Source organism: Crinia signifera, chromosome 5 (genome assembly GCF_055691185.1).
Source record: "Crinia signifera chromosome 5, ASM5569118v1, whole genome shotgun sequence".
NCBI classification, from domain to species: domain Eukaryota; kingdom Metazoa; phylum Chordata; class Amphibia; order Anura; family Myobatrachidae; genus Crinia; species Crinia signifera.
Genome location: NC_139221.1, coordinates 67375343 through 67519521, shown reverse-complemented (window position 1 = coordinate 67519521; position 144179 = coordinate 67375343). Strand labels below are relative to the sequence as shown.

The 144179-nt window shown below is 42.3% G+C and overlaps 1 protein-coding gene across 2 annotated transcripts; it reads right to left on the bottom strand.

The window, feature by feature from the left end:
• Window positions 1–32341: 32341 nt before the first annotated feature.
• On the bottom strand, window positions 32342–141581 carry ALKAL1 (ALK and LTK ligand 1). 2 transcript variants are annotated; one of them, XM_083187393.1, is made up of 7 exons: window positions 141491–141581; window positions 139214–139506; window positions 58884–58937; window positions 49464–49514; window positions 43473–43556; window positions 40571–40644; window positions 32342–32936 (listed from the first exon to the last, which is right to left on the bottom strand). In XM_083187393.1, the coding sequence occupies exons 2-6, from the start codon at window positions 139488–139490 to the stop codon at window positions 40580–40582; spliced, it is 531 nt and encodes a 176-aa protein (XP_083043519.1). In that variant the 5' UTR covers window positions 139491–139506; window positions 141491–141581; the 3' UTR covers window positions 32342–32936; window positions 40571–40579. The 2 variants fall into 2 exon arrangements, with proteins under 2 accessions (XP_083043519.1, XP_083043518.1); XM_083187392.1 differs by lacking the exon at window positions 141491–141581 and having other exon boundaries at window positions 139214–139965.
• Between the last annotated feature and the right edge of the window lie 2598 nt (window positions 141582–144179).

Here is a 144179-nt window from a genome sequence, read left to right as displayed (position 1 = left end):
CGGATTGAGCTCTGCCAGCTATGGAGGAGGGGGTTGGGAGGAGAGAGGAGTGTGCTGGACGCAGCCCCATGTGAGCCAGGGGAGGAGAGAGGAGGCGCGGCTGCCGGACACAGCCGCCAGACGGGGCAAGATAGCTCCGCCGGGTGCGTGAGGCATTTGCACTGAAGCTGGAGCAGACACGCCAGCCCTGGCATTTGAGTGGGTTTGAGCAGGGGGGATGGGGGGAGCATGGAGCCCAATGCAATTGTAGAATAGCGGGTGAAGAGTCAGCTCTGCTGGGTGGATGAGCAGGGGAGTCACGGACAATGGCAGCTGCCGCCCATAATAGGTGCCGCCCCTAGGCCCGTGCCTCACGGGCCTAGTGACAAATCCGGCCCTGGGTGAACCCAAAAAGAAAAAAGAAGAAAGACAACAATAGTCGTGGCAACAATGTAAAACACCTTTGAAAGTGATGAACTCGTACCAGATTTTTTTGTCTACTTGGATATCAGTAGACAACAGCGTTTTTGGATTGAGGGGGATAAAATACCACCAGAGGATTCCCTTTGTCTTTCTCTTCCAATATGTCGTTTAACTCAGAAGGATAAGAGAGACATCATGGTGCAATACGTTTTAATTAAAAATTTAGCTAAAAATACATAGAAGATGTGATCAGAGGACTCTCACCATGTGAATATGTCCGCAAAATGATTGCAGACAGTCAGAGCATAAGATGGTAAACACAGGCATCCCTGGAAGCTCCTCCACAGTGATGAGAACCTCTGCAATCCTCCTTAGCATTCAAAAAGAGCCGACCGGTTTCAATACTAAGTATCTTCTTCAAGGCTTGGGAATGAATGGCACCCTGTGGGGTTTTAATACCCAAACGGAGTAGTGCAGAGGTTCAACCTAATTCCAGACATAGATTACCTATCCGCTAAAAACTCCCAGGGTAAACATATACAAATATATAGCAGTCCGTTTCACTGTCCATGCTGCCCAACACTAAAAAATGTTTTAAAATATATTGCTCATTTTCTCCCTTCTAAGTGATGTAGTTTAAAAATAATTTAGTGCGTATAATTAATATCATAAACGTGAAGTCTGTGTGGAGCAGGGTGTTGCCAGTAAGCACAGTGCTGCACCAGGGCACCATTTACCTGAGTCCGGGTTCAGCATGTGGCCAGCTCTGTTCATGATTGGCTGCCAGACTGCAAGCTCCAATTAGATTGCAGGTGGCATCCACATTTGAAATAACAACCACGCTGTTTGTACCAACAGATTCCTGGTGCCTTCCTCATTGTGGCACCTTAACCATTTTAATGGAAAAATGTAGCATTTCCAATATAAAATGTAGTTTAATAATAATAATATTACACATAATAATAATAATAATAATAATAATAATAATAATAATAATCTTCTTCTTACTTTTCACTAAGAATTTGTGTGCCCAATAGTGACATTTTTAGGGACGCCTCCCCATTTCCTCTAGAGAGAAACCTTTCTCTCTACAGTGGTTGTTCATTTTATGCTTCATGATATTTTATGCAATATACTGTACAATACACAATTATGCAATATACAGTAGTAGTGTCCTATTTCATTTTATACCCCATAAAAGTGGTTTCAGTTCACATTATGCCACATAGGATCCATTGACCAAGCATCCCCTTCTTGAGGGGGTTCCTTCCAAATGCAAGACATTCCATATTGAGTGTACTGTAGCTCATCTTAATGAATGCATACTGTACCTTTCTTTAACTCTCATAATTCCATAGCTCAATTCCTACGCACCACCACCCCCCTCATGAGTTTCACAAAGGTTGTTTATAGGGAGTAGCATACAATCCATCAGTGCTTGGCTTACTGATTTGCTTGGCTGTTTCTGTGATCATAAAACAGGATTGTGGATGATGGATCTTGTCAGTGTGGAACTTTACTGAAAAGCAGACACAAAGATTGTCACCGATGAGTCCTCCTTTTAATGTCCAGGCAGTTGGCTGGACTAAATTTCTTAGCAGGCAATTTCAAGAACTTGAGAGACAACTATGTAAGCTGGGTCTGTGGCTGGGCTTCCCAAGACTATTGGCCCCAAAACAATGACAACTCTAGTAACCACAATAGTTACAACCATGTATAAAACCACACATATGTTATGCATTAGAATTGGCCATCTTAACTTCAAACAAAATTATTGCTGTACTGGCTATTCAATTCCTATTTTAAATATTGTAATATCATTAGCTATTTCCATTTGTATGCCACTTGCCTCTGGCTGGTAGTTTATGTCGTTAATATAGAAGAATTGAACCGCTGATGCCCGACCATTCCTTAATTAAATCCTACATGATGAAACACATAGAGTTATGTCCTGGCATTTACCCTAACACCACAATAGAACAGATGAAGCAGCAGCAATTCATTTTCTTGTGGTTATTATGGCAAGAGGGTTTACTTTCACACAGTATTTTTGCTGTGTGCTTTAATTAATTTGTGTGTTATAAAGTTTCCACCAAAGTGGTTATTTTTAAATAAAAATAAGCAGAACAATGAAGCAAACGCTTAAATTTTTATTTGGAGAGTGGTAAACTCAGATCACCCGGCGCACCCCTAATTTGCTGCCTGGGAATTTCTTGGTGTTTTCCCCAAAACACCTAGTCGAATGTATGCAAGATAGATTAGAAAAACCCTTTGGCACGAAAGCTGTTAGTATATTTATTCCATAAAACAAAAACAAAAAACAAGCATAAAATCATTAAAAAAAAAAAAACACCTTTACCCAGTGTTGGGAGTGGAGCCTAGGATGGTAGACAGAGTGTTCTAGGTACCAGAAAAACACCCTGCTGGCTCCACAGGTCTGTACTTTGGTAGGGTCCTTGTAGAAGCAGTCCTTAAAGTGGCCACTTTAAGGACTGCTTCTACAAGGTCCCTACCCAGTACAGACCTGTGGAGCCAGCAGGGTGTTTTTCTGGTACCTAGAACACTCTTCAATTTTTAACTTAGATTACATGAATTTATCCTTACATCATTGGTTCCTAATTAAACTTTGAATACTTCTTCGAAGCACAATAAATTCTAGGTTGCAGATACTCATACCGTATGCTATATATAAATAAAATTTATTTTTTACATGTAATAGGAATGGCAATATTTTGCTTGTAGCAGTGTAAATGTGGATGGGCTTGCTAGTGATGTTAAGTCATCATTACAAATCCTTGCTATGGCCCTCTAGGCTGAGAAAGATTACAGGATTTAGTAAAGGTTGGATCACCACTGGAGACAGGGATGAAATGATTTGTGAAAATATTGTACTGGATCAAGATAAAAGGTTCCAGAGAATGAAGAAAAGCAGAGGATATATACTTAATCTTTACTTGCAGGTTCAGATGAACAGAAGTTGGCAGACGGGTCAGGGAATGAGCTGGTGTTTGACTGAAAACAAAGATTCCATTCTATGTCTGATGTTATCAATTAGGAGGTAAGATCTTGCTCAATTATGGTATTACAAAAATGTTTAGGATTATTATACTTTTGGATGCATGGTTGTTTAGCAATGTTCAGAACATTTCTATAGAAGTGGCAAAATGCAGTATATATTATTAAGAAATGAGATGTATGGTACTTTAGCCAAGTAAGAATTTTAAGAAGTCACATTTCTTTAGTGTGTCATGGCTGAATTTGAGGCCATGTGTTGGGAAGAGTACCTAGGGCTAGTTGATGAAGGGTTGTAGCTATATTCTGCATAAGATATACTGTAGGGCCAAATGTATTAAGCCTAGTAAAGTGCTAATAAAGTGGTGATAAAGTGGAAGGTAATAACACACCAGCCAATCAGCTTTGTTTAAAAAATTACAGGTAGGAGTTGATTGGCTGGTTCGTTATCACGCCCCACTTTATCACCACTTTATCACCTAATTTATTTATTATTTATTACCAGTTATTTATATAGTACCTAAATATTCTGACAGTGCTTATATATTTTTGAACATTCAGATCAGTCCCTAGTGGAGCTTACAAATCTATATCCCTTACCACATGTTCATGCACACTGACATTCTATGGTTATTTTATTTTGCGAGAGGCCAATTAACCTACCAATATATTCTTGAATGTTGGGAGGAAACAGGAGTACCTGGAGGAAACTCATGCAAACATGGGGAGAATATACAAACCCATAACCTCAGTGCTGTGAGTCAGCAATGCAAACCATTACTGTCCATGCCACCAGGCTTAAAACATCTGTCCCATAGTATCATAACAGGAGAATGTAGAAATTGGGGAGAAAGAATGTTGTAGAAAGGTGAAGATTTGTTTAAAATTAATATAACTGAAATCCTATGAGTACACTAAGGGGGATATTCAATCTCCGGCGAGCATCTCCCGTCTGGGAGATACCCGTCGGGCACTATTCAATGCTGTCTTCCCTGACAGCATTGAGCAGGCTATCTCGGCAGAACAAACCTGACATCACAAGCTGTTGGGCTTGTTCTGCCGAGAACGTCTGGAAAGTGACGAGCTGCCGGCTGCAGCTCGCCTCTAACCTTCGGCCACGCGCCCTTCTCGCTCCCCGGCTAGCAGGACATTGAATTCCGCCTGCAGGTTCTCGGTCGAGCTGACCGAGAACGGGACTGGGTCACGGCGGTCGAGCAAGCTCGACTGCCATGACCCCCACATTGAATACCCCCTTTATAGAGTCTGTCAGTAGAGATTTGAAAGTCATGGAGTAAAGCTTGCAGGTGAAGACCTGATAGAGCTCAAGAAGTAATAATCCATTTTGGTACCGGTACCTGAATCGATTGACACATTTTTGGAATTTCTTGAGGGATGGCTAATTTTGTCCCAATTAAGGAAAATCATTTTTCAGTGTAACAATTTTTGAGAAACAGACTGGGCAGTTTTCTACTCAATCTCCCAATTGAGTAAGTCATTTTGAAGAAAAAAAAACAACTTTTGCAAGAAAACATGAATTTATTAAAATAAAAGCATAATAATGACAACACTATAGATAAGCATTAAGTATTAACAGAATGTTTGCAGTATTAATCTGTAGTAAATGTAAGGTAATTACTCATTCATGAGCTGAATATTTTTCAAAACATTTTGGACGCAAACTCACATTGCACTTTTTGCAAATACAGTAAATGGAGTCTTGCTACGGCAAACTTTGTAATGTTTAGGCTTATTACCTGGAATTCTACCAATGACTAAAAATGGCCATCGTAATCGCTAATAATGGTTGTTATCAATGGTGATAGTACACATGTCTATCAATGACAGCATACTATGTAATGAATGATCATTGATGGTTTTAACTCTCGATAGACATCCATGTTTTTTGACTGACTGGCCCTTGGACCAGTCAGAATATGGGGGCAGGGTTTCATGCGTGTCGAGGGTGGATATATGCTCCGTGTCCCTGCACCTTTAGGGAATTTTTTTATGCTGTGTTATCTTTGGATGGGCACCATTTGGCACTCCCCCATCAATTGCAAAATTATTCTACATTGGCCATAAACCATTGATGATTATAAATCATCGATGGTCAATGGCCATCCCTACCAATGACATTTTCCACACAACCAGTTGATCTGTCAATAAAAGTTAATAAAATGGCATGAGTGACTTCATCTCTTTATTGCCAAAACATGTAATTTCCAAGCATTTACCATCATGTTTGATACAGTGGCCACCACTTCTTCAAGCAAACACTAATTTGGTTATTTCCTAAAGCCTTCCATGTTGATATTATAATCCTTGGTCAGCAATTTAAATTTGATGCTGACATGCTTTTTTTTCCCCACGAGCATAACGTTATGCTATGTAAAATCACCTCTGTACAATACGTGAAGAAGTGAAGATGATGCCCATGGTGACCATTTAGATTTGAGCTATTATCTTCTAGAAGGTGCCAGATAAATTATAAGAAGGATCTGATTGGTTGATTTGGACAACATCTCCACTTCTAACCCCCACCATATGTATGACCATATGTGTGTCAGCTACGATTGTAGCAGGCTGTGTTGCTGGGGCAGCAAATTACTTTAGAGCTATACTCTCTGCCTTTCTCCTAAACTCAACTGTTCAGCCACAGACAGAAAGTGAAAGTAAACACACTCATACCTCTCAAGATTGCTCATTTTCAAATCAAGACCAGGGTTAAGGGGAGAGTGGGCCGGGCCTTAAGCAAAGGGGATGGGGCCTATGGCCATGACCCCCATTTGTATAATTTTCAGGGGTGTGCCCTTCACTCTCCTAACGACTGACCAGCCCCCGACCCCCTCCCTGCCTTCCCTCCCTCTTCTCTGCAGTGAAGAGTTGCCATGAACAGGCACATTGCATCTCTTCAGTGATCACCGCTGTTCTGCAGTTCTAGAGAATTTTGGTACAGAAAAAAATGTGAATTATAATAATAGATATTGAAAACACATAAGTATGCAAATCAACAATACATTACACAAAACAATGTCTATTTGGATACATGGCTACATACAGATGGAGCCTGCATCATCTAGCGGTGGCCTTGCGGACGGATTTCCAACCACCAGCCGCCACCAGAAAGGGACTGCTGGCGCATCCCATTCCAATGGAGCTCCCCATTGGTCTCTCCCATCATTCCCTGCCACCTCCCCGCAACCCCGTTAACCCTGCCCGTCTTCCTGAAGCGGACACGGGCAAGGTTTCCACCCACCACCGCAGAAAAACTGGGACGCATGTCCCAGTTAGGTGGACCACCTTCCCACCAGCGATCGCCAGTGGGGACATTCTGGCGATCCTCGGAGCTCCATCTGTATGTTTGGTGTGCTACAAAAATGTGTATCATATGCAAAATATAGATGTACAACTATAGCATCCAGTCACTGACAAACACAAGAATTAATATTATATTAATTATATTAATTTTATATTTGAGGGCCAAGTGAATTTGTCAAATAAACAATCTTATTCATCATAATGACCTGTAATGTTTACCTTATATAGGAAATATTATCTTTTTTTTTTACACAACATTTTGTATTTTAATTTATATAACAAATGTGAGCGACGCTGGCATTTTTAGCAGATATCTTGCACATTGCTTACAGAGATGTTGGCACTCAAAGGGTTAAAACGACTTAGACAAATAAATAAAATACTTCATATTTATGGATGCTTTTTATTATTGCTTCCACCAAAAAGTCTTGAAAACTGATATAATAAAACCATGGATATATTTATAATGAAATAATAACAATATGATTTTTTATTTAAAACAGACCTTTTTTTTATTAGCCAAATCATTTGATACATATATGCTGCAAACTATTTCTTTGTATATTGTTTTTCAGGTCTTTTTAAGGAATATCCTTTAATCCACAACCTAATCTTGACCTCTTCACATCAAAGGCATTTAATCATGTGAGAAAAATGAAATGAAAATATTTCAGAAGTATAATCTGCGCTTTTCCTTTTAACAAATCTTGTTAAACTATTACTGAGTAATTTATACACTTATCCACATACCGTGCTGCAAAATTAGAACGATGTAGTGCTCATTTTTTTGGTTCATACAGTACAGTAGTTTAATGTTAAGAACAAAGTTCTCTTCTGTATTGCTATTGTGGGTTTAGGAAAATACACTGTATAATGAATAAAATAAATCACAATTTATCAGCATTAATGCTTTTAAGTTATTGTTTTTTTGTAGTGCATTTGTGTAGACATTGTTTCTATCTAAAATAGTGGGGGAAATATAGTATGTATATATTTAAAGAAGTAGTTTGTTAATCTTGTGTTTCAAAGACTTTGGGGGGGGTATTCAATGTAGGGTCACGACTGTGTGGCTGGCCCGACAACCATGACCCTGTCCCTTTCTTGGCTGACTCAACTGTGATTTTGCAGGCGGGATTTAATGTCCCACCTGTTGAGCACTGAGATTGGAGCATGGCTGCCAGAAGCGGCCGGAAATCAGCGAGCTGCGATCTCAAAATGTTGTGGGCTCAGCTGCGCTGCTGCAGCAGGCTGTCCTGGAAGATTTCTCGGCATACCACCAGTAGGTAGGTGTGCACCAGTGGTACGCTCCTATTGCTCCATCCCTCCTGTCACTCCCCCCTGACATCCACACTCCATCGATCGTACACTGGAGCTCCCATGCCGCTGATGCCGCCGCCATTCACACTGCATCAGTGACCAGGTGGCAGGCCCTGCTTGGCGAAGTTCGGGACAGCTCATGGGGAACCTGAGTACTCAGGAGTTCGGGTGCCCGAGTCCCCCTGTGCTGCCCCGAGCGTGGCCTGCCACCTGGTCACTGCTTCAGTGAAAATGGCAGTGGGGAGTCAGGAACAGGACAGGGGGTGCCAGGAGGGGCCAGTTGGGACTGATTGCTGCCCTTGAGTGGTGAGTATTACTGGGGCAGGACAAACCTGCCCTGGTAGGTTTGACCTAACCCAGCAAATCTCACCACTCAAAGGGTTAAACTGGCCCTGCATATTCATAGCATAAAACATTTTCATACTCCTCTTAGTGGGTATCCATTGATGTAGAAAGTGTATTGCAAGTTGTGATAAATTTTGTTTATCACTTTTATTTTCTTGATTTTTTTTCGACATGTTATACTGCATCACCAGAGTTCAATTTCCTTATGTTTTTTTGTTTGCTTTTGTTTTGTATTCCAGAAATATCTATTTGAGCTTGACTTCAAAATGATGTTTCATACACATACTGTAGTGGAAAACTAGTGGTGGTCATCTTGATTCTGGTGGACTGGAGAGTGTTGGCAACAAGACACGGAAGGCATGGGACACATCCTATTGTATTTCTTAGAAACATTAGGCTGACAAAGCATCATTATACTTTTCTGTATTCCCATCTGATGTTTTATACTTAGAAATGTTACTGCTAGGAAAGAACTGACCTTTGAATAACTCTTCAACATCCTCAGGCCTAATGCTGGCCATACATCAGAAAGATCGATCTTAAGATCGATTGCGCTCATGATTGTGTACAATTTCCCTTGAAATCCCCGGCAGTCCTTGGTGGTTTTTGGACACACAATCTACACACAATCGATCATACAATCAATCATACAATCCATCTACTGCATGATTGTGTACACAAGATGTGCACACAATCTGCATACAATCCATCTTACAATCAGTCATACAATCCATCTGCTGATTGATTGTATGATTATGTACATAAGATGTGCACACAATCTGCATACAATCCATCTTACAATCAGTTGAGATTGTATGATTGGGTACAATATCTTTCTGATGTATGGCCACCTTAAGCCATCTTCAGTCCTATTTGAAAAAGCACTTTTTTAACAAAAGGTTTTTTATTAATATTATGATTATTACATATTCATTTGAGACTATTTGTACTTGATGAGAAGCATCATTTATTCTAAAATAAATTGATGATGATAATGTTAGATACTGGATGATTAGATGACATTAGTCCAGACATTGGTTGATGAGAGAAATAACAAGAGATTTGTCAGTTTCTTGTGTAAGGTATGAATGATTTCTGGCAAAATGTGTGTTTTGTGGGATGTGTGTTTTGCTGTCATCACCAACTATAACATTGTCTGTTAGAAGAATTCAGGAATGTCACAGTTGATCGGCATATCCCTTTTGGACTGTAATCAGTATACTTAGTGGACAATTTATTAACTTTTTTTTAACTAAAATTATGTGAAAAGTGATGCTTTCACACCCTTTTCACATTATTTTAGCATCACCTAAATGCATTAGAGGGCTACTGGAACAGTTTTCATTAAAAAAACTACTCCAGACCCATTTATTTGCAATTTTAAAATAACAAGATCGCATTTCCCATAATTATAATGCAAAAAGTGATCAAGCAAATTGCACAAAAAAATTGTGAAACAAAAACCCCACAGTGAGCCCTGTAATAATAAGACCATCTTTAGCTGACATCCCTGGACACCCTGCTGATTACCTACCCCTGTGCAGTTTTCTCTGACGATAGACACAAAAGCTTATTACTGTGTACAAAACCCCCCAAAATACTCAGAGAATGGTGATCGGTGCTCGATTGCAGGCTACCAGTCATTGGGGCTCTCTGTTGCTCCTGTGACCCCTGGTGCGGTAAAGTGATTCTGAAAAACAGCAGCTCACTTTACTGACTGGACCACAAATCAGCAAGGAGCCCTGAAGACCAGCAGCCCTCCAGAAGCCAGGAGTCCTGAACACTGATTATCGAGTGTTGAGTATGATCAGGGTTAGTAGGGGGATAACAGTGCATGAGAAGATGTCAAAACAGGGAGGCAGTAGCAGCGATGTTACAAGAGGCTGCAGCCAATTCTCTGGGTATTTTTTTTTTTTAAAACACAGCGAATGCTACAGAGTGTCATCGCAGGGACAGAGATTTTTCGCAAGCTCTGTCCCCACATACTATTATTGATACTGTACATTTGTGTAATGTAATCATGATGATGGCCAGAGCAACCTTTTTGGGAGGTAAGATTACACCCAAACTATGGAGCAGCAGAGCAGGTAGCTAGAGTCATGCTGTGTGGGCTGGTGTGGCTTCCTTCCCAAAGAAAACAGTGGCAACTTGGGTAAGATGGCTTTATGAGCACCAAGCAGCTGTTCTAACATATCTTGGCAGTGGTAGCTTTTCCTCAATTTATTTTTAAACACAGCTACAGATTGCGCCTCAGGGAACAAATGACTAGGACAAGTGCAGACTGGATACAAGCAGTTTATCATACATCCTGTCTGTAATTAGGTTTGCTTTGCCTTGATAATGGGCAAAGACGGGTCATATATTGAAAGATTTTAAGGCAGATGTTAATACATCTTCCACAGAACACTGTAATGTCTACTACACACATATAATCTACTAGTAAGCCCGCTCAAAGCTAATGCCTCGAAAGCTAGTCTGCTACCTTGTGATCGCCTCTGTATTTGTGCATGTGTGAGAGAGTAAGAGATGTAGTTTCATTCACTGCCTGCAGATGGCAGTGTTTCGGAGACACAAAATGGATACTAGACAGAAATACTGTATAGATGATTTTAAGTTCATTTTGAGTTAAAAATAAATGCCCAGGTATGCAGAAAGTCCGATGTTGGGGCTAGCGGCTGATGTCACATGATGTCAGCTGCCCGCCCTGTCTTCATCCCAGCACGCAAATAGAAGTCAGTTGACACTGACTTTTATTTAGGAAGGCAGGCGACCATTGAATGACTTCTCCTGTAGCGGTGGAATACGAGGGGAAGTGTCTTCGTTACACATCCCCTCGCATTGGTTGCGAGGGTAAACAGAGGCGGGGGTGGGCATTCATGTGGGCGCCATTACATGGCTAGCTAAGCAGCAATTCTTGCTGCTTAGCAAGTCAATCCAAATCACACACTTAGTGCTGGAGCACGAGTAAGCATGTGTAAGCATGCTCCCTGTAGGATTAACAGAGGGAGCTTGTGGCTGCTGCAGTAGAAGGCCACAAAACAATTTTGCAAGTATGTTGATATGTTCTAACTGCTCTCCGCCTCCTGCATGGGATATAGCTGCCACTGGATATAAATGTATTTTACAGGGCTTTTTACATGTGACAATTGATGGTTCTAGCTGATTGACTTCTCAAATTTCACTGCCCTTTGATTGCCCCGAGATGTACTGTATTGGTTAATCCAACTGAAAAGTTCAATGGAATATCCTGGTGCTTTATATATTGTAAATTTCACAAATGTCACTATTACAATCCAGGTTTTAAAGATATCCATGCTTGAGCACAGGTGAGTTACAGTAATTAGTACCTTAATCAATTTTATTTAACCATCTGGACTTGGATAGCCCTAGAACCTAAACTGTAATGATGGAATATGGGAAACTCTACTGTATGTTACTATTATTATTATTATTATTATTATTATTATTATGATTATTATTATGATTATTATTATGATTATTAATAATCATAATAATAATTTGTTAAGAAATTTGAATTCATTTTCTAATTACTTAACTGATGGTGAAGCTCTACATTTTTTTTTTTAAATGTTTATCCTGATTTTAAGAAAGGTATATGTCGACAATCCTCCTTTATGCTTACTGAAGTACAGATGGAGCCACTCTCATCTGAGCAGCTCTTGGTGCACCATTCGGCGCACCCCAGTGCCAGGGTTGCCTACCCTCCCGCATTTTGTGGGAGGCTCCCATTTTTTTCATTGCTCCTCCCACTCTCTCGGAAACCCACCGGATTCTCCTGTTTCTTCATCCCGTTTGTAAAAAAAAAAAAACACTGCACATGCGCGAATATGAAGCAGGGCCTACATGCGCAATGATGTGACTTTGCCGTCATTACATCCCGTCATGTTATTTAAATGCCCGGGCACCGCGGGGCTGTTCGGGTAGTGGTGGCTGTAAAGTCGAATACATTGGAGTGGAGAAATGATGGAGGTATGGGAGTGCAGGGAGCAGGAGCGGTAGTGGCAGCAGTAAGGTACAGTGGAGAACTGAGAGGTGCAGCAGCAGGATCACATACCCTCCAACATGACACATTGCATTCGGTACACAATGCTCTGCTCCTGGACTTCCCTGGTAATGTATGATTGACAGCACCTGTGTGGAACTAGGTAATTGACGAGAAGGGTGTTTCAACACAGGTGATGACAATCCTACATTACCAGGGATGTCCATGAACAGAGCATTGTGTACCGAATGCAATGGGTCATGTTGGAGGGTATGGGATCATCACCCTCCTATAACTCCCCCCTCGGCGATCCTGCCGTCACCCTAGCAACTAAAATCTCCCTGAAACTGCTTTACAAAAGTAGGCAAGTATGCCCAGCGCAAATGAGGCAGTTGCGCATGTGAGACACTCACACGCCCCATTCGAGGCAATGGATGTGAAATGCTTGTGTGTCTCTGTCCTGGTGAACGGTGCATTGAGACGGGTACGGCTCCATCTGTATAGCTGTTTTAAAGGAGTAATCTAGCATTATTAATGTCATTGTAGTTCCAACTAACATGTGGAAATATTAGTCTTTCTATAGAACATACATTTGTTTATCATTTATTGCCTCAATAGAAAAATGATCTTTGATAATCTAGAACCATGGTGATAAATACTGAAGTATCCCTGCTTTATGTAATAAAATATAACTTGATGGATATGATGGAAACTTCAAATTAAATGATGATGATGATATACTTACTTATTAATGGCATTCTAGAGAAGCTGGTTTTAGCTGGAAATGTCAGGAAAAAATAAGGTTTTATCTGTTCAGTGTAATTTTTAGGTGAACCCTGTGGAATGAAAAAATGTATTAGCTATTAGTAATTGGTTCAACCTGCTAATGTAAGAATGTGAATCCCCAGTGGGCACTTGCTGTTCCTTAATAGCTTGCTACTGTATCAAGTTGGGTACTTGTGTATTTTGGAGATGCCCCCGATCTCCATCGCGCGATGTGTACATCGCATCGCATGCCATGCACCCGATGGCATGCGATGCGATGTGACACGATTTTTGCCCCCTATGCGATGAAAGATTGTATAAGCACCCTAAAGGGTGCTTTTAAGCACCCTAATTGGTGCTTACAATGTTAAATGCACCCCCACGCCACCCCCCCCCCCCCACTATAAACTTAAACCCGAAGTGTGGCGAGCGCAGCCAGCCCGCGAGGGGCGGCGGTACGCGTCCTCCGACCTTTTCATACCCCCACTATCCACGTCGGTGTGGAGTTGAGAATAGAAAGTGTGGCGAGCGAAGCGAGCCACCAAGCCCAAAGCGTGGCGAGCGGGCGCGGATACCTTCACAGGTATCCGCGTCCCCTCGCAGGCTTCACAGGTGTCCGCGTCCGCTCGCCACGCTTCGGGCTCGGTGGCTCGCTGCGCTCGCCACACTTTCTATTCTCAACTCCACGCCAACGTGGATAGTGGGGGTATGAAAAGGTCGGAGGACGCGTACCGCTACCCCTCGCAGGCTCGCTGCGATCGCCACGCTTTGGGTTCACATTTATAGTGGGGGGGGGGGTGGCGTGGGGGTGGATTTAACATTGTAAGCACCCATTACCGAATTACAAACTCCCCAAAGCCCTGAAATGGTCCCCATGGAGATGAGGGCACAAAATGGAGCAAAAGAAGCTGAAATCAGTAAGGACGGAAGCCAAAGCAACATACAAGCCCACAGACTGTAAGAACGGGCGGAAGTGACACACGTGACACACGAGAGCGGCATAGAGAGGGCGGAAGCCCAGAGAGAACGGGCAGATGTCCGTGAATGCAGAGGGCGGGCGGAGGTGACGCCCACCACACTAGAATAAAAGAGGAGCCCAGGGCAACGATAGATCACTCTGCTTTGTCCCGAGAAAGCCTGTGACACAGGCGAAATGCGTCGATCTCAGAGTAATCGATCCCTCCTTACACAGCAAGCCGCACGGACCGCTGCTATTATAGGAGGTTTTAGTCTGCCGGCAGACGAGGATCGTATCCCTGGAAACCTTACACGCATCACTTATACCATCTACAGGTAAGCAAATTTGTGTCTTTGCTCTCTTCGGATTACCCTTTGAGACTTTCTAAGACTTTCTAAGATTAAGCACCAAAAAAGCCCACAGAGGAGTAGTGCATTATATGTTTTGTGTCAGTTTGTCTTGTCTTGTTATATACCGGTATTAGGACTACCCAGAGAACCGTTAGCATTGTAATATATATTTTTTCTATACATTTATATATTTTTTCTACAGTTTTTCTACCTTTTATTACAATAAAGAAAATTATTATTTATTAACATATTGTGTCAATCATCCTTTGTGCACATCCACTAGCATTAAGCAGTGAAGGTTAGCGCAGGATATACCCACACCCCCCTTTTTTGTACTTATACTTCTGTATAGGGTATTCCGTAGTATATCCAGTGTAAATCCTGCAGCAACCATCCAGACTGCAAACTCAGCGCAGTTGTTACACATATTCACTTAGTAACTGCTTATACAATGTTTCATCGCATCACATCTCATTGTATGCCATATACAATGGCATACAATTTTAAAATTGTATGCCATTGTACAATATCGCGCGATATCGCGTCGCATCGCATACCATCACATGCCTTATGGTATGCGATGCGATGGGCCCCGCCAAAATACACAAGTACCTCAAGTTGTATGACGATCATCTATATATTTCATAAATTTACTGAGCTATTTGGTTTTTGGAATATACGGTTAAGGGAGACCCTACCTGTATTACTCTATTCAGAAGGAATAATGTGTCAGTAAACATTATAACTAACATAAATACATACAGTGGTTAATGCAATCGGCTGACACTATTCAAAACTAGAGTTAACCCTGGTTTTAGATCTGAACTAGTCTTTGTTTTGGGGGTTAACGGCAAATATTTAACATATCCCTAATGTATGATGAAGGGACCATAGCTGTTGCCTTCAATACCTGCTACTACCCTTGCTTTCCCTCTGTTAGGTCAGTGGGACAGTGCATGCACAGCATGTTAAGTTAGAATGCAGTACTTAACATTAGAAGTCTACTTATACAGGTTGAGTATCCCGTATCCGAGTATCCATTATCCGAATTATTCCGAAAACCATACATTCCAGAAAGTGAAATTTTTTTTTTTTTTTTTGCTAAAAACTCACTGGGGACATTTGTAACAGCACTACTGGTGACATGATATGTAACTGGCACTATATATGTGCAAGAAAATGATTGCTTGGCATTCAAATTCAATATCTGAGATAGTACACAAATTTTGTTTCATGTTTTGAAACCTTGTTTTTTGAACAAATAAAATATATTTGTGTGTATTTTATGTGGTAATAAAATATATTTGTGTGTATTTTATGTGTTTATACAGCATACATGCAAGAGACTTCAAAATACATAATTGAAATATTAAAATATTCCGAAATACGGAATAATCCGTTATCCAAAATTCTCCTGGTCCCGAGCATTTTGGATACAGGATACTCAACCTGAATTCAGATAAATTGTCCACCTTAATGAACTAGGGGTTGCAGCTCAAAATAAATGTTTTTGGTATAAATGGTCAACCTAAACACTGTCTAGGTCAAAAACCAATAAGTTGTTTCCAAATGGTCATCAGTGACAAGGCCGACAAAGGTAAAAGGTGAACACCTTAAATGGCCGACACATTAAGGGTTATGCACTAATATTTATGTCTCTGCTAATCAGGATGACTGTATTTCACATAGCATCAGGGTATTTTGCTTTATTGATTCTTATCCTGTCTTGTCTGAGCTATCTTTCTGCCAGTCAGCGCATGCCCTATCCATTTTGCCACTATAACAAAATGGAATGAGGTGGGAAAGAATCTTCCTGATGCGAAATCTAATCCATAAGAGGAGGAGGAAGGTTCCTCTGCAGAGAGATAGAAATATGGTTGTGCACGATATGTAGAAACCAATACAACAATATATAATTCCTGGTTTAGTATTATTTAAGAACCTTATTTTCTTTCAAAGCAGCAATCAGGTGTGGAGGAGTCAACCCTCACAAATAAGGTAACAACAAAAAACAGAAATAACTGTGCTTAACAGAAAGTAATACTTATTAAACAATATTCAGAGTTCTAAGTGGAACAAAATTCATCCCAATAAGTAATACAATAAAATATATATCTGTCAAAATAGGTTTAGTAAAAAGACCGCTTATAAATGCAACAATTAATCATGCTTAATAGCGTCCACTGATGATAATAAGATTAGTGATCAGTTAGTGGTCATAGAAAGTTGGACAGTTTCTTTAACCACTAACTGATCACTAATCTTATTATCATCAGTGGACGCTACTAAGCATGATTAATTGTTGCACTTATAAGTGATCTTTTTACTAAACCTACTGTATTTTGACAGCAATATATTTTATTGTATTATTTTAATGAATTTTGTTCCAGTTAGAACTATGAATATTTTTTTAAAAATATTACTTTCTCCTATGCTGAGAGCTGATGATAAAGTGTGGTTATACAAAAGTCACTTGTATTTAAAGGTTAACATCTTGAAATTTGTGCCCAGTTCCTTTCCTTCAATCAATACAGTGGCATACCACCTGACATGCTCAGGATGCCTATTGTTTTCCATGTCTCCCTCCTCAAACCCCTGGTGCTTAATTATTTTTTGACACACTGTAATTCCATTAAATTATCTGGATAAATATGAAATGAAGCTGATAATGAACTCCAGGTTTACTCTACTCTGGTAGATTGGAAGGAGTATGACCCTGAATATTGTTGTTGGGTGAAGTCTTTCTCTATGTGCTACAACTACTACATAAGTTTTGCTGATAATTTCCTCATATGCCTTTTGAGGGGTGGTCAGTGCCCATCCCTAGAGGAGGAAGGGAAATGTCAAGGTGCGCCCAGCCGGGGATTTTTTTGCGGGTCCAGCGCTGTTGGTCTCGAAGACTACATCAGGCCCATATAAAAGTGTTACCGTTCACCTGCTGTGGTGCTGCTGCCAAAGGGCTGTTGTTCTATTCTGTGTCAGGTGGCTGCAGCTTCCATAGGGACATGCTCATTCCTCTACCTAGACTTTAAAGGGCAAAGCCTGTCTAAAATGTGACATGGCAAACTTTATCACCATGTTTTTAACGGCCAGAAAGCAGTAATCCATACCATTATTCACTGATGATGCAGCCTTCCTAAAATAAGGATGCGATGCATATTGTATGGGACATATTTAGATATTACACTGAAGTGAACACCTAGTAGGAAATGTACTAGGATGGGAGCTCTTTTTTACAGGTGTTGCTATGGGCAACCAGTCAGAATCTACTTCTTATTAATTTAACACCTTATAGAAGATAAAATATAGATTCTGCCCATAGCAACTTCTCATCTGAAATACAACTCCCATCATAGTAAATTTCCTTCTAAGTTCTTACTCAAAAACATAATAAGGGACACTGTACAGTAGGTTGCACTTCTATAGCACCCCTAAAATTCTAGTTCTGTAGGCAGCTGCTTAAAACAACCTAGTGCTAACACTGCTCATGGCTGTTACTGCAAATTGCATGCTGATGATGGGCATATCATAGCATTCAACAATGTTATCACAGTCAAGCAAAACTAGAAAGTAGAACATTTGTACATACAGTAATCTGTCTCTCAGATTAATTCCATACAAGAATCTCAATTAAGATAAGTTGAAGCTGAATGATTTATCTAGTCATTCCCACCGCAGAGTCTTTTTATGTGATTTTATTCATAAAAGGCTACTGGTATATTAATAAATCGTTTTCTAAATACATTATGGTCATTTTATAATTATTATGGAACATTACTACATTTTACTGTTATTGAACAAGTGATACAGCTTATTTCATTTTTAATAGCGGTTCTCAAACTGTGGGTCCTGGCCCCAAAATGGGTCTCAACCTTCTCAGCATGGGGTCACGACTCCATGTTGCTGACCATCAGGCTGATGACTTTTCTAATCTTGGTCAGTGATTCAAGGAGTCTGAAGTTGAATTGTCGGTTATTTTAGACTCCTCCCATCATTTTGTGCCTCCAGAATACATGACAATGCTGCCATGCATGTGCTGTCTGCTGACCACACATGTGATGTGTTGACCTTCTGCTGTAACTTGCTGGGGTCACGTAATTATTTGTATTCTCTGATGGGGTCCCAGAGCAAAATCATTGAGAGTTATTACTAAATTCAGATTTCTTTATGGAGCATCAATAAAAGTAATTATTATATCATTACTGGACTGGTCTACACTAAGGAGGTCATTTTGGTTCACGCACAAAGCTGTGAAATTCGCACCTTTGCGCATGTTTTAAATGGCACATGCACGAATGCCACCCCCTCGCACGCCGAATATCTCTGCGCGCATGTGAACGGGTGCTTAGCATAAAGATCCACTCGCAGCTTTGCGTGCGAGGAGGACAAAATCATTTGATGGTCGCTGACCATTGAATGATTTAGCAAGACTCTCAGGTCTAAGACACTCTCTGATGTATTAGATCTGCGAGTGCCCTGTGCCTGAAATGGGCTGACGTCAGCTGCCCGCCCCCACGTCATGGGTGAATTTACATGGCAATGCTCAGTGTTTTCAGGGGGAACACACATGAAACGTTGGGTGCTCACCCCCCCCCCCCCCCCACACACACACACACACACATTGCTATGTGCGAATGGGATGGCAAACAAGCAATTCCCCAGGCCACTCGCACCAAGTGCCTGCAGATGTGCATACATGTTTATCATAATGACCGCATAACTCCTTTTTCAAATCTAAAATACCATTTTATCATAGGAGAAACAATCTCAGAACTCTGGAGCACATTATATAGCTCTGAATGTGACAGTATTTTAACCACAGATTGTTCTAATGATCCCCTAGGGATTTTTTAACTACATTTTTTGGTCCAAAAATTGCCCAACAGATGGCGCAGTGCCCACTCGACAGCATCATGATGCAATGCATATACAGCTAGCAACCAGCTATAGATCTAGTGGCAGGACTGCTTTCTTGACATCAAATCACTTCTAGCAGCTGTTGGGGAGAGAGGGAGAGGTAGTTGCGGAAGGTGAGCTCCATGCGGCCAGCTAGGCATGTATTTCTGTTGTTGCTGGGTATCTCCTGAGGGGACCAGGAGCCCATGAACACAACTAAGGGCGGTGCTGGAATGGCAAATGGCAGCAGTGCCAGCAACAGGCCCAGAGAGCCCTGAATAGTGGTGCGGATGTCTCTCTCTCTCTCTCTCTCTCTCTGCGGCTATTGTTTTAATTGCCTGTGCAGATACCCTCTTCCTTTTCTCTTTGAGCTGTACTAGGGCTCTGATCTGTCTGCTTCCAGCCCATGTGTGTCTTTTCCTGTAAGTAAGATGATGTATGGCTGCTCTCTATTTAAATTTTTTAGTGCTATTGCCCCACCTTATGGCAATTCTTTATTTTTATTTTTTATAAAAAAAATACTTAATAAATAACTAGGGCATAATTTGAATATCCTCTGATTACAATTGTGTTGCTTTCAGATCTATAGAATGCGCTCCAGAGCCCTCTGAATTGGGTAACATATTTTTAACTAACCTTGTACAGTATATTCTCTATCACACGTACTGTGGCAGGGACAGTATAGTTCCACATGAGGTTAAAGCTAAAGCTACCGGAGCCCTCAGTACATTGAATTGGCAGGGCTCCAGCTTGGCTGTGTGATACTAGCCGGTGGGTTATGGTCAGACTCATGACATTGAGCTGCCCGAAGCAAGAAGAATCAGCCTTCACTGGAGATTCCTTTCGCACAGTCCAGTAGCAGCAGGGAAACCATTGCTTGCAGCAGTTCAGGCTGAGCAGTATCAGACAATTTGCAGACAATTAACTGGGAAACAGTTAGGGGGTCTAGGAGGAATAGATGACGGAGAAAGCGGCAGGCAAGCTCTGAGCTACTAAACCCTAGTAGTTATTCCCGAATGGACAAATAAACTATGGTTGGGAGTGAGGAGATGGGGAGCTGGCAGGGAAGGGTTCCTCTAGCAACCAGAGGAGTACCCCCTCTGGCAGGGAGAGTAATTCAAAGAAGAAGGGCCCAAGGCAGATAGTGGTGGTAGGGGATTCAATCTGTTATCGGGACCAAGATATGCGTACAGTCTGTTGTCTCCTGGGTGCTCGGGTACATCAAAGATTGGTGCAGGGAGGGATTTGAGTTCCTAGAAAACTGGGCAGACTTCTCGTCAGACACCATCTCTTTTGCTGCAACAGATTGCACCTGAACGAGGAGGGGGCAGGGGTGCTCGGGGGTAGGATAGTGGGGAGTTTTGAGTAGATTTTAAGATAGGCAGGTGGGAGAAGGGTATAGTAAGAAACCTTAATCCAATAAATGAGTGTAGAATAGAGTGCAAAGACAGCTACATTGTGGAGGAAGAAGGGAACAAGCTATACGAAAGGTGTATGAGATACACACAGCCAAATACAAATATTGTCCATGATACTGATTTATCACTTCAGGAACCTTGTGCAACTTTAACAGGTAACCTGAGAGGGCAAAGGAAAAATGAGATCTGAAATGCCTTTATCCGAATGCTAGGAGTTTACCTGGTAAAATGGGAGAAATATAGACCCCAGTTTTGGAGGAAGATTTTGGTCTAATAGGTATTACTGAAACCTGGTGGGACGAATCACATGAGTGGGAGGCTAACTTAGAAGGTTATAGTCTGTTTAAAAAAAATAGATTAAGTAAAAGGGGAGGGGGGGGGGGGTATGCTTATATGTTACATGATCCTTAAAACCATACATAAGGAAAGACATATACAAAAATATATCAATTTATTGAAAGTCCCACCAGACATAACAATATCCTGGATCTCTTGATAAGCAACAATGGAGACATTCCTACTAACGAAACCATAACATAACATAACCACATAACCATAAGGGAGACATTGGGAAACAGTGATCACAATACGATCACATTTGAGAGGTGATATGATTAGTATGTTCAAATACAGGATTGGGAATCATATGGAACTGGGACATGAATTGTTCACTAACAGACCTATACTTAGGACACACGGGAATCGAGGAAAATAAATTCCGTACTGAATTAAGAAGAGGATTCTTCAGCATTAGAGCAGTAAAATTCTAGAACTCATTGCCGGCGGGGGTGATTAGAGCAACTACTGTTAATGAATTTAAATCAAAACTGGATACATTTTTGGCCACTATTGGAATCTTACAGATATGACTTATTCAAGTCAGTAGTTACAAGTCAAGTAGGTTGAATTCGATGCACTAACGTCTTTTTTCAGCCTTACTATGTTATTGTGTTACTATGTAACTATGCAGCAGCAATGGGTGCACCACCGAGCTACATTTGAAGAGCAGCGGGCACATTTGGATCCAACTCTGTACCACACCTGTCATGGCTTGGAGCCTGGAAATGAGGCTGGAGACAGGAGTCTCCATTGCCACTGGAAGTTATGCCCTTCTTCAGGAGACAATTAATCTGACATTTTGTATTGGATTATGGGAAGAAACTTGCGTACATGGAGGAAAGCCATGTACGTGGGAATCTAACCCATGATCTCATATCTGTGTGGCAGTAATGCTAATGATTAGACATCGATGTTGCTTATTTTACAGTAAATATTTCACTTTCTGTGCACCTGCTCAGAAGACAACCCCTCAGCTAACACAGGATTCTGGACTCTTTCCTATCTGTAAAATGCAACAAAATAAATGGAATATCTACCTGAAACCAATGGAGATCATCTCTCTCTTCCCAATATGTCCATGTCTCCTATTCAGTGGAAGTATGGTCATACATACCGCATATCCTATTAACTTCAGAGACACAGCACTTTTTTTTACAATGCTAAGATATATATACTGTGGACTATGCCTTTCCTTTTGAAACTAGAACTAACAAATTATATTATGACTGATCTGAACTTCCATTCGTAATACCAAATAACAGATGATTTTTAACATACTGTAAGTGGTGAACATTTTGACAAGTTTGCTGAATTATTATTTCTATTGCTTTGAACTTCACAGGAAATGATCATTACCTCAAGTGATGTTTTAGAGATGATGAGTTCTTCCTGGCTCCAAGTCATTTCTCCGTAGAAGCCAACAGCTTTCATCCTTTCTCATTTCATTCAGTACCTTTGTTATCATTAAATGTAATTCGGTAACTCACAGAGAGAAGTATACTAAGAACATTCTGACATCAGGCTGTTACCACAGATGTAGCCATGCTTATCTATCCTGTTGGTCCTCCATCCTGGGTTCGTTGTCCCGCCATGAGAAATGTCCCGTTATGGTGCACTAAGGCGTACTATGGCAAAAGCATGTAATCGCACTACTTTGCAGCTGGGTGGCGATTGCTCCACTAATGAAAACTACAGCACAGTGCCGCGGATGGATATGTGAAGCACCATCACCATTTAATAATAATAATAATTTATTGTCACTGCTACATTAAAAATGCATAAGTGAAATTCAAAATGAAAAGATAAGAGAGATAAGGAAATACTCATCATATCACATACTACAATTCAAACATAAAACAATAGATGGAAAAAAACTATTCCGCAACCGACTAGTACGGCAGCTCAAGCACCTGTAACGTTTCCCAGAAGGCAACAAGGAGAAAAGAGAATAGCATGGGTGACTAGAGTCTGAAATAATTTTTGTAGCCTTCGCTTTTCCTCTCTTTAAAAAAATTTCTGCCATCCTAGGTAGGGGTTGGCCAATGACTTTTTCAGCAGCCTTGACAATCCTGTCTAAAGATCTTCGATCAGAGCTCCTGGAATTTCCATACCATACCGCAATGGCATAAGTCAACAGACTCTCAATTACACAACTGTAAAAATTCATAAGCATGGGCCTAGATAGACCAGCTGCTCGTAATCTTCTCAGAAAAAAAAGGCGTTGCTGAGCCTTCCCAACTGCCACTGCGGTATGTGTGGACCAGGACAGATCTTCCGAAAACGTAATACCCAAAAATGTACCTGCCACCTTTGCTTCCAATTTACATGTATATGAGGATCTTACCTCAATATGGGTGGGCTTCATCATGGACAATAGTCTCGGCCCCACCATTTTGTAATTATGCTACATAGTCTTTGATTCAGCCACAGGGACTCCATGGGGAAATGTATGCTGAGCTGAGCTCTGTAAGGGTTTGCTAAGCTCAGCATACATTTTCACATTGAGACCCTGTGGCTGAATGAATGACTTTAGTATGCAGCATATTTACAAAAAGGTAATTGGCAGAGACTACTACTACATTTAACAGCCTTTACACTGAATACAGTTTTTAATACAAGAATATTGAGTACATTTTGAAAAACTCAGAGAATAGCCCCGTGAGCCATCAGCATTTATCGGCCACCTAATTACAAAACACACACAGAGTTTGGAAACTCATATATGTAATAGGCTGGATGAACAACATGCAAACTCATATGTAACGCTTTCCATTTCTCACATGCCCTGCACTCGCATCCAGATGTTTTCTATTAAAAACCGAAACAACCAGCACTATGTAATAAGGTACTAGTTGGGGCAGACTAGATGGGCCAAATGGTTCTTATCTGCCGTCAAATTCTATGTTTCTATATTTCTATGAGTTGTATATTCGCACAAAATTTGTAAAAAAAACTTGACAAAATATTGACCTGGAACAAATAGGTGAATTCAATATGACACCTTATTGTAAATCAATTATAAACTCCCAAAAAGAAGATTATCACTGATTAAACACAACTAAATGTGTTCAATTTAAAACCTTACTACCACTAATATAACCCCTAAACACACAATTAAGGTAATAAAAAGCTCATTACCACTAATAATAGACAAAAATGTTTTTGTTTTTAAATTGTACTGGAAAAAAAATAACTGCAAAATTAAATAAAACAGAAAATTGCAACATAGTAAAAAAAAAACAAATTTTGAGGGTGGGAAGGGCTTAGCTTCCTCTACACCACTATGGCCTTTATTCAGATCTGATCGCAGTACAAATTTGTTTGGAAAATGGGCAAAACCATGTGCACTACAGGTGGGGCAGATGTAACATGTACAGAGAGAGTTACATTTGGGTGGGGTGTGTTGAAACTGAAATCTAAATTGCAGTGTAAAAATAAAGCAGCCAGTATTTACCCTGCACAGAAACAAAATAACTAACTCTCTAACTCTCTCTGCACATGTTACATCTGCCCCACCTGCAGTGCACATGGTTTAGCCCATTTTCCAAACAAATTAGTACTGCAATCAGATCTGAATAAAGGCCTATGTGTGAGTACACTGTAGCTTTGGGTAAGCAGTTTGTGCGGTTGTTGTTTGGATGCTTTAAATGGTGCTGGGAGCTTCTTATGGTGCCCTGGGGCTTGTAAGCTCCCTTTTTAGGCTATATGCCTTTGTTTAGGTTTGCGGTATTGGGGCATTCTGGTATTCTGTGCCACTTTGGCCACATTTGTCAGTTTCCGATGATGTTATTCATCTGCTGGGTCTGAGTAACTTTTTTTTTTGCTGGAAGCATTCCAACAATTAAGCCAATTATTCCACAGGCGTGGTTGATTGAGATGTGGACTATAGTGGGGCATGCTGGTGTTTCTCAATGGCAAAGGCTGCTGCGGTGTCCTCAGGCAGCAACAGTGCATCAACCAGGTCATTATTTGCTGCTGGTCAGAAAACTCCTCAATCACCACCAGTCTTGGGGGAGATGCCCGAGATGGATCTGTAAATTAGAAAAGAATGTTAACTTTGCATGTTTTGTCACATTGGCCCTCATTCTGGTCTGGTCACATGGTTGCAAATTCGCATTTGCATAAGTGAATATGCACTTAGAGTTGCATTCTCTCTGAGGCACTCGCAGTGTGGGGGCATGCAGGAGGTGTTAATGCCCAGCATTTCCTGGGCATACCCACGATCAGGGCCACCGACAGGGGGGGTGCCAGGAGTACAGCTGTCCTGGGCCCCGGCCTCTAGAGGGGCCCGGGCAGCTGCCCACAGTGGCACGGCACCACCCCGCACAATGCCACCCGGCGCCGGCGGCAGGCACGCACAATACACAGTGCAGCCTGCAGAGCGCCGGGCCTAGGATACAGAGGGGCTCGGTGCTCTGCAGGCTGCACTGTGCAGTGAGTGCTCCGTCCGAGTCCCGACGCCTGGAGGGAGAAGATGCTGCAATGCTGCGCTGCCGCAGGTAAGTAATAGTAATTGGTGGGGTGCCGGCACGCGAGGGGGGGGGTGCCGCCAGCGGGGGTGTGTGTGTGTGTCGCTGGGGGCCCGGGCAGAAGGTCTGTCCCGGGCCCCAACATTACTAATGGCGGCCCTGCCCACGATAAAGCAGAATCTTCCTTTCAAATTAAACTTTCTCACTCTTTTCTAGATCTACACAAAGCTCTTTTTTAGAGATAAACAGAGATACAAAAGTAAATTACAAAATGGGAAAAGTAAGATGCAGAGGAGCAGGTAAAAGATGAAAGATCCCTCAATATTTGGAATCTGCTCTACCACAACATCAGTCTTTAAAAAAAACAAAAAGAAGAAATAATCACAGGGGACATTTTAAAAATGATTAATCTTTTATTTAAGATTCTGACAGACTCACAAATGAATGAATTAAACAACGCATAATCTTTCTCAACCACCTCCTCCTTCAAAATGTTCATATGGGAGAAAGATCTCAGACTTTTTTTTCGACATAAACTATTCCTTAATAAAGTTATTTTCTTAATGTGTGGATCAAAACACCTACAGTACATGATTTTTTTCTCCCTTCTAGCTTTAGTTAATACAATGGAGTATGAGGCTGTGAACACGATGGAAGAACTTGACTCTTCTCTCAGAAAATCTACTATTATGCCTCAAGATTCCATTTGACTTAAAGTTAAAATATTCATGAGGCTATTGTCAAAGGATATGGATTTCCTCTACACAAAGTCAACCAAGGAACACCACTGTTATCATTAAACTAGGCTCACCCTAAAACAACAAAAAAAGTGAAATGAGATACTGATAAAGCCATCTGACTAGAGTAGCAATGTAATGTAATGCATTAATTGCACTATGGGAGTTTTTCTATTTCTCATTTCATTCATATAATCTAAAATCAGAGCCATATGCTACCTTTGTCTCCAACAATGGCCTATTAAAATAAGTAAATTAAAATCCTGTGTGAGTCAGTGGCATAGCTACATAAGAGGCAGACCCCACGACAGCTTGGGGGAGCAGCGCCAGCACGGTCTGTGGTGGGCTCCGCTGGCTGAACTGACAGGCAACCCAGGCAGCAGTGAGTGCTGAGCTGGTCCTGCCTTGTACATATCTAATGAGTGGGGACCCAGTGTAGTGCATACTCAATGAGCGGGTCCCTGCCTTGTGCATGTGTAATGAGTAGGGGTGGGGGGGGCGTCGGAATTTTTTTGGGCAGGAGGGCTAAAAATTTCTAGCTACGCCACTGGTGTGAGTAATTGGTCCGGCGTTAGGTTACCTTTACCTCTTTGCCACTGAAGAAAGAGGAAGAACACCTGTAACAATTAATTTAACCCAGTGGTTCTCAAACTCAGTCCTCAGGACCCCACACAGTTCACGTTTTCCAGGTGACCCGACAGGTGTGCTCATTACTGACTAACACATTTTAACAGATACACAGGTGGTGCTAATTTTTCCACTTTATTCTGTCAGGAGACCTGCAAAATATGCACTGTGTGGGGTCCTGAGGACCAACTTTGAGAACCTGTGATTTAACCTACCCAAACTATTGTATGCAAAAAGTGGATGTCACGCAGTGTTTTATCTTAAACCCAACAACAAACCAGCCAAAAGCTTTGAAATCATATAACTAAGTATTCTGTTTGAGAAACTGAGCCAATGTGCAGCATACTCTACGGTGGATAATAATAATAATAATAACAACTAACAGATAGATAGAATGAATGTAATACAGTACAGGAACAAAGAAGTACAGAAAAGCTTTTCATAAACTAAAGGAATTATGGAGATGCTTGAGTAAACAGGAAAGTATTGAGTCTGTTTTTGAAGAATTCTAGAGTGGGGTCTCTAGAACTGTGTAGGGAAGTGCGTTCCATAGAGTCAGAGCTGCATGGCTAAAAGCTCGACCCCCATATGAATTACAGGAGATCCTAGGTACTGCTAAAAGTCCTACATCTACAGATCACAGTAATTGGGTGGGACAGTATGGAATCAGATGCTGCTTCAGGTACCTTGGGCCTTGGTCATGTAGCTTTGAAACACCGTAAGCTAATCTTGAAAATGATTCACCATTTTATGGGCAGCCAGTGAAGAGAGTAGAGAATGTGAGTTATGTGGCTAGAACAGGGCTCGTTGGTTAACAGCCTGGCAGCTGGAATTGCTGCAATTCTTTTGCTGGGAGACCACGGTAAAGGGCATTCTAATAATCTAATTGAGATAATACAAATGCATGTATGACTTTTAGAAGATCATCATAGGGAATTAAGTGTTTGATTCTGGCGATGTTCCTCAGATGAAAGAATAAGAATTTGGATTTGTGGCTGATATCTGATGTTTAAGTATCAAGCCACCATCCAGCACCATGCCAAGATTCCGCATATGACCAGAGTTTGGTAATACTGTACCCCCAAGTGTCAGTCCAGTTGGATGGCTATGCTGCAGTCTTGTCCTTTCATGTTGAGGCCCTATCATAATTACTTCTGTTTAATCAGGATCAGTCTCAGCCAACTGGCACACATCTACTCCTGGAGCGCAGATAGACAGCCATTTAGGGTTGTTATTTGGTTCTCAGTGAACAGAGCAAAAGTCAAGTACAGTTGCGTATCATCTGTATAGCAGTGGTAGACCGATGTACTTATCCTTTACTCCTGGTACTGAGAGCCAAATAACAATGGTCGTCTAGATGAGCTCCAGGAGTGGATGAGTGCCAGTTGGCTGAGATTGAATCCTGATTAAACAGAGGTAATTATGATAGGGACTCAACATGAAAAGACAAGACTGCAGAAGTCCTCATGATAGCTGAAATGAATACTTTATAATTTTATAATTATAATTTTATAATTTTTTAAAAATCTGTTTGAAATTTAAGAGCTTTAGAAGGCAATTCACTATTGTTTGTTTCATAGGGATGTTCCCTCTTAGAAAGGAATAGAAAAAGATCAGGAACCTGAGAGCAGAGCTCAAGGATAAAGCACTCCTATCATCCAGCCTTGTTATGATGTTATATTTGAATACCTTTAACCCTTTTGGACCTCATAGCCCCAAATGTCAGGAAAAATATGGACTGTAATATTTGGAGTGAATGGGAAAGCTATCAAAATAAGGTTGCACATTTCTCTTTGCACATAGCACATGTAGCACAGAAAAAGCTCACATTAAACATCATTGTTTTTCTCTTAAGCTAAGATCAAATATAGTGCTTCCATAGGAGGAACCATTCTGACCATAGAATGTCTACATTAGTTTATTAACCAGAGGACCAGCAGCAGTGAAATCTGTGGTTGGGACCCTTGTCAGAGACTGAGGCATGAAAGGCCCACAAGTGAAATAGGGTGGTTGGGGCCAGAAGGAAAAGGTCTACCAGATTGAGAGTGTGAACATCCAATTTTTACAGTCCAGTGATATGATATGTTAAATTAGAACTTGATATAGCCCTTTGGACTAAAGAAACTTTTTAATCTTTTGTTTTTAACCTTTTGCAGTACAAATTTTTGTATTTTTTTATTTATTTATTAAAAATGGTCTACATTGAATGTTGAACGATGTTAATGTTTTTATTTTAAAGTTGCTCACCATTGGATCTGCTACTAGCGCTCAGGCTGTTGAGCCTGACTAGACGTTGGACTTGAAATGGTTAACAGTTTTGGATTATTTCTGTCAATATATAACATTTTGACACTTGCTATTGTTGTGCATAAACAATTGTCTTTTTATTTTTGGCATATTTGTGTGACATCTATCCCTGTTCTTTGATGGTGGTGTATGGTACCTAGCTGGCTGTGCAATCACCATGTGGCGCCGCTGAATGGCTGCCTGGGTGCAGCACAGCTAAGTAATTATATTTTCCCCATGTTCGTGTCCCTTATTAGAATGCGTCTTGTGCATATCTGTATGTGTGACAGTGGCGTAACTATAGCCCCGCAGCCCCCGCCATGGCGGGGAGGTGCTGAGTAACTGTGGGCGCCGGTCACCGCTGCGGGGCTATGTTACGCTGTGTGTGGCTGGCCGGGACGTGTGGACAGACAGCGTGGCCCCCGCCCCCTCTCATCCGCCCTCATACAGTTAATCACCCCCCTTACCCCTCCTTGTGCCGGCGCCACCACATTCTCGCAGCGCAGATCTCCAGTCCTTCAGGCTCCGGACCATCTCCTCCTGACGTACAGTGCTATTGAAAACCGCCCCTCAGAATATGGCTGCCCCCTAACAGCAGACAGTTTTTGTAGGGATGCTAGAGGAGGCGGCGGCCTCCTCTAGCATCCTTAAAATCTGTCTGCTATTAGGGGGCAGCCATTTTGTGATGGTATTATTTCATTAGTACTGTACATCAGTAGGAGACGGTCCGGAGCCTGTAGGAGATCTGCACTGCGGGAATGCAGCGGCGGCGGCAGAGGGGTAAGGGGGGGTGTTTAACTCTTGGAAGACCTGGGGGGGGGGCGCCTCCTCCTATAACGGCGGGGGGCGCAAAAATCCTAGCTACGCCGCTGATGTGTGATGTATATCTGTACTGCCATTGTTGCCTGTTCCTTGTACTGATAACCCTTTGTATTACAGTATGTACATTGTTATTTTTAATGTCTGTAAAGTGCCTTGAGTCCTGTTGGAGAAAGTGCGCTATATAAATAAAACTTACTTACTTACTATGAATTAAGCATTTTTTCGATATCATGAAATCTCTGTGGATGTATTATTTTTGTAGATTTGAAAGGAATTGAAGAGTACATCTGGGATCGGAGTAGGAAAAAGACCTTGATGTGCCTGTTACTACATGCCTGCACTGTGGGTAGAGAATGTTAACTATCCTTTGCAATAATCTAGGATACATTAAAGAAACCTTTATGTATCTGATATAGCCTACTTTATCAGTGAGTAGGGGTACACTTGGTTATTTATATATATACTGGGTAAAATAAAATATTATTTGGGGGAGATATAAAAGTTTCTATTCTTGGGAATAAAGAAACCTTGATGCACATGAATTCAATTAAGAAAGTGTTAGTCTGGGTATGCCCATATATACTCCCAAGGGGAGGCTTATTGAGAACACAAAGGGTGTAAATAATGAAATTAGGACAATCTTACAACATATGCTTCTGTTTTGTTTCAATGCTATGCCATGTTAAGAAGAAACCAAGGAAAATCACTGAGGCATTGGGACAATCATTTTTTAATCCATTTATAAGGGATATATTGTATACAAAATAATTTCTATTAATTTAGTTTTGTTTATATAGAAGCAACTCGAATAAGAGTGTCTTATCACTGTACAAATTTGTGAGTTTTCACAATGGCCCTTATTCACACCTGAATGCAGTACAATTTTTTTGGGAAAATGGTCAAAACCATGTGCACTGCAGGTGGGGCAGATATAACTTGTGCAGAGAGAGTTACATTTGGGTGGGGTGTGTTGAAACTTAAATCTAAATTGCAGTGTAAAAATAATGCAGCCAGTATTTACCCTGCACAGAAACAAAATAAGTCACACATATCTGACTCTCTCTGCACATGTTACATCTGCCCCACCGGCAGTGCACATGGTTTTGCCCATTTTCCAAACAAATTTGTAATGCCATCAGATCTGAATACGGGCCAATATGTTAATGTTCTTTGATGAGATCTCTCCCTGGCAGCTTACATTGCACCAATTGTTGTGTACCCATCACAATTCTGCTTTTCCATTTAGTATATTCATGGAAACTACTGTCCCTCGGCACATATAAATATGTTAACACAACTCTTAAATTTGATTGGCAGAAGGGCAAATCTTGGTGTAGTTTCTATAGAAACAAAGCAAGCAGCCGTGTTCCCACCCTAACAGTTACCTGACCCTCTATTAGAATAACATAGTATAATTTGAGTGCTTTGTCTGTAACCTGATATTATAGGAAGGTTTGGAGCCCACAGGCACTAGGGCCCACTGGTAATTTCCCTTGTACCTCTATGGGCCAGTCTGACACAGGTTGGGGCCATATATACATAGCACTGCTTATTTAACTGTATTTTCTTTTTGTGTTGCCAGTTTTTTTTTTTTATAATACTTAAATTAAGTGCTTTATAAAGCAATGAAACATAAAATTATTTTGTAACCTTCCCTGCTTTAATGGACAATGGGGGTTATTCTGGTTGATTCGCAGCCTTGCGAGTCCACCAAAAACCGCCCGGCGAATGGGCGCCCACCCGCCGCCTCCTCGAAGTGCGGGTTCGCCCGCACAGGCTGCAAAGGGATGTTTTGCATAAACATCCATTTGCATGCCTCGGGTTAACCGCCCACATCTTTCTGATGGTCTCCGACCATCGAATGATGTGTTGGTGCACGCATATATAAGTGACTTTTAAGTTACTTACATATGCGTGCACGCTGGCGCGGATATGGCCGGGCAGATGACATCCGCTGATGTCAGCTACCCGCCCACGCACCAGCGTCACTGCCTAATTACCATGAGAACGCCCAGCATTCTCATGGGAACGCCCATGGAACGCTGAGCATTCCCATATGGTGATGGGGCAGCCCGGCGCCTCCCGCATGCCGCCATGAGTGCGTGCACCCGGCGAACCAAAAGTTTGCCGTGGGTGCACGTACCATACATCTGCACATGCGCAGACGTGCGTGTGAATGTACGCAGGACCGAACAAACGTGAATAACCCCCAATGTCTGCTTTATATAATCAGGTATGAAATTTACAATATCAAACTGCTTAAAATTGGTACTCAGTGGTTTGATAAGTAAAACAATTAGACATTCATATATATTATTTATTCCATATAAACTGCATTGCAGTTTTCCAGTCATGTATCTTAACTTTATTTCAGATGTTCCAAAATTGCTAATACATTGTGCAATTGTTGTGATCTGCAAAAGCTTAATTATACAACACCAGATAGATTCATCTGACAATAAAACATCTCCCTTACTGCTTTCTCCAAAATATTCATATATTTAAATCTATCTATCTATATATAAAGTTTCACGTTAGTGCAAATCAAAATGGTCGAGCCTGAGCAACATATTTAATTACAATGGAAAATCATACACTTCAAAAGGAATAAAATTTAAAAAAAATTAAAAACGGACTCTGCGAGTGGTTATTACATATATTTAGTATATCGTTCGTAAATATTATATACAATGTATTTAAATAAATAGTTAACATTTCTTCGGCCCTGGGCAATGTGTTAAAAATGTTTTATTCACATGACTATGGAATGTTCGACATAAAGAAAAAGATGAGAACAGCAACTCATATGGTATAGACGTCCGATTTCAAGGCACATTCTTGGCAAATCAGAGTTCTGTTTAGTAGTTTAGATCTAGAATTAAACAGAAAACAATTTGCATTATTTGAAATACCAACTGTTTTTTTTTTTTATTTATTATTAAACTTGTATTCAAATATGTAGTACACATGTTAAATATAAATGTACAAAGACAATGATAGTGATAACAGCAATAACTGAACATACATAATATTCAAGTAATTTGTGTCCAGTGTTAGACTGGGGCATGAAGAATCCACAGCGGAATGTAGTGATAGTGGGCCCTTGGTTAGGGGTGTGGCAAGTCTCCAGAGGGGGTGTGACCAGCTGTCACAGAGGTTGGGCTAACCAGTAGAGAGCACATGGTCTCGGCCCTTGATAATTTTATATTGGAAATACTGCTAGTGCATGGATGATAATGTACCAGATTAATACTTGTAATGCACTGTGGAAAATACAGCATAATTCCAGGAGGAGGCGGACCCCTAGGCAGTAGGGTCCATTGGTGGTTTCCCTGGTGACCATGATGGCCACTCCAACCCTGTTCATGTCTGTGTCTGCTTTTGGGTACTGGGAGCTGCCATGGTAATCTGTCTGAAAGTGCAGCACATTGCTGTATCCTGAGATGTCCTTTTGACAATTTGGATCCCACACAGAAACATGCATAGGCAATGTTTTTATAAAGCTTATCCCCCATGTAATTATATATATATATATATATATATATATATATATATGTGGTTCCTCAAGTTCCAGCATTACTTGGCAACCATGGGTATGATGGAGCTTGTACTGCTACAAGTGCCAGCATGCCTAAATGGCTAAAGAGAGGCTGGTCATGCTGGAACCTGTTATTCTCCATGGAATTTTTTTTAACTTTTTATTATTAACTATCTGAATACCCATGATTCGCTATGGAATGTCAAGTATTTTTATGCATGTCACTCTTTTTTTTTTAAACATTTTTTATTGATTCATCACAAGTTATTTCATATACAAGTAACATTACAAGCTTATCATAACATGTTAAGCATATTTGTTCAGTAGGGGTTCTGAACATAAGGATATAAGAGTCAATGGTACAGTTTATAGACTTCGAGGTATTATGGTCTGTGTCGTTCTTCCTGTTGTTACAGATCAATGGTGTTGATGTTGGTATGTAAATAAACATTTTGATATTAAATAGACATTTTGATATATACAATACTTCATTATATTGACAACCGTGCTGAACTTTCCCTTTACTCCTTGTCCCTAATTGACTGGACAGCGGAACCACAAATCTTTTTAAAAAGGAGGTCTCCCATTTGCTACCATCTCCAGATCATACCATGTTGTAGACTTAAGACTATTTCTCACCGCGTTTTTCATTTGTGCGCTAAGGGTCATTATATAAGGTAACCATGTGTTAACAAATTTACTTACTAGTTTTTTCTTGTTTGTCATTACTTCTGTCCAATCCATTGTGAACATATGTTGGATTCTAGGGTACAATAGTGATTGCGAGATTCGTGTAGTTTCTACCCATTGTGAAAGAATGTTTTTTTTTTCCTGCTGCTGCTATTTTAAGTAATAGGTGTCTTGTACCCTTAGTTAGTGTCGTTTTATCCTGTCTGGTGTAGACATTCCAAAAGGCCCATTCTTTAGTTATCTTGAATTGTATATTCAATTGTGAGTTTATATAGGACTGTGTTTCCTCCCAGAAGTCTCTAACAATTGAGCACTCCCACAAACAGTGTATCATATCTGCATTTGGTTCCTGACATTTAAAGCAGTTAGATGTCTGAGATTCTCCAGTCAGAAATCTTAGTTTGGGCGTGTAGTAAGATCTATGGAGAATTTTTTGGTTCATTTCCATGAATGTGCTGGCCACTAAGAGTTTATTCATTTCTACATATGATGAGAGGATTTTTTCCATTGTGATATTAGGAAAGTCTGCTTGCCATTTTAAAAGACCTAGTGGTGGGGAAGTGATGTCTAGTAGTTTTCGAGATTTAGAATAAATTTGTGATGTGGTCAGTATTGCCGGAGTATGCCTAACCGCTGAATCTAGGTCATTGCTTTTGTCATGGTTCGTTAATTCTCGTAAAATTTTGGTGATATAACTAGCGACCTGCAAATATTGGAAAAGCGGGAATATGATGTTTGGGTATTTTTCTTGTATTTGAGCTCTAGTTAAGGGTTTCCACTGAGCCAGGTCCATAAACTGGTAAATGTAGCGCAGTCCTTTTTTGTTCCATTCCGGGAAGCATGGATGTGTGTGAAAGGGGCTAAAGTTGGGATTTCCACTCAGCGGCATGAATAAGGATTTATATGTTTTTAATTTCTTATTGATTCGTACTGATCTCCATGCTGTACATGTTGTATTTATTAGGATGTTTTCTCTTAAGTCTTTTTCTAGTGAATTGGGGTGTGTATGCAATAACATTACTAGATCTTTATGTGGGCTAAAGGTTTGTTCTCGAGATCTGTTGGTGTATACGTTGTTGCCTTTAATCCAGTCAATTGCTATTTTATAATTGGCTGCCAGCGCGTAGCTTTTTAGGCATGGCAAGTTCACTCCCCCTAGATCTTTAGGTTGTTGGAGTTTGAATAATGAGATTCTTGCTTCCCCCCCCCCCCCCCCCCCATATAAAAGCGGATAGAGCTTTGTTAAATAATTTTAGGTCTTGTTTCCTAGGCATTATGGGCAGCATTTGTATCAGGTATAGCAGTCTTGGGACGGTTATGTCACTCTTAATTTTAAAGAACATCTTGGTAACATTTTAAGTCTTTCCTTCAGGCTGGAGAATGGCCAGGCTGTCGGAGGAGCTGACTATGGAACAGGCAACATACAACTGGCCATGGGAGAAGTAGTCATTCCTCAGATCCACACCGGACACTTTTAAATTCTGCTCCTGAGCTTTGTTAATGGTCATGGCATAGACCTTTACCAGGAACTGCAGCCAATTGAACTGGAAGTGATAGTCTGATGGGATCAGAGGAGTTAGAATGAAGAATGTCTCTCGCTGGCCAACTCATGTGAATATTGTCACTTCAAATACACCCCTCCTCCTGAAGGGGTGGGGCTTAAATGATTCAGCAAAGAATCATGAAATTAGGAACACCTTCTCCTCATAGACCATAGATTAACTATATTTAACTCTCATTCTTCCCACATCACTAGAAAGCAAGTGGGATGAAGGAGGGGTGACCTCTCTTCCAGGGATGTGGGGGACTACTTAAAAAATCCTGGATAGTACGCAAGTATGTTACTCAATACCAATGAAAAGATGACATCTCAGTTTACATACAGATCAATAACACATACATTGTTTTAAGCATGCAAAGTACTGTACATAAGGAACATTTGTGTTTCCATGTTGGAGATTTATTTTTTTGTTCACAATCAAAATGTACAAAATGATTGTGCAATTTAGTATGATTTCATTTTAAAATTTAGAGGTGGGCTGTGCTGTCTCCAATGGTCCCCAGGCTTAGTTCTCATCAAGTTTCCTAAAATAATTGTCTTACAGGACAGATGAGGTGTACTGGTCACTGTGACCATGCTCTACCAGGTGTCCATAAGCTCCACGTGCAAGCCTGACAGAGCACGTGGTAATGCAATGCTAGCTGTCTGCCCCAGGTTTTACTATGGCACAGGCATTCATCAAAGCATGTTAAAATGTTTAATTTGTTTTTAGTGACCTATCACATGCTAGTAAAATGCAATACCCAGTGGTTAACCTAAGATCCACCACATCTAATGGTAGGGGGAACTAGGTTACACCTCTACCACAGTCCTGAACAGTCAATCCAACAGAAAAGCTTGTCCCAGCAGCATCTTCTTCTGGCACGGTGTATGTGATGTCATGTTATCTAAGCAGCTGAAGTGAAGAAGGGCCACTAAGAGGAGCAGACTCTATGCTTGCTGAATACAAGATGAGAAGGGACTAGAGGAATTAAAGAGCATGGAGCTGCTTAGGGACATAGAGTGACTGGAGCTACTGGAGTGACAAAGACAGATGTGTCTAAGCAGCACAACTGTGGACATTATGTGTATATGGGGCACCGCTGTGTGATTTAATATGAATCAAAGGCACTACATGCAGTGTAATATGTATATGATTGTGCTACTCTGTGTTGTAATTTTTATTGGAGTTACTATTCTGTGAGCACACTCCTTCCTTATGGAACCATTATTCCTTTTTGGGATGTAGGGCACCATTTCCCCTGCACTGGTCTAGGATCTGCCTTATAAGGGGGGGGGGGGGGGTGTTAGGGGAATGGAGTTTCTCCAACTCTCCAGGGCCACTTTGAGCCCTGGCAATACATGTGTGATATCCATAGTCAGCAAGCTAGGCAATGCTTCAAGTGACTACATCTGTCCTTAGTGCATTGTTCTGTTTTGGGTTTTTGAAATTGGTACTAGTTGCCCTTTAAACATGGTTAGTATGCTAAATGAAAATGTTTTCCAGATTTAGCAGAGGCTGTGCATATTGAATCGATGTGAAATTCAACAATTATTATTTTTGAAATAACTAATCCTCTCATTCTTGCAAATCTTCAACATTCTTCTGCATCACGGTGTAGGACTGAATCTTATATATCTGTGTCAACTGGCATTAAGGCACGAACAGAAGAATGGGACCTTTTGAACCCTAAACCTTTTGAAACAGTACAGCAGAGTTAAAAAATGCAGATAAGAAAACGCTCCCAGGCAAAAATACATTCTGGGCTTCTATAGTATATTGACTTCTAATATAAATGGTCACTCACTGGTAGTAGGTAAGCTATACATGAATTTTTATATTATGCAAATTTTTGAATGGAAACCAGCTTTAAAGTAAATAACTGCCATAACAAAATCAAATCACAGCTCAATAAAATCAATCCTCCTTCATAATTTGTTCCCATTATAATGGAAGATGCCAGACACTGAAGACTGCAAAGGGGCCCTGACAACTCCGCCAACAGACTAACTGCGTAACTTTAGGAGGAATGGTAACTCGGTTACCAAATAAGGCGCAATAGATGAGTGGTTCTGCCAAGCTGCAGTGTACAGAAACAAGGTTTGCCACACCCGTACAGATAATGAGAAAAAGGAGAATGGTTGTACACCGCGCTAATAAATTAAGTTCCAAAATGGAAAATATTGTGGTGCCAAATTATAGTAGGTAATAAAAAGACAATTTAATGAGAAATTTTTAGCATTATAAAATGACAATTAATAAAGTTTAGTTAAAAAACTAAGAGCTGCTCAGTAACATGAAATTGTTAAAACGCTGGGACCTATATCAGGAAAAAAGGTGAAAAACCTGCACTGGACAGTTTCAGTTCCCAGGGTGTAGTCCAATTGAATTCCAAATTGGCCACTGGTGTCCAATGTAGACCAGACAGTCCTAAGGGGTTTCCCAATCTCGTGATGTGTTTTTAGGAGTACCAAGAGGAGATCCTCTCCAGGGTGCAAGAGTACTTGGAAGGTCACCAAGCTGACCACTGGAGGTTTCCTGATCCAATGGTGGACTGGTTTGGCCACAGTGGTTCCTCCTTAGAGAATACTTATGCATGGTCGTCGCGGATGATTACCCAGTGGGGAAAGATTAAAGTGCAGATTCCAGATCAATTTGCAGGTGATGCAGTTAAGCCAAAGTAGGTCTCAGCAGTGTCACCAACGCGTTTCGCCCATAGATGTGGCTTTGTCACCTGGTGTACAACCATTCTCCTTTCTCTCTGTAACTGCGTAACTATAACTTTGTACACCCCATAGCACAATCTTAAAAGTGCTTCCACCCTGTTGACACTACATTGCCTCTTAGTGGAGCAAAAGAGAAAGTAGGGAGAGTGAGAGACAAAGATGGTGTCAGGAAGACAAAGAGAGAAAGAGAGACAGATTAGCAATAAAGAGGGAGAGAAAGAGAGTGTGTTGGTGAGAGAGAGAGAGAGAGAGAGAGAGAGAGAGAGAGAAAGGAATGATAGAATAGAGAAAGGGCATCATAAAGAGAGACAGAGTGGTGTCAGAGCAAGAGAGAAGTAGCGGGATAGAGGAGGAACAACATAGAGAGATAATGGTGGGGAGCGAGTGGGAGTGAGAGAGTGTATCAGGGAGGGAGAGGTAAAGTATTTGGAAAAAGAAAGACTGGGAGAGACAGAGAGTGTAATAGAGATGGTATCGATAGAGAGGGGTGTTGAGTGAGAGAGAAAAGGATGGTGTCAAGCAGAGACAGTGTCAAGGAGAGAGAGAGACAGTGTCAGGGAGAGAGACAATGTCAGAGAGACAGCTGTGTCATGGAGAGAAAAGTAAGATGGCCAGTGTCAGGGAGAGAGACAGTGTCAGGGAGAGAGGGAGACAGTGGGCAGTATTCAATAAACAAAATTCGGCATGTGCAGCGAATCCTGTTTAGCATAAAATGTCAGGACAATGGCCTCCATGATATTTTCCCAGTAATTTGTGTAGTTCTTCTACCACAGACATAAGATTCCAAAGGGGAAAATATATTTAAAAAAATTGGTATGGAGTCTGCAGTGTAATCCCCCTAGACCCTTGGGGGCCTTATGCTCTGCATACCATGCATCCCTTATAGATATGCCACTACACAGTGTAAGATTCTTATATTGTCCAGTATCTTCTTACTATAGAAGAATACCTATCTACTGTATTTATGATCTTTCACAATGTTATGCATGCAACAGAACAACATCAGAAAAAACATTTGCATGGAATCCTCACCATTGCAGGTTTAGCCATTGTAGAGACAGAGATTTGGGGGGAAATGTAATAACACATGAGATGCCTTCATCAGAGACTGTCTATCTGATATTTTAAAGAAGAAATCATTTTTCAAATGATTGCTGCTTTACATCACTGGGCAGACTGGCTGGAATCATCTCGAAGGCCAATATCTCTGGGAAAAAAGTCTGCTCCAGGAGGAGGGTTTCTGGGTACTCCAACCCCCTCCCTGGCCACACCACTGTGCCCTTTCCATCTATTTTGATCAATGCTTCTGGCTAACCAGTATTAGACTGGGTGATGTACTCCAACTATTTTGCTCTGGGACCAGGTCAGACAATAGAAATTGTTACAGGACCCCAGAACATTATCACAGAATGACCGGCACAAGTGTGTAGTCAGCAGACCGCACATGTATAGCAGCATTGTGGAGTCACAAAACAGACATAAATGGGGCTGCTAATGCGATCTCTTAATTAATTTCATAATTGCAGAGACAAACTCCTCTTGGTGTCTCTGTCCTGCATGTGTTAAAGCATATACCTGCTGAGAGGGCATTGGGGATAGCAGTGGGTGACAGCGGGAGGCAGACGTTGTCAAGAAGCCTGCCTTGTGGGGTCAGGACCCACAGTTTGAGAACTGCTGGTTTAGATTATAAGAATCTATAAAGTACCCATAGAATTTAGCGTCTTTGATTTTTTTCAACATAAATTCTAATACAGATATCTACTATAATAAGCAGTGAATGGATATTATACGAAATAATACTACAATATACATTAGCAGTCCACATTTGTGCCATCAGTATCTTCTGACAAAAATGTCAATTGCAATACTTTTTGTAGTCTGTATGCTACAGTATATCAACTATAACATACATAAATTATATATATATATATAATTAAACCAACCTAAAACTAGCATGTACAGTATTACATTTACATAATAAAGCATCCACTGTAGTACCCTACATACTTACATTAGCTTCCTAGGGCTGTGAGCATACCCGGTTTCTAAACATACTTGTTAGCAGCCTCGCACATCTTATGAATGCTGTAATGAAGAGTGATAAAATACTTTAATTTGCAATACATTAGTTGAATTAATATCAGCCACTCATTCACAATTCTCAACATTTTCCATATCATATTTAGTATTCATATTTCTTAGTTTTGGGAGATGTTAAAATATATAGTATATTACATGGTCTGAGAATATGCTAATATAAAAACAGTTATATAGCGTACAAAAATCCCTTAGCAAAAATAGGTCGGTAATGGGTACTAAATGCTAATAAGAATAAGGGGACATGTTTTCATTTTACTTGTGTTATCTATTTTTCAATCTGTCTCCTCTGTTACCTTCCTGGCTCCTTTCCTCTGACCGAGAGGGTAAAAGAAGGAGTATGGCAAGTTTGGAAAGAGTAGGAGTGTTTTTTGGCACACCAATGTGTTGTTCCCAGTCCATCTGTTGTTCCTAACCTAGGGCCTTATTCTGGTTCACTCTCAGAGGCAAATTCCCTCTCAAATGGACAAAACCATGTGCACTGCAGGGGGGCAGATATAACATGTGCAGACAGAATTAGATTTGGCTGGGGTTTTTCTTCAAAGTGAGATCTATATTGCAGAGTAGAAATAAAGCAGTCAGTATTTTTCCTGCACAGAAACAAAATAACTCACCCAAATCTAATTCTCTATGCGCGTTACACCTGCCCCCCCCCCCCCCCCCGCCCCTGCAGCGCACATGGTTTTATCCATTTGAGAAAGAATTTGCCTCTGATAGTGAATCAGAATAACCCCCTTACTTCACTTGTTAGGAGCAGGTGTATACCATATGCCAGAGGACTGCGTTTCATGTGGCTTAAATACACAGATGCTCAAAATGCCCCTAAGCACCAAGTCTAAAACAGAAGGAGGCAAAGGAAAAAAGAAATGGTACAATAAATTCAAAACATAATTTTAAATAGATAGATAAAGACAAGACACAATAAATGTGTCTATTTGCATAAGGCAATGGCATATATTCAATGCCGTGGGCGAGCGGTGACTGCGAGCAGGACTTTTTGCTCGCAGTCACCGCTCACCCTGTCAGTATTCAACTGACCCCCCCTCATTCGCAAATTCCCCCTCGCTCCGTTTTTTGAGCGAGGGGGAATTTGCGAATGTGCCTCCAAAAGCTGCGAGAGCCAAGGCTAATTACAGCGAGTTTGCTGCACTAGCCGCGGCTCTCGCAGTTTAGGGGAATCCTCGCCGTTCTGTGACTGCGAGGATTCCCCCGGAACGTTGCATAGTGCGAGCGGCCGGCGCGGGGGTTAAACTGCGAGGATCACTGGTTTTCTGTGATCCTCGCAGTTTAACCCCCTCGCCGGCCGCTCGCACCGGCATTGAATACTGGCCTATGTTTCATGTCCATATTACATTTTTTTTCAAGCCTACAGTCTATTACAGGTCCCCATATTCAGTCTTAATATAGGCTTACATTGGTGCCTGCTGATCATTATAATTATTTACTTATCTTTAATACCACTCTCTGATACATTATTGCACACTGATTGTTAGTTTTAATAGATGTGACCTTTGTGTAACTGTTGCTTCCATCAACAAAATGGCTCTCCCCTGCATACAGTAAAGGAAACATATTTTGCAGCAGCTTTTGCAGCTACTGTATCAGTTACACACCGTAAGCCAATCTTAGATGGTCCAGTTGTATAATAGCTGTTTTTGCTGGGGTTCTGGCTTACGTTTTGTTGTTCCTGAATTTGTTTCTGCACCATTGATTTTTCACTGATCACCTCACAATGACGCTATCAGACTACACTCTCAGTTGAATGTTCTACTGTACATAACAAATGTGGCTCTTGAGAGTTCCTATGATATTGCAACTGCCATTACTTCCAGATTGTGATATAAGGTTCCTGCCGAAACTTTTAGCATAGGACATTTTGATACTTTTTTTGTTACAAAGTATGTTGTTTACATTTACATTAATTTCTTTTGTGCACTCATTCTACATATTTTTATTTATTGTTTATTTGAAATAAAGATGACATCATCAACAGATGCCATTGTAAGCCAATAGAGTAGCATTACATGTGCTTATAAAGACATCTAACATGAACCTGGAACATTGCCTTATATAAATGATCATTATACATACACACACACTCATGGGATGTAATCCAGATCCCCAGGGCCGGCTCTACCATTAGGCAGCTTTAGGCAGCTGCCTAGGATGCCGGGATATGGGGGGGGGGGGGGGAGCACCAAGTCTGCCTATCCAAAAATCAAGGATGTCTCAAATAGGATCCTTGTTGTACTTAATGCAGGTCGCTGCTGTAAAACCTCCAAGATCTAACCTCCATACTTCCCCTTTAGGCATAATTCCCTACTTTTCTGCCCCCTCCTCCTTGTACTCTGTTGTGGGTGGCAAAGGGAGACCTCCAGGGTTGCCCAATTTCCTGGGGAGCTGGGAGGACCACAAGATTTTTGGGAGCCTCCCTGCATTTCGGGAATGTTAGGCAAGAATGCCTTAATGTGTTGGTAAGTGGGTATTGGTGGCAGTGTGTATGTGAGTGGGGGGTCAGTAGGTTGAAGTTTTGCCTAGGGTGCTGAGAAAGTGGACGATAATTTAGTAAGCAAGTTGTTGCGAGTTTCAGTACTGGATACAAAGCCACCAGAGCAATTCAAACTTGCTTCAGTGTGAAGACAACTAATCTTAAATCAGCCATTCCCACAATCCCTGTGAAAAGCGTTGCCACATGTGTGGACAGCAAGGCAGATCCTAACATTTCTACTTTTGTACTTTTTGGAAAATTAACTTTAACTGACTTCATACCAAATTTGATCTATAATAACATGTATGGAATTTCCATTCTTACTCACATACTGGCTTTTTACAGTCGTGTGTATTATGGTAGATTCGATGGATTTGCTTGCGGCACTCTGTTGAGTATATTTCTGGAGCCGCTGCAATGAAAGCAAAGGAGAATTTGTGGACAACATATAGAAGTAGTTAAAATGAATACTTTGATGCTAAACTGGTAATCATAAATATTCTACATATGGTACTAAAACATAAATATAAAGTTGGGTTGGGTACTGGATGCTGACAATCAGGATGATAATCGTCAAAATACCAATAACAGCATCCCAACAGTCAAAATTCCTGACCCTCTGTGTTAAGTGCTATAATCTTTACCCTACCACTAACCCTCCCCCCTCCTGTAGGCTAACCCTAATCTCCCCCTTATGCAGTATAACCATAACCTCTACCTCTGCAGGCTAACCATAACCCTATCTCTAACCCTAATAATTTCCAACGGAATGTGGGCCAGATTCTCTAAGCTTCAAAAGTGATAAAATGGAGAGTGATAAACAGTCAGCCAATCAGCTCCTGCCTGACATTTTTCAAACACAGTCTGTGATATGGCAGGTAAGAGCTGATTGGCTGGCTATTTATCACTCTCCATTTTATCACTTCTGAAGCTTAGAGAATATGGCCCTTCATCTGGATACTGACAGTGTGATGCCACCACCAGCATTGTGGCCATTGGCATCCTGATGTAATGTTGACTACATCCCAACAGGGGCGTAACATGATATTCATAGGCCCCATAGCAAAAGATTGTAAGGGTCCCCTATTTGGAAACTGATGGTGATAAATGTATGTTAAACATATTACTTAGACAGTAAAGATGGCCCCCCTTCAGCTCTGGGCCCCATAGCAGCTGCACCCCCTGCACTTATTGTAGTTACGCCCTTGCCCATACAGTCAATAACTGTAAAACAAATCTACAAGAACAACTACCACATTGCGTGAATATAGATGTTGCTATCTAAGAAAAAGGATGAAATATCATACTCTCCTTGACTTTCCAGAATTTATCATTATTGTGTTCCCTGGAAGGTGATAATTGGAACACTATGCTTCTGGACAATGGATCCTCACCATTATTCAAGTATTAAACAGGAAAGATTACTAAGACTAAAACATGCTGGCATTCTCCTTTAAGATAAATGAGTCCAGGGATAGTCTTGACAAAGCTGAGCGTTAGAGACAGCTATATACAGCTCTGTAATGACTGTGTCTGAATCATGTATGCTTAGGAATGTAGGCCTTCTCACTACATACATGAGAGGCAGTTCCATACAGGGGAAAAAAACACACTTATTATGCTGCTTTCAGACCGCATAACTGGCTTTGACCCTGTATTTGAAAACGTTTCCAAAAACGGGTCTGCCAGATAAAACCCCTTTCACACCGCAGCTCTTAAACGGTATATTACCGTTTAAGTGCCGATTTTTTGACACTGGCAGACCCGTTTTTGGAAACTTTTCAAATACAGGGTCAAAGCCAGAGCAGCCTTCAGCCCTCCCCTCCGCGCAGCTCCCCCCTCCCCCCCGCGCGCGTGTCGACCATGCGCGTGTCGACACCCCTCCCCCCGCGCGTGTCTACGACCCCCCCGTGTCGACCTACCCCCGTGCAGCCGGTACCTCCGTTGTGGATCCCGGCACTGCAGTTCAGTATGGTCGGAAGCACTTATGAAAAAAAGTGTCTTTCAGAAAATGGCTGCCCCATAGGAAAACCTGTTTAAAAAAACTGTCTTTCGTATGGGGGCAGCCATTTTCCAAGAAAAGTGACTTTTGGAAAATGGCTGCCCCCCATACGAAAGACAGTTTTTTTAAACAAGAAAAGTGACTTTTGGAAAATGGCTGCCCCCATACGAAAGACAGCTTTTTTTAAACAGGTTTTCCTATGGGGCAGCCATTTTCTGAAAGACACTTTTTTTCATAAGTGCTTCCGACCATACTGAACTGCAGTGCCGGGATCCACAACGGAGGTACCGGCTGCACGGGGGTAGGTCGACACGGGGGGCGTCGACACGCGCGGGGGGAGGGGTGTTGGCACGCGCGCGGGCGCGCGGGGCGGCTCCAGTGCTGTGAATATTTAATGAGCGCTCATTAAATATTCACTGCGCTGAATTTAGGACCCAGCTCATTGGCTGGGTCCTAAATACCGTTTCAGACCCGATTTTGAGCCTAAAATACCAGTTCTGAAACGGGTAGGACCCTGCATTTTAACCGGTTAGAAAAAACGGTATTTTCTAACCGGTTAAGTGGTCCTGCACCTTTCAGACCGCACAGATTACCGTTTTAAAACGGTAACAAAACGGCAATATACCGTTTACAAAGTGCGGTCTGAAAGGGGCATCAGTTACACCAAAGTGAAAAAATGTTTGCAGTTTATCAATGCAAGGTTATTTAAAGTGTTGAAAGAAAATAAAACTACAGATTATATAGCTCCAGATGCATGTACACGACACGTGTTCTTGAATGCTCCTTGTGGGACTCTGTACATTCCAGTAATGCTGTTTAAAGCAAGTAAGTAGGAGCCTTCCACAGTTATTTACATTTGGTGATGTCGCTTAATTTCCAGTGAGTGCATCAAAAGGTATCTGTTATACATCTACATAAATGAGACTTGTTACCGGAATACTCACACTTCTCTTTATTACTTAATGGACAACAGGTTCCCAGAAGAAAAGCATGGGGTGCCCCATTTCTAAGCGATCTGACCAAAAATGGGACTTGATCATAGTTGTCTGCCCTCCTGCATTCTGCAGGAGACTCCCTGAAATAGCAGCAATCTCCCTCTCCCCCTACATTGAATCATCAGCACCATTTCCCAGCACTTACTAACTGCTTTGTGGCTCATCTACATTTGGATATAAGTCATTTTACAAGATTCCTCTCAGATGTAGCAGTAAACACTGACGCGTCTAGGTGCCACTTTCACAATCTCTTTTCACAATCTCTCTCAATGGCCCTTATTCTGGTTGGTGCGGTCGAGCCGCATATGCGGCTCCGACCGCACCAGACGAATCCCCGCCTACAAGACGGATCGGCACGGCCGTCCGTACACGGACGGCTGCCGATCCGCATGAAAATGGCGGGGCGTACGCCTCCACCATGTTGGGAGCTGCCCCCTGCATTCGATGGTCGATGACCATCGAAGGCAGGGCCGCACGCTCCCCCCGCTCACGCAAGCTTAGAGCACACAATCGTCCGTGTGAAAGCTTGTATTGGGGCGGGCAGCTGACATCCGGCGATGTCAGCTTTCCGCCCCCATCACTGGCGTCATAGCCTCATTACCATGCATACGCCCCGCGTTTGCATGGGAACGCCCATGAAACGCTGGGCGTATACATAGGGTAATGAGGCTATTAAGCCCCTCACACCCCTATACGCCCCCTTTGCGGCGTCGAAATTTTTTACTCGGCGAATTCCCCTGCACATGCGCAGAGTGACCTCTGCGCATGTGCAGAGTGTAAACATCGGCGGTACGGCCGCACGCGGGCCGTACCGCTCAGATCAAAATAAGGGCCAATATATGGAACTAGACACGCCCTTTGGGTGGAGCGTGACACGCACCCTCAGTGCGGCACTTTGCAAAATTCTATTACCAACTATAATCTCCCTGAAACTAGTTTTCAAAAGTAGGCAAGTATTGACTAGATTGAATAGAAAAGAAGCACGGATCACTCCATGTGTATACCTTGCAGTGATGCCGATCCGTGGTCCCGCATGTCGCTATTGGTCACAAGGAAAGCCAGTGTTTGCACTGGCTTTTCCTAGATCTTGTTAATATCATTGACTCCAAAGACTTTTACAAGGCTAAAGCAATCTTTTTGAATGTATCCTGTGTATACTGTATGCACCTCAACATTGTATTCAACCTATACAGCAGCTGCCTGACACACTGTTGCTACAGCAATTATAATTACTTTATTATTTATTCAGTTCATTTTCCTCTGTTTTCCCAAAGTTTATTCCATTTAATAACTAGAATAGGTATAATCACAGCCTAGGTGTTTAAGAGGGATGGGGAACCTTTTTTGTGCCAAGGGCCGTTTGTTTGGGGAAAAAATCCTTTGGGGGTCATATGTAAATATGTCTCTTACAAATTGTGCTGCTGCTGTCCCACGCTCCGGCGGCTGCCGCTGACTAGGACTGACAGCCTCAAGGCTGATTATGAGGAATCTCGCGAAAACTATCGACCTCTCATGAGAATTCCCCTGTACTTCACTCAGACTGGCTACAGGGGCCGTATCCGGCCCGCAGGCCTGAGGTTCCCCACCCCTGGTGTATAATATAATATGGAGTGAGATGTTCCGCTATGAATGTATTTATATATTTACAGTTTCTTATATAGCGTAGCAGATTCCGTTGCCCTTTACAATTGTAGACAGTGATAAAACAAACTGGGTAACAACAGACAGACTTGGAGGTAAAAGGGCCCTGCTGCAAGCTTACAATCTATAGGGCTATAAATAGAGATTGCATTACTTTTGTATTTTTTTTCTGAGTTTTGCATTTATTCTAAAGTCAGCATAGGAATATATATATAAAGTTGCATATTACACACCACTGTACATGGCAAGAGGTTTTGTATGACGTGGATCACTATCAGAAGTCCGTATTTTCAGCCGCGTAGCTACATTCTGGGCGCCCCCCCCCCCGCCGTTAGGGGGGGCGCCCCCCGCCGCCCATGCAAACCCCCCCAATCCCCTGCAGCCTTACCTTTCGTGCTGGTCCCGGTGGCTCCGTTCTTCTGCTGAGGACCACCACAAAATGGCCGCCCCCATACAGCAGACAGTTTCTGTCTGCTGTATGGGGGCGGCCATTTTGTGGTGGTCCTCAGCAGAAGAACGGAGCCGCCGGGACCAGCGAAATAGGTAAGCCTGCGGGGGATTGGGGGGAGGTGTAACTATAGCACCGCAGCCCCCGGCGCCCCCATATGCACAGCCCCCCCCCCCCCCCGCGGTGGCGGGGGCTGCGGTGCTATAGTTACGCCACTGCGTATTTTACCTATGTACCCATTAGTGGCTATATTGCATACAGGAGCTACATGAAATGCCAAAGTCAGAATTCAGGGTACCCCTGTATTGTGCTTCTGTAGTATTAGTGATGCAGAGAAGATGGATATTTTGTGAAAAGGACAGGGTGTTTGCCACTGCTTAGTTACAACGTCTGTGGCACCATGCTACATGGGGTTATTTGCCACAATTTGAGGATAGTGGTATGTGGACACATCTGGAACTCTGTAATGTTTCTGTCTAGCTTTCAATTTTATACACATTTTATACAGGCAGTTACTAAGATGTTAACTTGACATCAGCAAATACCTTGCATTCTAGACTACCTACAACATCCTTTATAAAAAGCTGAAAAATACATGAAACAATATTTACACTGGTGGTACACTGCAAAATATACATATGATTCTATGGACGGACAGTATGCCAGTGTATAACGTTTACTTTTACTAGTGTCGCCCATTTGACAATGTCAGGCATACAGTATATATGTTGACCATATGGTGTTGACCTATCTGCGCTATTACCAGCAGATGGGCGGCTTTCCCGGCAATGATGCGGGAGCACGCAGCAGCGCTCACCGCTGGGGCATACACACTGGGCGGCTTGGAGCTGAAAGCCGCTCAAACTGGGTGTTTAGAGCTGCTTTCAGCTCAAAGTCACCCTGTGTGTATGGGCCTTTAGGCTGAAAGCTCCCTCTGCTGACTGGTATAACTGTCAAAATGTGATGTAATTTTTTAACTTGAAAATCATGTTGTGGGGGGAAGGGGGATCACTGAAATCTATAGAAGAGTGCAGGTGGGCTCACTAGTAAGCACTGGATTAATCAAAAGCAAACATTCGATTGTGGCCTTCAAGTTCAAGAGGCTTTTTCACAACGCTACCTAAAAGGATTACTCTGACAGCAGATATGGCCCTGAATTAATTTGTCTCATGTGACACTGCAGTACTACAACGATCTGACACACTGGAAGAAGAAAACAATGATTATCCTTACCTGCAAAATGATTCATGAACTTTTTAAGGTTAGAATCTCTGGAAACTAATTCTGAAAAAAAAAAAAAAAAACACATAAAAAAATAATAATACATGTATGTATTGCCTGAACTCTTTCATCTTTAAAAAAGAAGATTTATGACCTTTGTATAAATTCCTCCCCACGCTTGTGTACAGCCATGTGGCCGAATGCATACATTACATTTCTTCTTTCTAGGGATGGCCATTCACCATCGGTTATTGGAAATCATGGATGGTTTATGGCCGATGTCGAATACTTTTGACATCGAAGGGGGAGAAGCATATGGTTCCCCCCACCCCATCAATGGCACAGCAAAACCAATGTTTTGCTTTTTTTTTAAAGTGCAGGGATACAGAGCATACCTCTATCCTGGCACTCGTGAAGCCCTGCCCCCACGGGCCAATCACATCATTCATTACTATCGATGGCCAGTTGCAGTATCACCATTGATGACAACCAATGGCCATCCTTACTCCTCCACGGAGAGGAGACTTTCAGCTGTGCTCATAGATGGGGGGGGGGGGGGGGTTTGCATCATCAAGCCCTGCCCCATTGCAGGAAATACTGTGATTCGATTAATTTGCATAGACAGAGGGGGCAGGGCTAAAATGATGCAAATGATGTCACTTAGCCATGCCCCCTCCATGTACACCCGCAAGTTCCGGTATTTTAATGGGCAAAAGTAAGACGATGCAGGGAGTATGTGAGGGCCCTGCTATCAGAGGCGTAGGGAGGGCGGAGCCACCAGAGCTCATGCTCCGGGCGCCGATTGGTCGAATGGCACCACCGGCCCGCCCCCCCTCCGCAAATCATACCTGCACAAGTTCAGGTATAATAACGGACAGCGTGCACCGGCGCCTTCCTCCGTCCTGCCCTGCTCGCCGGGTCCCTGCCCCCAAGCATCACGGACGGTGAGGCCGGGCGGCGGGCTGACAATCCTCTAAATTGCTGCTGCTCTTCTCTAAATTGCTGCTGCTGCTCGGTCCGGCTTCCGGGCAGCGCAGCGTAGCAGCAGAGCCGGCCCTAGGCATAGGCAGCCTAGGCAAATGCCAAGGGCATACCAAGCCTAGCCTAGGGCAGAAGTTTGTGGGAACAGGAGATAGACTGAGAAGCAGGCAGCTGCGCCCGACACCAACAGCGCCCACCCGCATGAGGGACATGCCCCTGGCCACACACAGCCACCGCACGCTGTTTGGGCAGCGCCCGACACCAACAGCACCTGCTCTGAATGCGGTGGACTCTCCCCCCTCACCCCCTGCCTTGAACAGCCGCCGCCGAACACCGGGAGGTTAACGACAGGCAACCTCCCCCCCAGGAGCGTGCCACCTCACACAGCGATTCGGGGAAGACTTTCACACAGAGTAGCAGCGCACTGAACTCTCTTCACATGAGAGGTCGCTGCTACAACCAACCACTGACTGCACCCCCAAGCATAATGTTCTCTCCAGGACTGCTGGAGTGACTGATCCTCCCTTCTCTGCAGCGCTGATGCCTATGGATGGCTTCTATTAGGTATGAAAAAATAAGTTATATATTCTCATATTTTATATATATATCACCCTACCTAAGTCAATTCCTGGCCTTACTTACCTCTGTCATGCCTCCATTCTGCTATATATATATATATATATATATATATATATATATATATATATATATATATATATATATATATATATATATAATATATATATATATATATATATACATACTGGAAATATAAGCGACACTCCACCGTTAGAAATAAGAGCCCAGACACGGGTCGCTTAGTTCAATGTTTCAGTTGCAAACATACCATTTTCATCAGGAACTAAGTGACCTGTGTCTGGGCTCTTATTTCTATCTATCTGTCGCTTATATTGTCAGTATCTTTGGGGACTGTACCTGTATCATTTCCATGAGGGCACCCAGGTGAATATATTTTTGGGTTTGTGGAGAGCCAGTCTATGTGTGCTTTTATATATAATATATATTCAGGGGAAAATCTCTGGCTTCTGCTGCCACCCCAGCCCCGCTGGGTGCTGTATATATCTTTATTCTTTATCTGTATATATATTTACAGCTGTCAGCATCTTTATATAGCGCATCAGATTCCGTCAGTGTCTTATATAGCTCAGCAAATTCTTCCGTTACAGTGTCTTATATAGCGCAGCAGATTCCGTTACAGCGTCTTATATAGCACAGCAGATTCCGTTACAGCGTCTTATATAGCTCAGCAAATTCCGTTACAGCGTCTTATATAGCGCAGCAGATTCCGTTACAGCGTCTTATATAGCGCAGCAAATTCCGTTACAGTGTCTTATATAGCGCAGCAGATTCCGTTACAAGGTCTTATATAGCGCAGCAGATTCCGTTACAGTGTGTTATATAGCACGGCAGATTCCGTTACAGTGTCTTATATAGCGCAGTAGATTCCGTTACAGTGTCTTATATAGCGCAGCAGATTCCGTTACAGCGTCTTATATAGCGCAGCAGATTCCGTTACAGCGTCTTATATAGCGCAGCAAATTCCGTTACAGTGTCTTATATAGCGCAGCAGATTCCGTTACAAGGTCTTATATAGCGCAGCAGATTCCGTTACAGCGTCTTATATAGCGCAGCAGATTCCGTTACAGCGTCTTATATAGCGCAGCAAATTCCGTTACAGCGTCTTATATAGTGCAGCAGATTCTGTTACAGTGTCTTATATAGCGCAGCAGATTCCGTTACAAGGTCTTATATAGCGCAGCAGATTCCGTTACAGTGTCTTATATAGCGCGGCAGATTCCGTTACAGTGTCTTATATAGCGCAGTAGATTCCGTTACAGTGTCTTATATAGCGCAGCAGATTCCGTTACAGTGTCTTATATAGTGTCTTATTTTTTAAGTTTTTGTTTTTTTCAAATGTAACATGCCAACACATGCTAGCCTACCCCCAATTCATTACCGGAGGTGGGGGTGGGGGGGCGCGAAATATGCCCTTGCTCCGGGCAACATGGCACCTAGCTACACCGCTGCCTGCTATATGTGGGAGGATTGCCCACCCTTTCAGGGGGCTGGGAGGGGGACACAATTTTAGGAACCCTCCTGGCCATTCGGGCAGGGTAGGTAAGTATGAAAAATGGCCTAATATAAGGACTGAGATGACCACTTTTAGCTACTGTACACACTATAATATTTATTGGTGAGTACTTTTATGCCAAAAAAATACACCTGTCCTATGGCATTTGCAGCGTCTCTGTCTGACCACTACTTCCTATGTTTGTGGCTTTGAACACAGCCACTGACATTGAAATGCCCCTGACACTTCCATAATACACCCAATGAACCAATAATTATGCTTCCACTACTAAGGACCTTCCAGTCACCACCCAGGATAGCTTACCTCTTTTCCACCACACTTCTAATACCATCTAAATGGATTGCAGCAGCATCTTTGCATGTACTCTCTGTGTAACACATGCTCAGTAGATCACACACACACACACACACACACACACACACACACACACACACACACACACACACACACACACACACAGTTGTAAATGATTGCTCTACTATGTGTATGTCAGCATTGCGTGTGGATTACATGTGGCTTTGATTCAGGCCCAGTGGGCCAAATGTAATAGGGTGAGAGTTTCCGAAAGTGAGAGATTTTGGAGAGTTTTCCCAGTTTTTTTAAAGCAGCAATCCATTACACTGCAAAACCAGGTTGATTTTGCCATGTAATTGATTGCTGCTTTAAAAAACATGGCAAAACTCTCCCAAAATCTCTCACTTTCTGAAACTCTCACCCTATTACATTTGGCCCAGTGTGTCTGATAGGAGACTGAATACATTTCCCGTTTGTAGCTTACCACGTGCGTATCACAGCAGTGAAGAAGCTTTTTACAATGAGCATACTCAGCCATCAGGTACGCTGCAAGTTACACAGTGAACAAAGCCACCTTTGGCAGGGATAATTTCTCTATGGTTTTCCTCTTAAAGACTCCTGTTCATGATACTATCCCGTCACAGGCGTGTGTCTTATCTACCTTAGACACACGATCACTGTGAACATTGTGATGATCTACAGGGAAGCAGGGCCGTAACTAGGGGGGGGGGCTGGGGGGTCACGCGCACCGGGCGCTGGAGGGGGGGGGGGCGCTGTCAGGTCCGGGAGAGTGACAGCCAGCGGGGTTTCGGGGACTGATGTAGCCCGAGTCCCGCTGCTGTTAGCTAACCCGTCGCTTTTTCACTGCTGCTGCCGACGCCGTTAGTGCCCGTCTGTGCCTGTCGCGCACAGCATTACTGGGAGCTTGGGAGGGGACGTGATGACGCGGCAGCCGCCTCCTCGCCATTGGTTGGCGCAGCCGCGTCCCCTCCCACGCTCCCAGAGAAATGCTGTGCGCGGCAAACACAGACGGGCATTAATAACGGCGGCGGCGGCGGCAGCAGTGAAAAAGTAAGCCTAATGCAAAGCTTATGTTATGATGTCTAGACCTCATCAATAGAGTGGCAGGGGGAGGCTGGATGTTTTACATGATGAGGGAACATTAAATCTCCCACCACCCGTCTCCACTCTGATTCTCCCTACTTGTTGCCTTTATACAGTGCAGCACAACTTCCTTTGGTAAAACATCTCCACCCATGATCCACCCACTCCACCCACTCATTAATAAGGAGCATCAAGGTGTGTGGCATATGTATAATAGGCATCATGTGTGTGACATATATGTTTAATGGAGCATCACGCTGTGGGGCATATGTATAATGGGCATCACGGTGTGTGGCATATGTATAATGGAGCATCACGGTGTGTGTCATGTATAATGGGCATCACAGTGTGCGGCATATGTATAATGGGCATCACAGTGTGAGGCATATGTATAATGGTCATCACGGTGTGCGGCATATGTATAATGGAGCATCACGGTGTGCGGCATATGTATAATGGCGCATCACGGTGTGCGGCATATGTATAATGGAGCATCACGGTGTGCGGCATATGTATAATGGAGCATCACGTTGTGGGGCATATGTATAATGAGCATCCAGGTGTGGGTCATATGTATAATGAGCATCCAGGTGTGGGGCATATGTATAATGGAGCATCACGGTGCGGATCATATTTATAATGGGCATCACAGTATGCGGCATAGGTATATTGGGCATCACGGACTGCACTTTTGGGGTCATGTGTATCTGGCACTGCACTATTGTGGGCATATGTATAATGGCGCATCACGGTGTGCGGCATATGTATAATGGAGCATCACGGTGTGCGGCATATGTATAATGGAGCATCACGTTGTGGGGCATATGTATAATGAGCATCCAGGTGTGGGGCATATGTATAATGGAGCATCACGGTGCGGATCATATTTATAATGGGCATCACAGTATGCGGCATAGGTATATTGGGCATCACGGACTGCACTTTTGGGGTCATGTGTATCTGGCACTGCACTATTGTGGGCATATGTGTATCACACCTCCATTTTCTATGGCCGCACCCCATGTGGCTACAGCTCGTAGAGAGCTGACCATGCCCTCATAGCGGAAAAAATGGGGGATGTAGTCTCGCAGGAGTACCACGGTAGTAGGTGAATTTTTGGGCTCTACTCTGCCTTCTCTCCTCTGCCTCCAGTGTTGGGAGGTATGTTTGTGACATATTGAACATTGCAGTGTGTGGCACATTGTGTATCATTCAGGGACAGTGTTCTATCCAGTGGCAGCAGCAATTAACCATTGCTTATAATGTGTACTGGGGGGGCATTACGGTTTGTGGTGTAATGTGCTCTGGGCATTACGGTGTGTGCTGGAATGTGTACTGGGCATTACGGTGTGTGCTGGAATGTGTACTGGGCATAACGGTGTGTGCTGTAATGTGTACTGGGCATTACGGTGTGTGCTATAATGTGAATTGATACTACTATGTGACTACACCACTTCTTCCCCCCCCCCCCCCCCCCCCTCCCCCTTCGGCGCGCACTGTCCCTGTTTTCAGGTTCATATAGTTTCTAGAGGGATCATTTATAAATATATATTTCATTTCAGAATACAGTGTAAAATACTTTTTTTTTTTGGGGGGGGGGGGGGTGGGGGGGGGGGGGGGGCACTAAATGAATGTCTTGCCCCGGGCACCAGAAACCCTAGTTTCGGCCCTGAGGGAAGGAACGCATACAGTATTGTAGCTACACATGAATAAAAATAATAACATTCAGGGTCCCTGGTAGTAGATCAATGTACCATATAAAGATGACAGGGGAAATGTTTCACGTGGGATGTTGTTATGGGCTACCAATCAGATAGGGCGAGATGTACTAAGCCTTGAAAAGTGATAAAATGGAGAGTGAAAAACCTCCAACCAATCAGCTCCTACCTGTCATTTTTCAAACACAGCCTGTGACATAGCTGATTGGCTGGTTGTTTATCACTGTCCATTTTATCACTTTTCAAGCTTAGTACATCTGGCCTATTCTATCTATCAGCTATAGATTGTAAGCTTGCCAGCAGGGCCCTCCTACCTCTATGTCGGTTTGTTTCTACCCAGTTTGTTTAATCACTGTTGTTTCCAATTGTCGCAATGGAATATGCTGCGGTATATAAGAAACTGTAAATAAATAAATAAATCTTCTAGAAGGCTAAATAAATACAGTAAGTAGATTCTTATTGGTTGCCCATAGCAACATCCAATGTGAAATATAACTCCCATGTTAGTAAATGTCTCCTGACATCTTTATGAGAATATAGAGAAACTTTAGTACCTTGCATATCCTGCAGAATTTATAGAAAAATAAATATATGAAGGTGTACGCACACAATTGTAGGATTTCCTTCACACAGGTAATACACATAGGTCAGTCAAAACTATACCACACAATATTTCACACAACAAACATCGTTTACAGCAGGCATGTCCAAACTATGGCCCTCCAGCTGTTGTGAAACTACACATCCCAGCATGCCTTGAAAAAGTTTAAGCATTTCCTAATAGCAAAACTGTGGCAAGGCATGATGGGACTTGTAGTTTCACAACAGCTGGAGGGCCATAGTTTGGACATGCCTGGTTTACAGGAATAGTAAAATACAATGACGTTACAGATCTTTTTATTCCACCTTTGTATTACAAGATAGATCATTTTATTCAAGACAAACTATTAAATACTAACGGGTAAATTAGTATGGGTGTTCTATTGAAGATAGGATGTTGCAAACATGGACATTTACTAAAGGCAAAACATGGGAGTGTTGGATTGAACCTAACTTCAAAATACACAGAAACACAAAAATGTACCATTACTTGCATTGGCAAACACACCTGTGAATTGCAGGCTTGCCTACCCTCCCGGAATGGCCGGGAGTCTCCCAAAAATCGGTTCCCCCTCCCGGCCCCCCAAGATGGTGGGCAAGTCTCCCGCAATTTCTTTGGAGCCCTGGCACCCCCCTTCCCCGCAACTACAAATGCTGGAATTCTCGCTGTACGGGGGAGGGGCTGGGCGAAAATGACGTAAATCGAGTCATTTCGCATCATTTAAGCCCCGCAAATCGTGGCATTTTGAGGATTGGGGGAGGGGCTACATGACATCAGTCTCCCCCCTGCATCCCCCACCATGTGCTTCTCCCGGAAAGGAAAAGTAAAAGGTAGGCAACTATGTTGAATTGTACAAACTTGGATCAAGGCACACCTTTGAAATAGTCATCCCCCTGAACAGCATGTTTTGATAACCTGCACAATTCAGTGTGATCTGTGTAGTGCTTCTATGAGCAACAGTAAGGGTAGAGCGAATAGAATGGGTACTTTTGGCGCTGGAGTTCCTGCACTGCTATAAAACTTGTACATTATATTTATATTCTGTGTAAAAGTAGTTAAATATGAGTAGCTCGTGGAGCAAGACCTGACAAAATATGACATAAGGCTCCTGTTATAGAACAAGCAGAGAGTTAATGCCATAGCAAAAACAATATTATTCAAACATTAACTGAATTGCTATCAACTCGACAACCACCTCCCATTTGTACTGGAGATAGCCCAGGGCTTCAGACCAGACCTTGGGTGTCCTGTGGATGAGGGACCCCTTTATTGGGGGATCTACACTTCCCCAGGAATAAATTAGGGGGGAGAATGCTTTTTCCAGAGGGTCAGGCAGACATGGCTGAAGGGGCGGACTGACGTGGGGCTGCGCTGCGTGATCTCTGATGTCACGCAGCGAGGAGCGAGACGCACGTACAGACAGGCAGCCGGGCAGCATCTGAAGCTGAACGCTGCGCTGCCGGCAGCAATGAAAACCTGCACCGCCACCACATAATCCCGAATCAAAATCGGCCCACAAGGCCATCGGCCCTTCTGGCATTTGCCAGCAGTGCCAGATGGCCAGTCCGGCCCTGTTTAGAACCACGGACAATGCCAAGAGCCTTGTTTGTCCTGCCCCAGAAAAACCCACAACTCAAGGGGTTAATAGACCAATGAACCCCTTGAGTTGTGTGTTTTCCTGAGGCAGGACAAACCTACAAGGGCAGGTTTGTCCTGCCCCAGAAATACCCTTCAAGCTGAAACCCTGCCCCCCTGGGGCTGCTACTTCTGGCTTCAGCTGTTCAGGGTTGCTCGGGGAAGGGGGGATCGAACACACACACTTCTGTGCGGTGCAACAGGGGATGCTCAGCAGCAGAGGGGAGTGATCGGCGATGACGGCGGAGGGGAGTGATTGGTGGCGGGGAGTGTCTGGCAGCAAAGGCCTTGGCACGGAGGGGAGGGATCAGTGGGAGGTGAGCGACGGGGGGCAAGGGCACTAAGGGGAGGTTGCTGACAGAGGGTGGTGCGCAAGTGTTGCACAGTTAGAGGCACTACTTGCTACATATCGTGGTATGCCTGGGAACTTTAACTCTCTATGCAGATCTGTGTAGACTTCATGTGGCTAAACTAAGTAGTTTTGCATCATTTAACTTCACCCACTCCCTACGGTGAATCAATTCTTAGCATAATTTCCTTTACTGCCCACTACACTACAAAGTATGCTTGATGCAGGAGATCGGGCCACTCTTCCATGGATGTGGGGGACTACTTGAAAAATTATAAAGATGCATTTTTTGCCCAGTGTGTATGCCAGACGATCATGTGAAAATCGGTGGCATACATTGCATACACACTTACACCTGACCCAGTGACAGGGGGTGAACCACTTTCCACATTAAACAAAAAACAGGCCGGCGGTGGTGGGCGAAGATGCGGTAGCTTGCATCATCACTCACCGCTCATCTCCCGCCCATACACACTATGCAATTTTGAGCTCAAAATAGGAATATATGTTAAATACATAAATAACTGTTAATACTAAAATTGCAACGTGTTTCAATTTAATTATTTTATCTCATATGACACTACAGTCCTACAACTGTACTGCAACATTGGAAGAAGATAGCAATGTTTATCCTTACCTGTAAAATTATTTAATAACTTTTCTTTGAGGTTAGAATCTCTGGAAAATAATTCTGAAAAAAAAAAAAAAGTATTTCACAATTAATAATATGTATTGAGTAAAAAAACATTACACTGTTCCATCTGTAAAATAGTGACGGTATGATGTTTGTTATTATACAATGTTACATATGACCCCACTACACTGTATAGTCCTACTCATTGCTATTAGAGATCCAGCTCCTACCATTTAAATAAACCTTAAATTGTCTCTCTGTTCCTCTCAACTATGGGACGATTTATTATTTGGGACCTTACCCTGCTGAGTTATACCTGTTCTCTTGTTGCTCATAGCAACACATATCTTATGTGGGCAGTTTATAACTGAAGTAATGCAAGGACAGTGGCCCTGATACTGGGCCACGCACAAGTGAATGCAGAAGTGTACAGTATATTGGCAGCAATAGGTTTATGAAAATGCCTCAGAATGTGAAAGAACATAGACTCCCACTTTTAGCTCCAGTGCATGCTATAATATTGATTTGTGAGTATACACCACCATTATTCACACTATCACACTACCAGCCTTCCTCTATCTGACCATGGCATCCTATGCTTGCAGCTTCACTTGCATTGATACACTCTTGACACTGGCATAATATGCCCACTAAATGAACCATGTTTGGATACATTACTAACCACCTCCCAGGTACTGCCCAGAAACGCTCATCCCTTTTATGCCATATTTCTGCAACCATCTAAATTGAACACAACAGCATCTGGGCCTAAGCCATAGCTGAATGCTAATGCTTCCGTAACTCTCAAATACTCAACTGATCAAACACATCCAGGTGCCCGAATACCTGAGCGAACGCGCCAGAACGCTCCTGTACACCCAAATCCTTGAGCGCCTTAACTTGACCGAGAACCCGAACACACATGAACACCTGAAGACATGAGCACCCGAGCATGCCCAAACTCGTCAAAACACTCGAGCATGCACACGCGTCCAAACGCGGCCAAGTGCCCGAACTCTAAAATACTTTGTCACTTGGACATGAATACTGTACATCCAAGTGCAGGGTTCAAACATGCCCAAACTCACCCGATTTCATGAGCGCCCGAAATTGCACAAGCGTGCCCAAACTCATCTGAACACCTGAGAATTCATATGTGGTTACACGTGTTCAAGCACCTGAACTCCAAAATACCCGACCGCGCGACTGAATAAAAAAACACGAATATCCGAGCGTTTCAACATCCATATTTGTAGGAATTCATTTAAAATTGTATAGGCCCCCTATACGATGTTTAAATGTATAAGCACCCTAATGGGGGCTTACAATGTTAAATGCACCCCCACGCCACCCCCACTATGAACGTAAACCCGAAGCGTAGCGAGCACGCGAGGGGCGGCGTTACGTATCCTACGACCTTTTCATACCCCCACTATCCACGTCGGCGTGGAGTTGATTTTTATATAGAGTGTGGCGAGCGCAGCGAGCCACCGAGCCCGAAGTGTGGCGAGCGCAGCGTGCCCCGCGAGGGGACGCGTATTACTTTACATGTATGTATGTAGGCTGCCCTCTAGCGGAGATCGCAGCCAGACAGTAGGCAACCCTGGGCCTCTGGGTTTTTTTGCTATAATTTTTTTGCGAAATCATGGATTACAACACTTAAATAGGCTAAATTTAAATTTAACAACAATGTGTACAGGTCAACTTGTTTTCAATCCATGCAGCATCAGCTTTAATACATGACTAAGCAATCACCTATACTCAAAATACTTTAAAACAAAGGTTATCATTTGATTCAAGGGATTACAGTAAATAAAATTAGAATGTCTCATGATGGTATTTTAAATGCAATAAATGTTATTCTTTTGAAGAGCTAAGCTGAATTATATAAGAGACATATGGCCAGATGTATCAAGCTTCAAAAAGTGATAAAGTGGAGAGTGATAAACAACCAGCCAATCAGCTCCTACCTGTCATTTTCAGACCCAACCTGTGACATGGCAGTTATGAGCTGATTGACTGGCTGTTTATCACTCTCCACTCTATCACTTTTTGAAGCTTGATACATCTGGCCCAGAAAGAACCTAAAAAATAAGAGGAACAGGGGGATATTTGTGGTGAAAGAGACAATGACCCCCATAATGCTGAAATATTATAAATGGACTCTTAACAGAGTTTAAAAGTAAAGTATAGAGAAGTTAACCCAGTAACCCCAATGCATATTCTCTTACTGTGAATAAAATATGTCTGTGATCTGTATCAGAGGAAAAGATCTCACTAAAGTGACCATGAATATCTTCACTGCACAATTCCCATTCCGTCACCCACTGATCTGTAAACTTGCATTACAGAAGCTTATGTTGTGGTCTGGTGCATAAACCTTTACTGACTATGGCTCACGTCATCTCTTCATGTGACATGAGGTTTCCTCAGTCCATAAAAGCTAGTCTTTGCCTTCTTTTGGGTGACAGTTAAAGTCTTGCATTTCTCACAAACCCTTTAAACTACAGGGTAGATACCAGGAATGTGAATTGTACATTGTGCACTGTGTCGACCACAAAAGGTCAACATTGCTTATGTCGACACATGAAATAGATCAACATGGCTAAGATCGACAGGGTTGGAAGATCAATGCAAACATTAGGTCGACAATGGAAAGGTTTTCAGTCAACATTAGTTTTTCACTGTTTTTGTCGACATAGTTGACATGGACACCCTGAAAGTGTACCGCTGCGCTCACTACACTTGGCACACTAATCTATTCTCCTTCCTAGTGGATGGTAGGGCATGAAATACCACCTGTTGGCACATTGTGGCTCAAAGAAACATGAAAAACGCATGTCGACCTTTTGACTGTCTACCTCGCCACTGTCAACCTAATGCTTGTGTTAACCTCCCAACACTGCCAAACTTAGCCATGTTGACCTATTTCAGGTGTCGATCTTAGCCATGTAGACCTTTAGTTGTCAACCCAATGCATGTCACTTTCCAGGTGGCGGTGGTGACAATCTGCATGGGCACCTAGGCATGGCGTCTGTTTTCAGGCAATGCACAGAGCCAAGAAAGGTGGTTGATATTGTAGGTGAACATTCAAAAAGTCAGCACTGCTATGGTGTCAGGTAAAGTGTCAACATTGTCAACAATGTCAACATTGTCAAAAATGTTGACAAGTACTGTACATTGGAACTACAGTAAATGCTTCAACATCTGAAAATATGCATTTCTGCTCACAGTCTTCTCTGTATAGCACACAATCCATAAAGCAGTGGCGTAACTACTGTAAGGCAGACCCAGCAGCCGCTTGGGGGAGCAAGCAGCAGCGGGGTCTGTGTGGGCGCTGGCACCCGCTTGACGCACTGACATGCTGCTGCCTGCCGCTGCCCACTGACAGAACACTGGAGGCGAGTCAGCCACAGCGCGGGTGCGGCCATGGCAGAGATGACAAATTCCCCCACTGATTCAATTGACTGTACACAGAGCCGGCTATTGGCTACTGTGTACAGGATGGGCGGGCGGATGGGCGTGCTAGGGCGGCCTGGGATGCATCGGAGCCAAGGGAAGCAGCAGTGTCTGCTGGGCTCTCTTCCTCTACCCTGCTCCAGCTTCTCCGTTATGCATGTCACACGTCACACTCGCGTCATCAAGTCACATGCTGGGGAAACACGCTGGAGAGGAACCCATGGGGGGGGGGGGGGGGGGGATTTTTTTTACAGTAGTTACGCCACTGCCATAAAGACTAAAAATAAGAAGAAAGCATAAAAAAACGAACAATATCTAGAATGGTAATACACCAGCACCATGTAGACTTCATAGTTTACTTTTTTCTATATTTTTTTTTTTATTCAATTTATACAGCCAACAATGCATAGGATCTTTAGTGGGTTTTCATCCTGTTAATCCTTATTTGACCTACTTTTAATCCTGTAAAAAGCTTAGCAGAGTCAGATCAGTTTTCATTACAAGGGTCTTTCATAAATATACTGTTGTGTGCTGTCAGTAAATTATGTTAAAAAGAAAACATACAGTAAGAAGACTCTCCTTATTTTTTTTAAGAACACACATGTACACATTAGTATACTTAAATGTTAATACGTAACAGAAAGTTGTAAAAAATGCATGAGAGAGTACTGTGCAAAACTTTTAGGCTGTTGTGGAGAACAGTGTAAGAATACACTCATAAATAGAAGTGTTAGTCAATGAACAGAAGATAAATTTAAGAAAAATCAATGTTTGGTGTGACCACCCTTTGAATTCAAGACAGCAGCAATTCTTGTTTATGTACGCATGCACAAAGTTTTTGAAGGGAGGGTGTGTCAAACAGCTTGGAGAACTAACCACTGATCTTGTGGGGAGGTGTGGTATAGGGGACCAACAGTCGGGATCCCAACAGTCATTAGCCCAACATCGGATGCAGATTGGCCGGACTCAAAGAGCATGGTGAGCGCAACAAAGCCCCTTGCGGTCTCACTGCACTTGCCATGCTGCTAGCGCCGTGGCTCGCTATGCTTGCTACTTATTATTATCTCCCTCTTTCCGGGACGTGGACCACCATGAGGGAAAATAGCAGGTGGCCGTCGGGAACCTGGCTGTCGGCGCAGCTAACAGCCTCTGTAGCGCTGTCCCTGATTGGATGAGCTATGCGTATCCATGGAGACAGATTGGCCAATCACGCTATCAGCCTCTGTAGCGCAGGGACAGCGCTACAGAGGCTGTTAGCTGTGCCGAAGAAAGCCGGCTCACCCCGCTGTCAGTGTGGGGTGAGCCGGCTATGCTGCAAACAGACCAGCGCTGGATCCTGGGTTGATAAGTATATTGGTGTAAAGGTGAGGTGTGTGTATGTGTGTGTAATAAAGTTATACTTTTCTGTGTGTGTTTTTTTTTAACATTCTTTTTACAGGTGGACTACAAGTCCCAGCGGGCCCATTAATGCCCCACATGCTGGGACTTGTGGTTCTCCAAGTCACAGCATGCGGGGGAGGTCTTCTGGCACTTGTAGTTCTCCTGCATAAAGCAATGTCAGGTATGTGAGAATTAACTCTATCAGGTCGGCGTCCACTGGCCATGGATGCCGGTGACAGCCACGGTGATCAGCCACGGTGCTCATGTTTCGGCTGGGGGACCTTATATAAAAAGTGTCCCCCGGCTGTGGCATGACACCGCGGGCTGTTGGAGCCCGGTGCTGGCTACAAAATACGAGGGACCACTGTATTTTTGGAACCAGGACAGGTCCAAGAGTCTGGGGCTGATTTCAGAAATACTGGGGAACCCCTATGCTTTTTGTCCCTCGTATTTTTGGAAGCAGGTCAGGCTCAATGAGCCCGGGATTGGTTATGCTCAGGAGAAGGACCCCACGCCTTTTAAAAAAAAAAAAAAACACTTTAACACATTTTCTCAATGATCTGTGCAGGGTTCTGGCCAATTCACATATCAGAACCTGGTCTAAATGTTTGGCGATTTTTTGACACATTTTCCCAAATTCGCATCTCATTAAGGGCGGGATGTTGTAACATCCGTGCCCATTATCGCCAGGCATCGCATTATTAATAACGGCATATGCTGTAACATATGCTGTTATTAACGCAAGGGACAGCTCTTGCGATAAGAGCTGTCCCTTGCGATGCGGTGCCGGCACTGGACTTCCTGTGACCCGGGAGTAAATCTGCGCATGCGCAGAGTGACGCGGCGGCCGCAGGGCATGCTGGGAGGGATCCGTGTCGGATCCCTCAAACAGCGCTGCGGTAAGAAGCCCATTGGCATCTGCAGGCTGGCGATTCCCTCCGCAGCGCTGGCACTGCGGAGGGGCCATATAGCATATAGAAACGGGGTTTTTACCGCATTTCTGCTTTACAGAATCTCCCCGAAAATATGCAAATTGTATTCTTTTCAATGGGAAAACATCTGGATGCGAGTTCCGTCTCGACTAAAAATCGCACTTTCAGAAAGTGCGATTTTGCAGCAAAATCTGCGTTTTTGCCGTTTTTTTCAGGGTTATTCACTAAGGGGGAGGTAAGGGTTCAAATTGTCTCAACATTTCATTAGTGTTGAGATGCTGCCACCTAACATTACATCTATATTGTTGTTCTCATGAGGACTTTAAGAATATTGACAAGATGAATGATGGCAAAACATACTAAATCTTGTTACTTGGGGTAATAAATAAATTTACAGCCAGTAAGGAATTGTTTTTGTTTTTAATTATCTATTTATAATAATAATAATAATAATAATAATAATAATAATAATAATAATAATAATAATAATAATAGTAATTCTGGGGAAGTGTGAAGTGTGAATTTATATTAAAAATATATTGATCTATGTATCTTTTTTGTATTCTAAGTAATTCAATTGTTATACGTTGTTAAGTTTGTGCCACGGCAGCACCACTGTGTTCTTTTTGTTACCCTCTCTGCTATGGTTTTATCTAGTGAAAAGTGAAAGGACATCGTTGCTAAAGCACGCAAGCCCATTCTTATTTTATCAAACTTATTTGTTAAGCTGAATACACACCTAAAGATTTATCTGTCCAATACATCTGGTGGGAACCAAAGTCTGGCAATGGATGGGAGAATGGGGCGGATGTATTAAGCCTGGTGAAGAGATAAAGTGGAGATAAAACAGAATTTGAATAATGTACCAGCTATATTGCATTAGCTACATTTGAAAAATTACAGTTGGTAGTTGATTGTTCGGGGGGTTATCACCTCCTTTCCACTTTATCTCTACTGTATCTCTTCACCAGGCTTAATATATATGCCCCAATATAAGCAGTGAACATTTGCTCCCAAACACTGTAAAACCGACAATAGTCATTCAGATAAATTGATTAAATCCATTTGATTTAACAATATATCCAAACAATAGTTTTTGTCCATTTTCCAACATTTGGGAGCAAATGGTTGATTGTCATATGCTCCCACACATTACCAGATTTGTGTTCCCACCATTTTCGTGTGTGTACCCAGCATTACATTATATTTAAAAAAAGGAAAATATATTGATGAAGGTAGTGACTAACACATACCAAGTGATCAAAAAGCTAAGTTGCTTAATGTAGATTGTGAAACATTGGGGGACATTTACCAAAATGGATTCGTAGAAAAAAGGTGTATTCGTAGGCAGAAATACACCTTTTTTTTACGAATTTGTATTTTCGGGATTTACAATCCCAAAAATACAACAATTCGTAGTCCTAAAGATGGAACATTCGTATTTGTATTTACAAATACGAATGTCTACACCATCGATAGGATACGACAGAAATCACCATTCAAAAGAATGGTGGTTTCTGATTTACTAAGCAGCCGTATTGATAATATGGCTGCTTAGTGGTGTAAAACACCTACGCATATACGACAGGAAAATAGAACACCATTTTCCTGTCGTATTTGCTTTAAGCCTGCACGGATCAGTCAGATCCGTGCAGGCTTCAGTGTAAAAAAATAGAAAAAAAATTAAATAGAAAAAAAAAAAAAACGCGTGGGGTCCCCCCCACAGCCGTAACCAGCACCAGGCTGACGGAGCCTGGAGCCGGTAATTAAAAATCAGGGAACCCGACAAATAGGGGTTCCCCGATTTTTAACAACCAGCCCCAGGCTCCTGCTCTGGGGCTGGTTCCCAAAATACGGGGGACAAAATGAGTAGGGGTCCCCCGTATTTTAAGAACCAGCCCCAGGCAAAACCAGCCAGCAGGGTAATGCCACAGCCGGGGGGAGACTTTTTATACAAGTCCCCCCGGCCAAAGCATTCATCCCTGTGACCGGTCAGCCTGGCCAGGGGCCCTGGGGGAGTGGAGACCCCCCCAATAAAGGGGTCCCCCCCCTCCAGGACTTACCTGACCAGGCTGAAGCCTGGTGCTGTCCTCGATGCCCCTGGGCGGTGGGCATCGAGCTGATTATGGTGTAAAAAAAAAAGATGAAACTATTGTTTTTTACTGTGGCACTACAAGTGCCAGCAAGCCTCCCCAGCAAGCTGGGACTTGGAGAACCACAAGTCCCAGCCTGCTGGGCATTAAAGGGCCCGCTGGCACATGTAGTTCCACAGTTAAAAAAATAGTACAATAAACACACTGACACAATGAAAATAAAAGTTTAATACACACATTACATACATACTGATACTTACCTTTCTTGATCCCGTAGGTAGCCCTGGTCCTGATGTCCTGTGTCGTCCTCCAGGTCCATGTCGGCTGTCTGCGTCGTCCTCCAGATCCATGTCGACGGTCCGTGTCGTCCTCCAGGTCCATGGCAGTGTCCGGGTCCGAAGAAATCCATGTTGGAGCTGTGGAAGGAAATCCTACTCACCTGGTCCTGCGCTGAAGAAGTCTTCTCTTGATCCGACGTAATCCAGGTAATGTTGAAGCTGTCGCCGGTCCTCGCTGTCTCCGCATCGCGCTGAGGAGAGATGCTGAGATGTTTCATATTCGGCGCCTCTCCTCAGACTGAATTCTATTGGCCGCCTAGCGGCCAATCAGGAGCCGACTTTCTCGGCTCCTGATTGGCCGCTAGGCGTCCAATAGAATAATCAGCTCGATGCCCACACCATAATCAGCTCGATGCCCACCACCCAGGGGCATCGAGGACAGCACCAGGCTTCAGCCTGGTCAGGTAAGTCCTGGAGGGGGGGGACCCCTTTATTGGGGGGGTCCCCACTCCCCCAGGGCCCCTGGCCAGGCTGACTGGTCGGTAGGGTTAATGCTTTGGCCGGGGGGACTTGCATAAAAAGTGTCCCCCCGGCTGTGGCATTACCCTGCTGGCTGGTTTTGCCTGGGGCTGGTTCTTAAAATACGGGGGACCCCTACTCATTTTGTCCCCCGTATTTTGGGAACCAGCCCCAGAGCAGGAGCCTGGGGCTGGTTGTTAAAAATCGGGGAACCCCAATTTGTCGGGTTCCCTGATTTTTAATTACCGGCTCCAGGCTCCGTCAGCCTGGTGCTGGTTTCGGCTGTGGGGGGGACCCTACGCCGGTTTTTTTTCCATTTATTTTTATTTTTTTATTTTTTTTACACCTTGCAGCCTGCACGGATCTGACTGAAAAGGTCCTCTGACCTTTTCACCCACATACCCCCACTATCCACGTTGGCTTGGAGTTGATTTTATATAGTGAGGCGAGCGCATCGAGCCCCCGAGCCCGAAGCGTGGCGAGCGCAGCGAGCCCCGCGAGGGGATGTGGATAACTTCACATGTATTACGCGTCCGCTCGCCATACTATATAAAATCAACTCCACGCCGACGTGGATAGTGGGGGTATGAAAAGGTCAAAGGACGCGTACCACCGCCACGCTTCGGGTTGGCGTTAATAGTGGCGGTGGCGTTAACGATGCTGGTGCATTTAACATACTAGTCACCCATTAGGGTGCATGTACAATTAAATCATTGCATCAATCGCATCGCATGCCATTTTAGAGGCATGCAATGCGATTAAAAATTGTACAGTGCTGCTCTTAGGACCCATGGGTCCATCGCATACCATCGCATACCATCACATACCACTACTTAAGGCATGCGATGGGCGCCGTATTAGGAAACAAGTACGGAATATTCTTTTGTATTGGCAACTTTACAACTTTACTTTACAATTTGTTGAATTAGGCCCTAAATGTCTTAATCAAATATTGAATAAAAAATACTGTATATTATATGTATGTGTGTGTGTGTGTGTGTGTGTGTGTCTGCATGCATGCGTCTGTACTGTAGCAAACAGTTTATTCATTTGCTCTACCATAGTTGAAACCACTAATTTAGCCTTTTGAAGTAAGAAAATGTGCTTTGTATAAATGAATTCCTAAAATATTTGTCTTTGCTAATAAACAGGTTACTTGAGTCTGCTTTTGTTTATAGGTGCACAACTAAAAAAATCTGTATAGTTAACAAAATTATAACTTCTAACAGCAGTTAAGTATTATACAATGCTGGGAAGCAAAATAATATAAATTATCATTTTAATGTCAAAATGGAGACCTCGTGAAAGTATTATTACCTAATACTAATTACAGACGTTTTTAAATATTAAGATCAAGTGTGGTGGTCAGATTGTAGCAATATAGTAATGCACCAAAAACAATTAATTGAATAGAACTTTCTACATCTGCATTGTACTGTAGTTGTATTGCAAGTAAAATAATAGTTTCCAATTACTTTTTAAATAAAGGCGGTTTAAAATGTACACATTCGAAGATTGTGAAGCTGTGATATATTGCAGAATATGCTTAAAGTGGGGAGGCTTTGAGGGAAATTTACTAAGATGTGTATTCTACTTCACATGTGATTTTGCTATGGGCAACCAATCAGAATCTACTTCTTATTTATTTAGCACCCTCTAGAAGATAGTAGACAGGATCTCATTGGTTGCCCATAGCAACATCACATGTGTTGCAGAATACACATCTTAGTAAATTTCCCCCTTTGTCTCAAACACACTGGGTTAGCCTATGAAGGTCTAAGGGGAGTGGCAACAAGGGAATACATACCAATGACTGGCAGACTGGATGCCGGTGGTAAGAATCCTGATGCCAGCCAGCCTCCCGATAAAGGGAATGCTCTCAGTAGAAGGTGGAGTAGGGCAAGCCCACACACACACACACACACACACACACACACACACACACACACACACACACACACACACACATTGACCATCTAACCCATAGATAGATTAGCTGCTTCTGCACATAAGCCCTAGGGCGAGATGTATCAAACGGAAAATGCGGTAAAACCCCGGTTTTACCGCATTTTCCAATGTAGCAAAAATGATACCGCATTGAAGGGTATCGCCACCTTTGGGTGGCGATACCCTATAGAAGCCTATGGGCTTCTTTTCGCCGCCGCCGACGCAAACCCGCCGCCTCGCCGTCCTCCCCTCTGGCTTACCTTCCTGAAGGGCCCTTCTGGACCCCGGAAGGTAAACCCCTCCTCCCCCTAGTGAAGCAGCCTGACATCCTTCCGGCTGCAGGGGGGAGGAGGAGGCGCCGGCGACAGCCTGCTTAGCTGTCCCCGGCGTGAGGGGAGAGCCAGGCGGCAGGGAGGTGACGGAGAACCCCCGCGATACCTGTACTCTGGTGTACCCCCGCACCGCGATGCCAGCCGCATATGTTAGTACATATGCGCTGGCATCGCGGCGGGGGGGCCACGAAGGGAGGCAATGTATTTTAATACATCTCACCCCTAATGTCTGTACAATGCAGAGGTACACCTATAGCACTGTGTGGTGGTAGATACTGTAAAGAAGGGATGCGGTCATTAGCTTGACAGTGTCTAGGTCGACAGTCAAAAGGTTAATCACTATTGGTCAAGAGTCAAAAGATCGGCACATGGCAAAGGTTGACATGCATTCGGTCAACAGATGCAAAAAGTCCACATGAAAAAAAGAACATGAGATTTTCAGGATTTACAAGAAAAAAACACTTGTTCATACTTTACCATCCCAGTGGGTATAGAGGGAGAATAAAATAGTGTGCTGAGCACAGCGAGACACGCGAGGGATTGCAGTACAATTACACAGTGTCCATGTTTACCTATGTCAACATAGACACCAAAAAGGTGAAACCTCATGCCGACATTTCCCACGTCAAACTTTTTCATGTTGACATTTTACTTGTGTCAACCTCTGAGTATGTCGACCAAATGTACGTCAACCGTTTTGATGTTTTGACCTTCTGACTGTCAGCCAATAGACCTAGACACTGTCGACCTAACAACCTATACTCGCTACCTCTGCTATCTCCAACTACCACAGTCTGCCTGCCTACCAAAGCCAGATTACCTACAAGGTGATAGAAGCATTCCCATGCCTATGACCACTTGGATCTAGGTGCCCATCTTTACCACCTTGACAGTAGTCCAGCTCTAACAATGTATATAGGGAGCACTCCCTTAGTGCAGTAGACTTTCCATACACCATGTCAGATAGGATTTGGTGGACTTTTCTTCGAGGCATGTTTACAGTAGTCTTTATTTCCTTTTGATTTAGTTTCTTTTGCTAGGATTGAGTTAATTTTCTGGCAAATACAGAAGCAACATAAGAAGCAGATCGCTTACACTATTCATCAGAAAGACATATATACCATATCCTTTGCACTTTTATTGTTTGTATAACCTGATGCCACACACATCTGTGTGGGCATTCTTAACCCAGATTTCTAATTACAAAGGTTATACGGTGATTTGGAGGGATAATGCTGTATTTATATTATGTAAGAACAGAGGAGAGATGACTACAGAGGAGCTGGCAATAGATCAAACGTTTTCCATTTATTAAAGAAATAGTGAAAATGCACTTACTGGATGAAGACTATATAAATCACATGTGAGCATTAGATACTCCCTTGTCCATAATAATCAAATACAGATTATATCATCTCAGTGCAGCAAGGTGCTTCTCAGCACTGAGGATACCGAGGGCCTAATTCTGGTTTGCTCAGTAAGCTACGAACATCACAGTTTAAGGGGCACCAGAGACACTGCCGATCCGAACACTCGACCACCCGCCACCACCGATCCCACTCATTAACATACAAATGCCCCCGCTGCAGGAGAAGTCATACGATGGTCGCCGACCTTTGTCAGATTTCTCCTGTTTTCACAAATAACAGTCTGTCTGAACTGACTTTTATTTGCTTGCACCTGGCCGAAGAGGGAGTGGGCGGCTAACGTCCTGTGGCATCAACCGCCCACCCCTGGCAGGAATTGGCCCTCCTGCGCACCCATGGGAACACCCGCCATTTTCATGGGGACACCCATAAACCCTGGGCGTTCCCATGGGCAATCCCCGTCCCTACTGTTGTCCACCCCCATATCTCCCTCCATGCTGCGAATGGCCCGGCGAGTGTGTGTGGCCATTCACTGACGAGGTTCGCACATGTGCAGAAATGTGCATGTGAGTGCGCAAACCCCAACCATCGGGCAGGTGCCGAATTCAGGTCACTGCGAGTGATCAGAATCGACCCCTGAGATAGCCTCCTGACTAGAGCCTTACCCAGAGGCGGATTTGTGCCTAGGCCCGTGAGGCACGGGCCTCAGGGCGGCACTAATCTAGGGCGGCACTTGCGGACTGCCATGCTTTTAAATAGCAGCATGGCAGAGCGGGTGGGAAGCGGCAAGTGACAAGCGGCGCCGCCGCTGACATGATTCATCATCATATGTCAGCGGCAGCGTCGCTCGTTACCCGCCGCTACCCTCCCGCTCTGCCATGCACACAGTAGTATGTACATCACCGGCGGCGGCTCGCGGCTGTCACTGTCAGGATGTGTATCCATGGTTCCCCCCAGGCTGCGTCTTCGTCGAGTGAGCTGATTTGCTCAGGCTCACTGCCTCCAGCGCCCATTGGCTACTGTATACACACAGCCTATGCTGCTGTGTATCCAATGGGCGTGGAAAGCAGCTGAGCTGAGCTCATCCTGCGCTGCTCTCAGTCAGTGTCTGACTGTGGCTCTCTGGCTCACATACAGTTAATACTCCACGTTATGAGGTGGGCTACAGTTACATTTGAATGAAGTATATATATATATATATATATATATATATATATATATATAAATATAGGAGGGGACATTAACTCGAGGAGTGTTTATATCAAATTTACTTTTGAATACAGTAAGTGTAAGGCCAATTTCCTTGATGTGACTGTAGAGATCAAGGAAGGAACTATTTGTACCAGCAGATTTTCAAAAAGTACCGATAGAAACACACTCTTACGGGCCACAAGTCACCATCCCCCTTCCCTGAAGAAGGGGTTGCCCCTGTCACAAATGTTGAGAGTGGCGCGATTGACTAGTGACAGAGAGAAACTTTCTACTGAATTAGATCAGATGGTTGATAGGTTTTTGGTAAGAGGGTACGATAAAAATCTGCTTCTGACACAAAAACAACAGGTGTTAGATATGGATCCAGACCTTCTGTGGAGTCCCAAACAGAAACAGAAGGAAAAATTAATTCCGTGGGTCCATGAATTTTCTGTGTCCAGTCCTATTGTTCGCAGGGCATCTCGAGCACTATGGCCCATCATTCGGATGGACACGGAACTACCTGGCCTCAAGGAACATAGACCACTCCTAGCGTACACCAGGGGTAGGAACCTGAGAGACCGTTTGGTCCATGCCGATATCTCGGGTTTCTCTGAAATAGTACCGCCCAATGTTTACTTTAAACCCCCGGGGTGTTACAGCTGTGGTACTTGCGTAACTTGCAAGTACATTATCAAATGTAAAGATTTTACACATCCCCATTGTAACAAGAAATATGACATTAGATCGGTCCTCACTTGCTCTTCTACACACGTAGTGTATGCCATCATTTGCCCATGCGGCCTCTGGTATGTAGGGCAAACTACACGCAAGTTTAAAGAAAGAATGGCGGCTCACAGGTCATCTATTGACCTGAGTCTGAAAGGTAAAGATGTGGACCAACCGGTCCCACGTCATTTTAAACAAATGGGGCATCCACTTTCATCCCTTAAATATTTTATCATGGACCAGGTCCCACAAAATATTAGGGGTGGGGATAGGGCAAAAAAATTGCTTATTAGGGAGACCCAATGGATTCTGAGGTTGGGGACCACCAAACCAGGTGGCCTCAACGATAAGATTAATTGGAATAGTCTTACTTAATCTGACCCTATAATGATGGTTTAATTCTCTATTGAATATTACTACTTCTGTATGTACATTGACATAGTCAGTTTACGGCCATTCACAGTGGAGGATTTCACTGTGTTATGTTAGGGCTCTATGGATTGCAGCCGGCAGTATGCATTGTACTTTTCCCTGTTTTTTTCCCCTTTTTTGTATTTTTATATTTTATTTTTTATGCATACATTGTATGTATATGCATTAATGTATTATTGGCTGGGGTTATGTCTGTGGGTTCACTGTCTTAATTATGCTGGTGTTCTGTCGTTTTAGTGCTCCCTGTCCTGGCTGCGGTAACAGAAGAAGCAGCCTGTTCTTGCGGAGGATGCCGCGCCTCCAACCTGTTGGAACGCGGAAGTATGAGTCTGGAGCGCAAGAGATGCGTTCCAGACGCAGTTCATGACGCGCTCACAGGAAGTGAGTGACTGTGCGTCCGTCTGGAGATCGTGCAGCTCTGAGGTCCGCGCGCTTGGACAGGTGAGTAATTAGTGTCTCTATTTATTTGCGTTTGGGGAGGGGGAGGATTGATTACACTTTTTTGTTTGTTGGGGCTGTCATCCTGATGACGGGGGTTGCATCCCCCGAAAGCGCTTGATGTGAAGCTGCCTGAATACACTTGATGTTACAAGATTGGATTGTGTGCCTCTCATTATTGGAGTCCTGCATATACGTTGTGGAGTGCACCGATCAAGTTGTACAAATAATTGGAGTGCCGGCATAAAAGGAATGCTATATATAAATATATATATATATATATATATATATATAATGTTTGTGTATATATAAATATATATATATATATATATATATATATTTATATACACATATACATGTGTATATATATATATATATATATATATATATATATATATATATACACATATGTTTATGTGTGTGTATAATGATTACATTAAAATAGGGGGGGCGGCCAAAAATGTTGTGCCTAGGGGCGGCCTGACCCCTAAATTCGCCCCTGGCCTTACCAGTGTAGAGCGGCCTTATTTGTGGGGCTTTTTATATTTGCATAGTTTTCCTCACAGTCTCCTGAAACCTAGTGGTACAGTAGGTTAATTTGATTCTAACGAAAAATAAAAATAACGAATACTGGTGTTTTATACAGGGGCGCTACAGCCTTTTTGGTTGGGGAGCAGGATCTAATTTCATTGTGGTGTCCCTAAGTCGCTCAATTTCACCCCCTCTATCTGCATATGCAGCCACCATCAGCTTACCCACAATTTGCCACATTGCAGGGCTGGTCCCAGAGGTCCAGGCGCCAGCCTACAGTAAATAGCCACACGCTGTAGGGGCTGGAGTTGGATGCAGGGGATGGAAGGGCCCTTGAAGCAAATGGAGAAGGGCTATGGGGAGAGAGGAGGTAGAACAGCCTACAAAGGGTATTATCTCCCTTCAGTATTAACTGTAGATGCCCATAGTAGAGGAACCCGCACTGCACCCCTTGACCCAGTACTTTGACTGACACTATTCTGACACTACTTTGAATTTAATTTCCTGCCTGTCATTAGACTATGCCTAAACCTGACTCCTCTTTGTAACACCCCTTAAATATAGGGTGATATTAAATATATATATATATATATATATATATATATATATATATATATATATATATATAAATGCCTCCACCCAAGGGACTAAGATGTAATAAACTATACCATCCCTTTCCCCCCCGTTTCAGCACCTATGTTTCTATGTACTTAAGGAAATTTAGATTGCAGAAACTCCCATGTGATAATAGCAAAAAATATCTGTACAGTGCTGCATAAGTTGTAGGCACCTTAATAATCTATAAGGATAATATATTAAATACTGGGCCTTACTTATACTGTAGTTGTCACTATGCTGATGTTTTCTTGATAAAATTATTTTTTGGTAAACTCTTTATATGCCACTGCCCCAATGCACACCTGCAGTGACTGATTTAGGACTACACGTGCAATGAGGATTTGATTATTTGATAGTTAAGTGAATGACAGAAAGCGCCCATGTTGTGGAAAGTAATAGGGGTTGGCAAATCATATTGGGAGCATTTTCTGGGGGCCTATCAGGTGCTGACTGTGATCTTGTATGCAGGAATCATGTTGCCGTTGTCTCAGTGGCAGCCATACTGAGTGACTATAGACTTACTCGACAAGTCTATATTTTACGGACCTATGTCAAGTAACTGGTACCTTAGCATATTTTTGCATGTTCTCTGAGTCACCGATTGGATCTGAGACAACATCAGCATAGAACTATGGGGAAAATGTACTAAGATGGGAGTTCTATTGAAGATGGGATGTTGCGCATAGCAACCAATCAGATTCTACTTCTTATCTAGCACCTTCTAGAAGATAATAGATAGAATCTGATTGGTTGCTATGGTTAACATCACATCTTTAACAGAACTCCCATATAGGTACGTTTACCCCGTAGTTCTACACTAATGCTGTTGTAGATCCAGTCTGTGACTCAGGGGTAGATGTATGAAGCAGTGATAAAGTGCCTGGTACTTTATCACCGGCCAATCAGTTCCTGACTGGTAAGTTACAGGCTGGGTTTAAAAAGGGACAGTCAGGAGCTGATTGGCCGGTGATAAAGTACCAGGCACTTTATCACTTCTCCTTCATGTATAATGGCTATACATTCTTAAATTACTTATTTATCAGGTCAATATTGTATACATAAAACAAGTTGTAGGGAGAGTCCACAATCGTTAAATTATTAGTTAAATGAGAAAAACGCGTAACAGATAACCATATGGTAATTGACCCAAAATCATAGATAGGATTTCAAAAACAGTTATAATTTGTGAAAGGTAAAGAGGATAAAAAAAAAAAGAAATGTAAATGTTTTTGGGAGTCTTATTGGGGAAGCGGGTTCCCTGGTGGCACTATCTGTAATCAGATTAGCTTAATCTAATGAGAAGTACATGTTAAGGCACTTTGAGAATCAGATACTCATTTAAACCTACACAAATAATTTTTGTCAAGTATGTTCCATTTTTAACATCATTCCCAGATCTGTCAGTTTAAAGGGGAATGTGGTTGTAAAGTTTAATTTATGTATCCATACCGGCTTCATCTTACCAGTGAATCATAACATTTCTTTATGAAGTAGTTCAAACAATGGTCCTGATTCAGAAATGTCCGCTAGGCTGCATACTGTATGTTCGCATATGTAAACACCACCCACCCCGCCCCTCCATCAAGCGAATCCTTGCATTTGCATGCGAGTGGATGTCTACGCTTACACATCCATTTGCATACGACCGCACAAAGGAAAAATCATTCGTAGGATGCTCACCATTGAATAATTTTTTTCCTCAGTTCATCATAAAATGTAATACAAGACTTATTTTTCAGTTGAACGTTGTCCTCCGAATTCGGGGCAAGAGCTGACAACATGTGACATCAGCTGTCCACCCCAAGCAGGCATCGACAACGCCCGGAAATCGTTGGACGTTCCCCTGCTACCGCCACCTGCCTGCCCCCTTCCCCCAAAATCCCCGCACAGGGGAACGGTCAAAGACTGTGAAACTGGTCAAAGGCTTTCACTGACGGAGTTCGACCAGGGCTGAATTTGGCCCGCTGTCCTGAATCGGCCCCAATGTTTTTCTTGCATGGTAACAATGTATTTCTTTCATTTAGCATATTTATGATATTACTACCTTAATGTAACAGTTGTTACGCTTTCTTCAAAACAAGGACATCAATTAGTAACAGTCAGACAATTCACCATTGATGACAAATAAAAGTATTTGTTCATCTAAATTGAGTTCTGGTATGGCAGAGTGATGATATCATCAATGGGACCTCCCATCCCAGTGCTGGAAATAGGGAACCATCATCCAAAACACATGATATTTTGCTTTGAAAACTACAGTACACCAGGTTCTATGAATAGACGACTTACTAATCAGAACAGTTTGCGATTCTCTAGAGACAGTATTTCCTCTATATGAACAAAGGGACTCAGTAAGTCTCACGATTTTTTGGCAATCTACACAATCTTAAACTGCGGTTGCATTACAACAAATGTGACCTCAGTCTAAGGACCGGTGTTGGCGACCCAAAAATTGGTCACGGGAAGGAACTTATGTACTGAGCAGTCCCCGCATGTTGCCGAGGAAAGTTTTCCAGATCCACACAAAACTACAACTCAAGCTGAATTAGGCCCATGCTCAGTAAATTAGGAACAGGTTGGGAAGGACATACCAGATGGCTGTAAGATGCATTTATTGTGTGAATGAATTACATACTGTATATGACAGGTCATTTAAGGAAAAAGAACTTGTTTGAAACGTTAATTGAACATTTTGGCAATCATTCTGTGACTCATTTCTCAAATCCTGTGGTGAGAACATGCTCTTATTTGTGGAAGTTACTGACAGTTTAGCGTTAGTACCGTGATCTAGGATTTACAATATTGTTTAGCAATAAAACCACCATTTATAGTAACTTTTACCGTTTTAATTTAGTTTGTGGTTTAAAAACAGTACTATTTAAGAGGATCCAAGACTGGTGTTGAATTAATCTGGGTTACTAAATATTTAGATCAGCACTGGTATCTATATAATATAATAGTTGGTTCTTTTTGGATTTAACATGTCAACTATAAATATATATATATATATATATATATATATATGATGTTTGATCAAAGGTTATAGTAGCTTTCATTTATTAGTTTCTTTTTATGTTTTAACCCCTTCCCGACATATGACGTACATTTACGTCATATGTCGGTTGGGGGTGAATCAAGCCAGCTCACGGAGTGAGCTGGCTTGATAGAGAGCAGGTAATGGCTGTATATTACAGCCATGTCCCTGCTCTCACGGCCACGAGCGGCGAGTTCGCCGATCGCGGCCGTTTAACCCTTTAAGCACCGCGGGCAAAGCGCCCGCAGTGCTTAAATAGCTGATCGGAGGGGGGGGCGCCCCCCTCCGGCGCCGATCGGGGCCCCCCGCAGCGCGATCGGAGGGTGCCGATCGGTTGCCATGGTAGCCAGGGGTCTAATGTAGACCCCTGTGCTGTCCGTGTATTCATACCTATTACATCCTGCCTCAGGCAGGATGTAATAGGAAGTGCAAAAAATCACTACGTTCAGCCATAGAGCTCTATGGCTGAACCTAGTACAGGCGATCGCGCCCCCTAGTGGTCAAGTACACTAGGGGGCCTTGTAGTAAAAGTAAAAAAAAAAAAAAAAAAAAAGTTTAAAAATAAAAAAAAAATAATAAAATATTAAAAGTTCAAATCACCCCCCTTTCCCCATTTCCCAAATAAAAATAAATAAATAATAAAAAAAATAAACATATTTGGTATCGCCGCGTTCCTAAAAGTCCGATCTATTAAAATATAACATTAGTTATCCCGCACGGTTAAAGGCGTAAACGGAAAATAATCCCCAACGCCAAAACTACGCTTTTTGGTCGCATCGCCTACCCAAAAAAAAATAGCTAAAAGAGATCAGAAAGTCGCCCATATCCCATAATGGTATTAATTAAAAAGTACACTTCAGCCCGCAAAAAATGAGCCCTCACCCAGGTCCGTAGGTGGAAAAATAAAAAAGTTATAAGCCGCAGAACATGGCGACGCGACGCAAATTTGAAAAACCGTAACATTTTCTATTTTTTTTTTTAGTGGTAAAATGTAACGAAAACTATATAAGTTTGGTATTACCGGAATCGTAACGACCCATAGAATAAAGATAACCCATCATTTTAAACGAACTATGAACTCCAAAAAAACCGTAACCAGCGCAAAATTGTGGAATTGCGTTTTTTTTTTTTTTTACCCCACATTGAATTATTTCCTGATTCCCCAGAATATTATACGGTATAGTAAATGGTACCATTATAAAAGTACAACTTGTCCCGCAAAAAAAAAGCCCTCATGTGTCTATATAGCCGGAAAATTAAAAAAGTTACGCTTATTTGAACACAAGGAGGAAAAAAAAAAAAAAATTACCTTAAAAGGCAATGTCGGGAAGGGGTTAAAGGATAAGATGATTTATTCATCTGGACAGGTTTGAGCTGTAGCTATTGTGTGTTTTCCAGTGTGTCCTCTAGTGAGAATTCTAGTCACAGTTGTAGGCATAACAATTGTCTATAAAAATAGATTTATGAACTCCAGGTCTGGAGCTGGAGCTATTTAAAAAAAAAAATGTTAGAACCCTTTAAACATGTTGCTTCACAGTAGAGCTGCTTAAACACATAACGCAACAGTACAGCCACCTATACACCATATATACATTATGAGATGGTAGAGCCCCTATACACATTAGGCCACAGTAAAGTTTGTTTTGCACATTATGCCATGGTAGAGCCCCTTATACACTTTACACCAAAGTAGTGCTTCTTATACACATAATGCCATGCTATGATACATTGCCATATTATGCCATGGTAGAGATACATCAGGAGATGGAGATGGGGTGGAGCACATGGGCACATGATTCAGAGCTGCTTTCTGTAATGAAGTGCATCTTGCAGAGAAGGAGCTGAGCACACAGTTATGGTTATATACTGTATGTGTCCTGAAGTTGAAGTGTTCTGTTAGTATGATTCTGCATGAGTCACAGTTCCAAAAGCTCTCTGGGCTCTGGCAATTCAATAGAAGGAGCACGGACCTGTCACAAGTTAGCCTTGTAAGACACACAAGTTAGCCTTGTAAGACAAGTCGCAGGTTAGCCTTGTAAGTCAAATTTGATTAGCCACAAGTCAGGGAAAGGGGAAGGAAGCCCCAAAAAGCCCAATAAAGGAGCCAGCAGCAGGAGAAAACAGACAGCAATAGCAGACCTGCTCATAAACTGAGGCTGCAGTTGCCACCACCAGAATCAGGAGAGCAGTAAAAAACAGGATGGAGAGCTGCAGCTAGGTTACCTCCAGCATGGCTGCAGGAGGCAGGGTACAGAGTGAGTGACAGTGACTGTCGCTGACTATAGCAGTGCTCACATCAGTCTGGCACTCTGCACAGTTGTGCACCCCAGTGGCGTGCGGTGGGGTGAGGCAGGTGAGGCACAGCCTTTCCTGTCATACTAGAGTATATACTGGAGTAATGAATTTATAAAGTATGTAAAAAATACAAAGAATATATATAAAAAAATCTTATTTTTATTATTCTAATCATTTTTATAGTCAAAACTCTGGAGTAAAAAGTCTATGGCAGGTGAGGCAGTGCCTCACCTGGCTTCCTTTTTTGCACATCTCTTATCAAACCTCAGCGAATCTACAGCAGTGTATACTGCTGCACATGTGTATAATGCTGTACCTCATGGCCCATATATTGTGTGCATATCTGGCTCTGGTATTTACCAGGGACTCTTGAGCCATTTACCTCACCGCACGTCCCTGGTGTACCCAGAGTATGCATTAGTCTGGCTCTTTCCACTGAGTCATATTTTGCAGAGATAACCAACTCAATTAGGTATTGCAACAAAAAACACACCTCTATTACAAGATACATGCCACATAGGTACCACAATTGCAAGCCATATGCTAAACAGACCATACGATTCTGCTTTATGGACCTTCTTATCAGGAAATCTCTGAGGGTTGGTCCAAATGGCAACGCAAAGTACAGTCAGGATGGGTCTGTGATGAGACACTTCACTAGGAAGTTGGTATCATGCAGGAGTGCAGCCTGCTCATCCGAGAGCTCAGGATAACAAGGCAAGTATAAAAATACGGTACTTGTGGACAATCACGGCTCCCACGATGTCATCGTATAGCAAAAAAATCGCATCATATCGCATGTGATCGCATCGCATGCGATTGCATGCGTTTTTTTAGCAGAAAAGCATCCAAATGCATTGAAATTAGTAAACATGTTCAATGGCCCCCAACTGTCATTTTTGAGGCTGTACCACCCCCACTATCAACGCGAACCCGAAGCGTTGCGAGCGCAGCGAGCCCGGGAGGGGCGGCGGTACGCGTCCTATGACCTTTTCATACCCCACTATCCACGTCGGCGTGGAGTTGAGAATAGAAAGTGTGGCGAGCACAGCGAGCCACCGAGCCCGAAGCGTGGCGAGTGCAGCGAGCCCTGCTAGGGGACACGGATACCTTCACAGGTATACGTGTCCCCTCACGGGCTTCACAGGTGTCCGCGTCCCCTCGCGGGGCTCACTGCGCTCGCCACGCTTCGGGCTCAGTGGCTCGCTGCGCTCGCCACACTTTCTATTCTCAACTCCACGCCGACGTGGATAGTGGGGGTATGAAAAGGTCGTATGAAAAGGTCGTAGGACGCGTAGGACGCGTACCGCCGCCCCTCGCGGGCTCGCTGCGCTCGCCACGCTTCGGGTTCGCGTTGATAGTGGGGGTGGTCAAAAATGACATTTGGGGGCCATTGAACATGTTTGATACTAATTTCAATGCATTTGGATGCTTTTCTGCTAAAAAATGCATGCGATCGCATGTGATCAAATCGCATGCGATGCTATACGATGCACATCGTGGGAGCCGTGATTGTCCACAAGTACCGTATTTTTATACTTGCCTTGTTATCCTGAGCTCTCGGATGAGCAGGCTGCACTCCTGCATGATACCAACTTCCTAGTGAAGTGTCTCATCACAGACCCATCCTGACTGTACATTGTTTTGCCATTTGGACCAACCCTCAGAGATTTCCTGTTTTTTTTTTACAAAATCGCATGCGATCGCATCGCATGCGATTTTGTAAAAAAAATTGGTTAAAACTGCTAAAATCGCATCCAATCGCATGCCATCGCATGCCACTATATAAGGCATGCGATGGCATGCGATGGGAGCCGTGATACTCCACAAGTACCAAAAATACTATTGGCTTTCTTCTTATCCTCCTGTTTTCCACAGTTGCACATTAATTCAAGACTTTTAGTGAACATGCATTTGTCCAAAATGACCCCAAAACAAATATGTCAGTAACCCAGAGGCAAAACTAGGAAGCATTCAGTCAGGCGATGAATGCTTAGGGCTTATAGGTCTGGTTGTCTCTGTTGGAAATAACATGTAAGCTGGTGATGATTGAAAAGTTAAACATTATACTGACAAACACTCATGGATGATTTCAACTAAGAACAGTGTAGAGGTGTTGACTTATTAATATATAGCAGGTACAGCCATGCTCACTGTTACACACTGGTTCTCAAATAGTAGAACTACAGTGTAGGGCGGTGTCATACAGCTCACCAGCCAATGAGTGTACATAGGCACTGGGCATTGGTGCAGGAACACTGTCATTTGTTCACATTGTAGGCAATCGCAGGTCACTCTGGAGCTAATTGGAAGACATTTGTCTTCCACTGTGATACTCTTTACTGTAAATAACAAGATGGCCCCTGTACATGCTCAGTAGAGATATCAGTGACCATTTTGAGATATGGCAAATAACCTCATACACAATGCAACTTCTACCCTTTGAGAAGTCGCATCCAATCCCCCTTCAGCATGTGATCCCCGCTCTCTGCCACCGGGAAGGGGTCCAACTCAGAGATCTTACGTGCAGCATGTATGATCTCTGGGTTGTATCGGACTTCAGACACATGCTATTTGGGCTGATGTCACCTGATTTCTCGGCCAATCCATCGGAGTAGTGTGAAATTGGGCCCAAACCACATAGTGTGTGGGGGCCTTAAAAGACAGGAAGACTGCAGTCTGTGCAGAGGTACAGATGGAGCGCCTCTGATTGTTGGGGGTCCTGCCTGACTATTCTATCGCCAACTGCAAGGACCCGCCATAAGACAGAAGGGGGTATGCATGCACCCTGTTCCATCTGAGCCCACCTTCACCCTCTGCCGCTTCCCCGGCCCTTTATCTCTCTCCACTTTTTCTTTAAACTTCTCTGAAAAATCTCTGACTACAAAACTACTGTTATCCTGTCCATGTAGAATAAAAATCTAAATCAAGGCATAACCTGAAAAATACATTGTAGGATGGCACAATTTAAAGAGAGGGTACATGATGAAAAAATATAGCAAAAAACAGCCCTATTGCTTGCTCTATTTCTACAACTAAAATTATATATATATATATATATATATATAGTGGGATTAGCAGCGGCACTCAGGACTTAGCTTAGAAAAAAAGACTAGTAGCCAATAGCAGTAACGTTTCAGCCCTTACGGGCTTTTATCAAAAACAGCTTACATTTTTTATAAAAGCCCGTAAGGGCTGAAACGTCACACAATACCCACACTGGCACTTTATACACTGTAGGGCGCATCCTGAGGAAAAGGCTTACATGCCTTGAAACGTCGATGGAGCCTGTATAACGCCACTTGTCACTTTCAATAAATGGTGATTTATGTCTAAAAATTCCGTTGGAGTGCCGCTTCAGTTTTCTTCCGGGTCCTTCACAAGACTCCGGGGAATAGAACCCTTCTACCAATCCATTGAGGGCACCACGGTTATTAACCCCTTTCGTCCAGAGTGCCGAGCAACCCCAGGACTATATATATATATATATATATATAGTGGGATTAGCAGCGGCACTCAGGACTTAGCTTAGAAAAAAAGACTAGTAGCCAATAGCAGTAACGTTTCAGCCCTTACGGGCTTTTATCAAAAACAGCTTACATTTTTTATAAAAGCCCGTAAGGGCTGAAACGTCACTGCTATTGGCTACTAGTCTTTTTTTCTAAGCTAAGTCCTGAGTGCCGCTGCTAATCCCACTGCATTTTTGGGACATCCATCGGCTGTTCCTCTGCTGAAGGCACCTGGCTCGGAGACATTCTAAAAAGAGAAGTGCCAGCCATATACAATATATATATATATATAGCCACAAAAAATGAGGACACTCACCGGTCTTCTTAAACATAGACAGTTCCTTCTTTATTTAGTCCATCTCACCAAGATATAGTGCAAAGTGCATGACAGTGGGCCAAGGGCCAACGTTTCGGTCTGCCACCAGACCTTTTTCAAGGCCCCCACTATCTCCTCCTAAAGTGCGTAACCTGCAGCATACCATGTAAGCCTTATATGAGCCCAGCCTGTATCCAACTACGCCCCTAAACAAATATGTAAAACCCGGAGCTACAGCATGTCACATTCTTTATATATACAAAAGCTGGTACTTATGTAATATCTGGGCTCCCATTTTTCTTATGAGACCGCGTCCCCTTGCGGGGCTCGCTGCGCTCGCCACGCTTCGGGCACGGTGGCTCGCTGCGCTCGCCACACTATATAAAATCAACTCCATGCGTAGTTGGATAGTAGGGGTATGAAAAAATGGGGTTCATTTAACATGGGAGCCCAGATATTACATAAGTACCCAAAAGCTTAATACTCCACTCCAGATAATGGTGTATACTTACACCTATACTCCCGCCTGTCACATCGGGTGAATAATATGCAGCTGTCCCACACACGCAGGTTTACTTCCTGCTTCATTGTGTATAGTAACCTAGTGTGCCCGGCACCGGAAGTGCGTCTCAGTAGCGTCACTTCCTGCCGGTGGAGCGCACAACCCGGATGCGTGCGCTCCATTACGGCGCTAAGCTTTATTGATCCATGTGTGTCACTTGACAGTGCCAGGCGGCAGTATTACACTGCCGCTATGTCATCTCCTGTCGGTGGAGCGCACAGCCCGGAAGCATGCGCTCCACAACGGCACCAGCCCTTCTTACCAATAGAGATACAAAAAAAAAAAATTCAAAGAGTGCACACAATACTGTTGTAATTAGTATGGGCTACCACAATATAACTTGGCATAATAGAGCAGGGACCAGTAGTCACAAAACGCCATCACAGCAGCAAATTTCTGATGTAGGTTATCAGGCATATATAGGCTTACACAGTAATACTGCCACCTAAAGCCCATAATTATAATACAATACCATAAACATCCAGACAATATACAAAAAATTATATACAAAGACATAAACAAAAATATACAAAAAAATCTACACACATATAGTGTGTCAAATAATTATATATACACAGAATATACAAACTAGAACACTGTTATCAAGGTTGCTCAGACCATCCTCATTTTCTCATAACATAAGCTATAAAAACACTGACAGAGAATTATACTCATTAAGGCCCCTAGGGGCTACAGTGTCCAGCCTGAAGATCCATTTAACCTCTTTCCTCAATAAGGTCAGTCCGCGGTCACCTCCTCTCAACAGGGGAGGGACCCAGTCTATGATCATGTAGCTCAATGAGGAAATTTGATGTTTAGATTTCAAAAAATGCGCTGCTACGGGCTTATCTGTCACTTGGTGGGCATACGCAAGACCAATAGATGACCGGTGCTGGTTCATTCTTTCCCGGAATGTACGTATCGTCTTGCCCACATAAAACAGGCGGCATGGGCAGCGCAAAAAATATATTACGTGGTCCAGTGTGCATGTCAAATGGTGTTGGATCACAATTTTTTGACCCGAATGTGGGTGATGAAATGAAGGACCACTAATGAGTCCACAGCAAGTGGTGCAACTCGGGCACCGAAAACACCCATTCTTGGTCATCAACCTTCTTTTATCAGTGGATGGGCTAGGCGTAACATTTGGTCGGAGTAGCATATCTTTCAAATTTTGTCCCCGTCGGGCAGCAATCAGAGGTGGTGCCTCAGTCACTTTTTGGAACACTGTATCCGTACCCAGAATCCGCCAATTGTTTTTGATGGATCTCTCCATGGTCTTGAACTTGGTGTCACACTTCATCACCACTGTCATGCGATTTGTATTGCACTTATCCCGGATTTTTGGTGAGGTATGGATCTTTCTTGCCCTCTTCAGGCTGATCTGTATATCTTTTTCATGATAACCCCGGTTGCGAAATCTCTCACAGCACTCTTGTATTTGTTGTTCAGCAACCTCCGGTACTGAGTTTTTTCTGTATACCCGCAGAAGTTGTGAGATTGGCAATCTAGATTTCAATTTATCAGGGTGATGGCTAGATGCCCACAAGAGTGTGTTTCGATCCGTTTGTTTACGGTAAAATGTGTACTCTAAGTGATTATCTTTTCTTAGTACAGTTACATCGAGAAAGTTCATACTGTCCCGATCAGCCACAGCTGTAAACCGAATGGGGCTATATAGTTCATTCAACTGCTAAACCATCGAATAGAAGGACTCTGTCGTGCCTCTCCATATTAAAAACAGGTCGTCGATGAAACGTTTAAAATATAGGATGTTTGCACTGTGTCTACCTAGGATATGTACTGTCTCGTATGCCGCCATATACAGATTGGCGAATCCTGGTGCCAAGTTCGAACCCATGGCGGTTCCTGATATTTGCATATAGTAACCGCCATGGTACAGAAAATGGTTTTGAGTTAAGACTAATTCAATCAATTGGCAAATGAATTCTATTGGGGGTCCTTCATAAGGTCCCTTAGTGAGAGCCTCTCTTACCGCCTGAATCCCCCCCTCGTGTGGGATTACGGTATAAAGTGAGGATACGTCCAGAGAAGCTAAAATGCAGTCATCAGGTAAATCGCACAAGTCGCTGAGTCCCTCCAGGAAGTTGTTGGTATCTTTGATGTAGCTTATGCCTGCCTGCACACAGGGTTGTAGATAATGATCTACAAATTGGGCCAACGGTTGTAGCAGTGAGCCACAGGCAGAAATTATAGCCTTCCTGGAGGAGCCTCAAGCGACTTGTGCACCTTAGGTAAGGTGTAGAAGATTGGGCATCTTGGATGCTCCACCTGTAACAACTTAAAAATCGTGTTATCAATCCAACCCATCTTCAGTGCATATGATAGCGTTAAATCAATTTGCCGTTTAATCATGATCATAGGATTAGATATATATATATGTACAACATGTCCGAAGAGATTTTAACCTGGCATGCCAGAATATCTTTCCATTACTTGATGACATATTAATATTGTTTAGTGACTACTGATCTTGTTTTCAGCCACGCTGAGCTGTCCCGGAGTGAAGGGAGCAGTAGGCGGCTGAGAGGTGACGGAGACCCCCAGCACACCATAGTACAGGTATCGCAGGGGAGGCCTCCGTCACCGCACCGCGATGCCAACCGCATATATTAGTACATATGCGCTGGCATTGTGGCGGCCGGGCGGCGATGTATATTAATACACCCCGCCCTCTGAGTGAAGTGGGCGGGAAGCTGACATATGGTGATGTCAGCTGGCCTCCCCCCGTATGAGTACGCCCATGAAAAGCTGGGCATTCCCATATGCTAAAGGACTGCTCAAACACCCCCCCCCCCCCCCGCATGCCCTTGGCTCAGAAGGATGGGTGCGCAAAGCGAAAACATCGGCCCCGTGCGACCGCCCGCTGCGGAATAAGGTTCTTTGTGCAATAGTTATAAAACCAATTTGTAATTGTATAAAACGGGTACACAGTGTTCAATCAATAAAAGCTGGGCCAGGGAGATTGCCAATATACAGTAAAATGTGCCACGAGGAGGATAAAATTAGATACACCAGATAAATAAATATGCTATTAATTATTTGGACTTTCTGCCAAGAGGTGACAGCTGAAACTATACAGAAAATAGGGATTTAAGAAAGATTCTATACAGGAATGCATTTCTAACCCACATGTATCATTTAAATACATTCCACTTCTTGGAATTCTTTTTGACATACAGTATTAATAAAAATATAGCGAAGAGGGAATATTAGCTATAGTCAGGAAATGGCTGGTGTAGATAAACAGGAATAGAAATGCTTCAAAGGGCCTGATTCAAAGGTGGATGTAGCTGCATTTTCAGTGGATCTGAAAGAATATGCCATTGACAGAGCCGCTTTGTGCAGAGATGCCCACCGGTAGCATATCTGATCCACGCTTGTGTTCAAAGACATACCATCAGTCTCACATCAGATGCACTATGTTGTAATAAAACTGCCAGAGCCTTCACAACTGCATACACGGCCAGGGCCGCCAATAGGGGGGTGCTGTGGGTACAGCTGTCCTGGGCCCTGGCCTCTGGATGACCTGGGCAGCTCATTTTGCCCACCGCAACCCCCCTGACTGCCTCCGCTGTGCTCAGTGCGCTGAAAAAAAGCAGGTGCTGGAACGCAGGCTTATTCATCCCCGGACACCGGTGGCCAATTAAATTGCTGCACCAGCTTTTGGGCCAATCAGAGCTCACGTACCGGCAATGCACATGCACATGCATGCGTCTCCCAAGTATAGGCCTGTCAGTGAACAAATCATCTCCCAGTTCCATATGATTCCCAATCCTGTATTTGAACATACTAATTATATCACCTCACAACATCCGTTTCTCCAGTGAAAACATATTCAGACTGGTTAACCTATCCTTGTATACTAGTATTTCCAGACATTTTACTAGCTTAGTCGCCCTTCTCTGTACCTGTTCCAATTAATTTACAGTATGTCCTTTTTAAAGTGTGGTTCCCAGAATTGAACACAGTATGAGTGTGGTCTCATTGAATCCATTCCCCTTTTAATGCATGCCAGTGTCATGTTTGCTTTTGCTGCTGCACTTGAGCAGTCTTACCCAATTTTTCATCTATGATGACCCCCAAGTCCTTCTCTACAGCAGAATTCCTAATAATAACTCAATTTCACCTACAAGTAGCTTGTTCATTTATGTTCCCATAATGAATTACTTTACATGTATCAACAGTAAACTGCATTTTCCACCTTTCCGCCCACCTTTCCAGTTTAATTAAGTCACTTTGTAGTGTTTCCACATCCTCTCCTGAGATAATTTTCTTACTCAATTTTGTGTCGTCTGCAAATATTGCAATTTTACTCACTATTGTCCTTATTCTAGTTTACTCGCAAAGGCAAATTCCTTCTCAAATGGACAAACCCATGTGCACTGCGGGGGGGGGGGGGGGGGGGGGGAGATGTAACTTGTGCAGAGAAAATTAGGTTTGGGTGAGTTATTTTGTTTCTGTGCAGGGAAAATACAGACTACTTTATTTTTACACTGCAATATAGAGCTCACTTTGTCAAACCCCACCCACATCTAATTCTCTCTACATAAGTTACATCTGCCCCACCTGCAGTGCACATAGTTGTGTCCATTTGTGAAGGAATTTGCCTTTGTGAGTGAACCAGAATAAGGGCCTATTTCACTTCCTATATCATTGATGAATATAGTAAACAAGGTGGGTCCCAATATTGAACCTTGCGCGACTCCACTATGCCATTTACCACCATTCTCTGTCCCCGATTGTGCAACCAGTTTTTAATCCAATTACAAATTTTATCTCCTAACCCTAACTACTTTCATTAATAACCTTATATGAGGTACAGTATCTGGACAGAACAGATCCGACTTTAAAACCAGTGTGATCTGTTTTATCGGAAACGGCTGTGGACTGTTGAATTTGCGGCCACTTCTCAATGATCCATGGCTGTTTTCTCTGAACGCCCCCCCTTTTCACCACTTAATAGGTGGAATATTGAATTCCGCCTGTCGAGATATTGTCAGAAAGTTCCAACAGTTGGAATCCAGGATTGAATACCCCCTGTCACGATCCGGAGTCTAAAGAACACTTACCTTTCGTCTAAGTGCCTGTCGAGACTTGCTCTGAGGTATACCCCTAATTAACTTCAGTGCAGTGCTCTTGCTTTCTCTCACATGACATTCAGAAACCAAAACCTGTCTGCCTGATTCTGACATCATCCAGCTGGGTCCAATCAGCCCCGCCCTGATTCCTATAAGTATGCTGGGAAAATGGTCTGGAGTTGTCAGTGCAATGGTGTCTACAGCCTAAGTAGCATTTAAGGATCTGCTCCTGTGTTATTCAGCCTCCAGACCAGTGTTATTGTCATCTCCAACACAGCCTGACTCCTGGCAGTTCTGCTGCATTCTCTCCTGCTGATTCCAGTCAGTTCTGCTCCTGCAGTTACCACAGTGTCTATCTGGTTCACCATCGGTTTGCCATCGGCTCACCAACGTTGTCATCGACCACTGCGCTTCCCATCCACCTACAGCTCTACTACCCGGTACCATCTTCTATTACCAGACACCCTTCAGAGAGTCATCATCGATTACAGCAGCCATCGGTGACCTAACATTGAACAGCTATCATCGGCGTACTTTCTTTCAGTGACTGTGTTATTGGTACTATCCCGAGCTACATACTTACTTGCAGTGCTCCATTGTTGTCTCCGACACGCCATCGATGGTCAACATCGATGGTCAACATCGGTTTCTGCCAAGTGAACCTCCAGAATCCAGATCACTGTGATATTGTGTTATTGAACATTTCTAGTTACTGTGTGGCTGGCTCCAGTCTAGTCCTCATCATCTCAGTGATGTTTTGCTCATCTCCAGTCTTCTGAAGTTACTTACCTGTCTATGTGTGCAAAATTCATTAGACAACCAAGTTTTCATTTTACCTCAGCCTCAGTGTCAAGTCAGTCCTCAAGTGTGACAACCCCCTATGTGTACTGATAACATTGTTCTCCCATTGAAGAATGTGGGGCAGGTATGCTGAATGACAGGGATACACTTCCACTTCGGCATCTGACGTTTATTCATCTTGGCGGTAATGCTTCCTGCTTCACAGGAGAAGATACCTGCAGGTATAATACACCTCTCCCACAATAACAGTTGCAGGCATATAGGCCCTTATTCTAGTTCACTCTTTCTGACAAAATATTTCTTAGATGGACAAAACCATGTGCACTGCAGGTGAGGCAGGTGTTAATTAGATTTGGGTGGGGTTTTACACCTGCCTCACCTGCATTGCACATGGTTTTGTCCATCTAAGAAATATTTTGTCAGAAAGAATGAACTAGAATAAGGGCCATAATGAAAATCACTCTGTCAATCAAATGTGTCCAATTTCACACTAAGGTCATTGTGACACAGTACAACAATAATCGTTCAGCGTTGTCAACATTCTCCATTCACCTCTGAATCAGGCCAACAGGAAGCCAAATACCTGAAGAATAGTATTGGGTTTATTAGCATGACTGTGTTTTATTAACCCACATTGCTACAATGACAGGTGCAATGTGCAATTAAACAATTTCTTGTGCATTATATTATTCAGGTAAGTATATTATTGAATGCCGCATAGAGAATTTTTACAGCTGAAATTTTGTGTCACGCAAGTGCTTGTACAGGTTGAGTATCCCTTATCCAAAATGCTCGGGACCAGGAGAATTTTGGATAACGGATTATTCCGTATTTCGGAATATTTTAATATTTCAATGATGTATTTTGAAGTATCTTGCATTTATGCTGTATAAACACATAATATACACACAAATATATTTTATTACCACATAAAATACACACAAATATATTTTATTTGTTCAAAAAACAAGGTTTCAAAACATGAAACAAAATGTGTGTACTATCTCAGATATTGAATTTGAAGGCCAAGCAATCATTGTCTTGCACATATATAGTGCCAGTTACATATCATGTCCCCAGTGATGCTGTTACAAATGTCCCCAGTGAGTTTTTAGCAAAAAAAAAAAATTGTTTTCACTTTCTGGTTTTCGGAATAATTCGGATAACGGATATTCGGATACGGGATACTCGACCTGTATCTTTCTAAATTCATTGCATGTCCATATATGTTTCTGTAAAGAAACGGACTGTAAATACACAGCCCATAAAACTCACATTTAAGTTTTGGAGTTGTTTGTAAACACACAAGGCAGACATGTACAGATAAGGCTTTTCGTGATACTAAAATATAGTTTCCAGGTAAGTGATCCTTCTATTTAGCACAATATTTATGCAAAGATAGTGGCAGTGCCTCCCCTGTCATTAAAGATTAACATAATAAAATAATGCAAAGAAAATACTTATGACACATATTATGGGCAAAATTTATTAAGAATACGACTATGGGGTTTATTCTAGTTCATTCTTTCTGACAAAATCCTTTTTAGATGGACAAAACCATGTGCACTGCAGGGGGACAGATGTAACATGTGCAGAGAGAATTAGATTTGGGTGAGTTATTTTGTTTCTGTGCAGGGAAAATACTGACTGCATGATTTTACACTTCAATATAGATCTCACTTTGAAGAAAAACCCCACCCAAATCTAATTCTCTCTGCACAAGTTACATCTGCCCCACCCGCAGTGCACATGGCCCTTATTCTGGTTCGTGCGGTACGGCCCGCGTGCGGCCGTACCGCCGATGTTTTCCGTCTGCACATGCGCAGAGGTCAATCTGCGCATGTGCAGGCGAATTCGCCGCACATAACGTTAGTACGCCGCAAAGGGGGCGTATAGGGGCGTGAGGGGCTTCATGCCCTCATTTCCCTATGTATACGCCCCGCGTTTCATGGGCGTTCCCATGCAAACGCGGGGTGTACGCATGGTAATGAGGCCATGACGCAACTTATGGGGGCGGAAAGCTGACGTCGCCGGATGTCAGCTTTCAGCCCCCATACAAGCTACCACACGGACGATTGTCCGTGTGGTCTCAGCTTGCGGGAGCTGCCGCGGCGTGCGGACCTGCCTTCGATGGTCGACGACCATCGAATGCAGGGGGCAGCTCCCACCATGGTGGAGGCGTACGCCTCCACCATTTTCATGCGGATCGGCAGCCGTCCGTGTACGGACGGCCGTGCCGATCCGTCTTGTAGGCGGGGATTCGTCTGGTGCGGTCGGAGCCGCATATGCGGCTCGACCGCACCAACCAGAATAAGGGCCATGGTTTTGTCCATCTAAGAAGGATTTTGTCAGAAAGAATGGACTAGAATAACCCCCTATGTCTTAGACTGTTATCGGTGGAGTATTTCATTTACACATTCGTATTCTGGAGCATGATTTACAAAGGTGTCATATTTTTTTTAAATTCTAACTTTTCGATGTCATATGAAGTCATATTTTTGGGGTGGATTTTTATACAACATGTACTAGAATATGCTTAGTATACACATGTTAAAAGTCTGTTTCATAAGTAGATGCTTTATTTGTCTAATCATTTTTACCCCATTTAAAAAAAAAATTGGTTTCGGAGGCACCAAGAGCAGTTCCTCCCACTATCTATATTATAGTATCAGAAACAGGGAGCATCTAGTCGGCTAGGCCAAGCAGCAGGCTGTAAAAGCCCACTCAAACAAGGTCTATAAGTGGCACATACAGTATAGAAGTGCCTCAGTGACAGGGACGTGCTTTATGCCTATATGAAAGCACACCCCTGTCACTGAGGCAGATGTGATTGGATATAGCGGGGAACAATGGGCAGACCCAGTTGTGGGTTGGTGGATTTAGCGCTGATGGGGTCTGTGGGGATCACGGGGTCCGGGTTGCTTCTGCTCTGACAAGCAGGAGCTGCTCTGCTGGTCTCTGCTGCTTATGCAGGCAACAGTTCCTGCACCTGCCTATCAGCGCATAAGAAAACCCGGAACCCAGCGCTCCACACAGAGCCCTTTGGCGCTGGCTTCACCAAGCCAGTGCCTCTCTAACCAGTCACCGCACGGAGCTGGCTTCAAAAAGTTAGAATTATCCATATCTGTATGCAGAAAGCCCATAAATAGAGTATGTGACTATAATGTCACAGGCAATGGGAACGAATTCTGGGTATGTCAGCATCTTGATGTGTAATAATGGACAGTGTAACAAAATAGAGCTATTAAGTTAAGTTAATGAAGTTCGTATTGATAATAGAGATAAAAAGGGTGGGGGGACAGAGTCAGGGGCAGTAAGGAGAAAAGGGAAGCTACAAATAAAAGTAATTAACAGATAATTAACAAGTGCCACCAACAGTGCCCCCTACCCTGCATCACTAGGTGTGGTGGCACAGTCTTCACCGCCCTAGTTACGGGCTTGCTATATATCATAATTTCAAATAAAAAATTCTGATTGTTGCCCTGTATTGTTCTTAACACTCTACAAACTATGGAGAATCTTTAGCTCATATGATTGAAAATATTTTAAAATGAACTAGAATTAACCAGAAAAAAGAAGCTGATTCTGAAGGGTTTCCAAATGTGTGTTATATTTCTCATAACAACATAATGAGGCCAGTTACCAACTAACTTGTGAAAAACCTTGTTGTTTCGGCAATTACAAAGATGTATGTCAGTTAAGGAAAATCACAGATACTGTTGAAATGGTATCTGTTCAATCAGAGAGGTCAACAAACGTCAGAACTCAGTTCATATGCTTAAAAAAATGGGCCTTAGGCATAAAATATGTAATATTTTATAATGACTGATTTGAACGAAACTATTTAAGCTAACGGTCAAAAGCCACAACCACAAAGCCCACAAAACCTTCAAACTTCATTATATATTGTATTTCCGATCAACAGGTCACCAAGAAGTGATCAAATACTGTATGCTGCTTAACATTACAGATGACAAATGACAGTACTGTAGATATTGTACTTTGGGTTATTATTTGCAGTTAACTTTATCAATCAATATGAAATTCCAATTTCTCATTATTCACTTTTCAGCATCTCCACATGAACTCAGATTTATTAATTGGAGAACCTCTTTTGTGCAAAATCACCAAAAAAATGGGTAATTTATAATGTTACTTAAAATGTAAGAAATAGCATCCAGTAGAAATCAGAGAATTGGTGTCATTTCGCCACTGCTATAGTTGCCTCTGGTGGCGAAGTGCTTTGGTTACTTTTCAAACAATGAAAATGATAGCTTTTCATCACTTGCCAAAAGCACTAAACACCATCATTATATTTACCTATGATTCCCTCACTGCTCTGGGCTATTTTGTGCAAATAAATAAAATGCTTTGGGGCAGCACAGATGGTGTAATGGTTGGCATTACTGCCTCACAGCACTGAGGTCATGGGTTTGATTCCCGCCATTGCCCTAACTGTGCGGAGTTTGTATATTCTCCCAGTACTTGGGTGGGTTTCCTCCAAGGTACTTTTCGGAATATGTGTGTGCTAAATAAGAAACTATTAATAAATAATAAATAATTAAGTAAATGCTGTAGGAGACAGACACCTCTTGCATGCTGCTGTGAGGACTGAGGATCTGGCATTGGATCGCCGCTGTGATTATCTGATGCAGACTGCTTTTAGTTTGTGTAAGCGGGAACCGAGGGCGGATTGGCATAACAAGCTGTGTGGAAGATTCCCGGTGGGCCAGGATACATCCAGGAGGCTGATTGTAGCTGGGAAAGGATAGAGGGTGACAGACTGGTGATGAACAATAGGTGTGATATGGGGTAGAGGGTGGCAAGCTGGTGAAGTGGGCATGTAAAGGGGACACTTTTTGGAAATGCCTCAAGGGACACTTTTACAATTCACCATGACACCAGGGAAGGGCATTGTACTGGAATTAGCAGAAATATATACACACACAAAAAAAACCTGCAGAAAAAGGCACAAAGATGGCTGTTATAGTGACCCCACCCCCTGAATAGATCCTGCCTCCATGAGGGATGCTTGCAGAAATTTCCCAGGCTGTTTGCCATCCCAATCCACCCCAGGCTGGAGCTTACTCAGACTGGCCATTGGATCTGGACAGCCTGGTCCATGAAGTCTGCAACCAATGACAGTCACTTTTGAAGAATGATGCAGGTTATTGCCCCCCAAATCCAGCAGCATGTCAATCATGCTGTGGCTAGGGGGGGGGGGGGGGGGGCTGCAGGCACAGAACAGGTTCTGCAAATGAGAGGACCACTAACCATCGGATTTGTTTGTAAATACATAACCGAACCGGGCCCACTGTCTGTCGATAATCCACATGTACGGCTTTCTAGGCTTGCATAAGTACACAAAATCAATATTAATGACTGTATATGGTACAGCTAACTGTCCTGCTAATAGTATTTGGTCATTCCACCTCATATACACTATTACTATATACTTTCATGTATTGTCAGCTACTTGTCTCCCCTGTGCTTACTGTATACATGCTTCTCTATAAAGTCCTGTACAATTAGCAGACAATGAAATATTATGTGACCCTGTGGTTTACTCCACTGTTTTCAGACAAAAACATCTGCATCAAAGGGATGCAAATAAAGAATTTCCAATAGAGAGGTAGCTAACCTATAGCTTTAATGTTGATGCTAGGAACTGCATTGAAAGGAAAATAAAGCAAACCACATGTGTTATACTGTCAAACAGACAATACCAGTCTGGTGAATTTCAGGAATTGTACAAATTAAATCAGCTCAGGAAAACTATTAGTTAAATTGACTGCATAATACGAGATGGCAAAACCAGTCTGGTGACTTTCAGGAATTGCACAAATGTAGCTGATAAATGGTCCATGTGTTACGAACAAGAAAACACAACTTGCTGTATTAAAATGCTTAATATAGTAGTAAACTTTCCACTGTCTCTGGAGAGTATAACTTTTATAAGGAATAATACTCTCTCTCTCTCTCTCTGTACTGTACTATTTACTGTAAGGGCCCCCATGCCCTTCAGACAAGTCGGACATGATTTCCATTGAACTCTCCCGGCAGCTCACAAGGAGTGCTTCCATAAATTGGCACTTGATGCGATAAATGCCAAAAGGACTCCCGGTGAGCTGCCGGGGAAGTTCAAGGGAAATCGGATGTGATGTGCTGCTATTGGGTCCAATTCGGATTTATCCTTGGGGCAGCAGGTTCAATAAATGGATCCAATCCGATGCGCACGGAAACGCTCATCGGATCTGATCTGATGTGTAACACCTGTAATTTGTCCGCTTTTCATCTGATTTCTCTGGCAATCTGTCGGATTTGGATGAAAAGAGACCAAACCGCGCTAGTGTATGGCCAGCTTAATCTATACTGATTATCGAGGTCAGAAAAAGTTGTGTGGTCATGTAAAATATGACACTGTAGGACATGTGCTTTATTGCTGCTTTTTAATACAGAAATCCAAAGTGTTTTTTAATTTCCATGCCAATGTCCGGTACGGTGTGCAATGTTACTTGCAATAAACAATTTTTAAAAACAAGTACCGTATATACTCGAGTATAAGTCGACCCGAATATAAGCCGAAGCACCTAATTTTACAACAAAAAACTGGGAAAACGTATTGACTCAAGTGGGACCCTCACTCGAGTATAAGCCGAGGGGAGCTTTTTCAGCATAAAAAATGTTCTGAAAAAGTAGGCTTATTCTCGAGTATATATGGTATTTAAGTGCTGTCAGAACTCATTGTTTATAAATACAGATTTTACAACAATATATTAATATCTTTATTTTATTTTAAATATATAATAAAAGTTACTAAACATTTGCAGAATGTTATCATTAGTTCTTTTTATGCGCCTTATATAATACTTATGGTATTATTTAATTGTAGATAACAATCTCAGCTCCCTTATGTTTGCTTTTTATATCTTACAAATAAGATTTTAATGGATCATATGCTCAGATAACTATTTGATTTAAACATACATAGATATGCTTTCAAATAACATATGCATACTTAGGAGATAAACTGTCAAGTTGTCATAGCGTAATAATACATTAAACCCTCATAGTTACGCAAAGCACTGCATACCTATTCCAAAGCTCCATATTATATAAAACCTTTCATAAGTTCTTCTACAATACCTTGCAACAGTGGCGACACACACTGGCGGCAGCGGATGTGGCCCACACATGGGTGTCACCATCGGAAGGGGTGACATCTTAGTGCCACCTCTTCCGCAGTGACAGAATTCCATTTTAGGTGCAAGATGTATCAAGCTTCAAAAAGTGATAAAGTGGAGAGTAATAAACAACCAGTCAATCAGCTCCTACCTGTCATTTTTCAGACCCAATCTATAACATGACAGGTAGGAGCTGATTGGCTGGCGGTTTATCACTATACATTTTATCACTTTTTGAAGCTTGATACATCTGGTCCTTAATCAGGTCACTTCACCCTTTTGGTAATACCTATGCTGTGCACTCTTTCCTTGTTCTGTAAATTGTTCTAAGCTACATCTGTGTTCATTTTGTAAGGAAATACTACATTAGTATCAATAAGATATGATAATTTTATATATTTTATAATATCTGAATGTTTTAATGGACTGACAGGTACATTTGCTTATGTGTATTTACAAACGGTGCCTAATAATAAACATTATCACTCTTCTCTTGGTTAATTTAAATGGTTAGATATGGCTTAGAGGCCCATTTATTAACATTATTTGTATTAGAATAATGTGAAAAACTGATGTTTTCACACTCTTACATTATTTTAGTATCACTAAATGCATTAAAGGGCTTTTCGAGCATTTTTCATGGAAAACGTCTCCAAACCCTTTTTAGTAACCAGTATTTTATAAAGTGAAATGCAATCTGGCCAAATGTACTAAAAAAAAAAAAATGAAAAGAAAAATTCCAGTGAGCCCTGTCATAATAACATTAACTTCAGTTGGTGAATTACAGACGAACTAGAGGTTTGGTGCAGCTAAATGGAGGTAAAGGTATATAAACCATGTATCATAAATATACAGTACATTTAAAATCAGAAGGGGCAATGGGCCTTATTCTAGTTCACTCTTTCTGACAAAATCCTTCTTAGATGGGGAGGTATAGGACATAATAACCACAGTGTGTGGGTGTATTTAAATAACATCTAATGTAAGAGCATTCCCGAAAGCAAGGATGAAAGGCATTTAATACAGGCAGGGGAGTTAGCTGGATCAAAATGTGCATATTGCTCTGGGGAGACCTATGCTCTGTGTAGGGTCTTAAGATGAACCTCTTGGAGGTATGAGGAGTGAAGGAGGCACATGGTGGTATCATAATAGAGTAGAAACATTTTACAAAAGTCCCCACTTTAGTTTGGCATGTTATATTTTTATACCATAGGATTCTGAAATGACACAATACATACAGTATCCTGTATGCAGTCACATGACTGCTTAAGACATTTAACACCTGGAGAGAATGTGTAGACATGTGACCCTGCTGCACCTTTGTGCATCCGTCTTCACAAGAAATTTAGGGAAAACGGGAAAGGTTGCTAGGAAACAAAATATATACAAGGCTCCTCCATAGAATGGTGAATATAGTATTATTATTTTATTCTTCAAAATAGTTTACTTTTCTAAGAACTTGTGATCCTTTTATTAAAGGTCTGACTTGATATTTTCTTTACTCTTTTTGAATGAATAATTGTTTCCAGGTGGCATTTAGCTGCCATATTGGCAGGGATATAAAAGCCCAAATTGGACACTATACTATATTTTTGTCCCGAATGGCGAAATAGTCGACATGGACACCATATTGGTGCACTTCTGCAGTCGCCATGCTTTGGACACCGTGCCTCGCTACGTTCAGCACACTATTCAATAGTATTGGTGGGGCATGAAATACCACCTGTCAGCACATGTCCGCAAACCCCCCCCCAAAAAAAACACGTCGACCTTTCTACTGTCAACCTTCAAAATGTCGACCTTATGACCCTGCCAACCTTAGACACAACCTTTTGTCTGTGTCAACCTTCAGTTTTGACCCAATGTATATTGACCCAATGTTGTGTCCACCTAACGAGTGCGCCCCAACTGACATACTGTAAGTACAGAACTGTGAAATCACCTGCAGAAACCTTTGGGAATTATTTTATCTTTTACTTCAGGTGGGTGATATTAAAAACTCTGAAAAAGTTAAAAGACTGTTCTGTTCCTCATTTATAATAAGATATATGTTGGCAATAATTTCTGCTATCTGTACCTCAAGTAGTGCTCAAATACCAGCAGAGATTATGGAGATGAAATTGACCAGGTGTCATATCACATTGAACATACCATCGTGAGTAACTGTGTCCACACACCCTGAAAATAGACAGCCAATTAGGCTTCTTAAGACCAAAATGGCTGGAAGGTATTCTGTGTAAGAGCATCAAAGCACTTCCGACATTAAATCTATAAATACCTGTTGAGCAACACAATTCTGAATTTTGCCATTTCATCTGCTTGCTATGAATATGTTGAACAATAACCAAAACGTTGATTCATTTTTATCAGAGCTGGTAGTCAGAACCATCCAGTCATTAGGGGTCTTATGTGCCTTGACACCACAGGACTCATCAGCAAAGCAAGGTCATGGCGCTCTTCTGGACATTACCACAATCTCTGACCAGGCGGGTTACTCAACCTCAAGCTTCAGCAGGTTCACATCAATACTGCTCCTGCATGATCTATGGTTCATTCGCCCAACATCTTTGATGAAACAGGTCATGGTGGCTCAAGCTCCTCCTGATCCTGGTGGTCTACCTTCCTAGCTCACACCACTATAAGCTAAAGGCTTCCAATAGATTGCACCATACCTTAGTATGTAAGTAAAAAGTAGAAACTAATCTACCATTTAGAGCCAGCTGCAAGTACCCACATTCAGGTATCTCTAATCTCATCCAATCTACCTGTTTCTTTGACTTTGGGGTGGTGGAGCATAGCCTAATCCTAACTCATTTGGGACATTTGCAGTTAATTAACTGATATATAATGAACTTTGATGTGGCTTTTCTAATTATCCATGTGTACTAAAGCACTGTGGTATCATGTACTTTTATGGTCAGTAAAACTTGTTTTAATCTACATATTACAAGTTATTAAATATATGGGGCCAGATGTTCTAAGCTTCAAAAGGTGATAAAATGGAGAGTGATAAACAACCAGCCAATCTGCTCCTGCTGATTGGCTGGCTGTTTATCACTCTCCATTTTATCACTTTTGAAGCTTAGTGCATCTGGCCCATGATATTTTACCATTTGCAATCTCTTTTTGGTACCTTTATCAAATATGTCCTTCTTGGTGTGTCTAAGAGTGTTCCAGAAACTCTCTGGGAGCAGCATTCACTACTCATTAAGCTTTTGAGCGCCAACGTTGCTGTGAGATATCATCCGTTAAAAATCCCAGCGCTTCTCACAGCAACTGTTCTTTTTTTGGGTGAGATATTTAACTAAACTTCAATTAATTTACTTGCCTATATTTGTACTAATTTATACTAAAAGAACAGTCGCTGTGGGCGATGTTGGCATTTTTAACAGATATTTTGAGGATCGCTCACAGCAACTTTTGCACTCAAAGAGTCCATAAACCTTTTTCTGTGATATATTTTTTTATTGTGCCCGATAATTATTATAGAATTTTATTATTTGACATAACCCCCAACTGCACTTTGGCAATGTCTGGATATAAATTGATGAGCAGCACACGCAAGAAATGCTACATTTTGTAGGACATTTTTTTAAGCGATGCTGGATGGTGGCTAGATGAATGCAATTTGGTGTACAGAAATTATAATTTACAAATTACTCAAAATGTTGTATACTTCTAAAATTAGATGAACATTGTCTAGAATAGTGAACAAAAACTATGTTTTATATTCTTTTAATTTTTAAAATAAGTACATAACCCTTTCAGGTCTAACGTCTAGTCAGGCAGGCTCAACAGGATCCAAAACAGCAATTTACAGGATCCAAAACAGCATGGGTTTACTGGGGGAAGATCATGTCAAACAAATCTTATTGACTTTTTTGACTGGGTGACTAAAGTAATAGATCAAGGTGGGGCTGTAGATGTAGCTTATCTAGACTTTAGTAAGGCTTTTGACACTGTCCCACATCGCAGACTGTTAAATAAACTTGAAAGCTTGGGATTGGATTATAAAATAGTTGAATGGATAAGAGCGTGGTTGCAGGACAGAAAACAGAGAGTTGTAGTAAACGGAGTACAGTCAAAGGAGGGAAAGGTTACAAGTGGAGTACCCCAGGGATCTGTACTTGGACCAGTGCTTTTTAATATCTTTATTGGTGATATTGCAAATGGAATTGAGGGTAAAATGTGCCTTTTTGCAGATGACACAAAGGTATGCAACAGGGTAGACACACCAGGAGGGGTTAAACAAATTATTGATGATCTAGGTAGATTAGAGGAATGGTCAAGAGCATGGCAACTACAGTTTAATGCCAAAAAATGCAAAATCATGCACTTGGGTTGCAAAAATCCAAAGACTAAATATAGTATAAATGGCACTATAATGGAAACTACTGAGGAAGAGAGGGATCTAGGTGTCACTATTTCAGGGGACTTAAAGGCAGGTAGGCAATGTAACAAAGCAATGAAGAAGGCAAGTCAGATGCTTGGTTGCATAGGGAGAGGTATCAGCAGTAGAAAGAAAGAAGTAATAATGCCACTGTATAGGTCATTGGTACGACCTCATCTAGAGTATTGTGTTCAGTTCTGGAGGCCATATCTCCAGAAGGATATAAATACATTAGAGACTGTACAAAGAAGGGCAACTAAAATGGTGCATGGCCTACATCACAAAACGTACCAGGAAAGACTAAAAGATCTTAATATGTATATTTTAGAGCAGAGAAGGGAAAGGGGGGACATGATAGAAACTTTCAAATATATCAATGGTTTTAACAAGGTACAGGTGGGAGACATTCTTCACAGGAAGAGGAGCAGCAGAACACGAGGACATGCACTGAAACTAGAGGTAGGAAGATTCAGGGGAAATTTGAGGAAGAATTACTTCACAGAAAGAGTAGTAGATAAGTGGAATAGCCTCCCATCAGAGGTGGTAGAGGCAAATACAGTAGTACATTTTAAACATGCTTGGGATAGGCATATTGATATCCTTACAAAAAAATAAGGATCAAATATGGTTTGAGGTAACATGTTTAAAAAAGGGGCAGACTAGATGGGCCAAGTGGTTCTTATCTGCCGTCAAATTCTATGTTTCTATGTTTCTATGTTTCAACAGCCCTAGCGCTAGTAGCAGATCCAATGGTGAGCCACTTTAAAATTAGAACATTAACATCATTCAACATTCAATGTAGACCATTTTTGAATAAAAACCAAAAAAACATTTAAACCAGACTATTTGAATTGCAAAAATAAAATTTCAACTGCAAAGGGTTAAAGGGTTAAAGGGTTAAAGTTTTGAAATGCCTTCAGCAATGTGTGCATTAGATATGAAATGTGTGACACTTTTTGTAATGCTATACCATTGTCAATTTCAATAATAAATCACATAGCATAACCCGTGAACTCCCTAGTGACAGCCCTGTGCCATAAAGGTTGTAGTATGACTTGTGACCTTATCATGCCTTTGCTTTGAAGTAAGTTTCTCAGAAAATGTGGTGCTAGATTATTGAAAACAAAATCCACATCTAAAAAAGGAGACTTTTTTTTATCATTTTACATACTCTATTACAGTATGTGTTGATAGACAAAGCAGTAATTTATAAAATATATAAACATAAATGTATTTTATGAAAAAGGTCACTGACTGCAAATTGAATTTAAAATTGGCTTAAAATGGCCAAATCTGTTTTATTCAAATCACAAAACAGCCTTTTATATTTAAATAACAAAAAACATATTGCTACTTAGCAGGGAAGGTGCTAGAGTATTTAGCTCCACCTGCAAATGATAAATGTACTCCCTCCCATAAGTAATACAGGAATGTGGTCTCACAAGGCAGAGGTGTGAAAGCACAATAGTACCAATTCGAATTACACCACACAGTAACAAAATCTTATTCACATTAGACAGCACTTAACGCCCCTGATTCATATTGCATCAAATAATAGTGTATCTTATTCACACTACAGAGTAGGTAGTGCCCATGATTCATATTGTGCCACATAATAGAGTACCTTATATATATTACGACACACAGTAGTGCCCCTTATTCAGGTCCATTTGGCCGTGGGTATGCATTTGCACGGGTCCAATGTTTGTGCAATGTGCATTTCTGTGCATGTGCCAGGTGCGTGCAGCCACCAGGTGCACACACCCAACATTGTCGGCAGTGGGCCAGGGACCAGTATTTCATGGGTGTTTCCATGAAGGAGGGGAAGGGAGCCAAATGGACCTGATACCCGCACTTAGCACTGCCAGCACCGCTGCCTGTCATACAGTGACAGACTCAGCGACAGCTGGCAGCAACAGTAAAGTAGCAGAGTGGGGTGAAGGTCTCTTCAGCCTTTCACCTATTTGCTTTACAGGGCTGCGGGTGGCACAGCTGCCTAGATATACAGTATATGCAGCATTTGTTCATTAGGCTGGTAATTAGGGTATCTAGGACAGAGCATACTGCCTGCATGGTACCGTGAGGAGAGGAGACAGTGGGTGGGTTCTAATTATTACCTACCATCACCAGCAGCCCCTCTGTTAAGCATTATTGGAGGCAGAGGGAGTGGAGAAGCACCTGAAGTGCTGCAGTGTGACTGGAGCCCTAATTCAGACCTGATTGCTGGGCTTCTACTTTTGTGAGCCCAGCGATCAGTTAGCCACCACCCCGCCAGAGTGAAAACCCACCCCTGTGCATGGCTGCAAATGGCATCACAATGCCCCTGTGGCGGCCCAGGCATCATAGCTAAGGTGACCAACTTTTTTACAATGAAAAGGAGGACACAAATAAATTGAAGAGAAAACTATCGTAAATAAAAGAAATAAGGAGCAAGCCTAAATAGACTAGCAGGGTGGGCAGTGGTGGAACTAGCGACTCAAATTTGGGGGCGTGACCTGGTGGCAAAGGAGCGTTGTCTACAAACCCAGTCAGTGAAAAATAAAGGTCAACCTCATTTTGTACATCCCCATTAAAAACATTTTTACACATATCAGCACTGACATCTCTTCCCCCCACCTTCCCTATTCTCTGCTGCTCCTGTCTCCAATATGTTCACTGTGCCCTGAGCTGTCTCTTACCTCCTCAACCGAGACATGGCCTGGGCTTGCTGCGCAGCTAGCTGGAGTCTGAACTCAGAGCTGCAGGGTGCTGCTGCAGGCGGGCTTGTGTGTGCAGCAGCTCCCATGTGGCTATTATATTATGGCCTTGTACAGTGCTTCTGCACTTTTGCAGAAGCTACTGTTTGAGCCTGAGAAAGGAACAGCACTGCACGATCAGAGAGGTCTGATCACGGAAGCCGCCACTGCTGCAGCAATGTTATTAAGGGCAATAAAGGAGGACATAAAGGAGGATATTTTTCGAGGGAGGACAGAACTTACAAAAGAAGGACTTTTGGACACTTTAATCAAAGCAGCCACACCCCTTGCAGCTGCGGTAGTTATGCCAGTGCTAAAGCACCATAAGCTCTCATAATATATGCATTTAGATATAATTTCCCACATAGCAAAATATCTCATTGTAAACCAAAAGCTGCAGGAATCATGTTCATAGATCTCTCTTGTGTTAAAGGGACTTCAGATCTTTTTAAGCACTGACATAGACTTAATTTCGTTTGGGTACGATAAATGAGTAATTTTACAAATATTGTATATAACCTGTACATATTACCATTGAGTTTCATTTGATTTAGTTTGCTTTATGAGTACTGTCCATGTACATGCCACTGCTCAGACCTTGTGTCTGCAGCATTACTATTTAGTAAATTAAGTTTGAGCACCGTAATATATACAATGTCAACAAACTCAGATACAATGGAAATACAAAGTATATATGAAGCTAAAATAATTTGCCATATAATATTGATAAGAATACAGAGGGTTACTGCTTATTCTCATTGAAAATAAACAAACGTCTCCTGCATTCCAATTAGGGCTTACTTTACACTGCCAGCTAAATGTTACCTTACACCTACATATAAGATAAACAAAACCAATTGGATCTTATATTACAGGCAGTCTAAATGGGATGTGGTGAAAATCCTGGCAGTTCTGAAAAACAACACAGGAGCATACGCAGATCCAAAGGGGGGAATCCGCGTATGCTCCCATGTTGTTACTCTGTTGGACGGCTTTTATGCTCCCGTGTTGGTACTGTGGTGGCCTGTTGTTATGCTCCCGTTTTACTGTAGTGGCATGGAAGATTTTTTTTTCCCAAGAGGTGTGTATGGTGTTGTGTGTGAGAGATAACGAAATGCTGGATAGTGATTGTTGAGACGGACGAGAGGAAGAAAGTATAATCGTGGTTAGAGAGTGTAAGGATATTGATTGGTTGGAGGGACTGAAAGGGAAGCGAGCAAGTGTTTTATGAATGTTGTTATAAGCACTTAAGGCATGGGTCTTCAAACTGTGGCCCTCCAGATGTTGTGAAACTACAAATCCCAGCATACCTTGCCACAGTTTTAACACTCCCGTATAGCAAAACTGTGGCAAGGCATGCTGGGATTTGTAGTTTCACAACATCTGGAGGGCCGCAGTTTGAAGACCCATGACTTAAGGCAATCACTCCCTTCACTTTAAAGACCCAGAGAAGGAAGTTAATTGCAACATCATTGAAGGATGTTGTCAGCGGGCTGGTCTGGAAGAATCATGTGCGAGGGCAATTTGATGCATACCTGGCAGAATAACTATGGCACAGGCAGCATAAGGCCTCCACTGGGGCACAAAAATTAGTCAGCTCCCTATCACACATAGCACAACTCTATCCTCGATACTGAGAACACTGAAAAAGTGTTACAATCAGGAAGGAAGTAGAAGATACAGAAAAGTGCTACATTAAGTTGCACATTACCAAAGCATTGCATTAAAGGATAGCGATGTGCTCCCTAGGGTGCACGGACAGGCGCTACCAGGCCTTAGCCTGGACCAGGACTAGCTGAATATATTTGGACTCTACTCATTGGACCTTTCAGCGCACTGGGTGCCCATTACCAAGCTCTGGGAGACAATTGCCCCTATACCATCCCGCATCAGCGGTCCATTGTTGCCGATACTACGTGGACATTTCTCCAAGCAGGAATCACGGTTGGTTACAACAGACTGAGATCTTTGACCAGTTGGTCTTAAAATTTCCAACCCTGAGGACACCTGCCATTTGATCCTAACCCCCATATTGGAGCCTCTAAGCGACGTGAGACATTGTGGCCTAAACAGTTTACAGCCCTACAACATCTACTGGGCCTCCTACTTACTGTGGCCCCCACAGTCGCACCTACTTGAGGACCATCGGAATTCTGTTATTGGGACTGGATCACAATCACCTACAGTGGTAACTATTGGGCAACCCCCATTACCCTAGCTACTACCCATTTCCATCTTGCTTGGGTCCAATCCATTCAGCCTCCGGTCCAGTTATTGACCCACCTTTTTATTATTGTATGCAATTGTTTGATGATATGTTATTTTAAATTGTTATTAAATATTTGTACGATTATTTCATCAATACCAGCGCCACTTCTTTTTCTTGTTTAAAGCATTGCATTAGTAAGACGTAGTGGTTTACTTGATATTCTGAACAAATTTACTGCTAATCTGAATCAGTTTAGTTACACTAATCCAGGGGGCCCCTTCTTCTGAACTTGAAAGCAAATACTCTTATGATGGATAACACACTAATGTCTTCATGCAGATTCCCAATCTGCACTGTGTCTGTGTGGGGAACCCAACCTCATCATTAATTCAAACTTACACTATTGCTATACTGATATGACAGATGGGCAATGCAAAACAATATAGAGAAGAAGACTATATATAGCAAAGATCTGTTATAAATGGATACCCTCTGGCTGCATTCACAGAATAACACTACTGTGACAATTCCAACACGGTCCCAGTGATGCTGGGGGTCCAGACACGAAGGGCAAAATGTACTAAGAATACGACTATGTCTCAGTCATATTCGTATTTTGTATACGACTATTATCGGTGGAGTATTTCATTAACACATTCGTATTCCGGAGCATAATTTACAAAGGTGTTGTATTTTTAAAGATTCATATTTTTCAATACTAGAATACTAGATACTTGTACTAAAATACGCCAAGTATACACGTTAAAAGTCTGATTTTGTAAAATACACCTGCAAATTAAGGTGTATTTTTTCGGAGTATTTTTTTACAACTTGTTCTAGAATACGAAGTATACATTCGTATTTTGAAATACTACTTGATACTAAGGGGGAAATTTACTAAAGGAAATTTGTAAAAAATAGGTGTATTTGTATCCAGAAATACACTTATTTTTGACATTTACTATCCCGAAAATACGGCAATTCCTAGTCGTATTGATAGCACATCAATACGACTAGGAATTGCCATATTTTCGGGATAGTAAATGTCAAAAATAAGTGTATTTCTGGATACAAATACACCTATTTTTTTTACAAATTTCTAGTAAATGTCCCCCTAAATCTCAAAATTACAATGGAGTAATGTAAAATTCAAGGCATATTCTTTCAATGGTGTATTAATTCAACATACGGTCATAAAATACAAAATACTAACATTATAAATTCCAAAAATACAAATATGTGCCCAAATGTGACTGAATACGGCTATGCCAAATCCTACCGTATTTTGCTTAGTAAATTTCCGCCAAAGAGTCTCATTCAGATGTGGTTGGAGTAGTTATAACTGGTGCATACATAGAAGCAGCATGAAAGCAGCATGGATAACTCTGATATACCAATGGTTCTCTGTCTTCAGGATCCCAAAAAAAAGGAAGCTGTACGATGACTTATCTACCAGAATCACAGGAGTAGTCATTATTCACTGACGCATTTTAAAAGAGTCAAAGGCGGAACTAATTATTTCACATGTGATTTTGGGCCAGATGTACTAAGCTTGAAAAGTGATAAAATAGAAAGTGATAGACCACCAGCCAATCAGTTGCTATCTGTCATGTCAAAGGCGGTGTTTGAAAAATGACAGGTAGGAGCTGATTGGTTGGTGGTTTATTATTCTCAATTTTATCACTTTTCAAGGCTTAGTACATCTCGCCCTCTGTGAGGTGACCTTGAAATCATGAACTGTTTGGAGTCCTGAGGACTGAATTTGAGAAACTATGATTTAGATGTGCCCAGCATTATTTTACACATAATCGCCTGCGTACGCATCATGGTAGCGATTATGTTCAGCCTGCCTTGAATTTTTAGAGCTCTTTTGTATTCGGTTTCAATACCATTTGGAGAACAACACATTTCAATATGCTGCCATAATGAGAATTTGAACCCATAACCTATTGCATTCCAGTAAAACACCCTTCTCCTTGAGCTAGTTAATAAGGAATATAAACTGTAAAAATTATAATCAGCATTTCGACTGAGCAAATGTAGTCTTCAGTCACATATCCAATCTACAGCCCACACTACATAGATCTGCTCAGCTGAACTACTGATAATTTTTCATAAAAGTAAAAGGTCAGCTTCAATTGATTTTTCTGGCTTTCTATGCAAGGGAATGGGGAATAACTTGCACTTGTTCTGGATGCTATAGCTCCATACTATGTCTCCATTGTCAGTCCAGCGTCTGTGGACATCTCAGAGATTTATGTTATCTTGTACTCTGTTCTCTTCTTTCTCTAACATGTGGCTGCATTTGATGTGGAAATGTTGTTTTAAATGGATTTAATAAAGATCCAGACTCCAGGGGAAGGGTTGATAGTCATTTGTTTCATCTCTAAATGCTCTGTAATAATGAGGAATGTGGATCGACAAACACATTTGTGCATTCTATGCCATACTTTACACATGTAAATGTTCCTAGCAGTGCTATATATTTATAAAAGTAATAAATGGAAATGCTCTAGAAAATGAACGTAAATTCCATTCATCTTACAAGCATGCAATGTTATATTTCATTTTATGCTGCTTTATATTAGTATTAATATTAGGCAGCATATAACACACATGTATTAACATTTATTTGTATTGATATTCAGTAGGGTTTTCCAATGGGGAAAAAATCTGTTCCTAGAGCTGAACAGACAGTGTCACATCAGAACTGCCCATCTGACAATTCTGGCAAATGCCAGAAGGTCCAATAGGATTGGCGCAGCTATCCTGGTGTTCTGTTCATTAAACAAGTGCATGTCACATGGCCACAAGCCCAGGACTCCCAGCAGGCTCCTGTGATGCACAACCACATCCCCTTTACCTTGCACCCATGTGCCTTTGGTGCACCGGCTGAAAAGTGATGGCAGGAATAAACTATAGCCCAAGTCTATCCCTGGTCTAACCAGATAAAGTGGGGGAAAAGGGATTTGTGAAGCTAATACTCCTTTCAGACATAAGGTGAAAAACTTTTTTGGGGGGGTGCATTAATGTGCATTCTCCCCAGTCTGGCTTTGTTTGAAAGGTTCTTCCCAGGCTGAGAATACTTGGTCTATTAACCTGCATGCTAGCAGGGTTTTTCCTGAGACTTGCAACCCAGGTAGATGACCCAGCTTAGGTTTGAATGGTGCGACCCTGGGTTTTCATGACCAAAATTACACCTAAAATAAATAGACTGCCTGAGGACAGTAGTGCTTGGAGAAGAGATCATTCACTGCTTGCCGATAGACCCGGGTCACAGGAAGATGTGTACTTTGTGTATGGTGACGGACCGGGATTAACCTCAGTCATCACACCTCTGGGAAAGGGGTACACCCAGCTTCAACCTGTGCTCAATGTCCTGGAACCGGGACAGTAGATTGGCCTCATGAGGTTGGTTTGGAATTAAGATAATCTTGCCTGAAGTTTTTAGGCTAGAACTCTATTGCAATTTTTATTTTGAAAGCTGAATATCTACTATCTGTCCACAGTCACTGGTATCTGGCAAGCTTGAACTGCTATTTCCTCCCCTTGTCATACCTGGCTGAGATTAGCCTGGATTGGAACTGGAAACATGGGTGCTCTGACAGTACACAAAATGCTGAAAATACAGCTGCTAAGTCTGCTGTATCAGTCCTGGGAAGCTGCCATTTTTTTACTTTTTTTTTTCATACTGCAAGGGCTTTTAAGTGTGCCATATCAGTCCCGGGGTGAGCCAAGTGTGACATATAATTCTTGGGGTGCTGCTAATTCAGCTGTACAGTTCCTGTGGAGCTGCCGTTTTTATTAAAATAATAAAAAAGTAAGGCACACTTGGCAGTTGGGGTGCTGCCAAGTGTGCCGTATCAGTCCTGGGGTGATGATACATGTGCCATCTCAGTCCAGGGTGATGCTAAATGTGCCGTATCAGTCCAGGGGTGATGCTACATGTGACATATCAGTCCAGGGGTGATGCTAGGTGTGCCCACTTGTTTCGCTTGGCACAGTCACCCAGCTACCTCAGTGCAACCTTTTTGCCTAAAAACAACATTGTGAGGTGTGAAGTGTTCAGGATAGAATGAAAATGAGTGGAAATAGTGTATAGAGGTGAATATTAACATAGGAGCAATAAAAAATATCCAGATCCAAAACACGAAACACAAAACACGGAACACGGAAAGGGTGGTGTTTTGGACCAGATCCAGATCCAAAAAACGGGCGGAGATACAGACACAAAACACGAAGCACAAAAACTGGCCTGGTGCAAACCCCTATTTATAACATTGCATTGCATGAAATATATTATATATAAATTGATCAAATTCAGGCAGGCAATGTACAGACTGACAGAGTAGAGCTGTAAGATATGTGAATATAAAGTGGAAGTCTAAATAAGGTAAGGTCCTGATGTTAATAATGCCTATATAATACCAGTGAGCTTAAGGGGGAAATTTACTAAAGGAAATTTGTAAAAAAAAAATAGGTGTATTTGTATTTAGAAATACACCTATTTTTTTTACAAATTTCCTTTAGTAAATTTCTCCCTAAATATCTAATTATATAGATATTAGTGTTGACTCACACACACGCACACGCACAATGAGGTAGTCTCCCAGAATGCTAGCTATAGCTGTAAGCCTGGGACTGATTGTCGAAATATTTCACTGGGACTCTGAATTGAATTAACATTGAGTCATACAGTATTACAGGAACTGTGTGACTTAAGGCATTCTGTCTATGAAAACAAACAGCAATTTGCTATTAATTAAAGTGTTTGCCAGACAAAGTTTTTGTGTAGACTGAGATTCATATGATTGTGTAGCCTTATCTGTGACTAGATGGTGCTAGTTGTGTATCTGTCAAGGACAGATTAAGGATTGTGATGGTCCCAAGACCAATTATGTTACATGGTGCTCCCCTATGCTGCAGTGTGCCCTGTCTTGCTCACTATTGCTGCTCGCCTGTGAGTGACGTCAGCAGCCTCTTTCTCTTCTGTGGTCACTTCTGTATGTACAGTGCAGGTATTTGGCATACTCTTTGCTCCAAAAAGTTTTGTGGAAATTATTTAATGCCTAAGGGAATGAGTGGAATCGCACAAGTCAACAATCAATTAGAATAACGTCCTCTGTATAGTAAAAAAAGGAGGTATCGTTGCACCTTAATATGACAATGCAGCAATGTGTGTGTGTGTGTGTGCGTGTACAAGCGGCTGTGTGTGGGTGTTTGAGCGGCTGTTGTATGTGTGTATGTGTGTGTGTGTGGGGGGGGGGGGGGGGGGAAGCTGGAGAATATTCATGGTTATTAGATTTGGAAGGGTGTCCAAGCTCACCTCTAGATTGCAGTGTAAAATAAAGTCTCCAGAATACAAGTAGGTACTTAGGTATTAGCACGGCGCCCGGCTACGCTAGGGCTAACAAAGTACCTTAGGCTACGTTGTCAGCGTAGCCTAGCCGGGCGCCCTGCTAATATGTGGCTACACTTACTTAGGGCGGGCGGCGGGGCTTGTCCGGCGGGCTGAAGGGCGGGCGAAGGGGGCTTGACCGGCGGCTGTCTCAGCTGGCTGAAGGGCGGGCAGCGTGGCTTCAGCAGCAGTCGGGCGGAGGGGGGCCGGTGGACACCAACAGCCAGCAGGGGGAGACGCGTCCTGGCTGGGCGGCAGCAATATACGTAATTCAGCGTACTGCCGCTGGGGGAACATCACATGGTTTCCCTGCTCCCCCTGCGGCACTACGCTAATTGCGCACATTGGGACTGTCATGCAGCCGAGTGCCGGAGGCGCCGGGGACATCGTTGAGGGTAAGTATAATGCACTACACACACAACACCCACTAACACAATCCTATCCCCACTATCCACGTCATACCCCCATTATCCATGTGGGCGTGAAGTTGAATTTAAATTATGGCATTTGCATGGATTAGGGGCAGGGCTTTCAAGCATCAGCCCCGTCCCCGCCCCCCGACCTGGAGATCCGACTGTCCTCTCCGGGAGAAGCCATTTGAAAAGTCGGCAAGTATAAGTAAAGTTGGTACATGGCAACAGAAAATTATGCATATGCCCCCTTTTAGGTCTGGCCACACTAGAGGTGCGGCAGGACCCGATTCCACCAACCCCTAATTTGGGAGCTATGCATTAAGGAAACAAAGTAACAAAAAATGAAACCAAAATATATAAGTATTGTCATTGTATAGCATTAATATGCTTATAGACTTGTTTGCATTTACTTTGTATGTAGAGAAAAATACTGTAAACAATTAGGCTTTTGTTATGTGTAGAAATAATAATAATAATACACATTTGAAATACTGGAATTAATTTGGAAGAAGATACGTGACAGCATTGATAGAGACAGTAGAAACTGGGTTGACCATAAATAATTATGATTGATTAATTACATCATACAGAGGCAAAGTGTGAAGTTTCCCATGAATCACCAGGCTGCAGTCTAAGACACTGGCTGCAGTCTAAGCACTGCTGCCCAGCAGAAACATATTCTACCAATATAGGGGAAAACCATGCTCCTTCATGTTCTCTGACTTTATCTCATTGCCAAATGAAAAATCAGAGAGAGATAAAGAGGGAGGGAGAGAGACAGTGAGGGAGAGATACAGTTCTTAGCAACTGAATTATGTGTAGAGATTGTACATAATTTGAGGTCAAGTAACTAAATTTAAAAGTATATTTGAAAGGAAAAGCATGTGTCTGCGCTAGGGCTACACCACTGACACATTCTGTGTAATGTACAGTAATAGATATTGTACTCTACAATGCACAGCGTGCCGAGGGCTTGGTAAAAGTGAATCCTATAACTACACGCAATAGGATTAGGTCAATGCCAATTTCCCACACCTACAATGAATCATGTGCCCTTTCTGAGTTTGTGCAGCGAATGAACCTGGATTTAAGTGCATACATATACAGTATTTATATATTTTAGGAACCACAGTCATAATAACATAAGTGCACAATAATATATTCCCTACAAAAGAGCATGTAAGGAAAAAGATCAGACTATTACACACTGCAATATGAAACAGTGTTGTTAGAAATTGCCATTTGAATACTGGGCCTGATTCTGGTTCACTTGCAAAACCAAATTATCTCTCTAATGGACAAAACTATGTGCTCTGCAGGGGTGGGGGTGGGGGGGGGGGCAGATGCAACGTGCATAGAGTGTTAGATTTGGGTGGGGTTTGTACTTCAAACTGATATCTATATTGCAGTGCAAAAAAAAAGCAGCAAGTATTTACCCTGCACAGAAACAAAAGAACACCCAAATCTAACTCTCTCTGCACATGTTATATCTGCCTTCTCTGTAGTGCACATGGGTTTCTCCATTAGGGCCAAATGTGTCAAGCTTCAAATAGTGATAAAGTGAAGCGTGATAAACAACCAACCAATCTTTTTTCAAACCCAACCTGTAACATGATAGTTAGGAGCTGATTGGCTGTCTGTTTATCACTCTCCATTTTATCACTTTTTAAAGCTTGATACATCTGCCACCTAGAGAGAGAATTTGGTTTTGCAAGTGAACCAGAATCAGGCCTACTGTCTCAGTCTGGCATGTACAAATATAAACAAATTCCAATGGTAATTTAATTAATTACTGGTAGAGTTTGCTTTTAAATTGTGAGACTAGTCTAACATGAAACCAAATAGGGCTGAGGTTATCAAAAGGGAAAAGAGGGTTCTCTTTCTCTCGCACACACCCTCTCTCCCATTTCCGCCTGAACATCTGACAGTTAGGATCTGATTGGCTGTCGCACCATTTATTATACACTGAGTTTTTTCATGCGCAACACGTTTTATCTATTGTTGATAAATTAACCACTAATTAAGCTAAATGGTAACTTTAAATTGTTTAGGTAGTCCTCAAAGGGAGGGAGTGCTGCTGGGGTGCCAGAGCAAGTCCTAATAATTTTTCCTTAAAATAAATATATTAGGAAATTAGGAAATATCAGACTTGCCCTGGGGTGATTTCTATAGAACAGGAAAACCCAGAGGATGTGGGAACAACTTAGCGCTGCAGGGTTTTTCACATTTCTCGCCATCAATTAAATCCCTACCTGCCTTATCCTTGGGATATTATCTACACTATGGGGTTTATTCTGATTCATTCAGAAAGTCGCAATCATTCTCTAATGGACAAAACCACGTGCACTGCAGGTGGGGCAGATGTAACATGTGCAGAGAGAGTTAGATTTGTGTGGCGGGTGTACTTCAAACTGATATCTATATTGCAGTGTAAAAATAAAGCAGCCAGTATTTACCCTGCACAGAAACAATAAAACACCCAAATCTAACTCTCTCTGCACATGTTACATCAGCCCCACCTGCAGTGCATATGGTTTTGTCCATTAGAGAGTGATTGTGCCTTTCAGTGTGAATCAGAATAACCCCCTATGGCTGGGGCAGTGCAAGACACTGTGTGATGCACAATTTCTTCACTTGTTTTCATTGCCTGATTAACCAATTGGCTAATTAGGCTGCAGCCTGAGGCACCAGGACTGTGTGTGTGTATGTACGTATGTATGTATGTATGTATGTATGTATGTATGTATGTGTGTGTGTGTGTGTGGGTGGAGGGGGGGGGGGGGTCACCTTGCAGGTAAAATGAAGGCCTAATTTATTCCATGCATTTTAGCTATCCCCCATCCTGATGTACTGTGAGGGTAAGTTCTTAAGGTGACTGCCCGGTGGCTGTATTACACAGCTGATGGCGTGTCTATGATGATGCAATGCAGCAAGAATCGCATCATAGGCCGTCCGGACTGCCCACTTTGCTTGCAAAGTAAGCGTTGGGTTCAAGCCGGTGCAGAGATGTTGGCAGACTTGACTACCCTCGCGGGGGGGCACGGGGGGTGACCAGATTTTCAGTAGCCCCTTGGCCAATATGTTTACACATCTAAAAGACCTTTTTATACGTAATGACTGTGGTGGTTGAATACAATGGGCGAGATATACTAAGCCTCCAAAAGTGATAAAGGAGTGATGACTCACCAGTCAATCAACTCCTATCTGCCATTTTTCAAACACAACCTGTAACATGACAGTTGGGAGCTGATTGCCTGATGGTTTATCAGTCTCCGTTTCAAGCTTAACACATCTGGCCCAGTATGTCTTAAAAAAGCTTTTAACTATCTTGTGACTTTGATATTAAGTTATTTTTATTGCTACAGTTATTTACAAATGATCTATAGCAGGACTCATAGACAAGTAATGTGTTTCATGGAATGACACAATATTGGAAGAAGATAAGTACAGTAAGCTCAGCCTACAACACTGTACATTAGTACTTAGGACGGTATTTTGATGTCTAGACTTAGGAAGTAAGCTTGTAAATGCGGAATAGGTCAGGCTTGTAAGATGATCCTGGGGCATCTTTACAAGGTTTGCAATGACATGTGATGAGTGAATGATGACATTGTAAATTATATCTGGCACAGTGTCTGTAATTGTACCATTCCCCATGTTTTCTTTATGCATTACACATTGTAAACATGAATGTACACACAGCTTTCCTTTTTGTCACCTCGTCATGTCTGTACAACCAATAGGACGGACTGTAGAGAAGTTCTAAGACAGGAGTTCTAATAACCACATGCATTGGCACAAAGAATGCAATTCATTGGGTTCAAAGAACAAAAATAATGGCAGTATTCACATCCTTGAAGCATGCAATAGTAAATTATATTAAAAAATAAATCCTTTGGGCAGTATTCAATGAGAAAAATTCGCCCTGTTTTATGGCGAATTTGTGTTTTTTTCGCCTTGGATGGAGCATTTTGCTCTCCAAAAGCGAGCAACCCTATTCAATGTGAAATATTCGCCGTCTTTCTAAGTGATTTTCGCCGTCTCTCTCCGTGTAGCAATTCTCCATCTTTTCATGGAGAGCTGGAATGTGAACTTTTAAACTAAAAGGTTTTTTTTTTTAATTTTGGCATTCCCATGAAAATTTTCTCATGTTTCGGGGTTCCCAGCATCCCAGGTGGTGATCCCTAGTGTTAGGGACCTGCTCAAAAAGAGGTGACCTGGACGATTGGTGGGCAGGCCAATATCACTGGCCATTGATATACTAACAACCTCTTATTATATATTATAATGTAATGTAATGATCGCATAGTGCATTTGCACCCTCTCTCTCTCTGTGATTCCCATGAAAACGGTGGACGTTCCCAAGGAAATCACCAGGTGACGTGGGCATCGGGGGCGGACAGCTGACATCACCGGATATCAGCTCTCCGACCCAGTTCCTCCCGAATGTGACATATATAAGTGACCTGAGAGTCACTTTATATATGCGTGCACGCACCACATCTTTCAATGGTCGGCGGCCATCAAAAGATGTGAGAGATTCCCCCCGGCCTGCGTATGATGTTTATGTAATACATCCATTTTTTAGGCCATGCGAACATGCACGATGTGCGTATGGGGGGGCGGGTGGCCTGCTATTCTAAGGGAGGGTTCTGGTGGACTTGAAAGGGTACGAATTTGCATCCTTGCGAGTCAACCAGAATAAGGGTCCATAATGACAATGTGAACAAAAGTTTTTGGGAGATTTTTGCAAATTTATTGAAAATAAAATACTTTCCTGATGCATTATAAATTACCCTATTTTTCTTATGCTGCCTAATAATTTTATCATTGGGTGGATGTGTAGCTTTGCTAATTCGGGAATTAATCTTTCTTCTATACCATTTTACTAATGCTTACTATATTTTATAGAGTTTGCAAATTATTTATGCTACTTTTATTCTTGCAGAAGGAACATTGGGGCAGATGTATTAAGCCTAGTAAAGTGACAAAGTGGTTATAAAGTGGAAGGTGGAAGTTAAGGTGCCCATACACTTGTCCGATTTAGTATGATTTTGCCAGATCCAGACGGATCCGGACAAGAAATGGGCCCAAATTGGATGTGATTAACACCTCATCCGATAAGATGCTCATTCCAGCGCATCAGGTCGGACCCTACAGACTGAACCTGCTGCAGGTTCAATCTGCCAGATTGGACCCATCATTGGCACATTGTGGCTGCTTTTTATCACCCACGATGTGCTGGTCCGATCCATAGGCATGTGACAGCAGTGAACCACCACTGTCACACACCTATATGCAGCAGCGGGGTCCAGGCAGCGGCGGCTGGGAAGCAGGGTCTGTGCAGCACCGGGTGGGCAGTGGGGTTCCTGCGGCACTGGGCAGTAAGTCAGTGGGGTCCGTGAGGCGGCTGGGAACTAAGTAGAGCTATTTGCCGGGTGGCGGAGTGGGAAGCACTGCTGAACTTGAAAACACTGGCCAGACGCTGATTGGCTGAGATTCAGGATGCCAACTTTGCAATAAAATGGTTTGTAAAAGACATGGTTTTACACGTTTGGTGTGGAACTTGACTGTCCTACACAGAACCCAGTCTTCAACCCCATTGAGCACCTTTGGGATGAACTGGAACCATGACTGCAAGCAAGACCTTCTCATCCAACATCAACCTCATAAATGCATTACAGAATGAATGGGCAAATTCCGACAGAAGCACTGCAACATCTTGTGGAAAGCCTTCCAAGAAGAGTGAAATCTGTTACAGCTGCAAAAAGGAGACCAACTCCATATTAAAGTATATGGAATACAATGTCATTACAGTTGGTGTAATCGTCAGGTGTCTCAATACTTTTGTCTATATAATGTATCACTTTATATCTTCCATACTTGTTCCTGCTTGGTGCCAGTGCATGTGAACAGCAAAAACATTACACTCTTTAGGTATGTTTGTGTTCAGATCTGCATAAGCCCCCAAACTGTCCATAGTATGTACAGAGATAGTATAAAACTGTAACTTGGGATGCCAATCCTGGGGCAAATTTTCAGTCCTGTAATACCCGGGATTGAGTTTGTCAATGTAAATATGAACACCAACCCCAACACTCCTCAATGCACTTAAACAGGGCTGGGTGGTGGCGGTAGGTAAGAACAGGACCCTTCTTCTTGGCAATTGCGGTCGCCGAGAGCAGGGACGGCGGGCGAGCTGGTAAGGTAAGGGTAAGGCTGGTGATTCAAATCCAGGCGATTTTAGGCCTGTAATCGGGATTCCGCCAATCCCGATCCCAGAATTGGCCACCATAACTATAACTATCATATACAATTAGCAATATGGTACAAGTGAGTGAATTATATTTTCAAAGCTCAAATTGCTGCCTTACATATTTTAAATAAATCTTACAGTATTTCCAATATTATAGCCATCAATTATGCTGCAGGACACTCGATTAGGAATTCTGTTAAATATTTTTTGGCACACATGTTCTGAATATTTTATGAGTAACAAAGCCTGCCCTACAGCTCATGGGGATTAACAAACTGGCCACAAACACTTGTGGTTATGTTGTGGTTAGAGAAAAAAGAAATGTTTGCAAGAACACAGTACTTATCTTATGTGGTTAATAACACACATTCAAATATAAATAAAAAAACCAGAACAGTAAAAACATTTTAGCCGAAAACAACTGATTTTTTTTGATACTTGAAAGAAGCAATTATATTTTGTGTTGAAATTTATGGGCATGATTTATTTTTTTATATAAATGTTTAGCTCATTTATGAATAATAACCTATTTATTTTAAAGGTTCATTTTAACTCATCTTTTCTGTACTGTTATAAAGAGAGTTCCAAAAAAGTAAAGAATTACGAACTTTTTATGCCGCACACAGTTAAGATCACAGTCTTCTTCTATAGTCACTCTGACTGTAATTGGTCAATTGTTTAAATACCATATTAACTACAGTACTATCTAGCTGCCCTATGTAGGAGGGGCAGCAGGGACGAAACAGTAAGGGGTTTAGCCTTATCAAGGGTGTCCGGAGCAAAGGTGTGGATGCACAATTGCGTAATCATGGAACCGCCCCCTGCTATTCAATTCTCAGGTTGCCAGCATTGAAAAGTCTTGAGTATGCAATTATGCAATTTACGTCAATTTATTGGCCTCCAAGAACCACCCACTTTCAGGGAGGTGAGAATTACGGGATGCTGATTGCCAGTTCCAGGAGACTTTTCTACCCTTCCAGGAGGCCTAGCGTGCCATATGAATTTCAGGATCCTGACAGCCAATCTGAGATAGTAGGCAAGTATGTTTCATACTGAAAATATTGACAGGGTCAGTGTACAACAAGACATTAAGAAAGGGATATATTTCTTAATTATGAGACTCCAGGTAATAACAATAATATATTAATAATGCAATAGCTAATTGTCTGCTGACCATACATTTGTTGGAAGCTATAGAGCCTTATTCAGTCACTCGCATTTCCTGCATTCCTAGAAACAGTGGTGTGTAGCCCCTGATTTCTTGGAGTGGAGGGTCAGGGGTCTGCATGTCACCACATAGAGTTCCTGGCCTTGCAGACCCCGTTTCCGTCAGTCAGCTGCATGCAAACACAATGTTGGATCCTAGCTTGCTACCTTGGTTGCAGTGTTGGAATCTCAGACACTGTATATGCAGGCGGTGTCTCCTCTACTGTGACCACTCCTGCATGTCCCTTCTTCAGATCAGATGGAAATACTGTACAATACTGCTTGCATGCAGCATTACATTTTCATCCATCTCTGAATCAAGGCTATTGCCATGGAGTAATTGGATGTTTCCCTCTCACAGTAAATACAGCAGAGATAACCACTGGGACCAAGCTTGGCAAATTTGTTAATAAAGCAGTCCCCATGGAAAGCTTTTGCAATTAAAAATCTCTATCTGCTGTAGTTCCCTGTACATACTGTCAGGTCTGAGGTACTTTGTGTTCTCAGAAGGGACTCTGGTGGACCAGTGGTGGAAATCTGATGGAGGAAACTGGGAGGCTCGAGGTAATACTTATGCATGGAAAAGTAATAAGAAGTACCAGTAGTTGGCTACTAACCTAACTAGAAGTTCAGATTTTAACACGTCGGCGGTCTTCACTAGGGACTCCCACAAGGAGGTATAGACCCTGCTGCGTCCAACGTGCAGGCAGAGGCCCTCTGGGTCTTGGGTCTACTGGTACTATACCAGAGAGGAGTTAAGTGGATGAAAAGGAGAACCGCTTGCCAAGAGAGTCGGAACTCAATTGGTAGAGGTCAGACTGGATGCGGTAACTGGAGATCAAGTTTGAACTGATGGTACCAGTAATAAGTGGAGACTGATGATGCATCTATGTCAGGCTGGAACCTATGGTTCTACAATATTAGGGCTGGAAACGATGGCTCTAGAATATTGGACTGGAACTGATGATGATATCAATATTGGGCTATAACCGATAATAATAGCAATATAGGGCTGGAACGATGCTTTATTATTAAGTGGAAATTTATGGTCAAACTTAGACCGATGGTGCCTTCAAAAGCAGGCTGGAACCTATAGCCGGACTGAAACTGATAGTATATTGTGCTGAGTTGTAAGACACAGGCATGTAAAGTCTGCTTAGCAGTGGCGGAACTCTGGGAGGCAATGGAGTCATTTGCCGCCGGGCTCCTGGCCACAAGGGGGCGCTGACTCCGTTGTCCCCCATTGCATGTCTTTACTGCTGTAAATGAGGGGGGAAGGGGGCTGCATGCTGTTGCTGACGGTGACAGCAGCACCTGTTACACAAGGGGGAGAGGGGGGTTTAGTGTCAGCAGAGCAGCAGAGCAGCATCACCTGTCACACGGTGGTGGGAAGTGGTGTATCTGCCTCCGCTCACCCCTGCCCACAGCAGATGGATGTGGTGGAGCCTGGGATCCCCTTCCTCTTATCTTTATTCATGTAGTTGTTCCTTGTTCCCTCCTACCTATCAATCCCCCTGTGAGCGGAGCCGCTCCACTGTGGTCCCCCACACGGCTTTCACGGAAGTGCGGCTTCCTGATCCATCTCCAGCCATGTCAGCCTGTAGACCTCATGTAGCAGCAGGGAAGCCAGCGGTCTGGAGGAGGCCGAGTCCTGCAGAAGGAGCAGGTATGTGCCCACCTAGTACCACACACCCACATAGGTCCCTGCCAGTGGCGCCAAAGGGGGGAGCGGCTACTTGTTGCTCAGGCCGGGTCTGGTGGAGGGGCCCAGCTCTCGCATTGCAGAGAGCCCGGCATTCAGTGAGATAGGTCAGGCTGCTAGCGCAGCACAGCCTCTGCCCCAGCACAGTGCTGTGTGCGGAGCTGGGGAGAGACAGTTGGAGCAGCAGTAACCTGCCGTCTCTCTCCCACCTGTTCTGCCACATTAATTTTTCACAGGGGCATGACCACGGACCCCCGCCCGGTAACCATGCCGCCTCCCGCCGGTGGCCACGCCCCCTTCATAAAATGTTACATAAAATGTTATTTCATTTTTAAAATGTATTTTTTTTTTAACCAGGGCGCTCCTGTCGGCACCCCTGGTCCTTGCTACCCCACAGGGTGAGAGGGAAGGGGTACTGTTTAGTCCACATGGCTGGCATCCCACCCTCCCACTCTCTCAGTTTGCCCATTGAGGACAGGCTACAGAAACATTTCCAGCATACACACAACTTCCAGGGTCTTGAAAATAGTGTGAGTAAACACTGAATAATTGACCATTACATACTTGTCTGTGTTTTATAGGTCGTGAAGTGCCACACCCTGGAAGTTGTGTGTGTGTGTGTGTGTGTGTATATACAGTACAGTATATATATATATATATATATATATATATATATATATATATATATACACACATACACTTTTCATGTTCACTCACATTGTATAAACATGATGAAAAGGCCATGGTGGCTTGGAAACGATGTCATCATCATGTAATTGCTGATATGCAACTTACTAACATAAAGTAATTATTAAGACCCAGGAGTGCCGCCTGTCTATCCTACAAAGAGCTTTGCTGCTATGTGTGAGTCTGTGTGCATATGTATGTATGTATATATATATATATATATATATATATATATATATATTAAAGTTAAATGAGGCTGGGGGGCACCAACATATATCTTGCCTCCGGGCGCCTGGGACAAACTTACGCCACTGCTGCTTAGTCTGGGGAATGCTCTGTGCACAGTGGTTGTAAAGTCATTCGGGATGCAACAGAGCAAATTGAGTCATGCTGGAGATGACGAGCTGTCACAAAAATGACCTGGAACTAGATAGTCTTCAGAGCAATAAGGTATCCAATCAGGACCTTTTGATATGTTGTAGCAGGCAGATAATGGGCACTAAAACCTGTTACAGACACTGGATGCACAATATAAGCAGGTAATAAACACTGAGGGGTCCATTTATTAAGATGGGGGTTCTACTGAAGATAGGATATCAGATTCTACTTATTTAGTTAGCACCTTCTAGAAGGTGAAATCTGATTGGTTTCTATGGACAACATCCAATCTTCAACAGAACTCCCATCTTAGCATATTTGCCTGAGAACCTGCAGCAATCACTGGACAAATTAATGAGGCACAGAATTTCTGAAGTCTATAGTTCCACAACTTCAGAGATAGACTTAGGAACACTTTAGGTTTTTGGGGTGTCTATTTTTATTCTGTAACACTTGGACCCACAATTAGTGTACCCATTCACTGGCCATGCTTCTAACATTTCATTGTTCACTCAGCACATTGTATCAATCCCAATTGTAATCCACATGGCTGGTGTATGAAGTATGAAAATGTTAAAAATGTAAACAATTGTTTTCACAACGTCGACATGTTGACTAATAGTTTCTAACCTATTGACTATCGACTTTATCACTGTGAACCTGAAGTCCAGATACCAAACCCAAATATAGGAAAACCGTAATGGAAGCACTGGTATTGGTTATTGGACTGGATCCAATGGTACAGGTTATCGAACGAGAGCTGATGATAGAAGATATCGGACTGGAACCAGGGGTGTGGCATATCAGACTGGAACTGACAGTAGGATTGTAATCGGCACTAGGAGTCACTTGGAAAGACAAGAGGATCTCCCTTAATTAGCGCACAGCTAGGCTGTGGACAACATTACACTGGCAGGTTATGATTACCTATTGCAAAAAAGTATGTTTTATTTAGCACAACCTCCTTAAAAAAAATTCTATACACAATGTATGTAACAAAGATATATTTATTAAAGACAACAGCAGAACGATGAGAAATAAAATAAAAATACTTTTAGACACCAAATGGATCGCATTTCATATAATTTCATCTCTTGGGGGTGATATTTAAATTGTATAATCTCACCATAAGTGTCCAAGTGCTGGTAAAGTGCAAATAGTGCACTGGCAATCAACAGGTATGTGTCCCAAATTGTAGCCGCAACGCGTTTCAGAGACACGCAGATCTCCTTTTTCAGGCTGGACATCCAGAAACGCGTTGCTGCTACAATTTGGGACACATACCTGTTGATTGCCAGTGCACTATTTGCACTTTACCAGCACTTGGACACTTTATCTTGGATGCACCTTTGCACTTTATCCTGGAGATCTACACCTAACAAGCCATCTGTGGTGGTGCAGCAGAACTTCAGTGGAAGTCTAGCCCACCGCAGCACCCACTTATGGTGAGATGATAAAATCTAAATATCACCCCCAAGAGATGAAATGAAATTATATGAAATGTGATCCATATGGTGTGCTGTTGTTGTCTTCAATAAATATATCTTTGTTACATACATTGTGTATAGAACATTTTTTAAGGAGGTTGCGCCAAACCAAAACATACTTTTTTGCAATTCTGAATTCTATAGGAGGCGGTGTACTTCCTTTTTATGTTTTGGTAGGCAGCACCCCCTTAATTTATTGCGCTATTTTGACTCCACAAACCTTTGTCGTTGGAAGGTTATGATTACCTATATATATATATTTACCCAGGGACTAACTGCAATCCTGTTGCTGGTTGAGCAATCACTTAATTCAGACTTTCATGGCAGTGCCCATCAATTGGAGATGGACAGAAACATAGGGATCCTGAGGTGCACCTCAGCTGGCTCTAAGGGACTGATTGCACTACCCGTGTAGTTAAGTAAATTTCCAGGTTGACATTTTTAACCCAGTAATATGCAGTCCCATACTTAAACTGAATGAATGCTGCAGATGTTCTCACACCATAAAGTTGGCAAAGCTGGATATACTGACCTGTCGGCTATTGACAGATTCAACATGATTGCTAATTAGCGAATAATCAGTAATGGGGTGGCAGGATAGAACCCATGGGGCAACAGAAAATGCATGTTATTTGACACTTTAATAATGGACTCCCGGAGTAATCCTATGGTCTCAGAGAATGGTTACAGCAGGCATGTCCAAACTATGGCCCTCCAGCTGTTGTGAAACTACAAGTCCATTCATGCCTTGCCACAGTTTTGCTATTAGGGAATGCTAAAACTATGGCTAGGTATGTTGGGATGTGTAGTTTCACAACAGCTGGAGGGCCACAGTTTGGACATGCCGGGGTTACAGGTACTGAGATGCTGGCGCCATATTCTCTGCATAAAGGATCTCAGTTAAAGATTAAGACCCACCCAAACAAAATGTGATGTGGATTATTAGATAGAGAGCATCTAGATAGACAGTCAATAGGCCAACACCAAAAGGTTCGACAGGGTCAAAAGGTAGGGTCAAAAGATAGACACATGAAAAGGTTGACGTGAGTTTTTCACTTTTATGTCAATGTCATCACTTGTCCACATACACCCCCAATTAGGGTAATGCATACCCTCGCATGTTGCTTCCCTTTGTTTGACAGATGTTACGGTTCTCAATTATAGTCCACGTGGAAAGTAAAATATAAAAAAGTCCCAAAAATTGAAGAAAATGTGGAAATCTCATATCAAACTCGTGTCTACCTTTGTTATGTTGACCTATTGCATGGTGACTTTTTTCATGTCAACTTTTTGACCCAGTTGATCTATTGACTGACATTGTAGATCTATCAACGGAACAACAAAATAATAATTGTGGCACAACTGTAGTTTTGCTGCCATTCTCCGTTATCCCACGCACATGGCCCCGGACTATATAAACTTTGCGAAAGAACCTTCAATGCAAACTGCATCTCAAAGGTACTGTACTATGTCATGTGCGCAGTGCGACAATGACCTATGCGCAGTCAGACAATATTTGCTCAACATAAAATATGAGCATTGCGTACATCTCTACATCAGACTCATAGTTCACAAATATATTTCCACATACTTTTGAGAATTTATTCATTACACTTTTGATAAATATATATATTTTTTTTTACTTAACAAGCTGGAAAAAAAAAATGCATACAACATATCCGGTACTGTAACTTTGCAACTAAAACACTGAGAAGTGACTTAACACTTTGAAGTGTTGGGCGCATGATGTTCATGTGCCTGGATGAGTAGATGATCCAACAGGCAAGTCATGTGAATAGCCCATATTAACACTCCAGGCCTGAATACATTACCATGTCAAATGACATATGTCACTAAACTACTTGTGTAGTGGTAAGAAAAACATTTGCTCATCTTTTTGAACAAGTAGAGGTTTATTGCAGTACAGAACAAGTTTAGCATCATATATTTCCCAAACTCTATTCTGAAAACCTACTGTCAATCTGGGGGGGGCCTGGGAGAACATATCTGGGCAAAACCATGTTGCACTGCAGGTGGGGTAGATGTAACTTGTGTAGTGATTTAGTGTAAAAGTAAAGCAACCATGTTACATCTGCCTCACCTGCGGTTCAATATGGTTTCAGAAAAAAGGTTCTTTGGGAACTAGTCTGAAGTAAGCCCATGGTCTGTACATGTTTTCAGTGATTTCAAAGGATATTATTTTAGCTGATCTTCAGTAATGTTAGTGCTACAGATGGAGCAGCTCTCATTAGAGCTGCTCCTGGTGATAGAATCAGTAATCGCCGCTGAGTCCTGACGGAGCCCGCCCTGCCCTCTGCTAGCTTCCAGACACTCGCCGGAAGCCCCTTCCCCCCCCCCCCCCCCCCCGCTGCCCCCACTCACTCTGCCCATCTCCCTAAAGCGGAGACGGTCAGGGAATCCACTCCCTGCCGCCATGCTGACAGGACAAGCGAGCGTGTGAGACACTTGCGCATCCCCATGAGATGGCGCACCTCTCTGCCAGCCTGTGTCACCTCAGGGAATCTGCCGATTCCCTGAGCTGGCTGACAGGCGCTCCATCTGTATATAATAACAGCACAGTGCTAATTATGAGTTATTTTATTGTATTGCAAAAACTACATAGATGTATATTAATTTGATGGCTCCTGAAGTGTCATCCTGTGTAGTGTGGTGGTATAATATAGTTTATAAAGGACTAGTATTCATTCACAGTTGGGATATGGGGTCTGATTCAGACCTGATCGCTGGGCTGCGAATTTTCGGAGCACATCAATCAGGTTTCCATTACCCCGCCAGAGGCAAAAACCGTCCCTGTGCACCACTGCCAATATGATTGCAGCCAAATTCATTCCTCCTACTGCGATGCCCATACACTGCTGCAATGTATCGCAGCAGTATATGGGCCATCTGACCCCCCCTGAGCCACCCGGGATCACGGACAGCAGGATTGCATGAGATGTATGCAGTACTTTCACATGCAATGTAACTCTGTTCCCGGCTGCCAGGAGGGGGGCCGAGTAGCAGGTCGGACAGCTCAGATCCGATGTTTACGGGACCACGCATAGCCCGAGGGGGACATCAAACTCATAACAATTTGCCTCATTTTTCTCATCCTGATGCCAAGTAGTTCTAGTGTATGGGTACCTTAAAGCAGTAGAAATACAGGTGCCATGTTTTAGCAAGTACAAACTCGCAACTGATGGCAAATACAAGCCCTGCAAATGGCAATTACACACCGGTGGTTTTCCATTTACTCCCCATAAATAACACTTCCAAACGGATACTTTAGGGTAAATTTACTAGAGCTTCTAAAACAGAAAAAAAGGATATGTTTCCCATAGCATCAGATTCTGCCTATTATTTTCTAGGATGCAATAGAGAAATGATAGCCATACTTTGATTTTTTGCTATGGCAACATCACCACTTTTGTACCAACATTAGAGTCCTGCCAATAAAGACTCTTGTAAAGGGGCGTGGCTCGCAAGATACCACAATCACGAAGCCACATCCTTATTTTCATCACTGTTGGGCATGGCCCCCTCTGAGAGCAACAGGCCATGCGCCCAGGCCCCCTATCTTCATGAATAGATGCTGTGTGCATGCGTCTATTCCCCTCAAGTGACCCTGCCAGCCCTGGATGAGACTCAGGACAGTCACCCCAAAAAAGTGTGTGTCCCATGACAATTTGTACAATTGGGCAATATGTGTATTTCCATTTTTAGTTTTCTAGTAAACCTCCTCCTGTCACTTATCCATGAAGTCCTATTGTGAGCTGCATTGGCATTTTGGCACATGAGCGTTGTGACTGCAGCCAGAGCCGGCCCTAGCCTAAATGATGCCCTAGGCAAGATTTTGGCTGGTGCCCCCTAGCACCGCCACTAGTTCCGCCTCTGACACTGCTCCCCTTTCCCAGCACCATCAACCCTCATCATAGCAGTCATCATTTTGGTGCTCCTACCTGCAATATTTTAAATAGAAACAGTGCACACATTTGGTGCGCAGCCCAAATAGGGGTGCGTTCTTGCTGGGAAGGGGCATGGCCACACAATTTTACCCCAAATTCAAATTATGCCACACAGTAGTGCAACTTTATTCACATTATATCATGTGAGAGTGTCCCTTATTCATGTTACATCACATTGTAGTACCACTTTACCTTATATACATTACTCATCAAATTATACCCTTAGAAAAAAATCCTGAGAAAATATTGTATTTTAACCACCTCCATGGCCACACTGCAACCCAGCACAAAGCAGTGTGTGCTGGGCAGAGGAGAAGAGCTGCAGCTGCTGCTGTCACTTAAGGGGAGGGGGCCCAGGGCCCCCACTGGGCCCTCCCATCAGGCTTTGGCCTGGGTAATTTGTACCCCCTACCCCTTTCTCTCGGCACCCCTGATAATACCACACAGTAATGCCCCTTACACATGACACACATTATTTATGTCCTTATAACCGTAATGCCCCTTTACACATTATGCCAACCTTTATTAATGCCCTTCATACACATGACACACATAATGCCCCTTACACATATGTTTCACATTATTAATGCCCTTATACACATGACACACAAAATGCCCATTACACATGTCGCACATTATTAATGCCCTTATACACATGACACACATAATGCTTGTTACACATATGTCGCACATTATTAATGCATTTATACATGACACACATAATGCCCCTTACACATATGCCGAACACTATTGCACAACCAACCCACCCGCAGACCGCACTCGCACAGCCGCTAATACTGTGACCTCTGCCTCTGCTTGGATTCAGATGTTTCCTCATACATCTTGTCTCAATAGGCCATGCAGCTCCTGGCCCTTCTGCTAACGTTGGGTGCCTTTTTTGCTGAAAATTCGTCTTATTTGCATTGTTATGACCAGCACACACAAGGAGCTTCAGATGATTAAAATAATATGCGGCATGCCTATATTTTGTGTGTGACTGTGGCTGTACCTGCATACAGAATGCTATGTTACAGTGGTTTCCATGAATACACTATTTCATATGCAGATACAGCCTCACTCACACAGAATATAGGCATGCTGCATACCATTTTAATCAGCAGAAGCTGCTGATGCCCCTAGGAATTCCAAATGCCCTAGGCAATTGCCTAGTGTGCCTATGCCTAAGGCCGGCCCTGACTGCAGCACATGTCCGCTCTGCTGATACTTGCTCCATTGTGTGATAATTGGCCATTACGTACAAACATGACTTAGGCCCTGACTGATCTATACATAGACATGTGTGTGTCTGTATACCACCCAACATGACCATTCCAGAAGGGACAAAATGCTCAGTATCTGGACTCTGCAGAGGTTTATTATTTTTAACTTCATATTATTGTTCTCGTAAATAATTTTGTTTTCACTTTATCCACACTATCCTTTAATTATTTTATAGTACAGGTCGAGTATCCCGTATCCGAATATCCGTTATCCGAATTATTCCGAAATACGGACATTCCAGAAAGTGAAAAAATTTTTTTTTTTTATAAAAACTCACTGGGGACATATGTAACAGCATCACTGGGGACATGATATGTAACTGGCACTATATATTGTATGTGCAAGACAATGATTGATTGGCATTCAAATTCAGTGCTGAGATAGTAAACACATTTTGTTTCATGTTTTGAAACCTTGTTTTTTGAACAATTAAAATATATTTGTGTGTATTTTATGTGGTAATAAAATATATTTGTGTGTATATTATGTGTTTATACAGCATAAATGCAAGATACTTCAAAATACATCATTGAAATATTAAAATATTCCGAAATACGGAATAATCCGTTATCCAAAATGCTTCTGGTCCCGAGCATTTTGGATAAGGGATACTCAACCTGTATTATACTTTTAAATAATGCCTTACTTATTATACTGTTCTATACAGAGAATATTTACACATTTACATAAGTCCATGGCTCAGTAGAGTTTACAGTCTAAATTCATTTTTGCGCCACTTGGTGTAAATTTCTTCTTTAAGAGAAGAACTATTGGAGTGCACAAATGGGGAAAAAATATAAACTCCACTATGCTATCCTGATCTGAGCTGGACCCTAATGCTGGCCACACATCAGACCAACTTTCCTCCAACCATCCAACTAGTTGGTTGGATGGAAAAAAAAACTGGTACTGGATAGGAGCAAATTAAATTTGTAATTAAGTAATTTGTTTCCCAAATCGGAAAATGGACAACAACTTTCACTCAGTGTACTGTAGTTGGACCTATTTGACTTAAACAATTTCGCTGAATGTTTTTGTCCATTCTCCTGAGTTTGTTAACAAACTGCTTGTTGGCATTTGCCCCCAGACATTACCAGATTTGAGACCAGCCAACCAACTAGTTGGATGGTTGGAGGAAAGTTGGTCTGATGTGTGGCCAACAATAGACTTCTAGCCACTGTGCCCCCATGCTTCCCTTTTATGTTGCTACTGTATTAATCATAATAATGGTGCTGCTATTAGCGCTGTACAGTATGACAATTATTTTCCATCCTCTGATCACCTGGTGTAGCTGCCTTCTAATTCCACTGCTGATTTATTACCTAATGTGCCTTTTTATGGACAAATGATGTGACTGCTTCATTGGAATGGAGTGGCAGCAATTCTGTACCAGCATCAGCTGCACTGCCGACCATGTAGTTTAGGGAGGATTGCTAAGCACATATATACAGACATGTTATCATGTATGTAACATATGTGCTGGATTGATCCAGCTCTGAGAGTGGGAATCAGCATAAACTATTACTATTATACAATGTTAAGAATGCCGCTGTACTCTGGTGAAATTAGCCAATTGAAGTCTGGGGGACGGGCCTGGAGATCTATCCAGCACACATATTAGATATATGATAACATGTGTATAGATGTTATATATATATATATATATATTGTGGTGAAACACGGTTAGTTTCACCAGAGAGTGATAGATTTCTATAGTCACAGCTGCCCTGTAAAGGGTTAAGGAGTCGACCATCATCAGAGAGAGTGTTTTGTAGCCAGGTAACAGAACTTGGGTCACTGCAAAGAAATGGGTCTCTGAGGTGTGCCTGGAGGAAAGACGGGTGGCCTTTAACAGCACTCAGTGGCACAGCCACATTTATATACTGTAGGCAGGGCCGGATTATAATGGAGGCACAAGGGGTCAGTGCCCCTGGGCCCCCCTCTAGCTAGGGGCCCCCTGTGGTTGTCATGTATTTTTGACCAAAAAAATGTGTAAGTTGTTTTTTTTCTTTTTTAGCTAAATGTTTTGTGCATGGGTGGGGTAGTGCTGCAGCTTCACCTATCTGCTAATGTGACAATGATTTATGGTGCTGAGCATCGGGAGGCAAGGCACACTGATTGCACAAGTGTGCAGTGCATTTCTGGGAGTTGACTAAGTCCCATCACACTTTGCACCAGAGGACAGAGGCTGAGAAGTTTGTGCTGAGCTCTGATTGGTGGAGCTCATTACATGCTTCTCAGGTCCATGGAGAACAGCAGCAGCAGCAGCTTAGTCATAGGAGGGTTTTTAATCAGAGGCAGCACTAGGAGACCTCCAGAGTAAGGGGCAGAGGGACAAACACAGGCTTTTCATGTGGTGTGTGTATATATATATATATGGTGTCTATTATTATTCCGAGTGCCGCCAACCCCCTGTCTATATATATATATATATATATATATATATATATATATATCCCCTGCAGGTAACCATTGACCAAGTTTATTCTGCCTTTACTCTATGTTTTGACAGTATAATATTCGCCCATGCAGTGTGCGGCCAGTAATGACAAGTGCAAGGGGGCCCCCCGCTCTAAAGTACCCCGGGCCCCCCAAAGGCTTAATCTGCCACTGACTGTAGGTATGGGGCAGTATTCAATGAGGCCAGTGAGGGGGTGTCTGCGGCGAGGGTGGCTTGTTTTCAACGAGGATCACCGAAAACAAGCCCTCCTCACCGTTTAACACCCGCTGCTCGCCCTATTCAGCATTCCGGGGGACTCCTCGCCACCCTCTGTCCAGCACAGGATGTTGAGGATTCCCACGTAGGGAAAGGTTCACTGCTAATGCAGTGAGTCTGCTGCATTTAGCCGCGAGCCTCACCACTTTAACGCCCACACTTGCCGTTTCCACCTGGAAACACGAGGTGGAAACACAGAGTGCAGGGGGGTCAGGTGAATATTGACCCCCGTGGGGTCAGGTGAATATTGACCCGTGAGCTGTGATGGAGAGCTATCGGTACTGCTCGCCATCACAGCTCACCAAAGACCATTGTATATACCCCATGGAAGGCTGTATTTTAATGTTATATCAATTAAGTCATCTGAAAACTTAGTTTGGTTATGTAGTAAAAATATAATAGGGTCAATATGGACATATGCCAGTGCACTTCTCATTACCACTAAGGGACAGATGTATCAAGCTTCAAAAAGTGATAAAGTGGAGACTGATAAACAACCAGCCAATCAGCTCCTACCTGTCATTTTTCAAACTTAGACTGTAACATGCCAGTTAAAAGCAGATTGGCTGGCTTTTTATCCCTCTTGTATCATTTGAAGCTTGATACATCTGGCCCTTAGGAAGATATTTATCAAAGCTTAGATAGAAAATGCGGAGAGTAATAGTGATAATTTACCAACTGATCAGCTCCTATCTGACATTTTTGAACCACAGCCCTTAAAATGACAGGTTGAAGTTGAATGGATGGCATCTCACCACTCTCCAAGCTTTGATAAATATTCTGCATAATATTATAAAGTAAATGGGGAAAGTTATTGAAGCTTGGAGAGAGATATCAAGGTACTGGCCAATGTGCTCAAAACTGTAATATCTCCACACTGTAATATCTCCACACAGCTGGTAACTGGCACTTAGGGGCTGATTGCATATACGGTACAGTACATATCTCTCTCTAAGCTCTAATAAATATCTGCCATATTCTCAAACGACATAACATAATGTGAAAGCTGGTTTCCATGCACTTGACTCAACAATGCACCAATGCAATTTTGAAGCAAATAATTGAAACAGTATATAATTAAAAATAAAAATGAGTAAATAATAATATTAACAGAAAAACTATCGATTTTACAATCATAATAGGGCACATAGAACTCTAACCTTATTATGCAAACTATAAAGACAATCAAAAGAGAACAACAAATAAAACATCCTATTTGAATCCTGTAAAGTCTACACAATTTTTAGTTTTAAATTAAAAGATATGGGGTACGACCTCTTAAAATGTGTTTGGTTAGGATTTCTATACCATTTACCTATTTTGCTATAAGTATCAGTATAGCGGAATATTTTGGGAGAGATATATTAAGCCTTGAGTGATAAAATGGAGACAGATAAAATTCCAGCCACTCTGCCCCTAACTGTCCTTTTTATAGCAACATCAATAACATGGAATATAGGGGCTGATTTGCTGGTACTGTATCTCACCACTGCTTAGCAAATTTATCCCTACAGTCCTGTACACATGGGGCTATTTAAGCCATTATCACTGGTTAAATGGTTGCTGAGCGACCATATCGCCAGCGTGTTTTTTGTGTTGTGGGAGATAAAGTTCTAGGCGCACGCTCCCGCAGCCAGCCCTTAATGGTCGCTGGTCGCAGGAGCAGGCTCCTGCGATTATAGTTGAAAATTGCTGGTCGCTGGTGCACAATGCACACAATGCACTGTGCACCAGCGACCAGAGATTTCTAGTCAAAATGAGGTAGAGAGAGAATGAGACAGAGTAGCTGACAATTTTCAGCCAAAATCGCTGGTGGCTGATGAAAACGTTACACTGAGCAATATAGTGCTGAGAAATATTAAGCCAAAATTGCTCAGTGACCATATTGCACCATGTGTACACACCTTATTAGATATATTCTTTACACATTTATAATCTACAAAATGTTACTGTACTGTTTTAAATGATCGATTCAGACACATGCACATCTGATTGTTTATGACTGTTTCAGATCCCCTCATTTGGGGATGGACTGAACAACCGAATTGCAACGTGTGACCAGCAAGCTGTATAAGTTGACAGTGCAAAGTGATCAATTGTATTTTTCACCAAAGTCTCAGAATACAATCTTTATATCCATCTTTTATGCATATGGTGCAAAACGTGCAAAGTGTATTGTGCGTTACAGGAAGACATGTAATGTTGTAACAATATAAAAGACTCAAACAGAATATACAGGGGGAAAACTCTAAAGCCCCATACACACTACCCCATATTTAAAAAGATATCGCTCAGCAGTGTGTACACTCAATATCATTAACAATGTTAATGATCCTCCAATTGTCGGAACATGCAGGTCAGTTCTGGCTATATAACTAATAACCATCATGGTCAGTGGATCCCAGTGATGTCACTGAACGATATTTTTTTACTGATATCGTTCAGTGTATTTGCTCAATTCGTTCCCCCGTGGCCGATATCATTGACAACATCGGCCTCGGGTATAGGTCATCTACTGTGTACGAGACTTAACAGTGATGAGTAAATATCTATGCCTGTCTTTAATATAGCCTTTTGTTTTAACATAAATGTATATTGAGAGAGTGTTGTCCTATCGCCAAGCCCTTACACAGGCAGTGCATGCCAGCAGGACACCGTAATCCTTTTTAAACATAAAACACATACTGTAGTAAGAACTAGAACATCCCATGTGTGTCCTTAAAACATGCTAAGCAATCTTTAAGCTAAAGAATAAAACTGATGTAAAGGGAAGTACTGTATACATAGACACACTGTCTTACTAACAACTGATTGCTTTGCTTTATGCCATTTTGAGTGTTTGAGCTTTCACAAGCGTTAAAGCGAATACATATAGTACACAGTGCTGCAGGGGCTTTAAGTACATGCTTTGAACATTCTGTTAAAAGTCCAAGATAACTGCGTGTAATTGTCCGTAGGCATGGTTATACTATACACAACTAGTTCCATTATGTTTGTCTCTATGTTTTGCCCTTTCCAAAAAAATATTTATGTGCATTTTCAAAGTGTCCCACATCTAAGCTTTAAATATTATATATATATATATATATATATATATATATATATATATTTATATATATATATATTTCACTGTAACAAGTTTGTCAACTTTCTTGGATAGTCTCACAAGGATGTGAAGGGAATTTGCTTGCATCCAGTGCTTGTACTTGCTGTTTTTTAAGTAAAACCTTTACTGTTGCTTTAAGAGTGTTTTCATTTCAGAGACATTTTATCCAGGAAAGTTACTCTAATGAAGCAAGGTGAGGTTTCTTATGACACCACCATAGGGCTGTACTGCAGCTGAAGCTCTGTCCCCAACCCCTTGACCCTCACATACCTTTCTCAGTAATCACTGTACCAGAGTGACTGACATGAGAGCATGAGATGACTAAGAAAAAGTGAGGAAGAAGAAAATGTCCTTAATCTTTTGGCCAACCCCTGCGCTCAGTGCTACAGCATTGAGTAGCCAGTACCCATGGGTGTGGTACAGTAGCATGCACATGCTGCCTCAGGTGGCAGAAGAGGGAACCACATGCAATACTGTTAAAAATTGTCTGTGTAGTTTCAATTACCTCATGGTATGTACAGTATGTTTGTTTTTCAGTGATGCAAAACATGTACAGTGTCAGGGTACTCATTATTTACAGCAGACATGGCCAAACTGCGGCCCTCCAGCTGTTGTTAAACTACACATCCCAGCATGCCTTGTCATAGTTTTAGCAAAACTGTGGCAAAGCATGATGGGACTTGTAGTTTCACAACAGCTGGAATGTCATAGTTTGGCCATGCCTGGTTTACAGGAAAACTAATGCTTTAGACTTGTTATTTGTACTTTTATTTGTATTTAACTGTTTGACACTGTTATGTTTTGAGCTGTTTGTGACCCTCTGAACACCAAACATTTGTTATTAGTCAGTACTTATATGTGCACACTAGGAGCTCAGTAAATGTACGCTCCCAACATTCATAAATACAATAACAGAACCCACAATAATATACAGAGTATATTTTGTTTGGTTAAGTCAGTACTAATTATTATGTAGCTTTCACATCACACTTTTAAAACGGTATATTGCCGTTTTTTTGCCTTTTAAAACGTTTAAGGCTGCAGTGTGAAAGTGTCATAGTTGAAATACCATTTAAAGTTAACTGGTATTTCAACACGTTTAAAAAGCAGAGTCCTACCCGTTTTAAAGCCAATTCAGAGCCGTTTTTTGTGCTGTCTGAATAGCACTGAAATGGTATTTAGTAAAAAATAAAGGTAAGAGCACTGTGATAGGAGTACTATGAGTACTATGGGTGTTTTTTGTTTTTCTTTACAGCAAGAAGATACCAAAGAGAGTATCCTATTAGCTTTTACTGCTGCTAATAGCTGTGATGGGGCCTACCCAATTAGCCCCACTGTGGCATGCTCCTCCCCCTGAGGACGCATCTGAAACCTAATACATGAAAACCAACCCTTGGGGCAGTGATAGTAGATGGGATCAGGAACTTATCCTGGCTGCCATGTGTTATTGAGGTTCCTTTTTGGTTAAAAGAAACAGCCTTTAATTGGATATAGCAATAATTACTGTTTTTTTTATTGGTCAAAGACAGATAGTATCTACTTTGATACCCACTTAATAATAATAATAATAATAATAATAATAATAATAATAATAATAATAATAATAATAATAAATAAACAACAATAATGAGGGGTATCCTATCAACAGCCGTAGTTTCCCCACAATGCTGCTACTTATCTGGAATTATACTCAGACATCATCCGCAATAAGCAGCCATTAGCCATGACAACAAACTGCATTGGGAGTTATTGGGACTAATTGCCATAATTATGACAATTAGTTATAAATCACACTGTCAGGCCATTTTTATTGGCCAAAAATGAATTGCATCTAATTGGATACCTGCCAACCCCCCTCTTCTCTTTAAGTTGCATAGTTATTGTACATACTGTATCACATTTTCATATTGGGAAAATGACTTTTTTTATGAAGCATGACATTGTATTATCTATGCTTTTCTAGGATGGTGGCATGCTGTACTCCCTGAATTGGGAAAACACACAGTAATAAAGAGCATGTATAATTTAGATTACTTGCTTGTAGTTGAGGTGTCTCCTGTCTAACATACTCCTGTTTAATGATGTTAACTTGTCCATTGTCAGAAGACCACTACTAACATATTGCAAGAACCAGTGGGATTCTTTCTTTTCGCCTTATAGTTTATACTGTATACAGTACCATTTAATGTGAGTTTCCTGTTATTAGCATATTTTGACAAGTTTGTGCAGATAGTCTCAATTTAGTGTTTCAGACTTAAAAGGCAGCAATCGTATAATGCACTAGGTGGTCAGGAGGTTAAAATATTTGAAGGGGGAAGGGCTTAAATAATTGACTTGTCCTCTGGTAGCCTAGATGCGACAGACTTTTACCAAGTGAGGCAGAAACTATATTGGCTAAAAATGAAACACTGGAGAGGGACATCAATTCAGTGTTACTTACATTACATCCCATTTACATTATTCTACGCCACTTATAATTCCTCCACAGATCTTCCACTCCCAATAAATACCTATAACTTCAGCACAACAGTTTTCTCAGGATTAAGTTTAAAGTCGTTTTTGGAACAGGAAGATCTTTGCTTTAGAAAAAAAGACGCAGCTGAAACCAATTTATGTTGGATATTTTTTTTTTCTCCAAACTGGTGTAAAATGCTTTGAAGAGGGTCTCGCTAGCGGTCCACTACAGAAGTTCCCCATTCCAAAATGTCACAAGCTGCATTCAGTCGTTCAGGCTCGCATACACGCAGATGTGATTTAAAGTGACAGGTCACATATATCATGACACATATGAAATGTCTGGGACATCACATCAATGATTAGCTCATATTTTTTCAAACACAGAGGTTCGCAGTAAAAGTCCCCCATACACTAGCCGACTCCTAGGGCTTAAACAGTCCCTACTGCTACACAGTCCATTCAGCTACAGTATATTCTCCCACCAGTAACATGTGGACATTCCGCTGTAGGAATTGTTCCCTAGGCTACAGTAGTTTATGTATGAGTCTATGAGAGCCTATATAGCACATGCACAAGTCCAGTAGAATATTTGTTTATTATTTTTCTTCTATTTTGTAAATAAGGAACCGCCTGCGTTCCATTGCGCCGTACAGGGGAATACAACTGACAATATAAAAGCACAGTATAATAAATCGTGAGAAAAGAGTAAACTCTCGTTAGCAGTGTGATAACCGGCAGCCAGAGCATGTTCGCCGCATGGAATCGGCTCATCTCCACTCAAGCGATTAGGAGGAGACTCAGGGGAGATAATAGTGTTCTATGGATTGGTTTATACTAGTGCAGGAGCACTTCTCCCAGTCCCTGAGTGCTAAGGATCCAATAACACGGGGTGACCTACCTGAGGGTCTCTTACTTTTGCTCCGTGTAGAAGCGGCTGCTCTCTCCCGGGCAGATAGTCCATAATTGGCCCGCTCTGCAGAGTAAGCGGCTCCCTCGGTGTACCGCCTAGTAATGACTCTGTCACTCTCTCTGCTAGCGCTACTGTCCCCAATGACCTGCACTAGGAGATCCAGCAGCGTCCTCCTCTCGCCGGAATGCAGCTCACTGATGCCCTGGACGGAAGATGTGACCAGCAGGAAGGAGATGGCCAGTACTGCATGCCATTTCCTCAGCATCTCTCCCTCTATGCTCCTGGAGAAGAGAGGAACACAAGTGTCAAACATGCTATCTCCTGCGCCTCATCATCCTCAGGCTTGCCATAGTGTTCTGTGGCCAACTCAGGACCCTTCTTGTCCCTGGTAGAACTTGTAACTATAAACCAATATAGGGGGGGGGAAGTATCTCAGGATAAACCAAAGAGAGAAAAAGTCAAAGTGCTGTGAGCGTCCCGGAGCTGTGGGTGATGCTATGCTGTTCGTGTCCCGCAGCTGTGGGGGATGCTATGCTTTGACCGTCCCGGAGCTGTGGGGGATGCTATGCTGTGAGTGCCCCGCAGCTGTGGATGATGCTATGATGTGAGTGTCCCGCAGCTGTGGGTGATACTAAATGCAAATTAAAAGGTAATCATCAATCTCTGCCCTCATCTCTTCTCCAGCTGTTATAATCCATCCAACTAGCAAACACTCCTCCCAGGACACGTTTATTCCCAGCAACTAATAGCATCTCAATGACTATCCTCCCTAATTGCCTGGCCAGACTCTGCACTCTCCACCCTCCGGGCTGCCTCTCACTCCATATCTTCCACATAACATTTATAGCTACGGATTAGAAAAAAGGTATTAACAATGCAGCAGAGATAATACCATCCTGGCTTTGTTTGGGATTTACTTAGCTTTCTTCTCTGGCTTTATTGCCGGGTTAATAGAGACAGATTACCGATTTATAACTCAAAAGCTAAACGCAGCAGAAAGTGTGGACTGCATGTAGTGGACTGTATTTAGTGGACTGCATGTCGAGGATTGCATGTAGTGGACTGCATGTATTGGACTGTATTTTGTGGACTGCATGTATTGGACTGTATTTAGTGGACTGCATGTCGTGGATTGCATGTAGTGGACTGCATATAGTGGTTTGCATTTAGTGGACTGCATGTAGTGGTTTGCATTTAGTGGACTGCATGTCGTGGATTGCATGTAGTGGATTGCATTTAGTGGACTGCATGTATTGTACTATATTTAGTGGACTGCATGTCCTGTTTTGCATGTAGTGGAGTGCATGTAGTGAATTGCATGTAGTGGAGTGCATGTAGTGGATTGCATGTAGTGGATTTTATGTAGTGGAGTGCTTGTAGTGGATTGCATGTAGTGGATTGCATGTAGTGGAGTGCATGTAGTGGATTGCATGTAGTGAATTTCATGTAGTGAATTGCATGTAGTGGATTGCATGTAGTGGATTGCATGTAGTGAATTGCATGTAGTGGTCTGCATTTAGTTGACTGTGCGAGTCGCAGCAGCCTGCAATAATATAAATCATCGGATCCCGTACTCTGCATTACTAGAAAGTCTTCATTAATAACTTACAGCAGTAACAAATATCACTGGAAGCAGAAATGACTTTCTAGACTCGTTAAAGTAACAGTGCATTGTAGTGGAACAGAGCTGTGCAACGTGCACTGCACGTTAGCAGCCTGGAAGTAGTAGTTCTACAAATATCTGATAGGCATGCTGTACATTATATTGTAATGTTCTCCAATACCAGCTGTAAAATAAAACAGCTGTGACACTAGTGTTTTACACAATGCTCACTTGAGGATTATAATGCTCATACTGTAGTTTGGTATTGTAGCCCTGGTCCTAGTCTTTGGTAATTAAACAAACAATACTTTTGATAATTATATGTGCAGATGTGATAGTGTGTGCACTGTGCAGAGCTTATACTGTGTGTACTGTGCAGAGCTTATACTGTGTGTACTGTGCAGAGCTTATACTGTGTGTACTATACATATCTTATACTGTATGTGCTGTACAAATCTTATACTGTGTGTACTGTGCAGATCTCATACTGTGTGTACTATACTGTACATATCTTATATTGTCTATGTACTGTACAGATATGATAAGGTGTACATTGCTGGTGGCACTTACCCGTCTATCTTCAGAAACCCAACACATTAAACACACATCTATAAACATTTAAAAAATCTCTATGCATTATTCCAGATATTTTAGGAACTTACCCCTTGGTGAGCTGGATTTATTTCCAACACTGATCTAAGTTGTGGTGAGTGTTGCCAAGTGCAGACAGGGGAAAGTAGAAGTATCTTTTCATATCCTTACACCTGTCATATATATATGTTTGCTAGGTAGCTGCTCAGGATAACGGTATTGACTTTAGGTGGGTGGTAGGTAATGAAAGCATCTTTGGTAATTCATTCTTTGAGTCACCCTGGCTCTTCCTGGCATACAGTATTACCACCCCCCTTCCCAATGGATAGCAATTGAGAGCCATTTATTATACTGACTCAGATATACTTGTGAATTAGATTCTCCCTCTAGGTCAGGAAATGGCTGTTAATAAAACTTGTCAACGGAATTTAGGACTTATGGGGATAGATAGACTGACAACTAGAATGAGCAACAAAGAAAATCTATTATTCCCCTGAGACGTGAAGAATCCATGCAAGGGTTTTCAACACAGTTTACTGTATGTACAGATTAGCAGGATGCAATATCAGTCATGAAAAGATTAAACAAACAACACAAAATGATATATACAGTAATATATATATATATATATATATATATATATATATATATATATACACACACATACTGTATAGAGGCAGCTCGAGAAGTGAGTCAAATTCAAACCAACTACTACCCCAAAGGCTACTGTATGGGACTCTGGGACTCACGGGCAGTGGATGTGGCTCCCCTATTTGAATTTTGTACTGCGCAGTCCCACTTCAGTGTATAATGTGTGTGTGTGTATATATATATATGTGTATATATATATATATATATATATATATATATATATATATCCCTTGATATAGGGGTTTGTGAACCCCAAAACATTGGTCACTTTATTCACTAAAGTTTTGCTATCTTTACAAGACCACCGAGTGCCTCTGCCTGTTTGTGGACCACCCTATGTGTGTGTGTGTGTGTATATATATATATATATATATATATATATATATATATATAGACAGCGGGGGTCCGGCACTCCACGGTACGTAGAGTAAGCAGTCAGTTTTCCCAATGCTATATACAAACACAGGGGGCCCAGCACTCACTACAACAAACTAACTCACCTTAACATTCAAATAATCAATTAAATAAATAATGGGGTTTTAGTTCATGAATTGATCAATGCATTTAAGCTTGCAGCCCATCGCCAAGGGACCCCATTTCACTGCAAGTCCTACACTAGCAACTGGTTTTCATGGGAACCTGGCCACTGCTTACACATCATAGCTAAAATGAACATGGTTTTTTTTTTATATAAGATGGGGGTTATCGGAGTGCACTATAGATTGGTGCCACCTAGACAATCAATCAACATAACCTGATCATCTGATCAGACATAAAAAGTTCTCTTGTCCTTTTTTGAAATGAGACGTAGGCTTCATTCAGACAAGCAATTCCTTTATTTAAACCAACGCATTTCGTCAGAACAACTTCATCAGGAGTATGGCGATATTAAACCTCGCAACAGGGTCTGTACATCAGGGAGTATTCTTTGATTCAACAAATTTTATTGTTTTCAAATATATGAAAATGTAAAAAGGAAAGTGTATAATACCTAGGACATTGTTATACATCAAGGCAATAAAGAACATATACTGTACGTCAACCACGTCTGGTCATCTCCTTATTATCAAACATAACAATTTTGAAGAAGAAAGGGGGTTAACGACATTTAAGGAGTCATAACTATGGGACAATGTCTCCTTAAAATAAGTATATCCACATCAAGAATATATATCCTCGATATGTCTCAAAGAAATGAGAATAATAAACAGTAGTAACCCAACATTTGCAATATTTAACAAGACAAGACAGACGGAGTGAGGAGAGGTATGCATGGGATAATTTCTTCATATACTGAGAACGTAAACTAGAACCTTGCTAGGTCTAAGGGTAGAGGAGGATAGAGGAGTAGGGTTGTGTGAGGGGGGGGGGGGGTAAAGTTTTGCCAAGCACAATTTGCTCCAAGAAGATTGCGGCAACACATTTAAATTAAGAGTAACTTCCTAACCAACTTAAATTATGGTAGTACCATTCCAAGGAATTTGTGGCCTTGTGGCTGGGTCTAGGGATTCAACGTAGGGGTTCCATTTCTGGAGTGATTTGGATGACGGTTTTGTTGGGTCTGCCATAGCCGTTCGTATGTCATAGTGAAGTATCTGAAACAATGTATCTTTAAGTTCGGAGATGGTGGGAGCTGATGGAAAGATCCAATGTATGAGTATTATTTTTTTTGCCACTGTTAGGATAGTAATGAGCAATGGGGTTATTTCTTTAGGTCTTGGGCCTAAGTTCCAATTCTTGAAGTTTAAACACATTCAAGTCAGGGGATGAGGGGATAGTTTCATAGATAGTATGCTGCTTATCATATTCAGTACTTTTCTCCAGAATCTTAGTATCTTGTTGCACGCCCAGCAACAATGGAAATACATTGCATTCGCCATTCTGCATTTACAGCATTCACCGATAGCCTCCAAAGACATATATTTAGTTTGCGCAGGAGCGTAATATAGTCAGGGTATGGCCTTAAAGTGGACTTCCTGAAGGTAGGTAGACTGTAATATTTTCATGATTGAAGGGTATTTAGAAAGTATCATCTCCATGGAAGTGATTTCCGGAATGTCTTCACTCCATTTGGAAATAAGGGTGGTATGTTGGGTCGTGGCAGGTGTA

Bases quoted from the DNA above. Each gene is read 5' to 3' on its own strand.
- ALKAL1 (XM_083187392.1), bottom strand. From the start codon at position 139,538: ATGTTTGACACTTGTGTTCCTCTCTTCTCCAGGAGCATAGAGGGAGAG. The intron at 58,938-139,213 runs GTAGGTCACCCC...TTTTTTTTTCAG, and splicing joins CAAAAGTAAGAGACCCTCAG to AATTATTTTCCAGAGATTCT. The intron at 43,557-49,463 runs GTAAGGATAATC...CTTTCATTGCAG, and splicing joins GTTCATGAATCATTTTGCAG to CGGCTCCAGAAATATACTCA.